The sequence below is a fragment of the Micropterus dolomieu genome, linkage group LG01, assembly GCF_021292245.1.
Source record: "Micropterus dolomieu isolate WLL.071019.BEF.003 ecotype Adirondacks linkage group LG01, ASM2129224v1, whole genome shotgun sequence".
NCBI classification, from domain to species: Eukaryota; Metazoa; Chordata; class Actinopteri; order Centrarchiformes; family Centrarchidae; genus Micropterus; species Micropterus dolomieu.
This window is the reverse complement of record NC_060150.1, coordinates 11,458,152-11,596,556: the sequence shown is the minus strand read 5'-3', so window position 1 is coordinate 11,596,556 and position 138,405 is coordinate 11,458,152. Positions and strand designations below refer to the sequence as shown.

The 138,405-nt window shown below is 39.7% G+C and overlaps 1 protein-coding gene and 1 long non-coding RNA gene across 2 annotated transcripts; both read right to left on the bottom strand.

Moving 5' to 3' along the window:
* Positions 1–41,941: 41,941 nt before the first annotated feature.
* Positions 41,942–43,697, bottom strand: sox1b (SRY-box transcription factor 1b). The gene has a single exon (XM_046057343.1). The coding sequence runs from the start codon at positions 43,458–43,460 to the stop codon at positions 42,396–42,398; it is 1,065 nt and encodes a 354-aa protein (XP_045913299.1). The 5' UTR covers positions 43,461–43,697; the 3' UTR covers positions 41,942–42,395.
* A 5,962-nt stretch (positions 43,698–49,659) lies between these two features.
* LOC123975685 lies at positions 49,660–119,877 on the bottom strand. Its single transcript, XR_006826142.1, has 4 exons — positions 119,800–119,877; positions 119,622–119,680; positions 76,631–76,735; positions 49,660–49,925 (listed from the first exon to the last, which is right to left on the bottom strand). It is a non-coding gene; the product is annotated as an uncharacterized LOC123975685 (long non-coding RNA).
* Between the last annotated feature and the right edge of the window lie 18,528 nt (positions 119,878–138,405).

Sequence of the window (138,405 nt, the reverse complement as noted above, 5' to 3'; positions counted from 1 at the left end):
TACTGTCAAAAGTACTTGATAAGGTAGTGAAGCAAGGCGTCTTTCTTGGAGTTTTTGCTAGTGACCAGCTTCCTAAAACAGTTATTAAAAAGAGACCCACCATGTTGGTGGTAAACACAGACCCCTTCTACCTGGGAGGACAACACTGGGTCACTATCTATATTGACAAGCACGGTGTGGGATCATTCTTTGACAGTTTTGGGAACTCTCCGATATACTCACATTTCCTGAATCCTTTTCTGTCTTTCTGTCCACGCAACATTCTGTTAGACAAGTGTAAGATGTGGATTCTGTAGTGTGCGGTCAGCATTGTGTTTTTTCTTTACAATATGGATAGAGGATTATCTTATGACAATGTAATGACTAAATATAGTAAAACGGTCATGCAATGATTTTATAGTGTGCAAATTTGTGAAAAAAATACGACCCTCGGTTGTATGTGATCAAAATAATTATGCAGAATGTAACCAGTGTGTCCAAGTATCAGATTCTTTTAAATGTGTATAATAATATTAGAAGTTGTGTGCCATTCATTATCAAAATGATTTATAGATTGAAACGTGTACGACAATGAAATAAAATAAAAACACTTTGAAATGATAAAGTTATGTCTCTATGTATTTATTTAAAAGTAATAACAATATACAATTAAAAAGTTATCCAATCACTCAATTGCACTTTAGGAGATACAAATGGACTTGTTTCATTGTTTGCTAATCGATGCCCTCTGGTAACAAGAGGTGTAGATGGCGGTCCAGTAATAAGAGGAGAAGATTCTCCAGAAGTCTTTCTCTTAATCTCGTCAATTTTTCTTTTGACCTGTTGATCTGGTACAACTGATAAAGGTGTGTTCAATATAGCCAACGATTGCAGATATTCATCCCAACCTGTAGGTCTCTGGCTGTCAGCCAGTTACTCCTTATCAAATCATACACATGAGACCCTTTAATAACATTACCGTTAAACACAAACTCCCCACGTTCAGTCCATGCAGATATGTTTTTTGAGGAGGACATTTTATCCAAAATATGCTGAGCTTTATTCCTGCTGTTTTTTGGCATGTTTTTTAAAACTTCTTCAAAAACAAAGTCTCTTACTTCTTGATTCTTCTGCTCTGAAGAGTGAAAATCCTCAGCGACCGGCATTGACAAAGTTACTTTTTCTCCTTGTTTTACCATGGTGAGAAATCTCTGCAATGCGATGGAATATTTTTTTTGCTTTTTCATGAAGATCTTCAGTCTTTTTATCCAGAATGTCTTTTATAGTACGATCCAGGTAATTTTCAACAGTTTCTCGAATAGACTCGTGTGCCGGAGGTCTTCTTAAAAGATCAAGCTGGTGTTTAGGTACCAGAAACATTTTTTGTGCATACTCCATAGTCATCTAAGTTTGTCTTGAACCAATAAGACTCGTTATAAAAGGCACAGTGATACTCAGGAGGGGGAGAAGAAAACCACCAGACTGTCTTTTTCTTTGAAGCGCACACCTTTTTATTGGCGAGCAGTCTAATCCCCGCCTTCTTCTTTTTTAATTTTTGATACTGTGTCTTATTTAAAGTAATTTTACCTTTTAAAATATTGTAAGCTATTTCGTATAAGGCTACCAAAAGGTCTGGTGATGCAGATTTAATAATATTAACTCTCTGAGATGGAGATGCTCTGTGCAGTAAAGTACTTTGCAGTAAAGACAGGTTTCTTTTAATGCGATCAGACATGTTTATTTACTTTCTCTTAGAACTGACTTGCTTTCAGACCTGCCTGTTGTGTATGTGCCTGAGTCTGAATTCATCAGGTGTCTTAGCTTTAAAATCAATAATCAAGTAACCGTAAGGAACATTCGTGGCGTCGTCGAAACAATCCATAAAAAAATGACTCTTCCCAGGAAACATTTGTCTAGCCATTAGCATGACTTGGTATTTATCTCAGGGATTTTTAAACAAAACAAGATAATTGGTATTCAAATTAATAGTACGGCTAACTTTGCCTTGAAAAAACAAATTCTGAACTAGATATAAACAACTTAAATTTATATGATGCACATATTTTGTAAACACATTTTGGACCTCAATGTTATTGCTAGCATCACTCATTAAATCATCAATAATCAACAATGTATCATCACACAAAGAAGATGGCAAGCCTTCAACGAAATTCACATTTCTAATTTTCAATAACTGGTCATACAATGGTTGCCAACACGAAAAAATATATACAATACTATATTTAATATATTATATATTTAATATACTTTCTAAATAATCAGACACTTGTTTGATTGATTCTCCCTGAAGTTCGCTATAAAAATTAAAACAAACAAGTGAGTAGATTGTCTATGTAACCTGAATACATGTTTAAACACAGATATAATGCATTTGGTTTACACTCTTTTCAAACGGGGGAATCCATATTAGTACCGGGATCATCCCTTCTTTGTGTGTGTGTGTGTGTGTGTGGGTGTCCCACCTTCGGTCAGTGACGTCACTACTCAGGTGGAATGCCCCCTTCCTGCAGATTGGTTATAAAGGGAGAGGAGCCACGGAGCCTCTTTTCCTATGGTGCGGAGAGTTTTAAAACAAGAACAATAAATAAACACTCACGCACGCATTTGTAAACATCATGTGAGAGACATCTGTTTTGTGTTCTCACGCATAAATCCATGCATTTCACTAACTACGGTAGTTTGCTCCTCTTAACATTTAGTTCCTGATAACAACACCGCATCACATAGACTAATGTAGGCTACCCTATATTATGGTCTATGCAGAGTTAGACAGCGGTGAATAATACAGCCGCCTTCGCGCGTTCATGTCAAACCGGCACCTGTGTGGCTATTGACAGGCTCTCAATATCAACACCCCTATCAAAGATAAAAAACGGATTTACCCCGTGTCTGATCTTACCTTGATCAGACGGATGTTAGGTTTTCTACAATCAAGATTCGCTCTTTCAGCGCAAGCCGACAGGCGCCAGCTTTTAACAGGTTGATGGGCGCATTACACTCTCTCTCTCCATGAGAAACTTCGCACAAATGATACACAACACATTAACGATGGATTGCTAGAAAACTTGTCTATATGATGTGGGGGACGTATCCTATTCTTGCACCCATCAAAGCTATAAAGGGGATCAACTGAACGCGCAAAGCTGGCCTTTATTTATTACTGACGTCTATCAGGCCTCAATGTTACATCCATACGTGTGTAGTAATAATACCGTACTAGGTCTGCCGGCTGAGACTTTATAGCTGCGCTGTTATGTTTTTCAGAGCACACAAACACTGTAAACACACACCTGTCACCTGCCCAGCATGTTGCTATTACCCAGAAACACAGCTTCTACACCTTATCTTTAGAGTTTATACACACAGCCCTCAGCGGGGTTACTAGCTGCACTTAAAACCTGCATGTACCGACAGTAACATAACTCATGCATGTCAGCAACAGTTAGCCTAATATAGCTAACTTGGTAATGTTATCATATCTTAGCGGCTGTACTGTCCGCTGCTTTCTCGTCAGATGGATAGCATTCCTTTCACTGTTGACTTTGTGTGTGAGGCCACATGGACAGAAATGCTGTACACTTTTAGTTATGGTATTATAAATGATAGTCCTCTCTCCAGCCCTGCTCACTTCCTCTACTTGCTTTCATGGCAGTGTGCTGGCAGTCAGAGCTCCCCCTGCAGTCCATAAAGTGCCTCTGCGCCTTAGCCATTCCAAACCCTCCCAGCAGCCTTTGGGCCACGCCTCCTCATTTGCATACACGACTCAATCCCCAATCCCCAAATCCCCAATCCCCAAATCCCCAATCCCCAAATCCCCAATCCTAAATCCCCAAATCCCCAATCCTAAACGACTAAATGCCCTATCCTAAATACCAAAAGCCCAATCCTAAATACCAAATTCATTTTCGACTTCGACTCCCTCCATAGAAAAACCAGTTAAGGACATTTTTTGCTTTTTTGCTTAAGTGTTAAATTAGTTCAGATGTTTTACCATTTGAAAATGTGCCAGAATATTTCTCCTGCCAGTGTATATTTCTCAAATTTACACAACAGAAAAAAAACATTGAGTTTTTATGGATTGCTGTACTGGTGGCAGCTTTTCAAAAGGTAAAACATCATTTTCAAACATTTGCCAAAGAGTAGCACGCTGAGAGTAACTCACCAAGCTGCAGAAAATAAAGAGCACGCTTGTTTGTGGTCTTACTTCCTAAAGTGCTGTTTGTCTGTGCCAGGAGGTTGGGCTATACTTGTTAAACATAATTTCCCTGGGAACAAGTTGTCAGGGATCACAACCATAACTCTTTACCACAAACTTATTTGCTCACACAGGTACCGTGAAACATACCATAGATAAATGGAACAAGACACTAGAGCGAGATGCAAGATCCATGAGACACACAGTGCTTCTATCCACGAGCCCCCTGCCAGTCTCTTGACGTCTCACTCAGTGTGTGTTTAAGTCTAGCTGCTATCGATCTCATATAATTGCTCTGACCTGCCTCGCTGTTCAAAGGGCTGAGCTGTCAGAGGGACTGCTGATGGATGTGTGTGTTCTGTAGTAAAATAAAATGCTGTACTTCAGCTACGATGCCAAGTGGAAGATAACAAGATGTATTGTGTTTTTGATGGTTATTTTATTTTTATATATTAAATTGGGTTAGAGGAATTGGGGTGTCCATAATCAATTTCGATTCTAAATCGAATATCTATTGAAGTTCCAGTTTGATTAAAAACATGAGTAAACATCTAAAGTCATTAGAGACTGCAAAGCCCATTTTAGTTGACAAAATTAAAATATTTAACACAAAATGTAGGTCTCGTTATGGCTTTCTGGTTAAATTATAAAGGTTTATTCAGGAAGTGGTACAACAGTAAAAAGATTGATGTGGTCATTGAAATCGAAAGGGTTCATCCTCTTGGCAAAACGTGTTCTTGGTGATCTGCTTGTATGAGATTTATTGTTTAATGTTGACATTTTGGCATAAAGGTGGCACTACAGGAAAGGTCAGGGGTTAGTAAATTGATATGACTCAAACACTGGTGACCATAAATATTCACAGAACTGATCTAGGGATGCGTATTATTATTCTTTTTCATTACTAAATAAGTGCTTATGAAAAATACTTAAACAAATAATACATTCAGTGAAGGATTAGAATTGAATATTTTATTAATAACTGTTTCTAGAGCAGCAATTTCCCCACTGTGGGACAAATAAAGGTTTTCTTATCTTAAAGCTGCTATATCAACTCACTGGAAATATCTCAAATGTCAAAAAATAAATCATATTCCTGAAATCAAAATACTGAGTGACGTTTAGAAAGAATCAGTATCAGTCCTTCCTCTTGTCCTCCTCCTCTTCTCTATCTGATGCTGGTAGAGAGGAGCAGCTGGTTTGTCTCAGCCAGCAGCTGAGTTTAAAAGGAGAATCCTCAGTACAATTCTACAGGGAAAGCCTGTAATGCAAAAGATTATATGCACATATCCCGCCCCTCTCTCTAGAAAGACAATTGTGTGGTTTGACTGACATAATGGTCTACTACTCATTAGGGGTGTGGAAAATAATTGATTCTTAGATCATAAGCATCGTGATATGGACTTGGACGATTCTGAATTAATTCACAAATGTCAATCGATTATCTAAATGTTTATTGATTACGTAATGTTGACAGAACAAAAAAGGCGAAACTCGCTTTTTTGCAGCACCGACTGTCAGTGGTGTGCACATAACAGAGATGTTTTCTCCCTGTTTGGCAAGGAACGAATGACTGTCTCCTAAAATTTCCCACAATCATTAAAATCAAAGTGCAACTAACGGTAATGATTTTTACTAATGCTTAGCTAGCGTCCTCTCCTCATTCTTCAAAGGAAATCTGATGGTGAAAAGCAAGCGGAGCAGAGGAAAAGATGAGCAATAAGTTTCAGTCTGGCAGAAAATGTACAGTGTAGGTTACAGTATGTCCGTTAAATAAAGTCTGTCTGTCGTTTCCAACTACTAGAAAAGTGAAGGCGGTTAGTGCTAGCTAACATCTCCTCTTCAGACTGCGATCTGGAAGCTGAGCAGGAGGTTTCTTGGCTGCTAGTTCAAGTTTGTTTGTTGTCATTCATCCACATATCGAGTACAAAAATAAACAAAATGCCATTTCTCAAGGCCCATGTTGCTCAATACAAGATTACAACAATCAACTTATAAAACAAGACACAAACATGTAACAACACTACGATCTACAGTCCCCTCCAAAAGTATTGGAACGGTAAGGCAAATTGCTTTTGGTTTTGTTGTTCACTGAAGACATTTTGGGTTACTTTTGCTCACCTAAGAATGCTGTGGTCTAATACAAACGGTGATATGTCCTAAGTTGTTTAACACATCTAGATGTGAATACCAGGAAATGACAGCTGAAATTCTGAACTCTTGTCTCGTACTCATCTTTTGATCTTAAACCCAAATGTCTTCAGTGAACAACAAAAACAAAGGAATTTGCCTTACCGTTCCAATACTTTTGGAGGGGACTGTATTTAGGCAGCGTGAACAAGGTGTGGCTGGAGCATTGTCAAGTGCGTACTTCAACCCGTATCTGAATCTATAATAATAACAACAATATCAGAAATGAAAAGGCAGCAACAGAGGTCAGTGATCATGCTGTAAGAATGTAATAATGCTATGTAACATTAGTTACATTTTATAGGAAGTAACATTAAATAGCCAAAGGTCATTATTACCTGCTGGTTGGATCAGTACAAATACACACATTGAGAAAAATACATCTTTATCCTATTCATTTTACAATTGTATCATAGCCCTCATAATAAGGTGCCTAGAAATTCCCACCCCCAGAGGTGTATCGTGATATTGAATCGTTGACAGGAAAATCCTAATCGAATCATGAGACCTGTGAAGATGCACACCTTTACATACATAGCAGCACTGGATGAGAGACAGAGCAGATTTAAATATACCTCTCGCAAAAGTTTTATTGCATGTACTTACAGTGACAAGCGTCACTGTCATTAACTCAAGTAATCTGAGTTATCTTCACTTCACCTGGTTCACTTCAATGTCTGCACTGCGGCCTCTCTGTTCTGCTGGCTGCTCTGTGTATGTGTGTGTTAACAGGACTCCCTTGTAAAAGAGACTGTCTCAATGGGACTTTCCTATTAAAACAAAGTTTATCCCCAATACAGAGGGCTGGAGAGAGACAAAATTAAAATACACCAAAACGTTACAAAAGGACAGATAAAAGAACTGTTACGTCGGAACTTAGCGCCCAGGCCACGCTTCCTTACCCATCCCTACTCTTACAAGAATTTGTCCAAAGCTATATCGTGCTCAGGACCAAAGTTTTTAACGGACAGCCCCACTGTTTAAAAAAACAAACATTCAATCCATTCATGTTGAAAAATACATTCATCAAAGCAGCCGACATTTTAAGCGTCCATGTCCAACATATTTCACTATGTTGTGACACTGGTTTCAAGGTATCTGCCCATTTATCTGGCCGTTCCCCATTTACCGACGTCAATTGTCAACAATTATGGCATATAAAAGGAGTTATACACACATGAACTTTTTTATTTGTTTTTTTTTGTGGACAAACTATCTTTTCTGTTCTATGATATTCTGTTCTCATGGCCAGGTTGTTTCCACGCTGTGAATACGAGGCGGGATCGATGTCTAATTAGTGGGTGAAATTCATTCTTCTTTCAGCAGGAGGCTTTTTGGTCTTCTGTGGGAATGGGGAGGCCCAGTTAATTTTTGTGTGTGTGTCCGGGAGACAGAGGGAGATCCCCTTTCCCCCCAGGGTTATATCATTACATGGATAATTAGGCCAGGTCAACCAGAGAAAGAAGAAAGCAAGAAGCCAATTGAAATGAATTCAGGAGGACCTCTGTCTGAATCATACTGGTTTTGAAAAATGTGTATTAGACACACATACACAAACACACAAACATGCAGAATAAGTGAAAGAGATGAATCTCTTTCTGTTTTGTCCAATGTCACTCTTTGGGTTTGTAAGTCTGAATGAAGAGGTGCCCAAAAGCATAAAGAACAGGTCTTCTCCATTTATTGTGGAGACTTTGGATATATAAACAAAATAAAATTACAGTATTAAGCTCATTAAATATAACTTGCCACAAAAAAAGTGTTGTTATGTATTGTTGTGGGTAAGATTTGGACCTTGAGTCTGTAATAAAGTTTTTGATTGTTTGTTGGAGCAAATACTGAACACCAACCACAAAAAGTTATAAAAATGTACTGTACAATATGTCATTAAATTATCATCTAAAAGGCATTACAGGTCCTGACTGCTCTCCAGACTTTTAAATAGTTATCTGTCAATTGCTGCATGGTGAAAACTACAAGATGAAAGTTGAGCTCACTTGATGGTGATCTCAGTTCACTGATCTTCAGCATTCAGGACACTATTTAGTGATTGGTAATTTCCTCTAAAGACCATGATTCTTGGCCACATTTGGAAGAGCTTGAGAATGAGTCTGTTTTAGTGTTTGGTGTTAACATGTAGACTTGAAATGGGACATGTCTACCAACTTTAGTCATAAGTTCAGTTTTATAAGAGCTTCCAGTTTTTTAGATACTGAAATCGTGTCTTTATGTTTTTTAGTGTGACTGCTGTTATTTGGATACAGCTTCCTGTTCGTAAAGCCACTGCCACTAAAGTTCACAAAATAGCACCAGAATCTCAGACCAAAACAAACAAGTGTTATGGCCCACCAGACTCTATTGAGGAAAAACAGTAATCACAAAACAGACTTCATTCAAACTGGAAAAATTCAAACCTTTAATTTACCGCGTTGGCTGATTGCTAACAGTTTCACATGAGGGATTCACATGCACTCTCACACACAGCCGGACTGGCTGCCAAAACAAAGAACAGATGACAACATACAAACTTGGAGTATCACGACATTCTCTGCTCAGGACGCCATTACTCCACCATATCTGTATAGCAAATAGTTTTTTGCTGCAATATTTTATGTTCAGAATCTCATACAGAACCTTTTATAGAGCCATAAAACGGTCAAGTCAAGGGTAAAAAGTTTCTAGATTGATTTAGACCACAAAATAACCTAATTGATCGATTGATTTTATCAATTCCTTTTATAAAGGGCTTCCAAAGAACAGGATCTGTCAATACCAGTGGAATTTCTTGACTTCTTTATACACAATAACCCAAGACAGAGAAATTAAAAATAATACTGTTTTAGAGTTGGAGAAGATGGTAAAGAGCAAGGGCGCACAACCAGAAAATAGATCTTGATATAATTTTTTGTCTTTGTCTTTTCCGTCTGTCTGGCTACCTTAGGTAATATTTCACTGTTGCAGTAGCTAACCTTGTACGTAATCAATTCATTTGGACTGAGGATTCATATTTCTCATCACCCTTCCATTTAAATGGGTTCACTTGAAGACAAAGGCCTCACTGACTGAATTCAAACTCCTACACTCTCTCACGTACAACTAAACTCTGTCCACACACTCACTGTCTAACATGTTTACCTCTCAACAGTCTTCAGTCACTGCTGAATTGATCCGATCTGAGCAGCCTTGGAAAACTGTATTCACTTTTGTTAGCATTTTCTTTCGTCCTCATCTCTGTTTTTCTCCACTCTCCGTCTCTCCAGCTTTGTTAGCCCTTGGATGCTTCTGAGAGCTGCTATTCTCAAGGTGGAGCTGTTGACAATAGGGCATGTCTGGGAAGCTGCGGTACTTGGCGAACTAACTAACCTTCGGGAAGTTTTCAAGGATTGTGGAAGATGGGCTGATACTTGGAGCCAATTGGTGTCATTCACATCTTTATTACAAAGCGTTTTCCCTGACCACAGCAGTAAAGTTTACTGTTACCATGTTAGCATGTAATGTAAGGTTAAACTGACACTATAAAGGTCTGGGTAGTAATTGCCTTAAATTTGTCAATAAGTTCCTTAGATGTGTTACTTGTATTAACATAATACGGCAACAAGAATCTGTTACTGTGTACAGTGCAAAATAATAATTTAGCGTAGAGCTCCTCATTAAACCTTTTTCGGGGCATCAATTAGCTCAACACTTGAGTGCGCGCCCCATCTACAAAGGCTGAGTCCTCGCCGCAGGCTCGAGTTCAACCTGTGGCCCTTTTGCTGCATGACGTCCCCTCTCTCTCTTAGGGCTGCGGCTAACGATGATTTTAGTATTCGAAGCTTCTATAGATAATTTCAACGATTCATCGATGCGTCGTTTAAGAAGTACTTTTGCTTGGCGGTGATAGATATTTATTAGTCCTTTTGGAAATTCAGTGTGTTATACAGCAAACAGCAGACCAACAACCAGACAGCTGCTTTACAAACACAAACATCACCCGTGTGCTATACAAGTTATACTACAGGCTCGTGCAGACTACACGACTTTCAGCATCGGCCGATGGCCGTGCAGTTCACACAACTTGCCGTAATATAACGGCAGTCTTGAAGTCGTCGTGGCGTTCACACTACTTGACTGACCGGTGACAGGGGGTCACACACACTACAGGAGCTGACAACAACTGTGGCACCCGACGCTGGTTTCCAAACCACTTTTATCAAGAAAACACACATGGAATGTGAAACGGGAAATGAGCGATCCTGCACACGAAACAGCTGTTGTTTGTTATTATAAAGATGGCAATTATAAAGAAAGAATATGGGTGAAAGGATGGATTAATACACGCAGGTAGCAGGGATTGTGTGAGCTACAGAGAGAGCTGGAGGGGAGTTAAAAGATGCAGCTCCCCGACACCCAGTTAACTCATGACTGTGAGGTTACAACTCACGGCCCAAAAAGGAGAACAACACACACACGTGTACATTTTCAGCTGAGGACTGCGGCTTACTTTGGCTAGCCTTCAACTCAACAATCATGATTTCAGTTAAATGCTAAAGTTGCTGTTACTGTTACCTTGTCTGTGGTCCACTGGCAGAACACCGGCTGCTTTCTGATAAGGTGCCGTCGTGCTGTTGCCGAGGCGACAAAAGTTTCGTTTTACGGTGGACGGACGGTAACATTACAGAGTTGTTGTTTTCTTTATCTTGAAATAATCCCATACTTTGGAAACTTTCTTTTTTGTCCCTCGCTGTTTTCTCTCTCTTCCTTCCTTGCAAACAGCTCCATCATAATCATGTCGTGTTCACAGCATAAACGCGATGTGCGACAGTAATAAATGTCCCTGCAAAACACTGTGCTGTATAGTTACATGGATTAAACGAAGCATCGATGCAAAGAATTTGTGTCGAAGCATTTTATAAATCGATTTTAATCAATGAATCGTTTCACCCAGACTCTCTCTCGCCACATTTCCTGTCTCTCATCTGCCTTATCACAAATAAAGGCACCATAAATATATATTTAAAAAAACATCTTCCATGCTGCCAAAGTTTTTCCTTTCTTAAAGCAGAGCCAACAGCAACTTTGTTTCTTTTTAGTCATCTGTGTTGCTGTGCTGTTAACTCTGTTAACTTTATATTAGTTGTCAGACATGTCAGATTTATTGTGTACATAGTTGATTGCGGACAGTGCAAACAGAATAGTAACTTTCTCCTCCCTCTACTCTTAGACAGACGGGGTCATTTATTTTTTCATTCCACTACTCATGTGCAAAGACAACTAAATGCCCAAAGCAGAAAACAAAACTCATCTCCCTCCACCTCTGCTCCCTCCTGCTGTCCCAGCAGTCATCTGATAGGAGTTGAAAGTTCCCTCTTTCATTCGGCATTCGGTCAGGTTCTCTGTTAATGGCGCGCGTCAGGTTCTGATTGATAGTCTGTATTATGGGGACAATAAAGGTGAATAATTACAGTGTTAAACTCAGGACATTAATACGGCCCCACGCCCTACACACATGCACATTGTAAAATGAGGTTAAGAGCCATACTTGGACCTTTCTTCGGTTGACATTATCTTGTTTTTGGCATCATTCCAGTGATGACAATGATCCAAGCCTCCATTGAATTTGTTGTATTAAAATGCAATGGAAATGTTAAAGTTTTAGATAAGACACTATATTAATCCAAACACATCTTTAGATTTCCTTTTTTTTTTTTTTTCAGTTGAATTTGGTCATATCTCTCTGTGGCTTTTCACATGACACTGTTGTCATGTGTCCCTCTGCTTTGCTGTGTGTGTGTGTGTGGGTTTGTCTTTTTTTTTTCTTTCAAAAATCATAATCCTATACCCTCCTTTGCAACATGTAACACAGGATGTTTGTTTTCATAGGTCATTTTAACAATTCAATAGAAGCAATTTCACAGTAAACACCTATTGAAAAGTGTGTCCTCCTTTCAGACTTTCAGATAGAGGGGAGTCATTTAATGCATAAAAGAAAAGACAGTTATAGTGAAAAACCTGTAAGTATGGTATGGGGGAGTATGGGTGACTACATTTTTGTTTTCAGTACAGGGATGCATCGTCTGTCCTGACTAAAGTCTCTGTCATGTACATGTCTATGTGTAAAACACCACTAAGAAACATGAATACATGTACACGTGGTCAAGAAATCATCTTTCTTCAGCAGAAATCTAGCTGGAAACATTGGATGTAATCCAATACTAGTGGTGTGACTGCACCGAGTAACCCCACATTCTGTAATAACTGTGAAATACTATAATTTTTACACTGCAGTTGTTTCCTCTGTAAACAAAAAACACACTTTACATTTTGTAGCTGAGGATTTTTCCAATAAGTCCTCATAGAATAATTTATGTCAGTACAGTACCATCCACAAAATGTCTCATCTGACTATTTGAAAAGCAACTCATATGAGCTTTTACTAAAGTAGCACCCCATGATAACATTTATGCAACTTAAATGACTTTGCTTAGGGAAAGATCAGTTACAAGACACATTTTACTGTTGGTAAGAGACGGGATGCGAATTATAGTTTGACATAGAAGTCACACATTTACTATATCAAACCATCCGCCCCAAACATAGGATTTTTATGGCTTAAAACCTGCACATTACTTAAACTGCAGTAAAATTTAACATTAACAGGAAATTTCTCCTGAGTGTTCAGCCAATGTAATAGCTTTTATTGAGTCATATGACTGATTAAAAAACAAAAAGAAAAAATGTAAGCAAAGTCAGATGCTGGTCAAATGTAGGCTAACATACTTCTTGTGTGTTGTGTGTATTATGTGGTGGGTTTTTTTCGATGGTAGAGGATTAGCGGTGTCAATGTGTTCCCATGGTCTCTGTCTTTAGACAACAAGGCCTATACCACACACACACACTTGGCGTTTTTATCAGCCCATCGACTTCTAGTCAACCTGAGCTGCTTGAAGTCAGAGCTTAGCAGTGTTGCTGGTTGATTCCACACAAGTACACGCCTTGACTCGCACGCACACACGCACGCACATACATCCCCAAGAGACTGAACTCGATCCTTTGCTCTACTGGCTTGTCAATCGCCTGTGGGATTGTATTACGGATAATTGACAGTTGTTGGAGTCGGTCCCAGTGGCAGGTAAAGAACGCTGGAATGGCCCGACAGGTGAGAGCTTGAGTGTGTGTGTTTGTGTGGATGGGCGAGGTCTGGGTACAGTGCAGGGCCGAGTTATCTGATAACAATCAGTCTTAGAGGTTAAGAGTGTTTTAGTAGGAAGAGCCCTTTAATCTATAGTATGGTGATTTAGTTTTAAGAGCATCTGAAGTGTTTACTCAAAGCACCTGTTCCAAGAGAAGCTTTTCAGAAATAACCCGCAAGGTTAAAGGAATAGTTTGGCTAAATATGAAGTTAGAGCCCAGAGACCGTTGGCTTGGCTTAGTTTAGCGTAACTAGACGCGGGAGGACACATGCTAGCCTGGCTCTTTTCAAAAGTTAAAAAAATCTGCCCAAAAATGTGGAAGACTAAAGAACTTTTTCAGGAAATATGCCTGATGAGCTGCTTTTTTGAGGATGAATGGGACACCAGGACGGTATCCACATCTCTTGATGGATTCATGGGTCTGTGCAGCAACCCTTTACCTCCATACATACAAGCCTGTAGTACAATGATGCCAAAATGTCTTAATAATCTGAGAGATAATAATTTGCTGCTTTTCTCCATTGTAGATTGAATTTATTTAGGTTTTGGTGTTGGTCGGACAAAAAGAAGTAGTTTGAAGCTGTCAGCCTGTCACCTAGGTTCTCAGAAATTGTGATGATACATCTAGAAAAGAATCGGCACATTAATCGATGATGAAAATGATTGTTAGTAGCTGGAACAGTAGGTAAAGTATTTATATCTACTGTGTCAGCCTTAATAAACCTACAGTGGAGTCTTCCCTTGCTTTTAGATTACACTTGTCATGCCAGCTTTCACTGGCAGTACAGAGGTCCGCAGATGTGACAGATAAATAGCTGTGCAGAAAACAATTAATACAACATTTTGACACTGACAGGAACTGGAAATGGGTACAGTTTATAATTTTCTGATTTCTGTACTTGAAATTACATATGTACTACATCAGGAGTTCAAATCAGGGCTGAGTAGTAAATAAATACTGTGTACCTGCACTGTCAAAACACTGTAAATAAGAAAGTAAATCGAAGTCCTGAAAATCACGTGAGAGAAATATATATCATCTATATTTGGCAAATACATTCTCCTGGCATTTCAAAATTAAAGGCTCCACTCATAGTTGCCATATTGGCAGATAAGTAAAGTCATTCAAAACACAACATACATAAAGATCTTTTCAATTATTATAATAATAATAATAATCTTTATTTGTAGAGCACTTTTCAAAAACAAGTTACAAAGTGCTTTAACAAGTGTAAAGACAATAATACCCAAGAGACAATAATACAAAAACAATACAAGATAAAAGCATGAAAACATTGAAAAGACTAAAATACACGTTTAAGATAAATATAAAATTAGTAAAATACAATAAAATAAAAGCGATAAATTACTGTGTGCCGAACTTGACAGTGCCGAAGTACACGGTCTCTTAAATAAGTTGTATGCTGTAGGTTTTGAAAAAAAACAAGCACTTTTAAGGCCATCTATTCCTTTTCAAAAATGTTTTTATTCTTCTCAAATCTACAAGCCTTGGATGATTTTTTATTTATTTATTTTTTTTAACCCAGTGAGAATAATGCTAACCATTGTAAGTTGTAATGTGTGGTTAATCCTTATTGACCTGGACTTTTTATATAAATGTTATATAGGGTATTAATGCTTAGGTTTGGAGGTCAGAGTAAAATTTACAGATTTTAACTTTACCTCTTTAAAGAGCAACTTTTTTTTTCTTGTATTTTCTTTATTTTTCTTTGTTTGCACTGATCAACCCGCTTGCCTTCAGTCTTGCTCATCTTTGAGTTATAGTTGTAGACCAGTACGGGCCTCGAGTCATTCAAATAGGAGTTTTGCAGACAAGAAATTCAGCAATAAAAACATAACCCCTGACCGGCTTCCTGCCCACAAACACTGCCAGACAAGTTGGATCGAGGACAATATGGGACTGAACCATGATGTTCGAGTAGTGTGTTTTTTTTTTTTTGTGGCTTATTGAAGGTTTAAGTTATTCTTTGCAAGTTTTTGGGGGCAGCACATCTTTAAAGAGAAATTTGTGTTGGCAGGATATTTTTCATTCTTCTTGTAACTAGTAGAAGCTAGTTAAGATAGTTATTTAGATTTTGTGTGATTTGTGTTTGTGTGTGATTTTTAAATTTTTTTTTATCCTTTAACATGTCAAAAGATCAACACATTTTACAGAGCAAACAAAGAATTTTAGATGTCTTCAGCATTGACTGTACACTGTTGAAATTGTTTTTACTGAGAAGCTACAGCTGAACATGTCAGTAACAACGTATTCTAGGAAGAGTTTTTGTTATTGATTGCTAGAAAGCACAGCAAGACCCTCACAAATTCCCTTTCTTGTTCTGTCTCCCCTTCCTCCCTCTCACTCTGTTGCTTAGCTATCTTCAAAGCAGCAGCATACATTAGTGTCAGTGTGTGCATGTTCCCAACAGCGTCTGGAAGAAACACTCAAGGTGTGTGTGTGTGTGTGAGAGAGAGAGATTCTGTATAGACATTTTCTTAAGAGAGTCAGTACACAAATGATCTCATTCAAGATACAGAACTAGAAATGTGTGCATAAACAAATCAGTATGTAAGTGTTTGTTTTTGTTTCTCTCTATGGAGTCTTGAATCCAAATCTGAAGGAGCTTTATTGCCGAGTAGTGTTTAACACATGAGGAATTTGTTTTGGTGCTAAGGTGCTACACGTAGACAAACAGTTGACATAAATAAATGTAGAAATATTAGGGATGAATCGATATGAAAATTTCATATCACGATTATAGTGACCAAAATGATCCTGGTTATTAGTATTATCACGGTACTGTAAAAATGTGCCAAAAAATATTAAAATGTACTGACACACACACTGGAACCATTTCAACAAGTTTTATATTGAAAAACACAAATACAATTGCCATTTTGTTTGCATAAAAAATAAAATAACAGCATATGAAAATCATCTAAGTGTGCATTATCAAGATTTTATATTATATAAGTAATACAATGACCCCATGGAGTGGGTCTTTGATTTTATTTTTACGGTGGGACAAAACAAGGCGTTCAAAGGACTTCATTAGGCTGGCACATGGTATGTCTCCAGTGAGGTGTTAAAAATGTCTGTGAACACCTGAGACAGCTGATCAGCACAGTGCTTCAGGGTGTATGGGGAGACAGAGTCTGGCCCAGCTGCTTTGCTGGGTTTCTGCTTCCTGAACAGTCTGACTTCCACCCTCTGAGATGGACAGAGGAGGGAAGGGGTGGAGCTGGCTAACTGGGTGGGGGGATGAGATGGTGGACTGGGGTTGAAGCTGAGCGGAGGAGTCACGGGGGATGGTGTCCGATTGACTCTCAAAGCGGCAGTAGAACTGGTTCAGCTCATTTGCCAGGCAAGAGTCGTTGATGGGGCTTTGGGTTTGTAGTTCGTGATCTGTCTGAACCCCCTCCAGACAGAAATGGTGTTGTTTGCAGAGAACTGGTTCTTTAGCCTCTCTGCGTACAGTCGTTTAGCTTCTCGCACCTCCTTGCTAAACCTGTACTTTAACGTCCTGCACCCGGCTCGGTCCCCACTCCTAAATGCCTTCTCCTTTTCCAACCTCAGCTGTCTGAGTTTAGCTGTAAACCAGGGTTTGTCATTGTTATAACTCATCCTGGTGCGTGTTGGTATACAGGTGTCCTCACAGAAGCTGATGTAGGACGTCACAGCCTCTGTAAACCCGTCCAGATTGTTGGTAGCAGTCCTGAAAACATCCCAGTCAGTGCAGTCCAAACACGCCTGAAGATCCTCTACAGCTTCACTGGTTCACTTCTTTGATGTCCTCACTACAGTTTTACAAAGCTTTAATTTTTGCCTGTAAGCAGGAATCAGGTAGATCATGACGTGATCAGAGTGTCCCAGTGGAGTGCGTGTGACGGCTGCTAACTGTGGTGTAGCAGTGATCTAAAGGGTTCCCCTCTCTGGTTGGGCACTTTATAAAATGTCTGTATTTGGCGAGTTCTTGGCTGAGGTTTCCTTTGTTAAAGTCACCGAGAACAATAACAAGGGAGTCCGGGTTTGTCTGCTCCACACACAGTATCTGGTCGGCCAGCATGCGCTGTGCGTCCTGAACGTTGGCCTGGGGCAGAATGTAAACACCGACCAGAGTGAATGAAGCAAACTCACAGAGGGAGTAAAACGGTTTACAGTTGATGATAAAATATTCCAGATTAGGAGAACAGTGTTGCTGAATCACTGTCACGTCAGTACACCAGCCATTGTTAATATAAAAACTGACACCTCCACCTTTTGTTTTGCCGGAGAGCTCTGTGTCGCGGTCCGCTCTGTAGAGTTGGAAGCTGGAAGCCAGCCAGCAAGTTGGAGAGAAATATTGCTGGTAGCGGTGTGCGGAGACCCTTACGGCGAAGACACACAAGCGACCCGGCTCTTTTTCCTCTCCTGCGGCGCAAGAGAGCCCTTCGCCAAATGTCCAATAATTACACTGATGCGAGAAAAGTCGGAACTAAATCCGCTGGAGTTGTTCCCCTGATGTTCATGAACTCTTCTCTGGTGAAAGAGCACTGGGAATCACAGCCGAAAACTGAATTAACACACAAAAACAAAACAAAGAGCACCTAACAACGAAGCCGCTATGCTCAGCACCATCTTGGTTGACATCAGAAAGCAGAAGTAGTAAACAATTATCAACATATTAAAGCCAACAGTGGAGGAAACACTGGGAAGGTCATTGCTTCCACCTTGTCCATTACTTTCTTATATTGGAACACCTTGTTGTGCATTATTTCTTACTTAAAAGTTCAGTGTGTAATATTTGAGGATTCATTCAGTGGTGTGTAAAGACCTTGCATAATGAACCATTATGTTTTTATTACCATAGAATGAGCCATTTTTATCTACATAACCGCGCGCACTCCCTCCTATGGACAATGCAGTATTTTGTCATTGTGCAACGGACAAACAATGCCACAGAGCGTGTTTCGTCATCACGGCTGGCCATAATCACAGAGAGCCCTGGTGTGTTTCCCCTGTCAGTGTCTTATCTTGTTGGATTAATTTCATGAAGCCATGTTGTTCTCCAGTGCTGTGGTTTGGCTTTTCGGTTAAGTTAGCGAGAGAATCAGCTGATCAGTAATTGGCAATAAAACGTTAGCTTAGAGCATGGAAGCATCAGCCAGCTAAACTTTTACTGCCCTGGTAGAAAAAAATATGTTGTTGGATTGTAATTTAATGTAGTTATTCTCCAGCGCTCTGTTATGGCTTTGCTACGTGGACAGAAATGTGCCCTTACCTTCCCGAGACAAACTGATGAATATTATTGGCAATAAAATGGTAACAGCAGGGAAGCTCAGATTAGCAGCTAAACTTCTATTGAATATTGGTGAAAAACATGTATTTATTTTACTGCTAATAATGAAACATGATCGTGTGCCTGTCAAGTGATCAATAATAAATACTTTCCGATATTTGCATTAAAAAAAAAAAGGTTTTTTTTTTATAGTGCTTTCACCACTGTGCACACAATTGTGTAATTTGTACTTTCACATGCTAAATGCCCATTAAAACCGTTGCACCGTTTTACCACAAGCTGAAATTATGGCTGTCAGTACTACATTGTGTTTCTGTTGTATTTTAATAAATAAACATTTTGGTAAAATTTACAGATTGCTTATCTAATAAATTAAACAAAGCGAGAGGAGCCTTGATCCTCACCTGACAATGCCTTTGTAAACTTCATGTAATATGTGGTTTATAATAGACTGTGGTGCAGAAACAGTGAGGTTTACATTTTCCTGTTATCTCTCAGTGACTTGATGCACTAGATGTGACACTGTTTCTGAGATGTGAGAGTCATTTTCTTTGGTATGTTAGTCCAGATGAGCCAACCCTCCCAAGTTGTACTGTTACAGGAGTATGAGACATCATGTAGCACTTAATTTCTTGATGTGGCTGTTATTTATTAATGAACAAATAACAATAATATTCATAAAAAAAACATACTTTCAAAAAACATAATTTCTTAATATATCTGTAACCTAATTTTTTGAGTGGCAACTCTCTGCTATCTCACAGAGGACATCTTTTGTCCTGTCTCAGGAACCGTAGCTATACAACTCGGTTGGATAGGGGAGGGGAGGTGCAATTTGCAACTCTCACCACTAGATGCCACTAAAACTTACACACTGAACCTTTAACTGAAAATTAAGTGCTTGTACTACCTCTAATTTTAGTAAATGCAGCCCGCTGGTTACGGGAAAAAAAGGTGCAGATGACAGGTATTTATTGCTGTTTGGGAAAACCTGAAAACCCAAAATGTGATTACAGTAAGCAATGCCTTGTTCCATTTCTATCATGCCTAACACAATGGCGCCATGCCCACATCATGGCTTCTGGCAATGTCTGCTCACAATGTGGAATACATATCTCAGCGAAATGGACATTTGACAGTAAATGTCACAGCAGTGGTTCTTAAAGTGAGGCTTGGGTATTGAATAGTCCGGGTAAATGGTTTTGATTTTGGTTAGTCATGGGGCTTCACAGAACCTTCAAAGAATCCTCTGATATTCCTTATTTAATAAGCCAGGTGCCAGTTCATGTATCAAATCATGAACAGTTTAGAGCAAAGGACTGCTTCTTGGCAGGCAGTTGTTAATTTGCTGGTCTCAGCTGAGGAACCAGTGATGGAAAAGGTAGCTTCCTAGAGTCAGAGAGAGTCAAAGGTGTTTCTAAAATTAAAAACAATAGGTAGCAGCACTTAATGTAGACCTGGAAGATGAAAGAAACACCTGTGAATTCTGATTTAACCATTTACAGAACACCAAGGTCTGTCATGTTCACCTTTTGTAGATTTAATATGTTAACATTTATGAAGGTATCTATACTGTTGCTAATATAATGTGAACTACCAAAGCCCTCAGGCACAGTGACGATTTGGTTTAATAGCTACAGTCAGAATTGCAGGTCAAGTGACACACTCCACACTATCGTTATACTGTATAACTCATTTCAGCCGCTTGTATCTGGGATCTCATTCTTTGGTCCCTACCAAAAGCAAAAAGTGTGGACTGGAACATAGGGAGACCTGTTAAATTTTAACTCCCTCTTCACCAAGACAGTCCAACTCTCAACACTGCAATGCTCTGCCTGTTTATCTCATTTTCGATCCTGTTATCATAATTTTTTAAATTTGCAAACAAGACTCTGAGATTTTTGGACTCCTTCACTTCAGGTGGTGATCATGTAGTGACCGAAATAATGAAAATGCAGATACAAATGACCAAAATGAGTTTCCTTGGCAGGGTGGCTGGGCTCACTCTTTAAGATGGGGTATGGAGCTCAGACATCCAAAGATATGGGCGATATGGCGAAAAAGTCATAACCCGGTACTGTTAGGCAGAATTCCGGTATAAAATATATTGCGGCCAAAAAAAGGCGAGTAGAGTCGAGGTGAGTCAAGATGGTACCGTGCAGTGGAAAGGGGGCTCTACCGTCTCTCTCTCCCTGTATGTCCGCTTCGGTGACTTTCTCCATCAGTAGTAGGCTAGGCTGTATAAAGTCACTGAAAAAAAACTTTTCCTCCCGTGATTACATTCACAGCAGCAGCTAAGCTGCATGTTGAGGAGGCGAGTTGACGACGTAGCCTATCAAAACAAAACCATCGTGGTAGCAAATGAATAACATCTGACTGGTGTGTTCACTGTCGCTTTACCTGGTCCGCTCTTGTAAAATATCCAGTGCTGCGACTTGTAACATAGTCACCATGTTTCTCTGATAAATGCTACAATGTGTCGCCTAACCTGGGCGGAGTGCCGAAGTAAAGTGTATGTGTGGGAAACACTGACTGAACAGTGTTTTTCTTTCTTTAATAGTGTTGACCAGCACTGTCTCCCTCCATGACTGAGACTTTGTGAGTAGACGGCTGCGTACAGACGCAGAGGGAGGGGCAACGCGGTGAGGGAGAGAGAGGAGCAAACGCTGGCAGAGCTTTACGGAAACATTAATTAACTCAACATAAAACTATATCATTATAAACGGTATTGTCTAATTTTACATAATACATTTTACATAAAAATATATAAAAATATATAATTGAAATTATATCGGTATACCTCATATACCGATATACCGCCCAGTCCTAGTAGAACCTCTGTTCCTTTGCTCTGTAGCCAGTAGTGGTAGTAGTGGTAGGTCATCTGACTGGGGGCCTCACTGTGGAGGTGCATCTTACTGGGAGGAGACCCCAGGGCAGACCCAGAACATGCTGGAGGGATCACATATCCCAACTGGCCTTCCGCAGCTTGGGATTCCGCAGGAAAAGACGGCGGACGTGGCTGAGAAGAAGTTGTCATGGCTACCTTGTTTATCCTGCTCCCACATGGACCAGGACAAGCAGTGGAAAATGGATGGATTGATGAAATTTATTACAAAAAGAAAACAACTGTAAAACAATGAATTACGGGTTGAAGATAGTCTATTTTCATTGTCAATATACAGAGAAATGAAATTGTGAAAGTGCTCTGATGCACACAACAAGAACAGAGACAAGTACAAAGACAGGGTGGTGATGGGGCAATGGATAAGACACATGCGTTTGGTGTGAGAGACCCGGGTTCACTGTGACACATCCATCAATGTGTCCCTAGTTGCTCCAGAGGTGTGCGACCTCTGATATACAAAATTTAGTAAATGCTGCATTATCACAGTTGGGTTCAACAGAAATTAAAATCTCACAAAGATCTGATACTACTTTTGCGCCACTGATGTGTGGAGGGAGTCAGCCAGTTTAGCCTTAAAAGAAGTATGTGCTGGTAGCCCTTACATGTGAACCTTTACTGAAATGAATGAAATCCATTAGCATTGAGACTTCTTAATCCCTCCGTGGTATAACCAATCCTCTGATGTCTGCAAGCCTTAGCTAACATTATCTAAACTTTGTGTAATAACGTTACACTGTAGAAACCTAACGTACAGTACATAACATGGTAATGGTTTTTTTGTAATTTTTTTTAACGATATAATTGTTACTTGATACTGTATTAGGTAGCTCAAACATTCCTGGTGATTTACCAGCTCTCCTGCCCAGCACTTGAACCATTGCAGGTGCCAGCTCAAAGCTTTGCTTAAGAACTCCTAATATTTGTGAGAATGCAGAACTGGGATATAGTTCCAGTTTAGAGAAGTTAGATAAAGATTCATTGTTACTGTACAGCAGACGTTAAGAATATAGAAGGACGCTGTCAGGGAAAGACACACATTTTCTGTCACTGTATAGAACCCTAATCTTCCCTCTTTCCCTCTCGTTCTCAGTCTCACTCCCCATCTCTCCTCTCCTCCTTCAGTGACAGTAAACAGCCCCCCTGCTGTGTGTCTCCTATTACAGCCTCCTTCCTGATTCCCCTCTTTCTTCTGTCCTTTTTTTTATTATCCCCTTTTCTCTCTAACCATCAGTCGCTCAGCCTAAAAGCTAAAGGCCCTCTCCAGACACTGGCTAAAAAGATACAAGAGGTCCAGAACAATCAAAGGCCCTCAAGAGGAAAGTGACGACGAGGTCAGGATGATGAAGGGGACGACAACAGCAGTGGTGATGAGGATGGCAAAGGTGCTGGTGATCATGACAATGGCAGAGGTGATAATGGCAGAAAGAAACCTCTGATGTTTAACACGGCAAATACAGAAATAATATAAAGATTAGTGACGATGACAATGATTTAGTTTCCAATTGGTTATGTTGATAATACATAAAGTGCTTTCTGCATCTTCCTCATGAAAAAAATACTGAAAATATGAGCTGGAGTTGATATGTTTTCCAAATGTTAAATCTGCTGTATCAGTAACTGATTCTGTCCTAATAAAAAAATACATAAAATACATGGAACTTGACTCTTCCTTCATGTAATTTGTGGAGAAAGTGTAAAACTGTAAAACTTGGCATGTGGGTATGTCTGGCAAACATTAAACAGATAGCTTGCTGGTCCATGCAGCTTGGCGCGGTATATGCCAACCTCACCTGGCTGTAACATTTAGATTAGGTGGCTGTAATTCGTACTACCTTGAAATTTATTACAGCAAAGCCAGTCCTTTTACAGAGTCCGTACATCATTCTTCATGACATCTGGATCAGTCTTCTGTACAACTGCTCACCTTGGATTATGGCACCATTATTTCCACATCAAATTCTGTGTATTAGGAAATGATTGATAGCTAACGCTCTCCGTTAATTTGCACTGACTGGGTTTATATTGGCATTGAAACTGGAATTTTGGCAAAGGGAAGAAATGCTTTCCAAAGAGCTGCAGTCTGCACGAACCAATACAAAGATAACCTGACCTGGATGAGCCTTGCATGCTTTTCCACTGCAGCAATGTGCTGGACTAAACTGTCATTGTTTTATTTATTTATTAGAGCTCTCTAAGGCAGCCTCCTTTTCTGTCTTCTAAAATTTTTGTCGTGACTGTCATCATCACAAAAATTGCAAATATGAAAGGCTCAGGATCAAGTCGTCTTTAAGGATGACAGCTTAGATTCACAGGAGTTGGATTTAAACAGTCAGAGCAATAAGAAAGCAACCAATCCTAACAAACATTAATAGAAACTTGGTCCATGACCTTTACCACACCAATAAATCCCTAATTCTGCTACTTAAAGCTTCAGAGCTATTAGGAGCTCATAGCGGGACATGGAACAAAGCTGGTGTGGAAGATGGTACAAGTGGGTGACAAATGGATGGAAGACGTTAAAGGGTAGTTTTAGTATTTTTAAACCTGGGCTCTATTTTCACATATTTTTGGGTTTGTTGTGTACATAGAGAAACTCAAATTTCCACCGGTGTCTTACTGCAACAACTCCACTCTCACGAGATTTCACAGTGAGAATCGTCCTTGAGCGAGACTTCTATTTCTGGTTAAAAACAAAGGGTGTCACTGGAAATCACTCATAGGGATCCTTTCCATGATGTTGTCAGACACCTGGTTCAACAGTCTGAGTCTATTGGTGGGGAAAAAGAAGCATAGGCGTAGCTGAAGCCATCTACTGCACGGATTCCAAAACATTTTGTGCCTACAAGCCATTTTGACACTAGAATAAATTAAATTAGGGTCCAGGTTTAAATAAAAAGAAAAAACCCTTTAAATGACTACAAGTTTAAGGATCTCTACTTTGGTTTCTCCACTCATTTATTCAGGTTTTTCCTTTTTTCATTTGTCTGTACAGTGCGGAGAGACTTGGTTTGGAATGTAATGATCAAGAGGGCAGAAGTGCATCATGCTGCAGGATTGGTTTAAGAAGTCTCTGAGAACATTGTAATACATTTTCACACTTTTTTTTACCATGATTTTGGGTCTGCATTGGAAGCCATTGTAACTGCAGTAAATTCAAGCTGCGGTCTTCCTCGAGGGAGCAAGCTAGGAACTTTTCTAGGTCTGTAGGACAGGGCCATTTGATGCTGAAGAGTGATTCATACTGCAGTATTTTTTATGTCAACTACTTTTTGAAGGCAAGCTGAAAACACTGAACAAGTAGGAAACAGTAACGAACATCATTACATCAGCGGTGTGGAGTAATGAAAAGTCTTCTCTCAGCTTCTGTTTCCTCTTCTAGGTTTTCTATTTCTAATGACCGACCAGCAGGATGTTGATTATCTATTGATCCTAATTTCAAAATAAGACATGAAAAATTCTCTGTGGGAAGTAACATTTGATTTTCCTGGTAACACTTGTTGCTGTTTTTTGTTCCAAAGCATGGTTTTACACAGTGCAGATCTGGTTTTCTTTTTGAAATGTGTTAGTTATTCGATTTCACCCACTTTGGCAAATTTACTTCATACCGTGTGTGTGTGTGTGTGTGTGTGTGTGTGTGTGTGTGTGTGTGTGTGTGTGTGTGTTTTGCAGTATAAGGTATATCCAGTAGAAATATAAAATGTGTGACATTGCTCCTCAGTGGGGAAAAAAGTCATGACTCTGTGAGGCAAAATTACTCTTAATTCTCCTCATCTCACACTCTGTGCGGCTGGAAGACATCCTGCAGGGCATATGTACACGTATGCTTACACTTACACACACACGGCCAGGTCAAAGCCCCGAAGCTTCTGTGGCCAGAATAATGACTTTCATAATGTCTCCCTACAGCAGGGAGAGAGAGAGAGAGAGAGAGAGAGAGTGAGAGAGAGAGTGAGAGTGTGAGAGTTAGAGTTAGTGAGGAAAAAAGTGAGAGAGAGAGAGCACTTTTCCTTTCCTTGGCTGTAGGAGTCCTATTGTCGCTCGCCCTGCGGGAGCTTTTAGTCCTCGCCTCCAACTTATCGGCTGTCCATCCATGTGGGGTGGGTGGCTGAGAGGGCGGGGGGGATTGATACTGTAAAATGCCCAGGCCGTGGAGGGCTAAGGGGGGGGGGCTTTGTCTGCGCCGAGAGGTCAAAGCTACAGTCGATCGGCCTCCCTCCCTCTTGCTCCCTTTCTTTTCATCGTTTTTTTCCTCTCGCTCCCATCGACGCGATTGATCTATTTTTCAGTCCTCTTGCTGTCGCGTGTTTACCGCGGTTCAATATGTGACTTTTAATATCATAGGCACCTGCCAATTGAGCATTAGGACGAGTTGGAGAGACACAAACATGCACCTCTTTTAGTCGCTGAAATTAAATTATGTGAATCCTTTGCTGTTTTTTTGCCTTGAACATAATGAAGAGGGAGAGTGAAGGGGGTTTTAAGTATGAGGTTTTTAGGGCAAGGCCAACAGACAGCGCAAATACATCTTCATTTGTGAGTGTATTAATCACGTTGTGGGGTTTTAAATCATATTATGATGGGGAAAAAGCTGGTTCCCACAAGGTAAACCAGGTCAAATTTAGGGTTAGTTAGGTATTTAGCAGTAAGGTGTATGTGAGATTGACTTGTGCTGGCATAAAATGAATGAACAATCTTTTCTAATAAGATCTTTTGGGGTTTAGTGTAGCCCCAGCCTCACACTGAGTCTGACATGTACAAAAGCTCTTTTCTTGCTTACTTGACTTTTGTATGTTACCAAACTAATGGAAGCAGGACAACCTTAAGAAGCAAAGCAGTGACTGATGGACTGATGTCCTCCTCGACACTTGAGGGCTTAGTGACTCGCCAGGATATTCATGTAGAATGAGACTGTATACTCGGTGTACATTACCCTGTGGATATTCTTCCTGGCAGCCTGCAGAGTTTGGCAAGACACACTGGTGCAGTTTGGTTGGTTGATGTACTATGTTTTAATAATGTGTGTGTGTGTGTTTGCATCCTGTCTGAATGCCTATTTGTACTCTGCATGCACTGTATACAGAGAAGCTGTACTTACATCCATGTAATGTATATTTGTGTGTGTGTGTGTACATGCCTGATTAGATGATTATTTCTAGATGAGATAAGTGGGTGAAATAGATACTCTGTTGACTGTTGTTCAGGTAATCAGCATACACACACACACACGCACACGCACACACACACACACACACACACACACACACACACACACACACACACACACACACCCACCAAGTCAAGTCATGCCACGCCATGCCAGATTGCATTACCTGTCCCTTTTCATAGACACATAATGAGATCATGGAAACTCTAAACGGATGGATGGAGGGGGAATAATGATAGTCACATAGTGAGAGAGGAGAAATGACAGAACAATTATAAAAAAGTTTTAGAAACGTTTATATTTTCATTCAAAAAGGGAGAAAAAATAAAAAAATATTCCTATTTCTATCAAACCCTTGAGCCAAACAAAGTTATATATTGATTATATTCCTAATTTCTACATAAGAATATTTCTGTTTCTATTCTACTTGGCTTTATGTGTATAAGCATCATAATAAAAGAGAGAAAGTGAATGATAGGTAAACAGAAAAGGAGAGAGATGGAGATAAACAGAGAGGGAAATCTGGCTGCCGGTCAGCTCGGTTCACTGTGTCAATTTGTCCAAACAGAGGAGACTCAGGTTGCAGTGGAGGGCCAGGTAACAGGAGATCTAACAGACCACACCAATGCAGCAGGTATTGGCCTCATCGGTGGTGGTTGAGAGTAGTCCGCCCTCTCCCCCTTCACTCTGAAGTGCTCAGAGTTTCTGAGATGAAGAGCTATATAGGATAAATGTAATCCATCATTATTCTCATTATCCCCACTGCTTCACATGTACACACAGATGTACAAAATGTACAGAACACCAGCCGAGAGAACAATTAAAATAACCAGCCATAGTAGGATCTGGATCAACTGTGTATGCTGACGCCTCTGAATAGGACTTGTCTTTAGTGATTCAACAGTTTCAAGAGTTATAATGAATTTAAAGGTTCAACACATCCAGGAGCTACTTTTGCCTGAAAATGATAGAAATAGTAAGTAGATGTAACTCAAAGATGTGTTTCCCTACAGTGGTGCTAGTGGTCCTAGCTTTTAACAAAAGATCAATAAAAAGTGAGTTTTATCTGCGTTAACCTCATCTGTCTGTATAAGTCAGAAAAATAAAAGAAGTAAATTCCAAACAGTGCAAGAAGCATCCAACTTTCTCTCCAAGTGCATTAATGCAACTCTTGATGACACTTGAAACTTCCATCAGGTTTATCTTTAGGTAGAAAAAGTGAAAAAGGTGTTTTAAATAGAGCTGGAAACACATTTGCCTGGTAAATAATGGCCTCAGCTTGATTCAGTCTCATTGGACAGCAGGTGACAAGTGGCTTTGGCCTTTCACAGATGTTGCCTGTGGGGTATCTATCTCTGTCATATAGATTGTTTTTTTTACTGCTTTTCACATATTTCTCAGGGACTCATTATAGTTGTACAGTTAATGCGTGTCACAGGGATGCCAAGTGCCTATTAGCTGAAACTAGAGAATATGTTTAACAGGGCTGAACTATTCTTGAAAGATTTTTTAATTATGAATGACTTTTGGCTTCATACAGTCAAGCCAAACCAATCACTGAAGTGATAACACAATTATTAATCAACCTTCATATTGTCATATTTCACAGGTCTATTAAAGTTCACTTGTCCATTGGATGCATGTAGCCAACGGTTAAATAATTTTGCTTTGTGTCCAGCAACGCTGTGGCTCTTGATTTTAGATTTCACATTCTACAGAAATTTGACATTTCAATGTTGTGAATGTACACTAGCTATAAATAGACTGTAGCTTTTATTCAAACCTCATGTTGTCAGTTGAGTCATCAGACAGGCTGCAACTCTGAACTGCAAACCCAACTGCTATGGAAATAGGGAGAAGAGTGAAGTAAAAAGTACACATGGTTGTGGTTAGGGAAGCTTCTATAGATGCTGTTCAGAATAGGTTATTTGTATTTATTTTACTTAGTCACGAAAGAAGATTGGAGACCTTCCCAAGAAAACAACAGCATTGGGTAACTTCAGAAAATGTAGAGTAACTGCATATGTTTATGATCAAAGCCTTCGTGCAGCTTTAAATATTGTTATAGATGTTATAGAAAATGTTATAGAATCACCGAGGTCAGTGCAGTTGTTTGCTTTCCCTTCCTCAATCAACGTTTGTTTCTTTTAACCAAGACCACGATTGTTCCTGACCTTAACCAAGTAGTTATTATTTCAGCCATGATTATGATGGTCCCTTAACGTTAACAAAGTAGTTATATTAACCCAAAGCATCATCAGCAAGTCATTTTTCTGCTTAAACCAAACCTTAAAGGAGAACTCAGCACTTTTATAAATCCATTTGTTTACAGGTCTTGGGGAGTAACACTGCATGTGACAAAAAGTAGCATGAAGCCTTTTGTTGTTCCAGATGGAGCTGTGTGAGGTCTGATAAATTGTCCCTTAAGTGATGCCACTTAAGTCAAAATGAAACCAATCTGGGGGTGTGGAGTTCCAGCTTATCAGCTGCTACTAGCATAACAACTCAATTGCTGTTGGTAATCAAATTGCATTGTGGGTAATGTAGGTACTGGGTTTTGACAAGTAAGATGAATGTGTGGAATAACGTCCTTCTTTCTTTTTTTTTTACATTACATTTAGCTGACGCTTTTATCCAAAGCGACTTACAATTGCTGTATATGTCAGAGGTCGCACGCCTCTGGAGCAACTAGGGGTTAAGTGTCTTGCTCAGGGACACATTGGTAGATGTGTCACAGTGGGAAGTTGAACCGGGTCTCTCACACCTAAGGCATTTGTTTTATCCTCTGCCCCATCGCCACCCCAACTGTCCAAATGCAACGCTAAATCGGTGGAGTTTTATTGATGAGGGCACTGACAAGTGATGTTGTCCAGCTGACCAGGGCGTTGTTCTGGGGGATGATCAAAACGGCCTTTTTTGTCATTTCATTTTGAGGGCTTGATGGAAGATGCCACCCTCAACCCCTTGATTGACAAGTGATCTCTAGAAAGTGCAGTGCACGGACACCACACCAAAAATAAACCAGGATCTTGAAGATTAGCAGTTTCATCTGCCTTGCATGTCTCTAATCTTCAGTGTCGTGTTGAACCAGCATGCCAAACCAGCCAGACTGCTGCTCTGCAGCAGAGGAGACAAGGTGGCTTCCTGGACACATTTCTACAGCTGTCTCCATGCTTCATTATGCAGCTTATTCTCATCATATTGCCCTCGGTTAACAGGCTGATGCAACAGTCAGCAAGCTCACTCCTTTACTCCCCTCCTCTTCCTACTCTTTCCTCTCTTCCTCCTCCACCCCCCCTCTCTTTCCTCTCCTCTTTTTCTCCCTTTTCCTCACCCCCTCCTCCTCCTCCTCTTTACCACACTGTTAATTATTTCTCTTTACTTATTTCATTTTTACCCTTTATCCCTTTTTTTATTCTCTCTATCATTCCTGATCACTCTCTTTGTCTCTAAAAATCATTTGCTCTCTCTTTTGCTATTAAGTCCTTTCTTTTTTACTTTTTCAGTCTTTTCTTTGATTCCTGTTATCTTCTTTCCATCCTACTCTTCCTACTCTAATCTTTCTTTTTCTCTTCTTTCTGTCATTTATTTCTCTTTTTCCAGACTTTTCCCCTTTCTTTTTCACCACTCTTTCCCTCCTCCTTTCCTCTTTCTTGCTTCCTTCCTGTAAGTCTCTCTATCGCTGTCTTTCTCTCTGTACTTTTATTTTTCTGTTAGGGAATGTGTGATGAGCCTCCAGCTAATCCCATCCCTAAAGCACCTTAGCAACGCTCGCTAAGGGAATTTGGAGGGAGCTACCAAAAAAAAAAAATCATACACACACATATATAGACAGAGACATGCACAAAGCCCAGCGAACAGCCCCCTATTGGCAGCAAGTGGATTCAGGGATGCACTAATACATCTTCAAATGTGCTTTTTAAAGCATTTGGAAAGCCTCTGTCGTCGGGCGATAACTCCCCACCGGTTAAAGGATGGATGCTCCCGTTGTGTTTCAACACCGCTCTACCCTCCCTCTGTCTTTTCTCATCCGTCCACATTCTTCACCATCGCACCCTCCTTCCCTTTCTCCTCCTCTCTGCCGACTAAGTTGTCTACTTAAAAAAAACAAGAAAAAGTTTGTGCCTAAACATCGACTGCATTGTGTGAAGTTTCCTGCTGAGGATGTTTGACACGAGTGTAGAGCCTGCAAACTGGGTTTCACCCGCTACTTCTGTTCTGTGGCTCAGGGGACGTCTTCCTTATTAAATTCACACTGGCACTTAAATTGCTGTTATGAGTCAAAGGACCACAATCAATCCTCAGAGGGTTCCATTAATACTGCCTTTAGAAAACTGAGAATTGTGAATATTTTATACTCCTATTTAGTATGTTTCAGTTTAAACATTTCCATTAAAAAAAGTGTCTGTGTCTGCTGGGTGTAAATCATGTTTGCCTATATCAACTTTAAAGGTCAGTCGGTGTTGTACATCATTGTTCAATGCTAAAAGTCCGACTAATGAGGTGGATGGGTGGGCGCCATTTTACATCAAGACAACAGGACAACAACACTTGTCAGTGCCCGTTTTATTTTTCAAGTCTAACCGAACGTTGCATATGTATTATTGCTAACTTGACCGCAGAGCCCTTCACGTGCAAAAACAACGCCAAAGGGGTACCCAGGGCTTTAGAAAATGTGACAAGTTGGGAACACGTTCATTATTTCCTTCTTACTGTTATTTCTGAGATTGAGAGGGGTTGCATTGTTTAATTGCATAGTTTTGGCTCAGAGGGATTTCTTTTACTTTGACCTAACTATTTGAAGCTTTGGCCAACATGACAATCTGACATTGTAACATTATAGATATAATGTTGATAATGATATAAATATGGAAAAGCATAATAGGTCCTCTTTAAAAGAAGTCAGATGGGGCAAGAAACATGATGATATCTGTTCCATGTACTCATTTAGTTAAGGAGGCTGTGGTAATTCAGACATCTGCATACTCAAAGTGCGTAACATAAGTATAAATAAATATGGTGACACTGCTGCAGGGAAATGTTGAGGCTAAAAGAGATGCTTGATTAGATTCTCCTTAAAACTTCTGCGGCTGACCTTAGACCTATACTATAAAGGCCTTGAGATACTCCAAAGGGATGCGGATAGTAAACATACATGCAGTTCTGTTTAGAGTACATTTGGTGTTTGCTTAGGTGGATGTGCTCACACATGCATTTGGCTCACACGTACCTCAAGGCCATGTGCAGATGATGGAATGTACATCACTCAGACCCTCGCAGCTATTTGGAGACAAAATCTATAATTTCAATTTAAGACTGAGGTGAAAGAAGAAGAAAATGTACTCTTGAAAGAAATTATGAATTTATGCAAGGAAGTAATTCAGCTTTTCCAGTTGAATTTCTTATTGAAATAATTGAGAAAAATGAAGGTGGACACGTTAAGATAAAGTTCCTCAGTATGTGTGTGTGGGTTGAGGTCAGATGAGGTTTACACATTACACAGGGATGACACGTAGAGTAGAAACATAGGAACGTACGTGTTTTGCTAATATGTCTTTGATTCACCGGGTCATTTATTCATTGTCTTTTCCCGCTTTTCTTGCCCAGCGCCATGGGGCACAGGAGCATATCCCAGCATGCATTGTACAAAACCCAGCTATCACCTCTGTGACTTATGTTTTTACCTTCTGAATGTACTTTCATGTACATTCAACTTCCAGCAAAGAAACCGGGTTAAGAAAGTAAAAATCTGTTAAATTTAAATTTGGTCTAATCACAGTAAACAGATTAAGCTATATAGGTGATAAGATTAGTGTGTGTGTGTGTGTGTGTGTGTGTGTGTGCGTGCGTGCGTGCGTGCGTGCGTGCTCATATTCTGAGGCTATAATGAGGATCTGTAAATACCCTCTGACTGAATCCCTCTCCATGGTTAATCTGAGTCCACAACTACTGGCTGCCAACACAGATCATCCTCCTGTGTGCACACACACACACACCCACACGCACACACCAAACACATGGATATCAATATTCAATATGCAACATCCACAAATGACACAGAAACATGAAAAACATGTATAGATGAAACTATATATTTCAGCACACACACACACACACACACACACACACACACACACACACGCACAAGAAGGCCTATGGACGTGGATCAGGGAGGTGGGTGTGTGTAGGAATCTTCAGCCAGGCTATCGCTAACAAGCATGCTCCTCTCTTTCTCCTTTATACAGCAAATCCCTCTACTCCACGCTGGAGATTAGCATATTGTTTTACCCAAACGCACACACAAGCACACACACACACGCTCTACTATGCAAATACTTAAAGCTGCATGCCCCAATTGAAAAGCTGGAGTCAGTATGGTCAATGCTGGGAAATATTTACTCAGAAAAAGGTTAAATTAAAAATGAATAACACTTTTAACTGCAGCAAGTGAGCAGTCAGTCCAGGAAAAAGTTCAAGTCACATGCTTTCGATCTTCTCTAGTGTCTTTTGGGGTAAACCGCATTACACACGCTGCAGAGTGAACAAACAAGAGCTTACTGAATTTCTATGCTTTTTATTGTTTAAAAAAAAAAGTTATCTGTTGTGCTTGAATGCACCACAAATTCATCTACTGTCCATACAGCCAACGGGAAGGCGTGACATTGAAGGGTCCCTGGAACTAGTCCCCAAAGTAGCGTTTCTGTGTCAGCATTGTCATCACTACTGGCTACAGCTGTGCTGGTAGCTGCAGTGATGTTGATGAGGTATGTGTCCTGCGTCTCTGACACATTAAAATCCAAAACGCTGAGTAAACTCATTATTACTACAGAGAGCAGAGCAAAGATGCAATGCTGGAGAAGTAAACCAAGTGGTTAGGGTGGCAAGATAACTCGATTAGTCGAGTTCACGCCAACTACGCTCATTACTATAAGTAAGTGCAATAAAACTTTTGCAAATAAAAAGCCAATATTTTATCAATACACCTGTTTAACAAGCATAAACATATAAACCTGTACAAAGCATATATAGCCTAGTGTTGTGACTTTGCTGCTGTAACCATTACTGTAGCATATCAAACCCACTTTGTGATGCTAACGCTAGACATTTATTTATTTATTTATTTATTATAGACCGATTATACAGTACGCTATTTCCGAGCAGGTGCATGCAGATATTACAGGTAGTATATAAAGTTAGTCATATATACTATACATAATCTGACACAGCTGGCGAGGAGCATCTTATTTTTAAGATCAGCTTAGCATTACCTCCAGTAACCACAGGTGTCGTCAAATCAACCACCACTGAAATCTTAAGGATTATGAACTTAAGATTAAGAACCAAAACAAAAAAAACAACGGACATTTTAAGAATCAGATATCTGTCCGCAACTGATGTGATGGAGGTTCTTCCACAACCATAGCTGCAGAGACAAATTTGATTCTCTTGATTGTTCAAAGGAGGGTTCATTTAAATGTTTAGATGTCAGAGAAACACTCAGCTCAATACTATTTTCAGTCTTTAAATTGAAAACATAATTCAAATGCCCTGAATCGTGGCTGTTTGGAATTTGTGCTCAGAATATGGCTGAATTTGCTGTTAAAAATCCAGATCTGTAAAATATAAACACACACACATACACACACACACACAGGTCTCCCCATGTCAAACATCACTAAATAATTATGGCGCCATTGCTGATGATTGGCACTAATTGACCAGTGTTTTTGGCAGCCAGACCGGTGGGAGGTTGGAGAGATGTGAACCAGATCTCACCTGCAATTTGCAAATGACAGAGTTCCCCTCCGCAGAGGTGAAAGGGAGAGAGCGGTTCATTGGCCTCTGGGCTGGCAGGAGACCTTTTAACTCCAGTGATTACCTGAGCCCGAGCTACAGTTGTAATCATGTTAGTGTTTCCTGTTCTCTTCCATTTCTTCCTCTTCCCTCTCCCCCTCTTTCTTTCTTTCTTCTCCAAAGTGCCTTAACCCTCCAGGAAAAGTACCGTAGTGTTTGAGGTAATTGGTTTGAGGAGACCTCACTTTTGCTCCTGCATTTATAATTGGTTTAAAGGTAGGAACACTGGAGCTTTTCTCCATTGTCCAATCTTAGGTTTTCTTGCTGGTAGAACACTTGCTGCTACATTTATGATTAGAAACAGCTTGTCCGCACTTTGTGTCGGCATTCAGTATCTCTAAATGTTGACATTTTCATTGGAAGAAGACATTAATTTGTTTAAAATTATGTATTTGTAAATATTCAGCATTTTCACCATATTATTCTACCTGTCTGGGCCCTCTGAAACAGAATTTAGACCACTGCGGGATATTAAAACTCACTTTTGTGCTGGGTTTTGTTATATTGGACCAGTGTCTTTTTGTATTCCTTGAAAATCCTGAACATTTAAAAAAAAATGAGGGCTAATGTGAATGAAAATTGTCATTCTTGAAGCATGATTTAACATGGCTAGAATTAATTTCTCCAGGCATACTGCAACCTCCTCATTTCAGCACCTGGACAGCTCCAGTGAAGTACATCTCTACTGTATGTTCACCAATATCAATTTTAAAGATATATAATTTGAAAGACAAGAATAATTTCCTATTTTATCAATGAGGTCTTAATTGTTGAACTAAATCCTCTGGCTGAGCAGTGTGAAGACAACTTAGTCTTCGTAGGCTCAACCTCATTTCATTTGAAATGCTAAAAGATCTCAACTGTCAGCTCTGATGCATCGGCTATAGTAAGTATTTACATATTAAAAAATAAACTCTGTTTATAACAACTTTGATCTTTCAATGTTTTCGTAGTTTTGGAAGGTGGTAATGGTTTGGAAACACTGATTCATATTTAGTTAAGTTCAATTGTACAAAAATCATGACAGAAGCCAACACTTTAGTAAAAAAACAAAATAAACCCAAAATTCATTAAAGTACTCAAGATTACACTCTGTGGAAGTCACATGCATCTGAGCAAACAGAGAAAAAAATATATAATCAGTAATGCTCTATCATAAGCTTGTGCTTGTTTATACAGGGCAGGCACAACACACTGACTAAACTGCACATTGAAGAGGGGCTCAAGCACTTTGAACATATGCCTTTACATTGTCTACGACGTTCAGTTTATGAGTGTGTGACTGCATGTACTCGACAACAAACACTTTATTATTACTTTGGCACGTTCCAAATCTGCAATTTTAGATCCTTGACCTTTCTGCATTTAGACATAATCTTTGAAGAGAAAATCATGATGCAGCTAAGAATCTTCTTTTTTTCTCCACCCCTATTGTATTTTGAGTTTGAGTTTTGGGGGTCTTTTTTTGGTGGGGAGGCAGAGGGGTCAGCATAGGGCTGAGCGATATGTCCAAAAATATTATCGCAATAAAGCAGAGTTAATGTTATACAGCAGTCCTCGACTGCTGTCACTGCAATAGATAATAAAATCCCATTTAAAATTAGTTTTCATCTGTACTTTAGTTGCTCCTTAAGAGGCTCGATCATACTGTTTCTCTTTCTGTGTAAGCTTTAGAGTTATTAAAGTATGGATGTACTAATACCCTCAAACTAAAAATACTTCATTACAAGTAAAAGTCCTGCATTTATAATTTTACTTAAGTACAGAAGGATTATCTGCCAAAGAAAAGTACTCATTCTCCCAAATGGCTCCTTACTGAGTGTATTATATTATTATTACTAATGCATTTATGTGTGAACATCATTTTGAACAGGTACTCGAGATTTAGTGTTGCACTTCCCTTGCATGCGACAGATTAGAAAAAGAATGGTGACAATGAAAGCAGCAGAGGGGCGAGATGTTCTGAACTTTAGCCCCTAGTATGGACTGATCTGGACCCTGCATTTCCCATAATGCAACCAGCATCTTTTCAATATAAATGTCTGGTCTGGAAGCCCAACATCATCAGGGTTATGTTGTCAGACTTGACATGCTCTCTCAGCGTTATTTAACTGTCTTGCAGGCTGAGTAGTACTCTATCACTAATGAACCGTCAAATCAGTGGAGGTCCCTTTACTTGTAATGTTGTATCTAGTGGAGATGGGGCTACTTTATATACTGTCGAATAGTTTCAATCCATCACATTTTTGAAGCTGATCATCGGTTTTGTCTGTGAAATCGTTATCCACAAAGTAACTACAGATGTCAAATAAATGTAGTGGAGTAAAAAGTACATGTGAATTGCACTTATTTAAGTAGGCCTACTGTACTTAACTAAATTATAGTTACTAGAGTTACTAGTTAATAGTTACTTTCCCACAATACTTTATGAATGTTGTTCTGGATGTAACCTACCGATCAATGTGGTTTAATCAGCAGTGCTTCAGAAAACAACGCTTTAACCTCTGGATGTGATTCCCAGCTGAAAGAATTAAAAACTAAAAGCAGTAAATGGTGTAGACGAGTAAAACCTAAAAGGGGAAAATCTACATTTTACACAAAGCCAGTAAGGGAAAAAAAACATAATCTGAAGTAAAATGCCTTGAAATGAACCACAAACTGTCTTTTCATGGTTCCCAGTGGCCCTGTTACATTGCACTGAAGCGTCCTTGCTACTGGTGGGCGGGGCTCCCCAGTGGCCATCTGAGCAGACGGTGTGTGATGATTATAGGCCCCTGGAGAGATCCAGGGGGTACTCCCTAATTGATTGTCATGAAAGGCCCTAATTGAATTGAGCAGCATGGTGGAACAACACACCATGCAGTCCGTTTGATGCCTGGTGACTCAGTTTAAGTTTTTACCTCAGTTGCAACTAAAGAAGAACTAAGACATCTCTGACTTGTATTGGCTGCTAATAGAGATGAAAGAGTTATACAGAGATGTAGTGAGAAGCCACAGCATAATTATGACAAACACTGCACTGTGTGTCATTTGGTTTATCTTTGGTTTGTTCATAAACAGAAGAACTGTCTTACTAGCAAGCAGCAAAAATGATTATAGTAGTACAAAGTGTAAATGTTTCTGTGCAAATAATGTGTTGTCAAGAAGGGAGCATAGATACCAGGGCAAACTGAGGTCCTCTGTATGCCTGGGACAAAAGGCAGTTGAATGGTGTCAATACATATTTCATGTTTGCCATCTTAGTTTCCCAGCCCACCTATATACAATCTAAATTACAAGTCTGCACACAGTAAGTGTAATGTAAAATGGTCTTATGCACTAAGATAATGTTTTAAAGTAGATTTCCAGTATATTCTCAATATTCACTTTCTACATTGTGAAAAAACAACCAGATCAAATTTGGACTGCATTATCTTAGGGCCCCGTGAAAACTGCAGTATCAGCTGATGCCAGTAAAATACACCCGACCCAAAGGCAAGAATCAGCGGTCATGTAGTTACAGGATGCTTGTAGGTGTTTATAAACTATGTTGTATATTACTTCTTCTTTCTTCCATTTCCATATCTCTGTGATTTTCTTGAAGACTCTGTGTCTCAAATCCTTCTCCTTCCTCCTTCTAATATTTTTCTCTAATTTAGCTTTTAAAGATTGTGAAGCTGAGACAAACTCTGACCAACTCTTTGGTATTTTTTGAATATTTGAAATATTAACAGCAGTTGATGAAGAGAAAGAGAAAATGAGGCAGACTTTTCAGACTGCAGCAGGGTGATGGAGAGAGTCTCCCTCAGCACCAATAGGTCTGCTTTTGGAGAGAAAAGGGGGAGGGAAGGGGATGAGGGGCGGCTCGGATTAAGAGGCTGAAAAATGGTTAAAACGTGTCAACGTGTAATTGCACGATAAGGCCCTCTCGCGAGGAATCCGTTGGCCCCGTTGCTGTTTTCTATGGCATCCCGGCTAATCTCCTCGTGCCACATTCAGTCTTGTGCAATCGGTCCCCCGTAATCTCCCATGACAGAACCGGGTCCAACGTCGGAGGTGAGGGTTTTTATAGGAGGAGAGGGAGGGAAATATGCGGAGGCGTGATAAACTGATGCCGATTTGCCACTTTGAGGACACCGGGAGCATGCGGGATGGGGGTGCATGGGGTTATAGAGTGGGAAGTGCCAGAGCAGCAGTGTCCAAGCATGTGCCAAGCAGAACATGAGGAGAGAAAGAAAACCTGCAGACACATGGCTGTGGATGGGTCCAGCCTCAGTGATGGGCCAACGGGAGCATCCTAGGCCACTGGGTGTAAGTCTGCATGGACCAGACTGGGGTCTATTGATTTATTATGTATCCTATTACAAACACGGATACTTGCCTTGAGGAAGATGTTTGTCATTTCTTCTTAACTGATCTGGTTATCACACTTTTCAGATTATAATCTCTTATTATTCTTCCGAGAGATTTCCTGGATTTGGATATTTGGTGAATTTGGAGGAAAATCTGCCGTTGTACCTTGAGGTTTAGTTGGTTGATGCTCCTCGAGGTGGGTTTACAGAATAAGTTTGGTTTTTTTTTCGTATCATCATACCGAAGACATTGATCAAAAAGTCCAACTAGAGCAGTATTAATAATCCGAGCGTTATCCCACTGAACAAAAACACACTGCACAGTTTGTCAACTTGTGAAGAGTTGGACTTAACGGTCGAACACTTCCATTTAGATTAATTTTTAGTCTAAAATGTCGTCACCCTTTTAAATTGCCTTAGATTCCTCAATGAACTCAAGTTTCTAAATACTCCAGAAAGATGATCTGCTAACATCTTTGCCTCCTTAACTTTGGCTAACTTTAACTTTTGGGTTACACTTGAAATAAAATAAATAAATGACAACTACAATACTAAAATTAAAAATAGTGCCAGTTTATCTTTTATGAAGTCTGAAAACAAATGTTTTTTACAACCTTTCAATTTTCCTTCACTTCAATTTATCAATTACTGATTGTTGTAAATGTGGAATTTGTTTAGGGATCAATAAACAGCCACGAATACTGACAGCCACTAAAGTTGCTCTTTAAATTTTCCCAGGCAAGTTGGCTTTGGAGATATATTAACATGATGGAAAATCATCTAAAACAATGAGAAAACAAGAATCCACATTTATTAAGAGTCATGCAGTGGCAAAGTGGTTAAAATATGTATTTTCTTAACAACCACCACAAATAAAAAAAGCACATTAGGGAACATTACTCAGCATAGGCATCTAATAAATACCTTCAGTTTGAACTCCTGACGTCCATGGAAACAGCTTTATTTTATGTGATTTGCATCCACGTTGCCCTCTTGTTTTTAAGTCCAGACCCGAGTGGGAATTAGTCTGATAAAACCTGGGGTGTTGTTTGCTGGGCTTTTTGTTGGGGTGACCCCCGGGCTGTTCCAGCTTACACCAGGACTAATCCCCATTCTCCTCCGACACAAAAAACCCTCCTCTCCTCGCCTTCTCCCTCCTCCTCCTCCTCTCAGCTCATTCATTGCTCCCTCCCTACCCCGGGGCCTCCAGTGATTCAGCCATCAAATTTAAAGAAGGAAATAATTTAACAACCAGAAGAGCTGCGCATACACAGGTGCAGTCGCTTGATGCTGGGGGTGAGACAGGGTAAGATTTGAGGACCTGTGAGGGACCCAGAAGGAGGCGGGGTTGAAGTGGGCCCAAGTGAGGCCAGCTGAAGAATTAGTTGTTCATTGACCAGCGGATACTCTTTTTGTCAGATTCACTTTTGCTTGAGATTTACTTTACTGAGGCCATGACCCTGAGGCAGATAAAAAAAACAAAAACATTTACTTTAGAGCAATATTATACCAACAACTAGAACCACTATTTCAGCATATGAAAGTTGGTCTGACTGACCTGGGGGGGATTAATTCGGATAAGAAGACAAAAAGGCCTTCTCATCCTGAAGGGTCTCATTTAGATGCAGGTGATTCCATAATGCAGTAAAGCTCACTCATGTGAAAAGGTTTAGCCAAAAAATATCCAACATGTAAGAAAATAAGAAATCAATATTTAGCACAAGATAATTCATGACAATCGAATATTATTATCAGTTTTGTTTCTGTATATGTTCGGACATTAATAATTAATTAAAAACATGAAAATGTGCTTTAGTTTTAAATGGTGACACTAAAGCCTGAGAGTCACTGAGAATTTGGCCACATTTTAAATGAAACACAAATATAAAATCAGGACATTATGAGACTAATATTTTGTACATTACCGTCCCTGGAGAGAAAATCCTCCACCAACAAGTGTTTAATGCAACCTACAAAATGTGTGATCCTATATATTATCAGCTCTTGGAGATTTATACTGTGGGCATATACGGCTATATTAAACATAATTTTGCAGTTACAAATATCATTAAATCCTGAGGCAGGAAACTCAAATGTAAACAAAAAAAAAAAAGAAGTAATTTCAGTAAATCATTTAGGCCTATTTATATTCTATTTTCATTAAATAACCATATTCTCACATAACTCCCATCACCTTAATATGACTCATTACCCTTTATGATGTCCAACATGAATTTATATTGATGAAATGGGTTATTTTAAGATTTATGCCAGCTTAAAGAATTAGAAGATTGAACAGATTTTTCTGCTATCTGGAAGAAAAAAGCTAAATATAATTGTTTCCATTATTTTGAATTCTCAAAGACAATCAATTAAGAGCCCAACTGATAAAAAAATTATCTTTTCAAGGGAGAAAACATGTCTGCCTCAAATGTCTAATTATTCTTTTTTTAGTTGTCATTTGCATTTTGACCTTTTTTCTTTTTTCTTTTTTTTTTTTTTACTGTTTGGTGCAACTTCATTAAACCCGTATTCACTGCAGCATGCAATAAGATAGTCAGCATTTTAAAATATATTTCAGAGATCAAATAATTGCAAATAAACATCGAATATTGCAGGTACAGTTTACATGCGCCTGTGTAAGTCTCCTACAAAAAAATAAATATAACACATCTAACACTTTAGGGAAATGGTTTTGTCTTGAACCTGAAAATGGGGCTTGGTATTTTGTAAATTATATACAATTGCATAAAAGCGTTTTCAGTAGGCCTATTTATTCACAATTTACAAGATTTTACAACAACAAAAACAAATTCAAATTACACCGACTGACTCACATGTTTACAAGCATTAAAACTGGAAATCAATTTAAATTGCAGCCTAGAAACTTTTTTAAACACATCTTCCACACCGCCCTCCATTTATTATACGGTTCCCTCTTTAAACAGATTTTCAGGGTCCCTCAAACACACAGCTGGTGCCTTTTTAATTCCACAGAAAAAGTCGGAAAAAATAACCTTCAAAATGCACCAGCCTTCACGGATTATAATTTAAATCGTGTCAAAACTTGGCATGCTCTGTACCAGAGAGCAAAAGTAAATCGGATGCGCTTTCCTTTAGCTCGGACAGACAGAAATCCATCACTGAAAGAAAATAACAATAAAAAAAGTTTGTTCAAAGTGATTGCATTTTTATGGCTATAACCGCCTATAATTTACAATTCACCAGCAGCCTGCGCCCACATCTAGGTTTTTAAATATTTGGTTGTGGTTTGTAGTGCTTATAGTACATTTAGAGATTTAAATATGAGTCAGAGGAACCGTCCCGTTTACCGGAGTGGAGCCGCTGCTTTGGTAGTGCTGCGGGTGGAGCACGTGCAGTCTGCTGTGAACGGAGGAGTCCCCCGCCACCTCGCCGGTCGGCAGATACATGCTGATCATGTCCCGCAGGTCCCCCGTAGGGCACGGCTGCGGTGCGCGCCCGGTGGAAACCGGGGGGCTCACGCTAGGCTCAGATTTCACAAGGGACCCCAAAGTCCCTCCGATCGTTCCGGACACCGGGGAGACACCGGAGCTTTGGTGCTGGTGAGTGTAGCCGGTGATCCCGCCGTAGCCCGGTGGAGAGGCGCTCATGTAGCTCTGAGAGTTTGAGATGGGGCTGTAAGATAAGGCGCTCATGTCGTACCTGTGCACTGGCTGCGGGTTGTGCGGGTGGTGATGCGGGTGATGGTGCGGATGCGGGTGGTGCGGGTGAGCTCCGGTGCCCGGGTGTTGCGTGTATGCCAGCTGAGCCTCCTGCATCATGGCGTGTGCCGCAGCCGCTGCAGCCGCCACCTGGCCCGAGTATGTGCCGTTTGCCCAGCCGTTCACGTGCGTGGCGTAGCCCGCGTTTGCTCCTGCGTGGCACCCTCCGGGGCTCTCCAGCCGCTGCCCGCCGCCCATCCCTACACCCGCAGAGGAGCCGAGGAGCCCGCCGGCCAGCGAGTACTTGTCCTTCTTCAGAAGCGTCTTGGTCTTCCTCCGCGGCCGGTACTTGTAGTCCGGGTGCTCCTTCATGTGCATGGCCCGGAGCCGCTTCGCCTCATCGATGAATGGTCTCTTCTCCGCCTCGGTCATCACCTTCCACTCTGCGCCCAGCCGCTTGCTGATCTCCGAGTTATGCATCTTGGGGTTCTCCTGTGCCATTTTCCTCCGCTGGCCCCGGGACCAGACCATGAAGGCGTTCATGGGTCTCTTAATTCTGTCCTGGGGGACTTTGCCACCGGCTCCCCCGCCTCCTCCTCCCGCGTGTCCCCCCGGGTTGGATGGGTTGGTCTGGGGCACCACGGGGGAATGTAAGTCCGTTTCCATCATGATGCTGTACATTCACCTCGTCTTGGTAGGACAACACTTCTCAGTCAAACACACGGAAACATTCAGACTGGCCCGCGCGCAGCTAAACCTCCGAGGAAGAGCGAGATAAGGAGTGAAAGAAACAGAGAGGGATGAAAAGCAGCTGTATAGTTTCAGGATGAAATCCACTTAGAGGTAAACTTGCTCCGCACTTCCCCCTTTTTGCCTTTTCCTGTCATTCGCGAGCGCCGGGAAGAATAGAAACCGGTTGTTTGAGCTTACTTTGGTTGAAGCTGTAGGCTACTGGGAAAAGTTACCGGAGCGTGCCCGGGCCGCGCGCTTTGACAGCAGCTAAATGAGCGAGAGACGGCCAATGGAGAGGCTCGAGCGGAGACGTGATTTGCATGCAGGGGCTCGAGGTTCTGGTGACGTCGGAGCGCCAGTCCTAAAAATTACTCCCTCTGTCATCTGTTTTGTGCGTGTGTAGCTGCAAAACACACGACATGTAAACAGTTTAATTCCCCTAAATGTGCGCATGTCCTCTGCTTCAGAAGGAAAACAGTAGAGTCTGTGCGCTCTGATATTTTCATACAGAGCGCAACTTATTATAATAGCCTAGGCTATAATATTTAAGAATATAACAAATCAGTGTTCCAGCAAATACAACTTTAATGACAACGAAAATTTCTCATTGCAGCAACAGAAAACAGGCAGCCTTACTTACAACAAGGAACATTTCTGATGAAAATCAAGTCAATATGGCGGCCATTTAAAATAACCGAATGATTCATAGTCTTAATAAGCCTATCATCGTCACCATCACATCAACAGCACAAGTACCGAACTAGGTAAACAAAAGTCTATTTGAATTTTAAAACAGGCTGTTATTCACAATGAGTAATCTACTTTTCGACCTTATTTAGAAGCTTTATCTTAGTCTATTAAGCTTATTAGTAGGCCTATTATCAAATTAGTCGAGACAGAACATTTGATATTTTGAGATTTAATTACTTGGGGCATATGTCTTTTTATACATAATGGCCTATACTAGCATATAGCCTACTAATAAAAAATGCCTCCGTCTCTTTTTTGTCAAACTGAGGGCACAGCCTCTTATTCAGAGCCACAGGTGCTTTTCTGTTGTGCCTGTTGCTAGGAAACAGGTGACTGACGCCTGGAGCACGTGGCATTCAAAGCGGCTCTTTTGTTTGTTTCACCAAAGCCTGGTGAGCACGAGAGAAAGAGGGAGAGATTTAGCCCACCATACTAATAAAACCCTACTGTAATAATCCTATAATAACTGTTAGAAATATCATAGGCTTTTATTGACCACATTTTAATAAACTTAACATGAACCAGTTGCAGGCCCACTGCAAGAGGCCCAGGACTGCTTACAGGCTCTGGTTCTTATTAAAAGGACTTTTCCTGATATTATTTTAATGAGTGAAAGGATCTGGAGAGACTGCTGGTTTTAAACAATAATAATGTTGAATTTAATGCGTTTATTAAAATGTAGCAAATATTAATATTACTACTGTTTCTACTACTGCTAATAATATTTTTTTGTCAGTAAAGTGTGATAGAATAAAAAATTGCCCTGAAAAAGATCTAAATTATAATTTCCCAGAGCTGAAGGTGATATATTTAAATTACTTTTTTTTGGTCCACCTAACAGTGAACAAGGTGAAGATATTCAGTTTGAAGAAACATTTCCGCAAATTTTTGGCAAATGTTTGGCATTTTTGCTAAAGTAATTTTTCAGTTCAGTTATTCGATCATGATGATCATAGTTGCTGATTATTCCTCAGATTATATATTTTACATTCTGAATTAATAGATGCCTTGTAGAAATGTGATGAGTTTCTTCTACTTGGCTCTATTTTGGTGCTGACGTTTCTAAGCACAGTGAAAAAGGAAGAAATAGAAACATAGATATTTCATTTAACATTGCAATTTGTCATTTGGTATTCCAGTCTCCTCCTGCTTCACTGACTTCCCGTCATGTGGAGGTTCTTTTCAGCCCACTGGGATTTATGCTCCCAAGTGGCATCTGTCAGGTGCTGCCCGCCTCTCAGCGAGCTGGTAAACTATATTGGCACGCTGGCATGGCTGGATTTTCCTCTCGCTCCCTTGTACCAGTTGGCTATAGTGCTGCTAAGTGGCTTGTATGATCTGTTTTGCTCACACTGTGACAACCACCTCTCTTTTGGCCTTTGTTTTTTTACATCCAACACAGACACACATAGAGAGAGACAAGCACATTTTATGTTTGAAACACAGAATTTAAAGCATCAAGGAAATCCAGCAGAGTCAGTCTTGAGGTATTTCATAGGAGACTCAAATGACAGCTAAGGAGAATCAGGTTTTTAGGGACATTTGGATGGTTTCATTTACAATAGTGTCTAGAACATGTTGACCTTTGAGAGTCGCTGCCTGTGTGGTGGCTTTGTTTGATAAGTGAACAAATAGAGAGACATCACTCCCGTCCTGCCTGCTACACCCTCATCAGCTCTGTCAGATCATAGCTCTTTGTGTTTCTTGCTTTGTGTGAGATGCTTTTTTATCACGCTGACTTACACCAGGTGAATTACACTCTTGAGGTAATGAGGCCCCTTCAAATGGCTCCAAATAAGATGAATGTGGTTGTACCTATTTCTGAATTTTGACTACCAGGCGCTTTACTAGAAACATAGTCGTACAAATCATTATATTTGCGGTCTTGTTTGGACAGACTTGACCCAACCACGCAGAGCTTCAGGATGAGAATGGCATAATTAAAGCTTGTTTACATGCATATCGATTACAAAATGATTAGCCTAAGGCAATAACACAGACAAATAATATCATAACAAGGGCTCAGATTTTAATATAAAGCATCAAGTTCATCATGTAAACCCTTCATGTGCTCAGCTTTTTATATGTTGTGGAGAGAGACCAATGTAGCCTGTACTGGGTTAAATTAAAGTCCAACTGAAATCTTATTTAATAATCCCTTTGTGCAGTCAAAAATATATATATTGTTTATTATTAAAAGGAAGAAATATAAGTCTTTAAAATTCAGAAATGCCCTTTTTCCTCTCAGTCAACTGAAGGGGAGTGTCTGTGTTTGATTGACAGCAGCTGGCAGGCTGAGCTCTGGCAAGGCAAGAGAAGGAAAAGTAAACAAACATGGGCAGACAGCCCTGTGTTATTAGCAGTGATATTTAAAAGTTAGGACCATACCAGCATCTAAATGGACCAAAGGTATGTTTAAAGCTAATTAGCTTTCTAGAATGTTTGTTTGGTTGCTCATTCAAGAAGCTAAGGTACAGAACAAGATGTGTGTTAATGTTAGTAAGTTTGATAAGACGGAGACTTTAGCAGGAAAGCTAATGTGGGCTGGATGTTAGTGACTGTCTGCCTATGATCAAACTGTGTCGTTGCTTAAACCAAATGTGGTTTAAAAGGAAGCGATTTGATTGGTTGTCAAACGACCTTAACCCCACTTGGACCGTATTTCGGAGAAAATGTGTACAGCAGTCAAAGGCGAGAGACAAGTTATTTTTGTACTCTGTTAGAATTGTGCCCTGCAACAAAAAACAGTTACAGTTTGTCATTAAACAGTAAAGTAACATTTATTTTGTTTGAAAACCGTTCAATGAACTACATCTCTCATCTCGCACAATATACATTACCAACATGTAATAGAGGGGGGTGATGGTGTAGTGGATAAGGGATCAATTCCCCACCGTGTGTCCCTGAGCGAGACACTTAACCCTGCTCCAGAGGCGTGCAACCTCTGACATAAATAGCAATTGTAAGTTGCTTTGGATAAAAGCATCAGCTAAATAAATAAATGTAAATGCGGTAATGCTTTTTATCACATCATCTACACATGGAATTTCTTTGGCATTAGCTTCAGTATCGTTAACTTCAGTAATGTTGGCCTCAGTGAGAGAACTTTTAGGTTTGTTGTCTTTCTAATTGAGTATTTTAATAATCTTTCACTTAAACAGTTTTATGACAAATAGAGGTGCCTCGATCAGCATTTTATGGGCCGAACACTGATTGCTGTAAGCAGTATCTGCCGATACAGATCACTGGGTCTATTTGAAGCCTTTTATTTACGATGTAGCATTATATAGTGTACTGGATATTTATTTAATTAGTACTAAAACAATGTATGAAGTATTAAAATTAACAGATGATAAAGTATCATGAAATGACAACAGTTTATTTTATGGCCAGGAAACATTGGCAACAAATTCCACTCCCTCTGTCTTAGACACCTTTGCCTGGTTACTGTGAACATCTTATAGCTTAACAAACATAGCTTTCCTGTGGAATAAAGTACAAAAACGGCTGTAGCCAAACTATTTAGGAGGTAAAGGAGCAAAGGCATCATGAGTTGATGATAAACTCTGAAGTAGCCGCTTTTTGTTCTGGAAAGCTCAGGCAGGTTGTGTGGGCTTTAGGGGGGAGAGAGAGGAGTAGAAAGAGGGAGAGTAGGCTACAGAGAGGAGTCTTAACTGTCATCAATGACATTTGAAAATTAGGGACATTTAAATAATAAAAGTACAATGTTAATTCCATATTATACTGTTAGTATATCGTTAATATCATTATAATTTCATATGGTTTACAGGCTATAGGCCTTATATCATTTCAATGGATTGTTTTTATTCATTTAATCCTTGTGCAAGAAGCACAGTGTACATCTTTTTACATAGGCCTACTGCCAACGGTATTACCAGAGGAGAGAGTAGCAAACACAGGTTTAGTTAGTTAGTAAAAGATATGGGAAATTTTATAGGGAAACATTTAAAGGGGAGGATACCGGGTGAGAACAGAAAAATACAGGAGAATCCCGGGGAAAACGGGAGGGTTGACATGAGGAGGAGAGAGGGGAGTGGGGTTAGGCTACATCCACACTACTACGGTTTTTAAAACAGTTTCATAACAAATACGATCTTCTCCGTCCACAGCAGCGTTTTAGCTGCGTATCAGAGTTGATCTCTGTCCATATTAAAACGACTGAAACACACATCTAATGGCCATGTGCATGCAGGTGTAAACATGAAGCAGATGGTCTAACGGTACTCCGCAGTTGCAGAACATTTGGCGAAAGAAGAAAGTAATACAGATGAAGAACCACACACCAGGTATTTTTTTAAATTGACCGACAACGAAGTGGAACTGCTACTTAACACGGGAGTACAAAGAGACGGTGGCGGCTGGGACTGGGTGGCTGGTGACTGGGAGTCGTTGCAAAGTAAATACAGCGACATGCACAGTAGGCTAACTGTTAAGTGTTATTTACACAGTACATATATTTTAATAAAAATACCGAAACTAAAACTCTGTCAGTTGCATCATGTTTTGCTTTGTATGACTTATAAGACTGAAACAGAAAGTCAGTGTCTGTGTCATCATTTTATAATGTCCTCCGTTTTTGCCCACTGGGTTTTCTGCGTTTTCAAACAAACATCTTCTGGTTCGCCGTTTTAATCTGGGAGGCGGAAACGTAGCAAAAGGTCTCCATTTTATAACGAAAATGGAGCGAGAGAGGCAGTCAGCTGATTGAGTGCATGGCGCCTCTCTTTGCATCAGGAAACTCACACTGAAGGATCAGTCTCTCTCTGCCTGATGCGCTGAGTGTGTAGACTATTAAACTCCAGCTGCGGGCGGCGTGTGTGTGTGGGATGAGCACGACCGTGACAGTTTCACATGATCGCTGCTCAACTCTCATTGTAAATGATTAACTGGGTGCGTCAATCGCTTCCTGTCTGAACGGACGTTGGTGCTAGCTGGCTTTGAAAACTGCTCAGACCGCATAGTGAAACCATTTTAGCTGCCGTTGAAAATTTGCCTGGCAAGTATTGGATCATCTGATCGGCTTTTCTTATCGGCCTTTTTAGCGACCACCGATCAAACTAGTTAAAGCCATTATCAGCCGATTACGATCGACCGGAGCACCCTTAACGACAAACTGCAACTTCCGTGACTTACAAAACTTAAATTGACAAACTGTGTATGTGTAATTCTGGGCTAAATTCAAATGGGATAAAATAATTAGTTGCCTAATTAATTAGAAAGATGGTCCTATAGTGGTCCACCGGAAGTAGAGGGACTTAGACTATATTTAATTTCAGTTGGACAATAAGGCAGTATTTATAAATACTCCATGAATGTATGAAGGCACTTCCTTGAAGCTTACAGAATTACACAGTCACCCGACAACAGCAGGAAAGAAAGTAGGTTTGTTCAGGATTGTACATTTCCTAAAAGCTGCAGTTAGTTATGAATCCAGTGTGGCAACTTCAACACCACTTTTCAGCAGTAGGTAGTTGGTTTCTGAGTTCGTCCACTCAGTATGTGTCTTCATCAGATGCAGCTCCACGTGAGGCTCTGTCTTCACTTTAAACTAATGAAAGTCTGCAGGACAGATGCTGTGGAACTGGGGGTGATATCTCCTTTCCGTAAAGAAGCGTGTCAAGCAGAGATTTCCATCTTCAGCCGCTGTAACAAACAATATTATTGATAAAGCACACTGAAAAATTTGATATCATAAAATCCATTGATACAATTTATGAGACCATCCTTCCCTCCTTTCCGTTTTTAAATAGCCAAAGAAATGCACTTTGCATACAGGATACTTATTAACTCTTCTGGCCTCTTTAAAATAAGTCAAATACTGAATATTATTTAAAATAAGTCAAATACTGAATATTACAACACTTTGTTTGTGTGGCAGCATTTTGAGTACCTGATGGAAAATTTCTTAAGTCTTAAAATGTTGTCTTGTCTCGTTCCCGTGAACCCAATATTGTGTATTGTCTCGTCTCATCAAATTATCTTCAAAACTCACTTTAACATCTTCAAACCCCTAAACTTTCCTCTATACTAGAAACAAGTGAAATACTGCATTCTTTCGACTCCACTGTAACAGACTGGAGATTGGATTAGAATTGCATACCCCAAATACTAAAATAACATGACATCTACTTATAAGTCCAGTTAAACCCATGTTTTGGACATATTCACCAGACAGCAGTGTTGAGCAAGCATTCCATAACTGGAAATACCCAGTGAGTACTGTAACAGGCATTGTGTGGGACAGGACGGCCAGGGGACCAACGGGACTGTACTGGAAACACTGCCTGCACTTCTGCTGGTCTGGGTTAGTTTGGTCTGGTTAGTTATTTGGCTTTTCCTGCTTATAACAGACACAAAGCAGAATAATGTGATCTTGTCTACTCGTTGCTTGAGCTACAGTGAACTTGTTGATATAAAGTTAGTTATGACATGCAGATGTGTTAATGGACCGTTGTATGAGGCTGAAGACACTATTTTTTAATTTATTTGCGTAAAACCAAGATGGAAAGGGAAGGTTTGAAGATCATAAAATGAGAAGAAAAGAATTGTGGACAGACGCTCTCCACACCAGAACTAAACAGATCATGTTGATTATCATAACATTTAATTATGCATAAAATATTACCACTTTCTGTTTCTTAACACACACTCCTGGACAGAGCAGAGGATCAAAGAGTGTTTGGAGATGAAACACAGCAGTAGGGAAGTCCTTCACCTCTTCACCCAGCTATTAGGCTTGAAATCTCTAAGCCAAATAGCCACAAACACACACACAGGCCTAATAGAATCAAAGGCATTTCTCCTGTGCAGCAGCCGACCCAGTGGGTTTGTTTAAGGCTGTCTGTCACAGCAAGCTGTCAGCTCTACTGGAGCTCAGCCGTACTGACAGAGCAAGGAGTACACTAACACACACACACACACACAGTACATATGTCTGTCATGTTTAATGCTCAGAAAAACATACGATAGCAGTGCTAACATAGCTGATGATGAGAATATTGATAATAATTATTCATACCGTAAAGTAAAACTGTTCAGCATAAATTGTAATGTTACAGCAGCTTAACACACCACTATTCCAGCTGTATTAGTTGTGATGACTTAATTTAAAATGAGCTCAGTAATCTCTTGGGAAATCATTGTATTTTCTGAAAGCCCCATTTTTCTCTCCGTTTATGAATGAGTGGAATATGTTTGACAAATATCATCTTAGTGCTTTGTCTATTGCTGTATAATATGATGCTTTCAGTACCCACTCAAGGTATTTCTGCTTTTTTCTACTGTGGAAAAAAAACTGTTGAATGCTTGACATTAATGTAAAGTGTCGATGCGTTATTGGTGAAACGTCAGATTAAGCTGCTAGGGGACCCTGGGGCAGAAATAAGTTACGGGCCCCCGATTAATTCCACCATATCTCCCACTCTGTGCGCAGTGTGGTCAGTGTGTGTGTTAGTCATTTGTAGAAGTCTAACTAAAATTGGGTTCTCCTATATTTTGTGGAAAGAAATTCAGTAGTAGTGCCGTATGACATATTCATGAAATACTTCACCTTCATCCTACAAAGCTACATCCAAAATGCACCCCACACAATTTAATGACCATTACTGACCTTGTTGCTCATACCAAAAGTTCACACCCTCTTGGTAACTCCACCATATAAGCTAAATATACACTTAAATAATAAAACTACATTTTAACATAGTGACCTTTAACTGGATGGATCCTCAAGATTCGGTAATACTGCCAGAGTTGGCTCTTATCATTTCAGTTTTTAATGTTACATTATTATTATTTTTCAGAGTAACACTCAATAAATATTAAAGGTCAGTTTACCTCACAACCAAGATCTGAAATCAGCTCATGCAGGTCAATTGTCTCCTGGTGCCTTCGAAATACCTGGTTGTTAGTGATTGTAAAGGGGTCATGTACTACGATAAAGCAAAACGCAATACATGAAATTTGCGTTACTTTTACGCGTTATATATTAGCCTAGCTATTACAATAAATAAAAGGAACGCTCTCTCGCTCTCTTTTCTCTCTCATAGGCACCCATACACGCGTTACATAGCCCCCATCCAATTCTGCCTTACTCATGTCATTGGCAGAACTTCCTGGGCATTTATCCTCCTTCTGCTGTTCTGTTCTGTTTATGAAATACGTAGCTGTAGCTCGTGAATTGACAGCATGCTTATCAACAGACCTTTAAACAATCGGCATAACAGGACCACTGAGAGCCCCCCCCCCCCCCCCCCCCCCCCCCCCCCCCCCCCCCCCATCATTATTCGCTGTTAATTACTATCGAAGCTTTGAAGCTCAAAAAAAATGACATTCAGGCCAGCCCTAAAAACTACATTTTAACACAGTGACCCTTAACTAGATGGAGCCTAATGATTTGGTAATACTGCCGGATTTGGGTCTTATTTGATTTTACAATGTGTGTCATTTTTCAGATTAACACTCAATAAATATTTAAAATCAGTTGTCACTTTATCCTTATAACCAGCGTCTGAAATGAGCTCCCGCCACATGTAGGTAAATTTAAAATACCTGGTTGTTAGTGATGTGATGTAATGTTAATAAATCGAACATTAAAAGACAATGTTTTAAGATGAAATGATGTTCAAGTTATATAAATGTTATTCCTTCATAGAGCACACAGATTTCAGAATTGGTACACCAAAAACAATACCTGTGAAAAAGTTCATTTCAGATTCTGCTCGCAACCCTGAAACATATGAGGGACGGATGCCTAAGCATTATTAGTTTCCAGCGCATCGCAGATCCCAAACTTGGTTCTGGTGTTTCAATTTTGGAAAGAGTCGACCTACTAAATGCCTACTGATACTTTCTGAGCTTTGAAATTGGCTGTGAAATCCTAAATTAAGTGTAATTTAACAATGATTACTGTGAGCCAACGGGGGCACTCTGACTTCCCTTTGCTCCACCAGCATTTGTAGGCATCATCAATCTGTAACTTCAAGGTATTGAAAGTCACTTTCTTTAATAACTTCCATGAACAAATTAACCAGTTTCAGCCATCTACACTCAGACTAACATCATCTTTCTTCCATCCATTTTCCCCCATTTTCAAGTGTCACAGTAAAGTGGCCTGGTGTACCGAACACCGTTAAGCATTTGCACTCATCATTTAATTATCGCACCTCGTCCTTTGATTGATGCCTAATGAATGCTCAGGGCCTCGGTTTACACGACGATCACTAACAGAGCCTTGCTAATGGGTTTTGCCTGTCTGCCAGAAAGCCCAGGCTTCAGGGAGAGAAGTCTGCGTTTACACTGGCGCTTCAAGACCATTATTCTATCATTTCTTATACAGATATTGCATACTAACAGCATCCCAAAAATACATATTCTGAGCTGTTCTTTTCTTCTATGGACAGCACTTACATGTGTTACATGTGGGGGGAAAAAAAAGGTTCATAATGTAAACGAGGTCATTTTCAACAGCATCTCTTCTCCAAGTACTTTCACAATTAGCAGCCACATCACTCATTGCTAATAGGCCCTGGCAGTAATGGTGTGAAACTATTGGGAGACAGACAGGCTTCATGAAGCAGAGTGCTGCATATCACACTTCATTCATTTTCCCTATGCTTATTTCTCTACGGGGTCACAGGGGAGGGGAGGGGAGCGTTCTTTAAGGAAAAACTTTCCAGTCTGTATATTTACTGGGAATTTAGAGTCTGGTTAGTATAATTGTTGGAAGCCCAAATGGACATGCAAACTTAAAAAAACAGAGTAATCCTATGTGTTCCAAAGCTAATAGTAGTTTGCTTCAACATAATTGTGCACTGTGGAGATGTTTGGCTGTTGGGTTAAATATTGCTTTACACACAGTTCTTCATTAAAGTCACAGTTTTGTGAGACATGTTCTTAAAGGTGCGCTGTGGAGTTGACCTCATGTCCTGCATTGTTTACATCCCTGTTTGCTAGCTTGCAGTTGCCGTCTTCGTTGATATATGGCTATGCCAACTGTCAGTGGCCCGTGAATTAGGGAGAAACAGGAATGTGTAACACTTTGCCCACGTGCTCAAGGAAGGTTTTTTACATTTTGTTCAATTTTTAAATTGCATAAATTAAATAGTCAAAATGTGCTTTTTACTTCGTGTTTCCCACAGGATTTGCAGAGACTATGGAGGGTGGGTCCAAGGCCTGCAAATTAGATGTGTCCATTTACTTTTAATCAGCTCGCACTAGTTTGTTTCAGTGGATTTACCATAAAGGCTTGAATACATCCAAATTTAGGTGCGGAACTTAGCTTAATTGCCTTCTCAGAAACGAGTGACAGAAACACTCAAAGCAGGTCAGACCGTTGGTTGCCTTTTCTAAGAAGTCAGCCACAGATGGAGTGAATGTGCTAGGAGACAATTCAGTAGAACAGTGTCTGCAAACAGCGATTTTTGCGTCTTTCTTGGACACTTGTGTCAGACACTAGTGGTTTTTTTGTTTTTTTTTTGTTTGTTTTTTTACTATATTCGGCCGAATCATTTCCTTGGCCGAAGATTCAGTGCATCCCTACTATTAATCGCATTTCCTAGCCCTAATCATATTTTAACTACGACAAACACTAGGAAAAACAAAAAGTCTTTATATGTTAATGTAACAGTGAAGATCAACATCTGCTGTGACCAGCAGAGCATTTCACATCAAACCTTTTGTTTTTCATCATTCCTCCATCTGCCTCAGGCAGGTCAAGCAGGTGATGCTGGAGCTACATTTTATTTGGCTCCCCCCCCAATACACACACATTTAATTTAATTAGAGCATGTGCAGCCTTCCTCTCTGCCAGCATTGTCAAGGCGCTTGGGAGCAGCCAACACTATCACTGATTGCTTCTAGATAGGAAGACATATGATTATACCATGTGTTTGAGTTTGCCTGTGTGTGTGTGTGTGTGTGTGTGTGTGAGAAGTGGGAAGAAATCTGATTTGTGGTTTTGTCGGTGGTGAGAGCAGAGGTAAGCTGAAGGGTTGAAAACGATGAGGAGATGATTGAATATAAGCATACAAGAGGAGAGGAAATATGGAAGGGAGGAGTGAGATGATATATCAATTTGTTGATAGATATAGTCAAGTTTTAAAATATGACTTCAACATATTGGGGAATTGGCTTTTTTTCCCCTAAGAGTGAGATGAGAAGATATTGTTATATCAATCTTGTTGATCAACCATGTTTGTTCCTTAAGTATGGAGCTGCAGTCTGAATGTCATTAGCCTAGCTTAGCAAAAAGACTGGCCGCAGAAGGAAACAGCTAGCCTGGTTCCGTCCAAATGTAAGAAATATGCCTGTCCTCACCTCTAAAGGTGTTTTCACACTGAATTAAAGTACAAGTGGACACAGACATGCGAAAACATCCCAAGGCTTTATGACAAAGGGAGAAGGATCCCATATAAATGACTTGGGTTTTAGAGGGAATTTCCTGCTAAAGCTATTTCCGTAAAATATGCTCAGCGCAACTGTTTTTTTCCTCATCTGTACAATCGCATTGTGGGATTGTTAACAGGAAGTAGTGTAGGTAATTATGGGAGAGATTTTGGACCTAGGGTCTTTCTGAAACCAGACCCAAATCGAGCTCCCTAACCTGCGTAGGGTATGAGCGGCCAACTTTCGGTCAAACTACCCTCTCCCTAACGTAAAAAGGATCTGATGTTCACTCACTGCTATCACACCATTATCAAACAAACAAACAAACAAACAAACAACAGTTGTATTAAGATTCAGGAATTGATATTGAGGAACAGCGTGTGTTTTGCATTAACAAAACTGAAACTATTTGTCATTTATTTTATGATCATATGTAGTGTTGTAGTCAAGACTGCCCAAACCAAGACAGAGAGAGAGAGAGATGAGGTGCTGAGCGAATATACTATTCTTAAATAGTAAAAAAAATAAATAAATCAATATGTGGCCGGGCACGTCACCCTGGCAACGCATCCGATGAAAGCGTCTATATGTTGAACCTCTTTTTCTTATACGGAAATTATTACATTCACAAATCTAAAAAGAAACCACAAATACATAATTTCTAGAAATCAAATATTATATTGAAGCATTATATAGTCTAAAGAATAGTAAAGCAATTAAACAGGTAAAATGTGTAAAGATTTTAATATTTTCCTTTAATGCCTATGTTGCTTGTTACATGAAACCTCTGTTTCTAGTTGTGTCATCTTCTATTATTGTCGTTTTATGTTATTTTGTTTTGACTGAAATTTTTCACAGGCCTATAGGATGAATAAGATAAGATTTAATAAAAAAACAGTTTGTATTGTAAACTGTATTGTGTATCACATGTGTGAGAGTTCAGAGATACTGTAGTTTTTGTGAACTGTTTCCCCCATCAGAAACTAATAAATGCCTTAGGACAGACCTTTTTAAAAACTATTTGGTGTAGTCAGAAGTTGTGTTAAAAAGCAATATTAGGCTATTTTGGCTCAAATGTTGAGTGTCTATGGGATCAAATAATATAATCATGATCCCATAGACATCCAGGAATTGAGCGAAACTTACCAAGTAAACTAAAGATGTGGTTGGGGGGGGCGCCGTTACCCAAGCTTTGTCTGAGGGGAGACCCGCAATCTCAGACTTTGAAAACCAAAGCATTGTTTTTATTAAACAAAATAACCTTTAGGCTGTGTTGTTAATAGAGCCCAACCAATATGGGTTTTTGGGGGCCGATGCCGATATTAAAGTTGCTCTGTATGTGAGCTATAATACCCTTTCCTAAATGGATTATGTTAATAAAATAGATTACAGTCAACAACTTAACATGTAAACAGTTGCACATCAATAAATATTTGCTGCAGGAAGGTGGCTCGCAGATATATTTAGAATATGTCAGAAACTCTAGTTTAACGGCTCATTAATGTTAGCGCTCCTTCACTGATAAACACGGCACTAGCTTTGTAACTAATTTTGCAACAGGCAACGTTAGCTGCTGTACGTGATCTAAATATGCTCTAGCATATTTAGAAGTGACGAACTAGGGACAAACGGACCTGCGTGTTTCTACACGCTGCAGTAGACTCCGGTCAGCTGATTGTTTTCTTTTGTGGTTCACCTGGTGCAGCAGTGTTGATAACAGAAGCTGCAGAGCTCCCTTTGGTGGGCAAACTATGCAACACTCAAGACATGAGTGAGTGAGCTTTATCAATAATCATATCTGTTGTTATAAACGCTGATGCCGATTAAATGCAATTACCTCATATTGGCCGATAATATTCGTCGTGCTCCAGTTGTTAACCTGTTTATGGTGATATAGAAATGTAGTTTTGGAATTTAAAAATCCTACATGTTTATGGGCGTAATGACACAGAACTCACATTTAAAAGAAAGGGTCCTCCACCGTGCAGCAAAAGGTGTCACACACCTTCAACAAGCCAGCATCGGTCCTCACTCGGCATTGGAGGGCTTTAAAACCCACTACCACTCCAGCCTCATTGGTTTTGGATAGCACTCAATGTGGGGGACCCTCAGCGAGAACGCGGCAACGAAGTGGAAGTAGGTAGGGGGAGAGAGTTGCAAGTACTTTCAGAAAGGCCCCAGTGTCTCGTATCGGACAACATACGCTGTAGCTGGAGATGTTGCACAAAAATAGTTACACATCACAAAAATTTCCCTAAAACTGAAAATCTTACGTTCAGGTATGGATTAAAAAAATGGTATACATCATGTAAATTAGTTGATGATAGCCCTGTCTTTTTTAAAAGCTGGACATCCAGTACAAACAAGCCCTCGCCAAACAAGTTCACACAATGCTGATTAAGCCTATCATCATCATCATCATCATCATCATCAGGTACACCCCTCTCACGAACAATTGGTTTGTCAGAGCTGGGGTGGGGAGCATCTACATGGCTCTGGAGCAACTATGGCAACAGAGTAGGCTACAGCAGGTAGGAGTATGGAAAAGTATATGGCGGAAAAACCTAACAAGTATTCAAGAAAAATTTCTGATGCTTCAAATAAAAAAAATAAAAAAACTACATTCAGAGGAAGGACTACACTTAAAAAAAGTGATGGATGGCGAGGACAAACACAGATAACCAGTGGTGTAGTTTTTCCCTGTTGGACCGTGCTGAGAGAAGAGAAGGGAATGAGGGCAGATGATGGGACAGGTTAGTAGTTGTAAAATATTTGGAGTAGGTTATGTGGCTATTACGTTTACTCTACCTAAATACTGGATGTAACTATTTCTTAACAGAAGCCTTGGATGAGCTCACCTGTAGACATACGATATGAGCACACGTCGACAGTATCTGTAATTACACTCACTGCACGAAGGGCAGACACAAGTTCTGCACTACAGATTCAAGCTAGACTTTTTAAGTCTTTATGCTAAGCTATCCATGCCCCGACTCTACCACCAAACTTAGAATACCAAATATACCAATATCAAATATGCATATTTGCCTTAAAGAAATTGATAGCGGCCTCCATTGATAATTATCAGTGATGGAAAGGAAAGATGGAGAGAGTAGAACCAGAGGAGGAAAAGAAGGCGGAGGATCCCTAATCTGTCATTATTAGTTTGATTTTCAAATAGACTGGGGTAAACATGAAAGCTTTGATTCTCTGTGTAATAAGATTAGTGTTATTAAAAGGAGAAGGGCATCTAGAGTGGGAGGGGAAGGAAGGACAGAGGTAAGTATGGTTAGAAGGAAGGAAGAAGTGACCTTTGCAGAATGAGGTAAGGAGAGAAGGAGGAACCCTGCTGAGGAGTAGTGAAAAGAAAAAAGAGAGGGAGGTGAGACAAAGGATGGAGGGAGAGGGAGGCTGGGATGGAGTGACCCCGGCGAAAACAGATTAGTCGACCATGAAGAGGATTACCAGCAATGATAGTCCCTCTGAGGGAGCAGAGCCAGTCCCAGCCAATGCAAACACACACTGAACACATCAAAGTGATCAGTATCAGTCCAACCTGTCTGGCTAATGCAAACACACACACACAACAGTCAGAATACATGTACTCCAGCACAGGATGTATTCAAAGTACATGCTGGTATTTGCATTTTTACTTCACCACATGAATTTAACAGCTTCAAAACACCAAGCCGTTACAAGTTTGTGTACAAAGCTCAGCCATGTAATGATTCAATTTGCCATCAAAGTGCTGGGAAGAACTCAAAAAGTGAAGGTTATGAACAGACTCAGATGCAAGTGAATGAATGACTAAGATCCTTAATTCACCTCCAGCAGGTGAAGTCTGACTAACAACAAGCCAAAAATACAAATCCATAGAAAACAAGCAACAATGTAAAGCCTGAGTCACACTCACAGGAGGTGTAGGATGTTCAACCAAAGAAACTAACACTAACTTTCTTTGGTCACTTTAAATGGGACTGAAATCATTTGAAATAACAAACATTGATATGATAATGAATGATGAAGGAAATCACCTTGTGAAGAGTTTAACACCGAACTTAAAAAAACTTTTCTGCAATGTCAAACACGTGGCAGTTCCACATATCAAAAATTTGATCCACCTGCCAAAACATGCTAGTTTCACATCATATTCAAATGACTAGTAAGGTCCATTCAGCACTTTTCCTACAAAAACAATTGGATTAAAAAAAACAATTAACAACTGGAATAAACTGAAAACAGGAAAACATCCTGTCATCATAACATATTTTTACTTTTAAAATTATTTCATAATTATTTTAGTAATGTTAGCCAGGCTGGGAGCATGGACATCTTCTGTTACTCAAACACACACAGGCCTACAATTCTGCAGGACAGCAAGAAAACAGCTGACTGTCAACTAGAGAGGTTCAACATGCTGGTCTGACACCTCTGTGTGTGTCTAATCCCACTCCACCCCCACCACCATCCTGGCTGATTTTTAACTGACACATCTGAAAATGTTTCTGTAGGGTAGAAAGTTCTGTGAGCTGAAAACGTGAAAACACAGACAGAAATCATAAAGGCAACAAAGGTTTTCTGACTTTCTAACTCTTAACTAGTTTTGTGTGTGTGTGTTATTTGTTGGGGATTTACTTACTCCTGAGGTTTTTACATTTTAAAGGGAGAGGTTCACAATTTCTCAGGTCTGCCTTAAAAATAACAGTCAGGCTCCCGTAGGAACATTGTTTTCGTGCTGTGCTGTAGTGGACGGAGAGCAACACAAAAATGGATATGCTGTACTAAAAAGTAACTTTGGAAGACTTGATTTGTCTGATGGAGACTGCTGAAGATTAATTTAAGTATGATTAAGAAACCACTAATTGGTGATTAATAAGTAAGTAAATGAGTAATTTTGTCTCCCATCACTTACATGTAGTGCTTTAAGTTAAGTTCTCCCCGTTCACATGTTGGTGTGTCAATTTTGTGGGTTGTTTTCATTCATTAAATCCTTGTGCAAGAAAAATGCTCTACATTGTGCTTAGTCTCTAATTTGTTTAATGCTATGTTCTAACTTGTCAATAATCATAACCATTTATGCATAACAAGCTTGCTGTAGCACATCACCCTTTTTTATGTCCCAGCCTATCCAGGCTGTCATTGGTCGATTCCTGAAAAGCGACAATGACGAGCAGATTTATGAAAAACTGAACATACGAAAGGCACCCGAACTTCTCCCTACTATGTCTCCGCCAGCAGAGATTAGCAGGCAGGCAAGAACAAGAACAGGTGAGTGGCACATACTGTCCCCTGGGTAATGCAGTTTATTTGGGGCCATGTGAACCTGAGGGGACAGGAAAGAGTACCAGCCCCAAGAAAAAGTCATGGTATGCCAAAGAGTAAAATGTAGATATGCCAGTACTGCATACTGGTGAGTACTGGCCCACTTCATCAGTGCTTACATTGGGATCACGTTAGGAAAGGGTTTATTTAGTGTTACAGCAAGCAAAAACCGCTTTAGTCTTCAGATGGTAATCCGACTGTTGCTTTAAGACTGACTTGAAAAATTGTGAACCTGTCCTGTAAGTGTCATTAAAGGAACATTGTGTTTTTGGAGTTGTGGCTGTCATTACAATTGTTTATACAGCAGCATTTTTCTCACATCGTCATTGCAGGTACACGGGGATACAACACTACTGACCTGACCATTTCTGTTACAAGTGTTTGGCATACAGGTGAAACTTTAAGAAGCCCTGAAATTAAAAAGACCTTCACAATTATACCATTTATAGTTCTGCTGGGACTCCGAATAAGATAGTTTATACATTTACAAAACAGGGGACAGGGGATTTTTGTTGCTGCCTATCACCACGTAAACTTGACACACACATGTTTACAGCATTTATGTAATTTTTCCAATGTGTAGATACCAGCTGAAAGTAGAAACTGTTGATGCTAATAAGAGGTGTAGCCTAATTACTTTTACACCTTATTCTTCAAAATATTGATATAATATTTATCTCCTGAAAGTGACACCATTAGCTACTCTGTCCCACAGTCCACTGCTGTGTACAGGAGTGATGTGTCTAGTCACTCACAAATGATCGTGCAGGGAGAAACTTAACTAGAAAGTAACCTGAAGTTTGATTTTAGCCATTATGGAATTAACATTAATATATAATCTACCGCGGAGTGGTTTATTCTTTCAAATAACAAGAGTGAGGGTCAGGGACAGCTAAATATGACAAGCCTCGTACCTGAATAATATATTTGCTCATTAAAAAGGTGTTTCGAGATAGAAACTGCCTCTTAGCCTAACAAATCTGGGTGTTTTGTGCCAAAACTAGTATAACAGGAAGCTAACCCCATGTTGTAAGCATTTATAAGCACACATGTACAAAGAGAAAAAAAAAACAGACTGCAGACATAATCACAGTTTAGGCACCAAAATGCAGTAGTGGAAGTATTCAGATCAGTTACTTAAGTAAAAGTAGCAGTACTAATACGTGAAAATATCCCGTATTATGAGCAAAATGTACACTACTTAGTAAAAGTACTTATTATGCAGCAAGATGGCAGATGTTGTTTTAGTTCAGAGGTCACTAATAGGCGGACCTATAGCCGATTTATTATTGATACTTAGTACCTCGTGATGGAGCGTTTCTATTTTAACCCGCGTAGCTTTTCTAGCATTTACTGTACTGGTTTAGAGGACCAGGAAACTCACAGACCAATCGCATGTGCTCCAATCGTCTCATGTGACGCTGCTCAGCCAATCAAATCTGTGCATTCCAATGCTTGCGAGTCGAGTCTGCCAGATTCACCAGAGACATTTTGGAAACACATGAATTGAGGAGACGAAAGGGAAAAGAGATTTCACATGGCTTTTAATCAAGAATGTACAGATTCTTACATGTACATTCCTCCCACGGGCAGTTCAACACCAGAATATCGCATAGATCTCCAATCCTAGCTGGCAGGACAAACTAGAGCTCACGTTTCTCACTGAACAAGATAAAGTAGGGAGGGAATGAAAGAGAAGAGGAGGCATTACAGCTGTTCATTTATTATGATGTGTTGAGTGTTTATTATAAAATTGTTTAAGACTACACTTCATCACTTCAAGCTACACTTTTTATTAAATTTTTTCCAAAAATTAGGCACTTTATTTAAATTTACTTAAATTTAGAATTTATTATTAGAGTAGTTATTATTTATTATCCCTCCAGTTTGATGTGAAAACTGACCGTTGTTGACTAAAAACATATGTTGATAAAACTATACGTTATAGTACTGAATGATAACGCAAGTTAGTCGTTTTGATGTTCCGGACCTTTGCTTCAGCAAATTTTCTCTAACTGGACCTCTTTGAATTCTAATTGAATACCCCTGTTCTTGTTTCTACTTTATTCTGTTTTTACTGGTAGCATTACACAATTAATTCAATTTTAATCACCATTTCGACTTTTACTTCCAACGACCATAAACAAGTTAAGAGATAAACTCATTATTGTGATGCATGCTGTTTCGCAATGACACTTGTTTTGTCTTGTTTTGTGTTATAAATCCCACCTCACCCTTTCCTTGACAGCTCAACCTCCCACCTCTCCCTAAAAGCCCAAACTCAGTCGCAGCCAGGCTGTTGCATGTTTTTTTTGTCTTTTTTTTTTTCTTCTTCTTTTGTCAATCGAATGTATTAATAATTTTGTGAGAAAATCTGCTGACAGACATCTATTAAACCAAGATGAAAGCTACCACAGGTTGGACATTAGACAACGATAAAGACAATCTGTTCCAAAGCAACACTTCTTCTCTCAGTCATTTTGACGAGAGAAAGGAAACCTAACAGCTCAGGAATTGCGCAATACCAAGATGGCGGCCCGGGCGACAATTTCACACACAGAAAACAGTTGTTTTTGGACTGAAAACAGCAAAAACTGAAAAAGCAAGTCAGTGGTTGTAACTGTAAATGTATATTGGTGCGTTGGTTGTTATTTTTATCTGGCTAATAATTGAGTTTTGTGATTTGAGTGATATGAGAGCTGATCAGATGCTTAGTGTTTGATGTGTGTGTGGATAAAAATGGCTGGTTTGACATTCTGGCTGAGCCTCCTAGCTTCACGGAGGTGTGTGACATGAAATACAAGGATCAGACATGGATTTCTCTTTTTCATTTTGCACGAAAATGAAAATCAGGCTGTTGCATGTTTACTTCAGCTCGAGCCAAGATGACAGCGGTTATAACTGCTACAACATCCCATAATATTCGATTACTGTTTCTTATTCCATGGGCTATTTGAGATAATGCATAATCATTTTTAAAAATGATTATGCATCTCAAATTGAACCTCTCCCTTTTAAAAGTTCAATAAATACTTGCCGATTTAAAATGCAGTAAAAACTAGTAGTAGAAGTATAAAGCAGCCTAAAATGCTACTAAAGTAGCCTACTGTATTTCAGTAAATGTACTTCACACACTTCCACCACTGTCAAAATGACTCACAGACTTGTGGAGTATTTTGTGGACCTAATGAAACCCTGCCCTCCTTTTCCTATGTAGATCGTGTCCATCAGTGACAACAGATCGCTCAATTCTGAATTCAACATCGCAAAATGCAGAAAAGGTCAAATGTCAAGCATTGCACACACACATCAATATCCAAATAAAATGATAAAAGACACTAAACCTTTCCTTCTTGCTGACATTTCTCTCCATCCCGCTGAGGGAAAGTTTTGATATCAGGACCCCCCTCAGAGGAGGATGGGGGTCCTCTCTCACCCCCTCTCCACTCATCCTAAATGAGGGCTTTTTCCTTGTTTTCCTCTGCTGTTGGTGGGGGGTGTCGGGCTCTGGGAAGAATGAGGGCTTCCTGGGGAGGGGCCTTTAAGTGCAGGGCTAAGGAGTCCCCCCCACCCCCCCTCACAATTCTCTATGTCTCTCTCTCATCCTAAATGGGGTCAAGCTTTCAGCCAGGACTTGCTGCTTTCAAAGACCCCAAAGAGCAGCTCTCCTCCACCTGCCCTTTCCTCCCCTTCCTCCACAACCTTTTCTTCCCCTTTCCGTTCCTTTCCATCCCTGTCCCTCACTTCACCTTCCTCTTCTTCCTGCCACTTACCCCTTTCTTCCTCTTTCTTGCTCACATCTGCCTACCTTAGTGTATCCATATGTCTGTTCATTAATCTACAATGCTTTACATAGCATAATTAATATTGTGTAAGACAGAACAGTGATTTTATGATCTACAGATGAAAAAGATATCTAGGTAAAAATGCTGAATTTGGTGAACATTTTTAGACATCTAGGTTACATATAACTGTAACAGACTACATAGATATAACTCCTGCTAGGCTGCTACATGTTGAATTCTAGTATAAATTGCAGTTGAAACAACAGTTATGTTACTTGGATGTCTAAACTTTTTTTTCAAATGAGTTTTGCCTCTTGGGGCTTTAAAGACAACTAATTGAACTGCTCATGGACATACCAGTGACGAGGAGTCACAAGTAGGCATGGCTTGGCTGGGTCAGATAGTAGAAGAGGTTGGGAAACTGCAAATCAACAAACCATTGCTTGCTAGATATGTTTAATTTAAAATTTCTCATCAGGGTCAAAACGCTTCTGACTCAACATTTAGATCACCATGGGATATTTAAAATCACCACTGAAGCCAGAAAGACACCAATTGTGATATCAAAACTAATCATGTGTATCCATTCAGGTTGAGAGCTTCCTAAAGGCAACATGTAATCAGAGTCACACAAGGTCACGCAAACAACCTGACCGGGGCTTTTCTATATCCGGCAGCAGCTAATAGATTAAAAAAAAAACAAAACAAAAAAAAACACACAGTCAAACAGCAGGACTCTTGGAAATATTTCTTTAGCTGCAGATTCAACTTGTACAGTAGCTCTGTGTAGGGCCATGTTGTAGAAGTGGATGTAATTATGTTATTATTTCTCCACGGATATTCAAACGACATAGCCTGTTATTAGTTTCTGTGCACATGTAGTGGAAGTCATACCTTTGCATCATGGTCCTACGATAACTCAGCAACTTTTTCTAAAGCAGCAGGGGTAATTCTGAGTGGGTTTAAATCTTTCAGCTTCAGGTTAAACATACAGGCTGATTTCTTGCAATTCTCACATGAAGACCTAAAGAATCAGCAACACTGAGTATAAATGCAGCTAATCAACAGCCAATGAACCTCAACCACCTGTCTAGCACACACCTTCATGCCTCAAACGGCCCTCCCTCTTTTATCAGTAGTAACATACCTTACTTCCTTTTACCAGTCATCCATTTATCCGTGGCAGTAGAAAGGCAAGTTGAGGACCTTTTTCTCCATATATCTGTCAATCCAACCAGGGAGAGGCATCATTTCTACACTCTGTTTCTTCTTGTTGGAGCATTGTAGGAGAAAGGATGAATAGGAGTCATGGGGGGGAAATAAATAGATGGCAGGTGTACAATCTCCAAGTGATGTTCCCCTCACTCTCCATAAGTTCTTATTGTTTCCAGATGCATAAATTTCCCACTATTTTTCCATCCAAATGCTCACCATCTCTGCCCAGCAGTGACACAAAGGGTCCCATCACATCTGTAGTGAAATCCCTGCAGAACTCCTTGTGTCCATCAACAGCAGAACATCAAGCCCTACATGATGACTTACTGCAATAAGAGATGCTGAACACTGTCCCTACCCTTAGCATCCATTTGTTTTTCCCTCCACCAGGGCCTGTCTTCATCCCTTCCTGCCTTCCTCAAGCCTCATTTGGCTTTCCCTTGCATCCACTCCACGGCGTTCCTCTCATCCCTGACTCTTTCCAACACCACCGCCGACGGCCAGTGTGGCTCTCCACTCCCTTCCGACCCATACTGGGTTTTATTTAATTTGTCCGTATAATAGACGTGAATGAACCCCAGGGTTTATGGCTACACAGAAAGCGACAGAGGAGGGAGGGGCAGGCCGCTCAGCAATGTGTGTCAAAAGAGAAACAATAAGTGCCATTATTTTTGATTGGCTTCCCCTTTTTAAAAATTACTTCCAAAGTGTGATGTCCTATTGTGGGAGCAGAATAATGCTGAACAATGCAGCAGGGGGCAGGGGGGTAGTCTTATATATCCAGGCTAATATTCAAGGGGGCTTTGGCCAATGCTGGCCGGCCTGCACTGGATAACCCTGCAGCGCAGCAACTGGGCCCTGAGTTAGGCTCATAATGGGAGGTATTGGGAGGCCTTTAGTTCCCATTGTGGTGGCTGTGTCAACAAAGAGGCCGCTGGGAGTTGCCTGGCATGTGGAATGGAGAAAAGGCCCTTTATCCCTTTCTTTTTAGAGAGAGAAACTAAAAGGGGGGAGAGGGGGGGCGGCACAGGCGCATTATCATTGCAGCTCGATGCATCACATCACTCACCCATGTCCCTGTTAGAGTTTTTGTCTAATGAGAAGAACGTTTACCAAAAGTAGATCATTGGTTTCAGTGCTACATGACAACGTTAGCATGCCCTGTATATGATGACTGATAATACAGATTGTTTATTCTTCTGTCTGTACCCAAATGGATTACACTGTATGTATTACCCATGGTGCATTCTTGACTTTCAATGCAAATTTTAAAGGAGAATTCCAGTTTATTACAACAGTGGTCTTATTTTTGGCCGTTATTTCTATGTAATGATAAAACTGTACTCACAGCTAAAATTAACTCACAGTTAATTGCTAAGACTTGAAAGCTGAGTCACTAAAAAGATCTAAATGGGGCAAGAAACACAAGCGGTCATACAGATAGACAGGTTGTAAATGGCCTGGGCAATATGGACCAAAAATCATATCCTGATATTTTTAGGCTGAATTCTGATATATATAATAATAATAATAATATATGAGATGTATATTCTACAAAGTTGGCGAAATGTTCAGTTGTACGTTGAAGCCAGATCTGACATGTAGGATCATACATCTGATCTTTTAAATCCAAAATAGAGATTCTGTTGAATTTCTCCATCAGTAGGAGTAGGATACGTTATATAAAGTTGCAGAAAATACACAGAGCTCGTCTTCTGGATTTCTCCACCAGCGATTCCATTCACAGCAGCAGGTGTACTGCATGTGGAGGAAGCTTGTTAATTGTGTAGCCTATCCGAACGAAACCAACATGTTAGCTACCGATTGACATCTGCACTGGTGTGTTCACTGTTTCTTTACTTGTAAAATATCCTCCGTGACTTGTAAAAGATAACAACTCTGCGTTTCTCTGCAAAATGTTGCCAAATATACCTGGGAGGCCTGCCCAAGTGAAGTCTGACTGAACTGTTGATTTTCTTTTTACAAACCAGGTCTTTAGCAGTGTGTCTCCCTCCATGTTGTTATGGAAAAATTAATTATTTAACATAAAACTATATCGGTCTAATTTTATATATTTTTTGGAAATTATAGTGCCCAGTGGTGTGGTTGAGCTAGTGTGAGAGAGCTAGTAGGTGAATGTGAGCGAAGCAGAGGAGAAGATAGGCAGTAAGTTGTCTTGCAGTAAATGTACAGTGTAGATTTCGGTGTGTCCGTTAATAAATCCTCAAAAACAAAAAGTGAAGGTTGGTAGCGTTAGTGAACATCTTCCCCTTGCTTCCAACTACTGTCTGGAAGCAGTAAAGCCTACCAGTACGTTTCAGATGAGTCTGAAAACTGATTGTTAGGAAAAGAAAGGTCGGTGGTGATGGAATCTAGTCACCTTTTATTGCTAATGAGGAGAAGTTTCTTCAAAAGCTGTAAATTAGAGGCAAACATCCTATCTTTATTGATTCTGATGTCATATTAACAGGGTTTTCCCTGCCATTATAAGGCTTTGGTGGTGAGGTCCAAAACCACCTGGGTTCTGTGCCATGAATTTAAAATCATTGTGGAGAGAATCAAAACTAACTAAATGACTTTCCCCAGATCTTTTGGTTATAGTTGGTCCTTCTGCGGACATCTTTAGCAATTTCTGTCTTACGTTTTTTTGGATGTTCTTTATTATTTGCTATAGCTTTTCCAACTTTTTGAACATAGATATTGTAATAATAATAATAGTCCAAATTTATGTTAAATTGTATATTTCTTTATTGGAAAAGATCAAATGTCCTTTAACTGCATGTTGTGAAGATGTGTTGCTTTTGTTTTTCATGTTATTTTACTATTTGATTTATTTAGTGATTAATAGGGTAGCGTATTAAAGAAAGCCAGTTCAACTGTTGTTGAAAAACAGACACTGTGGTCACCATTACAGCATAATACTTGGATATATGGTAGAATATAATATAGTCTGTAATAAACCAGTCATTGAAATATCTGTTGCAAAACTCACTTTCTGATAAACTGTGTAACAAACATTCATTACCTCTTTAATAACTGACTAACTGACTTTTATAACAACACACCTAAAATTGGCAGATTCTATTAGGGGAAGGGGATGAATCAATAAAAGGTCTTCAAAATTTTATTAGTCCATGTCTAATTAGTTTAACTGACATCTGTTGCTATAATAAAGAACAGTGTGTATACAAGCTCAACTGTCCCGTAAACTCAAACCTCTCCCTCCCGTACATGTTTTAGAGCAACATAAACACCAAACACGTTTATATGAGCAGTGGTTAGTTTGTCAATATCGCTGTCGGCCCATTCATTCATCCAACTCCACCTGGGAGGGAGACGGACACATGTGTTTACACTAGATCCTATTCACCTAGGCACACACACCGCTATTATACTTGTCTCCTGACTGCGAAGAGGCAACCTTGAGAAAGCAGGCCAAGCTGAACAAATAGTGCCATCCAAACATACTCGCGTACACATGTATGTAAATACACACACGCAGAAGACCAGCACCTAAACAAACAGGCCCAGCGATGGAAGCAGCACACGCCAAGCAGCTCTCATTACCAGCCAGCACAATAAGCTCAAGTCCACACACACACACAGAGACAGAAGAGCTACACAGTCAATATTCAGCGAGAGTTTCATTCCACAATAAAATGGACAAGCCAGCGAGCTATTCAGCACGCAAACTCAGCATGTACTCAATATAACGTCATGTTTTTTTTGGTTCCCAAGAGAGTTAAAATTCATATCTGGCTCACTGAAGATAGAAATGTACAAACTGTAACCACAGAGAGTGGAGAGCGGTGAATGATAAAATGGGAGGCTGGTGGACAGCTCTGGATGCCCGTTTGTTTACTACAACCAGAACAGCATCAGCAGTTTCCTATTGTTGGGCTGACAGATAAAGCGAGAGAGAGAGAGAGAGAGAGAGAGAGAGAGAGAGAGAGAGAGAGAGAGAGAGCGCAACTGGTCAGCATAGAAGGCAACAGAAAGAAGGAAAAGCCTGGCAGTGTAACTCCATATGTCAGGAAAACCCCCAAACTACATATATCTCCATTTATATGGCGTTTTATATCTAAGAAGTGTATTTTCTTTGCACATTTTATTGCAGAATTTGTATAGCTGTGCTGGTCTTCCAGAAAATCAGCTGTCAATAGGGTTAAAAATGACAGCAACAAGTTAAGGTCATATAAAACTAATTTGCAATAGCAGAGTTTTATATATTTAATGTAATCTGGATTGTGTTTTGTGGTTATATTAAGACAACTCAAAGTACCTGGTTGAGGGTTAAGTTAAGATAAGTCTTGGTTAAATAATTTGTCAACACTTAACGAAAATTATAGTCTGTAGCCAGCAGTAGTATGGATTTAATGCAGTTTGCAAAAGTTTGAAAACAGCAGGATGTTCGGTCTAGCAAAATAAATGAACAAAAGTCTGCTGTCTCACCTTCTATAATATTTCTATTTTTATATTATAAGGTTGCTGGGTTAATTCAGTTTGTGTTGGTTGTTAAACATTTGACTGCACAACAGATAGATATGACATATGGAAAGAGACTCATCACTCAGTAATTATTTATGTTTATAGTGGGCTGCAACTAACGATTATTTGTCATTTTGTCCATACAGAAAATCAGAAAATGGTGAAAAAATGTTGATGCCCAAGGTGACGTCCTCAGATGTCTTGTTTTGTCCATAACCTAATGATATGTAGTTTACGTTCATAGAGGACAAAAGAAGACAGAAAATGTTTACATTTATGAAGCTGAAATCAGAGAATTTGGATATTTTTCCTTAAAAAAAAAAAAAAAAGAACTAAAAGAGATTAATCGATGATCAAAATAATTGCCAATGAAGTTAATTGTTAACAACCAATTGATTAATCAACTAACCATTGCAGCTCTAGTTAATAGCAGCCTTAAGTAGCTAAATACTATCAGTCATATATTTATATTGATTATATTGTTCTTCTGTTTTTTGTTGTTGCCATTTTTAATTCACATTTAAGAAACATACATGTATTATTACTTATTTATTTTTTAAGTCTATTCTTTCACTTATTTTGCACACAGTCATACGTAATTTTTTTTCTATATTCATATATTTCTACTTTAAATGCTTTGTTTGCCTACATTCCCTCTCTGCTACAATTTTCTCACAGTGATCATTAAAGGGCCATATTATCTTGTGTACACACTTCACATGTATGCACATGTACGTGCACACTCCCAGCTAATGACAAGCCCTCCAGCTGACCCTCATCAGAGCGACAAAGAGGCAGATAGCAGCAGCAGGACAATAAGACAGAGAGGTTGCTTAGGGTGACGGGATAAAAGCAGTGACATGACAGCGATGGCGGGATCAAGAGCATGACAGGAGGACAACGGCAAGAGTAAGGTGGTGGTGGGGAGGGGCAGTTGACGGCACTAAACTCATTTTGGCTAGTAGGGCCCTATGAAATCTGATTTTTCTGGATTCTGTGTTTTATGATTTAAGCACATTTTATCACCAGAGTTTGTAATCATGTGGTAGATGAATAAAATAATAAAATTCAATAATTAATAACTCAAAAATTATCAATTTTACTGAATTTGATGTATTATGTAATTAAAGGTATGTGCAATTATATATGGGGATTATTCACAATAAATGTAGTACAACCAATGTTGCAATCATAGACTGTAAGTAAAATAAGTAGACAATAGCCACTGTGAGTTTGGCATTTTGGCTGTCACCATTTTTGAGACCGGACGAGAGGGTGGAGCTTGCTAGCTTGGTTAGCAAGGGGCATCTGTAATTCAGGTTAACTTTGATATTAATTGGGATGTTAATTTTGGCTAGAAAACAGGCTTAAAACAAAATGTACTTTCCAAAAAAAAGTAACAGACTACTTAAAGTGCCTTTTTAGTATGTTTTTTAAATGGTGAACAAGATTTTTAGGCGACCAAAATCTTAACTTTCATGAACTGAAAACACACAGCTGTTAGACGAAAACATAGACAGCACCCAAAAACAAGTTCACGGCTCATGTAATGCAACGTTGTTAAATAAGCTTTTTCAAATGTACACAGTGCAGTGGATACAATTTGCCTCTATCCTAATTGACAGGTTGTCATGCTAGCAACTTGTCAATCACAAGATAGCCAGCCCTACAGCATAAACTGCTTTATCATCTATTTTCCTCTAAATTGCACCATAATTTACTAAATGAACATCATGTTGTATTGAAGAAGACTTGAAACTAGCGATCAAGATCATAAACTCATTGGAAAAGTGTTTACTAAGGTAATAAATAAAGAGAGAAGTAGGGTCATTTTACCATTATTTTTAATGGAGCCGGACTTCTTTTTGCAACCAGAGGAGTTGCCCCCTGCTGGCTTTTACAAAGAATGCAGGTTTAAGGCACTTCTGAATTGGCTTCACTTTACAGACCTGGAGGTTGCCGTTTGGTTGCAATACATGTACTGTGAATGGCTCCCATATTAAATAGGTTTTTGCTTGACTACTGACAATATTTTCTGTAAGTTCTTCTGCAGGACAGCCTCGATATGCTGCTCAAACTTTCACTACTTTCACATGGGCAATGCAGCTCCTTGTTTATAAAGTTTGACCTGATGTAGCTTTTTAATTTCACAGAGTATATGACTCTGCCCATAGAGCCACGAAGCTCGCGTATTACATCTGCCGATGTGGTTGCACTTTTGACAGTTTGTTGAAGTGATGAGCCCCGCCCTCTATAAACACAGAAGAGGACAGAAGCAGCGTGCCCGTAATTGACAGTGCTGTGAGAAAAATGCTTATAATGCTAGGGAAAACCCCAATTTCTTTAAATTGCATCCACATTTGTTCATCGCAGAATCACAGGGCCCTAGGCTTGACGCTATCCAGGTTGAAAGTAGATAGCTAAAGAGACAGACATTTTGTTCAATTCTTCTTCAATTGAACAAAGATAAAACTGAAGTTATTGTTTTTGGAGCCAGGGAGGAACAATTGAAAGTCAGCGATCGACTTCAATCTGTAATGTTAAGAACCACAAATCAAGCCAGAAATCTTGGTGTAGTCATGGACTCAGACCTGAATTTGAGGAGCCACATTAAGATAATTAAGTCAGCCTACTATCACCTGAAGAATATATCACGGATTAAAGTACTTATGTCTCAGCAAGACCTGGAAAAACTTATCCATGCATTTATCTTCAGTCGACTCGACTACTGTAACAGTGTCCTTACAGGGCTCCCTAAGAAATTCATCAGACAGCTGCAGCTGATTCAGAACGCTGCTGCTCGAGTCCTCACTAAGACGAAAAAGGTGGATCACATCACTCCAGTTCTGAGGTCTTTACATTGGCTTCCTGTATGTCAAAGAATTGATTTCAAAATCCTGCTGTTAGTTTATAAAGCACTAAATGGTTTAGGGCCAAAATACATTTCTGATCTTCTGCTTCGTTACGAACAATCCGGACCTCTCAGGTCGCTTTCTGTCCCAAGACTCAAAACTAAACAAGGAGAAGCAGCGTTCAGTTATTATGCTCCGTATATCTGGAACCAACTCCCAGATAACTGCAGGTCTGCTGAAACTGTCAGTTCTTTTAAATTAAGACTGAAGACTTTTCATTTTACCATTGCTTTTATTTAAATATTAAAAGTTTTCTTTTTACCTCTGCCTTAAACTAGTACATTGATAACTTACACTGCACTGTAACATTTACTGTATTGTTTGTCTTTGTTTTTAGCTTTTTACCATTGCTTTTAATTAAATATTTACACGGTGAGAAATGAGTAGGTAATTGAGTGAAAAGATAATGAGAGTGAGACTGAACAGAGTGAAGGAAGTGGTCTTAAATCTCGCGCCTGAGTGATTTGCAGGAACCTCTGTCCACCTGTAAACGCGCAGGTGGGTCCAGAGTATAACTGGATCAAAGAGGCCTGCGGACAGACATGTCCTGGTTTCTCTGTAGTGTCCGAGGGTTTTTGGAGTTTCAGTGGACCCAAAGATTGCTATGGACCCAAGTACAGACTAGCTAGACAGAGCAGATTACGTGTACTTCTGTTTATTCTCTTTTCAAAATAATTGTAACTCAATTATTTGCTCAACCCCTCAGCCTGTTTTTATTTTCCATTTAACTCTTTTTTAACCCTGACTGTACACTGCACTGTAACTTTTATTATTTTTTCAATTTCCCTATGTTGCTTTTAAACTTTTTTATATTTCCCTGTTGCTTTTATGTTTTGTGTAAAGCACTTTGAATTACCTTGTTGTTGAAATGTGCTATACAAATAAACTTGCCTTGGAAACGAAAGGTACTGCCTAAAAAATTTGACACGGCAACTCCCAAGTTTTAAAATTGGAATGATAAACTCTTAAAATGTCACTTTGCTTGAGTGCAGGTATTTGGCCATAAAGCTAAGTATTCATTCATTTCAGTTCATCATGATTGGTACATGGACATCTGTACCAGTAGTTGAGATATTTCAGAAGCTGGAACTGAAATATTTGGCATTTCTTCTAGAAAAGAAATTGCTGAAATTATTATCAAAATAGTTGCTAGTAAAGTTGTGTTAAGAAATAAAAACAAAAATCATTTAGATGTCCCTGGAGCCTCCCTGAGTTTTTTCCTTTAAGCATGTTTGTGAGATCTTAATCTGACATGATGTGATTTTTCAGCTTCTTGCCATGGCACATCTTTTATACATCATCTATCCCCCTTCTCCAGGTGTATGTCAGGTAGGTATTTGGGTTGACTGGGTGTTTGCAGGGTGAAGACTGCAGAGCATCACTGCTCAGTCAGTCGAACTGGACAGATGATCAGGATAACGGTGAGAAACGGCCGTGTCCATCATCCTGTCTTTCTTCAGCGTGAAGAACATACATTATCATCTCATCATTGTGCTGTCAGCAGTCTATTCCTTCTGTGCCACACACACATCGTTCTATGTAGTAGCACATACTGTCACTCCGCACTGATAAGATGTCCATTATGCTTCTTTCAGCCCGACAGACAACATAAAATCACACATTCTCACACACTCCTAGCACTGCTTTAGTACTCCTGTTCTGGCAGACTTGACTGTTGATTTCTAAAATGGACCATAGAGCCACCAAATGGAAAAGTTATATTCACATGTTATTTGATGGTCCTTGCTCGCTAACTGCTTGTTTTATGTAAAGTTACTGTTATATTTGCTGGTTCTGAATTCTCAAATGTAAGGATTTGATGTTTTTGGATGTCATATTTGATAGTAAATGAAATATATTTAGGTTTTTCACCATTTTATCACTCCAAACTATGAATCGATTGAGAAAATAATCACTAGATTATATGATAATGAAAATTATTGTCACTTTTAGCCCTCGTTATCTTCTATTTCAAATCATAAAATAAACATGACATGTTTTAAGTATATCATGTTAAGGGAGCTTTAGACTAATTAGTAAGTGGCTGCATTTTTTATATATAAACACACACACCACAGCAAGATAACTGCACTGTTCAACCTGCAACAGCCAAACATTTGAGTGTAGGCTCATTATATGATAGATTTTAACTGTATAATAGTTAAATGAGTGGGAGTATAAACATTTTTATGGGGTATGGTATTATACTATACTTTTCTAATTGCCAAGAAATCCCATAAAAATACTTTCATTTAAAAAGTCATTTCTTAAAACCAGCTGGACACTGTAGTTGTTAGCAAAAGTCACTCAAACAGGAGTAAATGGTGCATTTGCTGAGACTATTTTCAGCTGCTCCAGAGAGTAATTAATTATAATTATTATGCTTGTTTATTTTTAAGGACAATGTATGTGGTACGCATAGTGAACGTAAGTGACATAATGAATAAGTAGGACCAAGTCATTGTTTGGTTTGGTGTTTTGATTGATTTCTTGACAGTAAGAAAAAGTGCATGGGTTAAACGCACTTACATAGAAGTCATATTAATCACAAAACATGCAGAAATGTCAGCCTTATTAGAAGTCTACTACTACTACGTGGATTATACACCACACCCTTATACAAAGAGTTATTAACCGCCGATTTAAAGCGTAGATGAAGGTATTGACACTTCACCTCATCCATACTGCGTGCACACATTCAGCTGCAGGGTCTGATTGAAAACTTTTCTTCACTGAGGGGAGAAAAATACACCTATTGTGGCAGAGCGTAGGTCCAGAGAGCCACAAACAATAACTCTGACCTTGGTATTAAACAATATAGATTTCCTTCTAGAATCTGTAGCTCAAGTGTTTATCTCATTGAAAGCTCCTTAGACACACACACTCACTCACACTGAGTGTCAGCCTTGGAAAGCTTGAAAGAGATGGAAAAAAAAAATGTTGGTAGAGGGAAGAACCAGGCAACGACTGACCACAGACATTTATAACGGCTTTTATATTCATTAGTTTAGTTATGTCTTTATATTTGACCATTTTAATGGAGGAATTATGACAGGTAGCAGTGATTAAGAGCAACCTTCACGGTTGGTTTTAAGTTCTCATAAATAAACTGTAAGCTGTTAAGTTACATACTAACTGCAGCAACGAACAATACTGATTAAAACAAGTCGAATTACTGGTCTTTTGTCTCCGCCTCATATAAGTCTGCACCTTGACCAGACAAACTCTTTTATGCATTTCTTACCTTTGATGGAAGGATGATGAGTGTCAGGCACAGGTCTTGTGCTTTCCAGAGGTATTGTGCATCTCTGTTGTCAACAGCAGTGTAAGGAGCCATCTGATGTTTGTCCTGGAAAGCAGACAAATAGAAGAAAAACGACGGTTACTCACTGAGTGATCTCTACAGGTTCAGTGTAACGGCAAAGCAATTTTGTGGAGCACCTGAACTTTTAGGGCTCCAGTACAGCTTCTTAGCGGCCAAGAGAAGAAAGAGGAAAAGGATGGATGGAAAGACGACAAATCAGGGACAGCAACAAATGTAATCCTTGTCAGACAATAAAAAAACAGATCAAATTATCAGAGTTGTGGTCTGATTTTCACCTGCTGTCATCTCTCAGCCTCAAACTGAGGAAGAATTATTTTCCTTAGTCAGCCTCTGTTAAATCTAAGAATTATAAAAATAAAATTCATTAAAAAAAAAAACGATTTTTGATTCTGTTCCTTTTCATTTCAACTTCTACTTATACTAATTTACTTAATCATTCTGAGGAAATGAAAATGTTACATACATTTCAAATGCAGCATTACACTCATGTATACTGGTTAGTGACTTCCAATAAGCAACGAACATTATTATTATTATGTATTCAACCTAGTGCAGCAGATACAGGGATTAATCTCTTACTGCAGGTAAACAACATCACTGCCTGATTTTCAGTGTTAGCAACAGGAGGATGGCATCATCAAATGGTTGTATCCTTATAAGACCAATTTATTCCAGGTGTTTATTCATGTTAGACAACACCAAGGTGAATTACATTTACTGTAGGTCTTGGTGGCCTTTATTTAGACTTTGCCTTGACCTTGTCTTGACTACAGCACATGTTCTGGTCCTGAACTCTGACCTAGTCTTGGTCTCTTTGTTCTCATGACAGTAGTCTCAGACAGCTATAGTCCAGACTCCTGACCTCTCCTTTTCTGTCTTCAGGACACGTCAAGACCGCTCATCTCAAAGACAAACAGAGTGTAGAGCTCGCACATCCCAAAACATTTTACAGGTGCTGAATCATTAAACAAGCTGAAGGCAAAATTTAGACAAAAGATCCAAACTGTGCTGATAGCTCCCATAAAAGTTAACAAAGCTAACAGAGATCTTTGCCTGACAATGATCAAAATAAACCCTGATGAGGAGCTCAGTTTTGCCACAAATGCTTACCTTTCACAAAACATCTATGCCTCATCCATGCAGATTATTGTCTAAAAGTCCACCGCACCTTGTTATGCCACTGGAGGTTTATGTTCTTTAATCCAGGGAAGTTTCCCTGACAGTACTATTCTTCTGGGTCACCCCTGTCACCTCACACCAGAGATGGGGACTCGAGCGCGACTTAAGTCGCACACACAGTGACTTCAGACTCGACTTGAGACTCGTCCTCAAAAGACTTCAGACTCGACTCGGACTCGAGAACAATTTGTATTTTTTAGGAAACGTCTGATGAGCTTGCCGTTATTCCCTCCCTCCGTTACCTATAAACTGCCTACGTAACATCTGCTGCGAGCAGCCGCACTGCATTGCACATTACATGGTTGTGCTCTGTAAGTTAAAAACAGGTTACAGCTTTATTGTTGACCATGTAACTTTACAGTTTTATTTAGTTAACTTTACACTGGGTTTGAAACTCAACAGGGTTTGCTGACTTAAAGTAGCTTATCAGCTGTCATTAATTGTAGACGCATTGTACATTAGTCTACATGGTTGTGCTCTTTAAGTTAAAAACAGACAGATCTATTGTTGATTATGCAACGTCACAGTTTTATTGAGTTACAGTATTTAATAAGCTGTCATCAATTGCATTGCACATTACACGGTTGTGCTCTGTAAATGAAAAGCATGTTAACAGTATTCCTTATAGCTATGAAGTTTTATTAGCAACCTGGACTGAACGCAGCAGGTGATACAACATTCATAATAACCACGAGAGACTTGAGACTTGACTTGGACTCTAGCTCAAAGACTTGTGAGCATCTCTGTCTCACACACAGTTACACAGACTAGAAACTACCCAGTACAACCACAGTCTGATCAGCTAGGGTTACCTGGCTCAAGGGCACCTCAGTGTTGGTCACAGGCTAGCGTCTAACCACTGCCTAAACAGGGCAACATACTTTTCTGATTGGTCCGGGAACTTGCTTTGAACTGAGCCTTGTTTGCCACATTGGATCTTAAAGTCAAAGTGGTAAACAAACAGAAAACCTGCAAAACTGTTGTATATCCATTACAACTTAGTCCTCAGACTGGGTTGTTTGCCAGTAAGAAACTTGATCAATCATATTTCTGTTAGGTGAAAGACTTGAACAGACTTCTTCTCCTCTGTCTGTGCGACCTTGGTTAGATGCAGATGTACATGATGGGAACCAGACACACGATGCCTCTCTCTGCCTCACTTGGCTTTCTTTCTCTCATGTGGGCGCCCTCTCCTCTCATACCTCTAATTTGCACTACCTCTCTTTTCTACTACCAATACGCACTCACAAAGGCTTCATTCACAACCTCCCTATCTGCCCCCCCCCCCCCCGTCACTACCTCCATCCTCTTGTCTCACCCAAGGTCTCTGGGAATAATAACAAATAGCAGATTAGCATTCGTCCTCCTCGTGATATGGTGCAACTCAGAACAGACAGGCTGCTGCAAGGCCACTTGCTTAGACCTCACAGAGTTAATTAAGATGAACCAATTATTACTGTGGAACTCTCACACACAAACACCAACGCAAACATTAAATAGCATTCAACATGCACACACTTCGTCTTCTTAGGGTCAACTGATGATCGCTAAAATGTGTTATATGATGAGTTACATCAAAAGTATAATAATGAGCTAAGTTCATGTGTTCCCCAATGTGGTAAAATACATCTTCCATGTGTACCATTCAAAAACAGCTTTAGGAATAGGTAATGTAGTGGTGCCAAAGTGGTGCCTGGAAACAAATCATTTATCTATATAAAGACAGTCACATCACCATATTACATTAGGTAGATCAGTTCATGAGTCATAAGCAACCATCATATCTCCCAATCAGAAGTAAATATTAATACCAAAGTAGCACAAGAGTTTTTACCGCCAGACTACATGCACACGTCCAGTACAGATGACTCCCCACAGCTGTCACGACTGGTCTATGAAGCTTCAACCGTTTTATTAAAACCTCATCCAGGACAGTGAGTGTTATACTTGTTGACTCACTTTGTCCTGGTTTGAAACTTATTGTGCCTTTTAACATGATATCTCCAGAGCCAATTATGTTAAACAGTTGGTGTGGGTTGCTTTGTACCACTTTACGAAACCAAAAAGGTTCAATATAATAATGGACAGAGGTTTAGCTCACAGCTAAAGGTCACTGCTTTGACACAATGTCCAATCCTCTATTTATTTCCTCTGAAAAAGGACCTGAGGAGGATCCTGGTTGGATTCAAAGGCTTGATGTCTCCTGTTTGAACAGTGAGCAGTTCATTACTTGACCTACTTTGGTGGCTTTACCAAGGCACCTGTCCGCCAAGCTCTCCACTGTTGGTACTAGAGGAAAGGTCAGGGGCGAACAGAAGAAACATTACAAGTCATCCTCTGCAGACGAAGATCAGCCACAGTAGATTTCATGGAACACCTATAGATATATTTGACATTAGTGCCGTGAGAAAGGTCAGGGTCACAAATATCAAATTTTACTGCAAACTCACCAGCATCTGTCAGGATATCCTACTCCTGGGAAGTGTTTAAATGACAGATGAACAATTCTGACCGGATGATAATATTAATCTTTCACATGATAATATGTATCACATAATAAGAACTGATCAATACCACGTTGGCTATCTCCAGGAGGCACTAACAATAACTGATCCTACCGAGACGTTTTAATCAGGTTCAACACAAGTGAATGTAAAAGTTTGGCAATTTATTATAACTACAATTATAACTGTGATCAACCTCTCGTCTCAGTGAAACGTTTCAGTTCTCTGTGACGGCATGTGCATTATTTCAGAAGCACCTTGACGGGAATAAACGGAGGCTTTTAAAATTTGATTTATCATTGAACACCTCCCACAGCTTGTTTGACCTCCAGCCTCTTCCTCTCTGCTCTCTCCATCATCCCTTTTTATATCTCACAGATCCTTTCACTTATTAAAGAGAAAAGTAAATCAATAGGATGCCTGTCTGACAACCCGTGTGTGTGTGTGCGAACTGAGCAACAGAAAGAACTGATGGTAGTAGTGAAAGTCAGTCTCTCTCTCTCTCTCACTCATATATACACTCATGAAATCTCAGAGTGCTGTGTGGGAGCGACCAGAGGCCAAAAGAACGTGATGGTTATCAGTCGCTGTAGGAAATTAAAGGGATGGTCCAGCGCTAATATGCAGATATGCAGATTGGTGATAGAGGCCTCTCTCGCTGTCTGTCAAACATGTGCGCCCCCCCCGACATACACACACATCTAGAGGTAGGTACAGCATGTGGCTGTAGTGTGTGTATCAGTGTGTAACAGCGAGGGGATGAGCAGGTTGATTAATCTGTGACATGAATACCAAATCAGGCTAAAAAGTGTGTGAATGCAGACAGCAATGATTGAGGCTCTGATGATGATTGTACGTGAGTGTGTGTACGTGTGTGTGTGTAGTACAAACATCACTTCTTCAGCAGTTGATCAGATCAGGTTTCAGACTGAATAAATTTTCTACTGCACAAAAGGAATTTATCAGACAAACATGAGAGCCCTTCTGAACATTTTCCCATCCCAAGAGATTAATGGGGAAAGCATTTTCGAGTTTCGTTACTCATGGTATAACAGTGTCATGCTACTCCACTAATACTACTAGTAGCACTGCTAATGATACTAATAACCCAAGAATGCTGGTGCCCAGACTGTACTGTAGTATGGTTCATCAGTTGACTAATCCTTAAAGCAAGACTGTAACTCTTGCTGAACCACAGTAGCCAGAAGTTATAATCACAAGATAATGGTAAAGGCTAAAATGTAGTGTACCAGTAGCGCAAGCAGAGAAGACTCATAAAGTCATGTTAGTTATTCAGTAAAATCTATTTTAAGTTCGCTGACCTGATCATGGGTGTGTTTTTATTGCTTGTTTTTTTTTTTTTTACTGTGTTTTAAAAGTTGTCTTCCGTTAAAGTCCTGGTTGATTTGGAGACACCTGTGGTTACTTGTTGTAACAGCAAGTGTGTTTTAATAAAAATGACAGGCTTACAGGACATTAGAGGCAGAAGATCACTTGTACCGTAGCACTAGACATGCTCTTCTGTGTTTGATGACATCTACCTCTACAGAGCTTGAATGCAGACACACTCTCTTAGTGAGCCAAATTAATTTTAGGTAGAGGCAATACCAGATACCATGGACCACAATTTCTGTATTTTTCAAAATAACCTATAGTAGGTGGAAGGAGATTTAGAGAACAGGCCAGGTTTAACAGGGTGAGAAATGATCTCATCTCTCATACCATTAAACTGTTAAATGCTCATAATGAGTCAGCTGATGATGACACATAACCATCTCGAGTTTTTACAGTATGCTCTCACTTTATTTTGGGTTTTTTGTGAGCTTATTTGAACTTTTTCATATTTTTCACTTGACTGAGAGGTCCTTTGGGGGCAATACATTCGAAGTTGTTAAGCGGACTCCACCAGTAGCTTTTACGACTAATAATTAATACTTACAGAAGGATTATAACTTTATGGTGTAACAGATTCCCTTTACAGTATTTGTTATTAAGCTTTGACACTTTCAATCTAGATTGAGACTGCATTTCAAAGGAAATGGGGAGGAACAAGTCTTTAGTAAGAGATAAATCATTAGAGCTACAGACTGATTCCAAACTAATAAACTCACCGTAACACTGATCCTGAGTGTTCCTTGATGTGTTTTTTAGATCTTTTCCCCAGATCTTTACTGCCGTTTTGTGTGTATGTAGCCCAACACAAACACAAAATGCCATGTGCTCCATCGTGTGCACCACTTCTCCTGGCTAAGCCTCATATTACACATACTCTGAGCAGCAGCAACAACAGCACACACATACACACACACACACATCCAGAGCACAAGTGCTGACAAAAAGAAAGAATCTGAGCTGTGAGGTCTGATGAATTGTTGGCACAGAAAATTAATCATTGCTAAATATTTTAGTGGCACACAGCCACCAACAGAAAACGACAAACTGCAAACTTAGTCCCGCACACACATAATGTTAGACTGAATCTTTTTATACACCTCACCACAGAAAAATGTTGCATACTGGCAATACGTTTTAAATATTTTATTGGCTGCTTAGAGGGAAAGACATGTTGATGTTTCAGTGATTTAAATTCAGTCGCTCCTAACCCAGGGTTCAGGACCCCCCCAAAGGACTGTGAGACAATAAGACAGTAAAACTAAATTCTGCTGCAAAAAATTCTGTTTATTTAGACTTTTCTTGTGAAATACTGTTTACTTTCACCTCGAGTAGAAAAGGTTAAGGATAACATTCTTTTAATTAATCAGATAACCTCTAACCTTTTAGTGACATTTGTCCCTTCTGGGTATCCATAGCTCTTAACAACTTCTGATGGAATCTCTACATTCATGCTGTTGCTGTATTCAAATGATTTTTGAAAAGTAGGTGGTTCAAGACCTCTACTGACCATAGAGAACATAAAAAATGACAAGTAATAGGCAAACGGTACCTAACAAAGCCATTTCAAATGTCAAATATAAAGGAAACACATTCACACCTGCACAAAAAGAAAATGAAACCCCTACTTGATACAGTTTTTCTTGACCATGGGAGTCTCCATAGGTTTCTTTAAAACAACTCCGAAAGCTGAAAGCGTAAAGGGGACGTGAGCGGCACATTTAGACAGAGCGAGACAAAGAGAGTGAGCGAACACGAGTGAAAATGATTCAGAGGAGCGGCGATAAGGAGAGTTGAAAAGAAAGCGAGTCCGGGCCACGATGTTGTTATTACAGATTGATATACTCTTCAAGTCCCTTTTATTCAAACAGCTCACCTCTCAAAATCAGATGCTCAGAGCTCTTTTGATGACTACTTTGAGCTCAATGCGTGTTATTACAGGTATTACATGAAATTGCCCATGTTAGGTGAAAGGGATTATGGTGCTTTTGGGTCAATACTTCCTCTGAGCTGTTTGGCTGCTGGAGCTGAGGAGCGATTAGGCCTTTGTCTGTCAATCCGACTTCATAGAAGCGGTTATCACACAAGCAGATACACATAACCACCACCTACCGTCACACACCCTTGTGCAGAAACCGCAGTGATCATGGCCGTAGGTATATTGGGCCCATTCAGTATGCTGAGAGGTGTCAGATCTACACACACGATGTGACAGGTGAACGATGGGAATTTAGTGCCGAGCTGAAATGATGACTGGAAAGGGCAAGATGTCAAAAAGACTGCATAGGTATTAATCAGTTCACTGGTTTATACACAGTAGGTTCTGTTTGTTCCAACCTCTATAATTGGACTTTTCTGAAAAAGTGAAAGTAGCATTATGCATTTACGAGGCCCTTATATTTGTATATGCCTTATAAATTATTTTACTGCACAAAATGTCAGTGCAAAAGGAAATACAGGAAGAAGGAGCGCATGGGATGTTGACTAGTGAATTCATACCCAGGTTGTATTAATGCATTTGTGTACGCTTAATTAATGTAAACAGCTCAGAGAGCACATACCACATGCTGCTGAATGGAGTTTTTGCAGCCAATTAATTGAATGTGCAAGCTGCTCTTTCTTCTTCTTCTTAGCATTTCCGTCTTTATACAAGATCGTTAGGAGATATTGGTTACAGCACTTAAGGCCCTGCACTCCTCAGAGGTGATATATGCTTTTAACCATCCATTCATCCATTTCCTCATTAATTTTGAGATGTTGGTCTTCTCAAAAGCGATCTTGTTCTTTTACAATAATTATATGGAGAGTTTCAGTGTTGCATTTTCTAGCTGACATTTTTATGTCTCTGTGTTGAATTGGCTGTAAAATTCCCTCTATTGTCAGGGCGTTTAATCTCAAAAGGCCCCAGCATATTACAGAATTTGCCTGTGATACTTTTTCTTGTCTTCACATTTATTTGCTATACATTACAAAATGACTAACCTTGGATCTGTTAAATAACCTTACAGGGGTACGCCAGCAATTATGTTTCAGTTGGAGAGACATTAATAGAGGCACAGATACAGTATATTGCATTTTAGTGCATTTAAATGTGTTTATTAAAACACTGGATCCTTTTGTTACAGCCTTTCTGCCAGGTAAACTTCATGTCTTTCCAATATTTTCTCAGATTAGACAAAGCTCCTCCGGGAGATATTATACAACTTCTTTCACAGGCTGAGTAGTTCACTACATGATTGGTAAACTGGTCTCGATGTGTAACATTGGTGGAGTGTTCCTTCACTAAATAAACCAATCATGACTTTAACCTGAAGCACTGGCTTTTTATTGATTGGATTGGGTTTAATATACTAATTAAAATGTACATGTGCTGCTTGATTGCCATTAGTACCTGCAGCAGTTAGTAACAGAACCTTTCTATTAACTCTTAGGCCTATTATCTGTTTGCAGGGACACACCAGCATGCTGCGGACCTGTGTGCACCCGCAGGATGCTCTGATGATAAGTAAAGTGGAAGACCAGTGGGAGAATCCCTTGAACATCACTTCTGTCCTCTCCCGGAACCTTTTATCATTTATTTCTAATCTACATCTGTTAGTGTCATTACAGAGTTATTGCACCATTGTTAAAATCAAATTGAATGCTTTTTAAGACCTCAACAAATATAATTTAAAGACACAAAAAGTGTTCTTGTAATGAACGAGGCAATGCTATAATTGCCAACACTTTGCATATTACTAATAAGGGAACATAGAGACTGTTTACATACAGCATGCATACAACAACTACATGGGGAGAAATGCGTGCCGGTACACAGTGTTGTTCATAAACGTACTCAACCAGCGGCGATCATTGTACATGCTCGTGTTTTTTGTAGAGCCCGACCGAAATGGGATTTTTAAGTCCGATACCGATTTCGACATTTGAGATTTTTAAAATCCAATAGCCGATATATTGGCCGATATTGTTTTTTTCCCCTTGTTTTGAGAAACGCATGACATAAACAAAGATTATTCCTAAAATGTTGTTATGTTGAGACAATACCAAGCTGTAAAATGAAGACACAAAAGGCAAACATGAACAGTCGTATCTATAATGATTCTGGGGTCATATTAAAGAAGAAGAAGAAGATTAGTGTATTAATAAATATTATAATATTAAATAGAAAGTATAATGTTAGTATAATAATATCTTTACATGTTACACTTTATTTGGATAATCTGCCTACAGATAGTTTATTAGTTAAGATTCAGCTGTTTCACAAATAAAACCTTTCTCTGATATTAGCCTATACCACTGTGGTTAAGGTTTGATTTGTGCTAATGTTTTTAAATTTATTATAATTTCACATAATAGTACAGGCTACTATAGCTTACCATTACTAGCCTATAATACTAGCCTATAATATAAATTCCAGTTGGACAAAACAGCAGTTTCATTTTTGTGGGTTGTTTTCAGTCATTAAATTATTGTGCAAGAAAAATGCTCTACATGGTCTCTGATTTGTTTATGCAAATTACTAACTTAAAGTAATAAAAACTGTGCATACAGAACAACGAGTTCAACATTTCTAAAGTTTGCTGTAGTGCCTCAACCTTTTTTTTTAATGTCCCGCCTACCCCTGTCTTGGTCGGTTCACAAAAAGTGACTATGACGAGCAACTAATGCACACGGCTGCATGAAAGGCTCCCGATCTCATGCAGAGATTAGTAGGCAGGAGAAAACGGGTACTGGTGAGTGTCACATAGTGCCCAGAAAACCTGATCTGGAGAGGGCACACCAAAGACTAAAATGTAAAAGTGACAGTACCGGTGAATACCGGCACACTTCAAGCACAAACAGCTTTTGTATTGTGAGAAACAGAAAGTCATTAGCGAGAGCTTAGTAGTGGAGCGTTCAGGCGCAGTTAAACCAACGCAGCAGCTGGTTTATTAATCCAGCGCCAGCTGCATGCGTAAAATACAGTGGCTGTGGATGAGAGGAGGGTGACTGCTGGAAGTCAAGATGTTGTATTTAAGTTTATGTTGTGCTTGCTCAACAGTTGTTTGATAAATGGCTAATTTAATATTTTTTCAATTCTGATCATTTTGGCGCTGATGATTATCCTTTGGCGCTAAAAATTTCTCTATGCAGGAAAAACCCTGAGAGCATCATAACCAACCAAATTACTTTAAGAATGCTGCACTGTAATCCGTATTATATATTTTGTATTATATTTTATTAGCTATATGTGGTATTGTAGTAGTTTCAGCAGTATTTTATTAGTATAGTAGTACATTTCTTATTATTTTTTATTTATTTATAATTTGAAAGTTTCTTTTTTAAACTAATTTGGATGTTTACAAAAGTTCAAAATAAACCAGCAGCAATTTAATGTTTGCATTTTTTCCCCTTACTTTTCCGAAAATTTACTGATAAGGGTTGTGTTTATTATTATTTAAGTCATGTAACTGATGTGAAAAATTAACAACTCACCGTGAACAGTGAGTGTGAACACTACAAGGAGTTAGGGAGCTCCTTACCGTAGCTCCGGCCGAGCCGCTCTGAGGTCCGGTAGACTGCGGTCAGCTGATGTTTTGTTCTGTGGTGCTGCAGTGTTGTTAACAGAGGAGCTGCAGCGCGCAGTCTAGTGGGCAAGTCTGCAACACTCATGACCTGAGGGAAGCATCCAACTCTCTGTTTCTCATTTTTAATAGTCACATCAGCTGTTATAAACGCCGATGCAGATATATCTGTAAGTAGCTTATATCGGCCGATAATATCTGCAAAACGGTAGATCGGTCGGGCTCTAGTATTTGGTGAACTGATAGTGTCCATTTGTGAACGTGAACCCTTGCACTGTTGTGTTAAACTCAATATAAACTACTAAAATAACAGAAAGGAGTTCACATTATGAAGAAAGGTAGCAAGAAATCTGAGCTGAGCTCTTACATAAACGCACCGCTGAAGAGAGAGGTAAACATGCATTATCCATGGAGGAAAACAAATTACGGTGAAAAGAGACACTTTAGAAATCTATTATAATCTGTAGTTATAGATAATTTTTTAATCCATTAAACTTGCATCTTCCCATCTTGCAACCACTACTGCCAACGATGAAATATGACAGCAGCAAGACGTCAACTACTGCAGCTAACGTAACATAAAACTTATATATTAATGGCGGGGCCTCGAATAGTCAAATAGTACGTTAAAATAAATACATGCTAATTAGACATTTTGCGTGACAATTTCCACACCAGCCTTAAACGCACCATTGCCAGTTTAACTACACTAACCTACAGCAAATTTAGAGTGAATTTAAGTCAATTTATGACCTTTATTTCCCTGATTTTAAGACATTTTAAGGAGCCGTGGGAAGGCTTGCTTATATTTATTTTGTGATTCTTATGTGTGCTGTAACACTGCACTTTCCTTTTGGAATAAATAAGTGCTCATATCTATCTATTGAAAGTAATTGTTAATTAAATGTATCACAGAGATAATATAGAGGCTATCAGCTTTATCTCATTTGCTCACAATAATCTTTCACTAAAGGTATCAGGATTAATGTGATAATGACGTATTGCTGATTTACAAATACATATTTCAATAGCTTTTTAGTTTTCCTTTTGGATTGATTCTACTAATGTACTTTTTGCGAGTCCCTCTTGTATTAATCCAGCACGAGCTGGAGGAGAGTGATGTTATTAGGAGGCCTAGTCAGGCTCACAGTAGGGGCTGAGCTGACTGGATATGGTGATTTCCACTTTACTTTTGTGTGGGTTAATGAAAAAAAAAAACCCTGAAAAACCCTGAGCCTAATGGGATTTGGTGATAAGAAATTACCAGCGCCGGGTCCGTCTCTTTTGTCTCTAGCTGGGAGTTCAATGGCTGAGCCAATCAGAGAGCTCAGGGCCTCGGTTACCGTAGAGACGAGCGAACACAGGCCACGGCGTCGCCATGGTAAACAGGGGCGCTGTTTGTCAAAGTTCTTTTGACACAGACACACACACACACCACACACAAACACCACACACACACAGTACTGCACATAAACACACACACACACACACACACAGTACTGCACATGCACAAGTGCAGCCTGTGTCCTTTTCCTTAGAAAACAATTGCAATTCAAACTGAATAGTTTCATTCAGAGACTAATGCGAGTAGATAACGAGGAAAAAACTGTAGGCCGTGACAGGAGGGAATTCCCCACAACGCTCCAGGGCGACAGAGATGGAAATGATACACTGTGCAGAGTGTATAAACTTCATCGTTCATTAGTACAAATCAAGAGATGAGCGTGCACCAAGCTCAGTTCATTTTTGCATATTTTTTCACATGTGAAACATATGTAAAACACGCTTTATCACATTTGGGTGTTATATTAGCATTTTTAGTAAATGGAAGTGACAAAACAGTTAATCAGCATTTCAATCAAAGCACACCTGTAACTCAGTATACAGGTATTTATGTAGCATTTATATTTTACACTGTTCCTGAAAAATAATCCCTGTGCTCCAAACCTCCAGTCCTACAGAAGATTTCATCGCTGTAAGAGATTAGGCTCTGATTTCTGTTGTGGTTGCTGCCTGTTTTTCTTTTTAACTCGGAGGCCACAGAGCTGAGCTGAATAACACAATGACAACAATACGAGAGAGCATTCCAGGAGCAAATGAGCGAGTGAGCAAAGAGATAGGAAGAGAGAGAGAGAGAGAGAGAGAGAGAGAGAGTGAGAGAGAGAAAATGCTTCTTGACTTGCTTGCTCCTGCAGTGCGTTAGCTCCATGGCGGAGTGGAAAACAAGGAAATTACAGAGCACTGCTACAAAGACAGTGGCCTTGTCATCTCAACCTGCCAGTAAGGATTTCCTAAATTACCAGTAGTGCACAGGGGGGACTGCCCTAAAGCTTATCTGGCACTCCAGCAAAGAGACAGAGATGGTGCTCTCTCCTTGAAGGTTAGACCGCAACATGACAATTGGACATCTGGAGCATTGCACTACAGTTTTGCGATACTGTATCACTGTCCATCTTACAGAGCAAGACTGCAACCAAACATACAACAACCTTTCATGCATTTTAAACACCTATAATGAGAATTTCAATTATTGTATTCAAGTATTGCATTTAAAAAAAAATAAAAAATAAAAAACATATTTCAAGTATTTTGTTTACTTGCACTTGCTCTATGACCGTTTTTATATGTATCCCACAACAACATAATACACAAAGTGGACACAGGCACAGATTTTAAAAGATTATGCCTAAAAGTGTCAATTCAAAATGAAACCAGCCCAACAGGTTTTTACTTTCATCAAAACGCCACCAGTTTTAATGAGAATTGTACTCGTTTGACTCTGTGTTTTTAGATTTGTGTTGCCTTTTTTTTTTATCTCAACATTTTATTACTTTATTTATTCTGTGAAATTAATAATTAAAGCTGATGTATTTAGTTTTTAATCTTTATTTTACCCAGACCAAACTGGTAGAAGTTGAATCTGCAGTAAGTGTTCTCAATGCAGCTGTTGGCAAATTAAAATATCAGAAGATAAAATGACTCAATCAAGATAAGAGCCAAACAACTTGATGGAGGTGTCCCTATATGTTATTATAGCTACATTTGAGCGTGATCCTTGTTCCTCCTTTCTTAATGTAAAATTCATGATGAGCAGTCAGATATTTTTATGTATGTCCCTTTTTCCTTCTGCCACGCTGTCCTGCGCTGTGTTGTGTGGTGCTATACTGACCCTCTCTGGGGGTCACATGGTAGGAAATAAAATAAAAGATGTGGATGAGATCAGAAAGGTTTCTAGCATACTCCAAGAAACACTATTTTGGGAGGTTTTAGCATGAAAACTGGCAAAGTGACAGATACTTACTTAGCTATAAAAAGTGATATTGACTTCGGTCATATGAGCTCTGAGAACAGGGATGACCCACAGCAAAGGAAAAACTAAATAATGGATCATGCTCAACTTTTTCAATCACAAAATGAGTGTCTACCATATTAGTGAATAATGACTCTAATTTCCTGTGTCATTATGCTATGGCCTGCTGCAACAGCAAACAACGGAGGACAGTGAAATGGACAAAAGCTTGAATTTATATCACTGAACAATAACTAGCTATTAAAAACTGAACATTGTTACTGCTGCAGCATCACAGAGTGAACACTGGTAATTTCTCATTGTAGGAAAAATGACGAGACATGAATGGGCCTTGTAAATGTAATAATCACACACACACACACACACACACACACACACACACACACACACCCCTACAGTAATGACATTTAAATGGCTCATTTGAAGATAAAAGGCCTGCTGACATCAAATGGATCCTTGTTATCATAATAGCAAACAACTAACAAGAAATGAAGCGGCATAAAAAGACATGCCGCATATTAGTCTCCACGAACACAATAACTAAGCAAACAAATATTGTTAACAAACAGCGATCTAAACTGTCTTTTCACATGAACACATTATGCGAGTGTTTGCCAATTTACGCTTCACCAATAGCTGAAGGAAATTAGCGTGCATTACAACCAGCTCTGCAGAGATTTTCAATTAATTTCCTTAAACAAGCGTAACAAAACACGGTCTTGGTATTATGCAGGCTGAATTTTTGTCAGCAAACAAAATCCAGATTTGAAAAGGAGATTTATGGAGCTTCATATTTTGTTTAGAGAGTGATTCAAATTAACCCAAACATCATGAATGGCACTTTTCAGCTGTGTGATTAATACTTATGAGGCCTTTCATTCACATTCTTTTTTTACCCAACACTTTTCATCCATGGATCCTTAAGTTTAGGGGGGGGGGGGGGGTTGACAATATGGAGGAAGACGACATTAAATCACACGTAGCTACAAAAATGTCAAGGATGATACACAATAAAATAAAAATAGTAAAAACATAATAATAAAAAACTGCACACCAATGAAACCTAGGATTATACTTTCTCCCATTTGGTAATTTTGTGGTTACTTTTTATTTTACATCTACAAAAGGTAATTTATTAAAATTATAGGCACCACAGAACTTAAAGGAACAAATATCCATGTTGATATAACATAAAGCTCAACCTGGCCAAACTAGCTCTAGTCTGGTGGGCACAAGGCTGTAGCTGAGATACTCAGGGCTGTTATAAATCAAAAGGTAGCCACCACAGCTATTGGAAATGCCAACATTTGTTCTTGGGACAACACAACCCTGACTGACTTTGGCTTTTGTTACAGATTTATTTCCTGCTGCTTTCTGACCAACTACCCCACCCCCAACTTTGCACTTGTGTTCACGAGAGTTAGAGCTAATGTAATGTAATCGCTTGCCTCTCAACCAATGACAGCTAGTATATATAGATGATGAATGGATGGTAATATACCACTCTACACTGACTGTTTTCATTTATATGTATTCATTCATTTCTCTCGAAGTGTGGCAAGATATGCACATAAGGAGCCAAAAATAAGCAGAGGTAACACTACTGTACACCTGCCCAATACAAAAACAAGAACATCAACTTAACCTTCAGCGAGTTCGAGTTGCTCTGCAACAAACATTATTATATTTTAAACTCTAAATAGACCAAAGCATATTTTCTAAAAGAATTGATTTCTCATGTTTAAACCACTATAGATACACCAGCTGTAAAGGACTTGCTGATCGAGAAGGCATTATTTAGATAAATCTACCACATAATTCGAACTCTAAAATGTTAAGTTAATTTTTGTGACAACAGCAATTCGAAACACACAAATGAACACTTTTACGTTTGGCTTTCCTCTCCCATCTCCACTGGTTGAAGCAGAACATATGCTGTTAACTTTTAACTTGTTTACTCCAAGTTCACACAGGTCAGCTCCCAAATCATCCTCGATAAAATGCCCCCGGACAATTTAGAGTGGTCTTGGTTAAACGCTGCCTCTAAACTGGGACAGTGCTTGGGCAGCCATTACGTTTCTCAAGTCCACGAGAACACAGACCCGAGGATAGGATGACAAAGAGGAAACTTGTAATTTTGTATCTTGTAATTTGGCACATAAATATTTCATTCATCAGGACCTAATACACTGCCCTACATTAGATTTTGTTGACATCAAAAGTCTCCTCACACACACAACAGAAACTTTTCCTTTTCCTTTCATCTTCCTCATCAATCTCGCCATCCTCCCTTTTTTTTAACCCATGATCATCTCCTTCTCGTCTTCCACCTCCTTTTTTCCTCTCCTTCCTTCTTCCTCCGTCTCCTCCCCTCTCGGAGGGTCTAGCTGTAATAGGCAAGTCATTTCCCCCTATTACAAGACAGCGCATTAGTCTCTGCCTGCACTATTTACACAAGTTAGCAGTCCAACCAAGCCATTTACAGAGGATCATTATAGCATGTGGTGTCCCAATACGCTTGGGAATCCTGAGATGAAATGACTTGAATGCATTATCCTGCGCGCGTGTGTGTGTGTGTGTGTGTGTGTGTGTGTGTGTGTGTGTGTGTGTGTGTGTGTGTGAGTGAGAGAGATCAAGGCAAAATCTCACAATAGATCCTTTTAAAAGCCCAGCTCAGGATATATGATACTATTAAGATTTTTTTGAGTACCAATTACACCACCACTACCTTAAGTGGCATTCCAGCCATTCAATTTTGATACATTATGAAGATGGCTTCATATATTATACCGGGATCTTCTTTAAGATGTTCGGCAGCTGACGGCGAGACCTCAAAGTGCTGCAGGCAATTTGACAAAATTATCAATCCTTCTGCATTTGGCTGCTGCCCCTTTTTCCGGGAGTGATACCGTCTTAAATGAGTGCATTCCTCTTTCCACCTGACACAATCTTAACACCATTTACAGGTAACAATGTAATATCCAGGTATCTAATATCATATGGGATGACATCTGCCTAACTTGGTGTCCCGAGGATGTTAAGTATAGTGGTCTGGTATATAGCGAGCCTAAGCTGTCAGCATATGTGACACAGCGTATGCTTCGACCTCCAAAGGAAAAGAAAGCATCTTTAACAGAAGACAAATCTGTCAAATTAGAGTAACATTGTTCACACATCATGCAGCCTTTTCAAGACAACCAGGCAAACCAACACTCACTCTGCGGCTTGCCGTCACCTGTCAGTCACTGTCACTTCAGCCGTGATGTTAAAAACGCATAATGGTTTTCAATACAGGAAGGGAAAAATCTACTTCCAGCTGAATAGTTGCTCAACCCAGCTTTCTTTTGTCATCTGACAGAAATCCTGACTTTTGTAAGCACTGTAGGACAAGAAAACTGTGAGTTGTTCCATTTACTAGCCTTTTCCAGAGCTGGAAAAAGCTAGTGAGTGGACCTAAACTGCCATTTCCATGGTCAAGAATGAACTTTCATGCTCAGCTTCCTTTTTTATTTTTACCATCTGGCTTCTATTTCAGTAGTTTTTATTGTTTGTATCTTGTGGCAGCATTGTGTGACTGTCTGGACAACTCTGTTTCCTACAAATCCAGGTGCCATTGTAACGGTCCCCTGAGGTTGTACTGCACGGTCCTGACTTGAACTGGCGACATCGGGTACGGCAGGCGGACACGCTGACAAGGAGGTTAATTCCCATTGGCAATAGAGTCGATCGCCAGTGCATCTCTTCAGGTGTCGGGGAGTGAGATTTACTCACTTCACAGCCTCGCTGGCTTCTGTTACACAACCCCCCCAAACCTCATTACTATCAGGGTCACGGCACCAATGTAACCAGCTCTGAGTTGTACTGCACGGTCCTGACTCAAACCAGCGCCCTGGGGTAGAGGAGGTGGACACACTGACGAGGAGGCCCATTGGCACTAGCATCGATCGCCAGTGCATCTCTTGAGGTGTCGGGAAGTGAAGTTTACTCACTGCACAGTCACATTTTTAATTAAACAACGCAAATATGTTGACTATGAATACAATTTTTTAGGACATAGGGTTGGTCTGGACAGGTGGAAAAATAGTGCTTGCTACCAGGCTGAGTAAAGCTAAAAATGGACTTTCAATGGTTTTTCTTTTTGCGAGTGACACACTGCCCGAGAAGACAACTTAAGGGGTAAAGAAAGTTCAGTTATCATAAGCATTTCTAAAAGAAAGTCAGTTGTTTGCAGGTATTCAGATTGGAAATGCCACTACTTTTAAAAAAAAAGGGTCTGCGTTGGTGTTGGAGGGTCGCTTCAAATAGATCACGAAAAGAGATACAGGAAGGTTTTACATGAAATATCCATGAGGTGGACAACTAGTGGGTTCTTTCTAAAACTATGAGACAGGATTTTAAAGCTCTGGCCATAAAAATCTTTTCCCTATGTATCGACAATCACCAGATGAAACGTAGAATTACCCCAATCATATTACAAAGTCATCTGCCAGGAATGTGCATTAACAGCAGTTCTTAATTGGTGGTGACTGTTTTGACCATTTTTATAAAAAGTTAGTTGAGATAAATTCTCACAAACTTTGCAGGTCTTTTTATGCCAGAAAGGGATAAGTGTTCGTAAGACAAATCTTCTACGCCATCTTGTTATACTGTATATAGGCTCTGTGATTGTGTGTGTGCGCAGTAGTATAGTGTGCATGCAGGTGTCTGGTTCTCTAAGAAGACAGCTCTGATGGTAAATGTCCTGTAATATTGACTTCTCTGGGGGTTCCCTGTCTTAAGAGGGGTGGGATCGACCCAACACACACACACGCTGTCTCACACACTGAATAGTCTCCCATGGCAGTATCAGTAAGACTTTGTCAGGCCAAACAAAAGGCCTTATCTTCCTTTCCCCTTTCAGTGTGGGTGATTGGCCAGGAAAATGAGGAGAAAAGGCCATGTCCTCATCTGAGCCACCACAAATGTCAGCCACCTTCCTATCTCCATTTAGCCAGTGTGTGTGTGTGCATGATGGGAGATCTACAACATTTATCTGTCTGACAAGATTGCAGAGGCCAGGGGAAATCTTTCTGTCACTGTGGCAGAGTCATGAAATACGGGGACCTACGCACACATACATACATACATATATACATACATACATACATGAATAAATGGACGCACTCTATGCAGCTGCAAGTGCAAGGTCTGGGTTGTAGCTGAAACGTGTCAAGTTGGAATTATTTTAAAAGTTGTTTAATAACCTACAGGTTTTCTTCCGTGCGTCTTCATGACTACACATGAAAGCCTAGTTTCCCAAGAAATGTACATATTAGTAGCCTTGATGCAGGACTGTCATGCTGCATCATGGTCCTGAGTCTCTAGTGCTCCAAGTCTGGTGTTTTGTCATTTAATGTCCTCAGTGTTAGAGAGAGAAATGTTAAAAATACAGACAACTTACCAGAAAGTAAAACGTCTCAGCAACAAGGTTTCACATCGATGTGTGGTGTATGTAGAGTAACAAAAACATGAGTATGGGTGAAAATCCATTATACTGAATAGAGGCCAAATTGAAAATGACACACAATTTGTTCCCTGCTTCAGTCCTGCCAGTCTCAACAAGAGAAAAAACGGCTTATTTTCCTGAATAGATCTCAAATCGCTCGGAATTTTTTGGGCATGAACAGAAAAGGCTAATACATATTCTGTTTGTTTGGTGAAAATAACTACACACATTGATTTAACTCACATGTTAAAGCTGTTTTTACTAACTTTTACTTATTAAAAACACCTTTTGCTTTTAAACTGAATGTCTATAAATCATATTCCTTTATTCAGCATCAAAATCAAATAAAGTCACTGTCAATGAAATCTTCATCACCAAGTAACCCCAGAGCTCAGGGCAAATAAGAAGTTTGAAGTTCCTAAATGCAGATGGGTTCGTCACCAGTGGTTTCTGGAATAAGAATGTGAACGGTCTGGTGGCTTAAATACCATTTACCATGCTAACTAACAGCCCACTGGCCACAATCCAGTTATTTTAAAATCTTAAATTTAGAATCCACATGCTTCACTGAATTAAAATATCCATCAGAACTTTCTTTTCTTTCCCTTATTTGGTTGAACTGCAAATCTCATTCCTGTCCGCTGTCCATCATGTGACCTCTCATCCACCGTTGCTCTCTCTTCATGATCTTTCCATCACTAATTGAAGGATCATTTTAGCCACAGGATATGGCTGAAGACACTAATCAAGACCTCGTTAAGGGTTGTTAAGGGACAATTGCCCATAATTCCTCTAATCCACTGGATATTTAATTAATTAACCAGCAATTAGAGACCAACAACTATACAGCTGGCATGTTCAAACCAGACATCCAATTTTAGATTGGCTCTGCTGTGCCATTAAGTTGTATTTGAAGTAATTTTCAATTATGAAACTGTCTGAGTGACAAATCCTGCTGTGTCTAAGGCCAGTAGGACACTATTTTAAGTGCTGTGGCTTGATCAGCAGAATCACTTTGCAACCTTAAAGCACCTTGGGGGTTGTGCACCGCATGCCCACTGTGATCAAAGTTGAGAAATATTCAAACTTTAGCCCTGTTCACTGGCAACTTAGCACGTCCTGTCAGAAAGTGCTGACCAGGGAACTTAAGAGAAAATGTGTGATGTAATATTAGTCCAATTTTTTTTAAAAAATGAATGTGTTTCTTAGCATGAATTTAATTGTTCTTGTCCCTTTTCATGGTAGTGGTTAAAAACATCTAGCACCATTATCAGGTCAAAATTTGAATTTGTCCGATATTTCAGTTTATGATTAAATACCTGCAAAACTAATGACATTCCCATCAGCCTCAGCCTTAGTGCTCATTAGCAAATGTTAGCATGCCAACATGTTAAATCTCCTAAATTATGCAGTCTGGAACAATATCACTAAGTATGATCTCAGTGTAAAAAACATAACTGAATAAACACCTCTATGACATTCAAAGGGGCAATATGTAAGTTTTTCAATGAAATTAATCAAATTTTCATTGTCTTATTGTCAATGGGCTCAAAACTCAACTAGAAATGAAGCACACGCCTGTTTTCTCCGTTGCTTGCGTCAGCCACTATTCTGCTTTTAATGTGAGGTCTCCGGGTCGGATTCAGCCCTGTACGCGCTCCCGAGCCTCTCTGTACTCCAGCAACAACACGGCAGCTAACGACATGCGGTCAACTAACACCATGAAACAACCGGCTCACAGGAAAACACAGGCTCCACATAAGGATACAAAACAACAATAAATGGTTTATGTGCTGAAGCCCATCAGACCAAACAGGTTCAGATGATGTCAAGTAAGAACAAAGTGATCATTAGTAAAGCTGGAGAAACACAGAGAAAGTCACGTTAGCTCGCCGGCTAACGCCGAGCAGTTGCTAATGTTATCCGGTGCAAAGTTGTATCGCTTTGACATTACTTCATCAACTAACGCCACCCATGTTACTATCCTGTGCACCACTGTTGATTTAGCCTGCAAGAAGGGATGTAACGGTAAAAAGCAAATGTGGAGCGATTTGTTTACTAACGTTAGCCTACAGTGATGCAGCCAGCTAACGCTACAGTAGCTCGGACCTGCCACTGTTTGCTTCATAATGTTCAGTTTAGGTTTATTGTGGTTTTACCAATACTCAGGTACACAGCTTCTCCACCTCTCAGTTGCTGCAACTAACGTGACCCACATAATATACAATCTAGAGGAAGAGCCACTAACACTACAGTAAGTTTACTTACTGCGGTCTTATTATTAAAAAGTGCGACACAAGTTCACTAACTGTTTCGTTATCATCCAGTACATGTAGCTGTGCTGATGTAAAGATGAAAGATTCACAGATAGTAAAGACAGTTACTGAAAGCAGCAGGCGAGTTAACGATGAAGCACGTCGGCTAAGTGCAGTAAATGTAACGTTATCATGTAACGAGCATGAATTAGTTGCAGTGGGAATTTACCCGAGTTTCCAGCTCTGTCTGTTCTCACTGTCTGTCTATAGCAGCTGTCACTCTGCCTTTTTTCGGGAGGATTGTGCCGATATGCGTCTCGCTGCACTGAATGAAAGGTATGGAGCCAGTTCTGAACTGCCTCTGACACAGGAACGTTGAAGTAACAGAGCCTGAACATGTCTGGAGAAAAGCCACAGCCTGCATGCTGGTGTTCCTGCGTTTATGGTGGTATTTCTGTATGAAAGTGGTTGTGTTTCCGATCACGCTCGGTCATGAGTTCAAGCGAGCACGCGTACGAGCACACACCTGGTTGCAATCATAGAACCGCACCGCTAGTGGCCGCTGGAAACTCCATAATGCCTCTTTAAAAAACAGATTATAAGCATCATAAAAGTAGTAATGGCTGTATTGAATTACATTACACTGTATCTAATTATAAATTCTGTTTCAAGCTAATACCAGCTGAAATTTAGCATAATTTGTGAAATCTGACCAACATGTAGCAATAGACAAAGTAGCGTTGATAGAACTGATTTTCTAATAATCAAGGAATCAATCAAAATAAATCATATTCATGACAACATTTGGGCTTTAATGACAGGACAAATCAATAACTTATAAAACTATGTGGCACTAATGAAATATGAGAAGAGTGACACCTTGGCTGTATTTTTAATATGTAGCCTGGCTGAGAACCAAAAGGGACCAGTACACCTGGGTCGCCGACTCAAAGGACGAGCAATAAACAATGACTACATGACAGCGGGGGGGGGGTCATTTGAGTGTATTACTAATGTGTCTCTGCAGCAGGTGGGAAATCTATTACTGCTGTTTTCTAGACACCTCTCAGCACAAACAATTAGAAGCAGATGTGAGAAGAAAAAACAAAGTAAGGGGAAGACGGGGAAGGATAAAGAGAGGCTACAGAAACAATTAGTCTTGTTAGGAGTAAGTTCAGCTCTCTCTCTCTCACACACACACACACATATACACACACACACACTCCACCTTGTCGTTCCCATGCAGAGAGGGCCACCCGCAGACCACACGCCATCACAAAAGAGCAAAGAGGGGCGGCGGTTTATCTCCTCTCTTTCTCTCTGTGCCACTCTCCCTCTACCTCTCTCGTACACTTGCTCTCTCTTGCTCTGTCTGCTTCTGGAAAGTATGGGCTTCATCAGCCCCCCTATAGAGATCATTCATCCACACGGTAACACACACACACACACACACACACACACGCACACACACTCTAACAGTGGGCTTTTTTTTGAAACGCTAATTAGTGCTCAGACCGCCTGGCCAATTATTACCAGCGGTGCTCTAATTAGGACTTATTTAAAGTGCTCGTCAATTAGTCTTTAACATCATTGTCTGCCAGAGGGAACTGGACTGGTTAACACTTCCTGAACCAGAGGCGGAGAGGTTCAGACGCATCAACAGCTCCTTTAAAAGAAATATGTGTGAAGCAGACATGCTGTAAATTCTCCCCATATGTTTTAGTATATATTAGAGGGGCAATTTAACAAAAGAATCTCTCCTCAAGCTCTGTTTATTAGCTGCTGTGAACTTTGGCCTCAGACTTTTCCTTCATAGTTCAGCAGTCTCACCTCTGAGTCTAAATAAATCTAAATGCTCCGGAGCCAGGGATTGAACCACCGACCTTCCAATTAACAGGCAAACCGCTCTTCCTCCTGAGCCACAGCTGCCTCAGTAGCTTTAGATCATATCACATGATCTAGAACTGACGGGCGTCTAAAGGGTGCTGGATGAGCTTTGTCAAGTCAGCATTAATTTCAGGTTTGGGTTGGGACCTATAATAGGGACTAAATCTGCGTTCACATTATGGGATGGAAGGTAACCATTGTTATTTCCATCTGCCTCATGCAAGTCTCCCTAAGGCTGTTCCTCCCTATTTTCTAAACGAGCAGCACAAAGCCAGATTTAAAGAAATGTGAGACAAAAAGTTCTGTTTGAATTAAGTGGGAAATAACTCAGAGGCTGACAAGTGGTCACTTAATGATTCTTTCACTACCATAACGTGTCATTACTGATGTGTCTGCTGTTTGTCTAGCAATATACAGTGTGTCTTATTTCTCTGTGCCTTTTGTGTGTGACACATTCCCTGAGGGGCTTCTAAGGAATCCTTCACTGACACGTGTTTGATTTCCAGCTGTCTCAGAGATTAATACTATATAATACTACTAACCGTAATAATTTACGGTTTAATAAACTGTATTAACGCTCTCCTATATTGTCATCTTCTAAATAACAAATTCATATCACCACCACTAGTGGTGGTTAGTCTTTAGTAGTCTAGTCTTTGCTTGTTTGTTGAGGAAACCATCAAATAGTTTAAACTTGAAGGAAGTAAATGCATTATTGACAGCTGGGAGGAGTCTTTGAATTGGGAAGAATCAGGACTAGGTGGAGAGATTATATCTCCACACTGGCCTGGGAAGGCCTTGGGATCCCCCAGTCAGAGCGGGTTAATGTGGTTCAGGAAAGGCAGATTTGGGGTCCTTTGCTGGAGCTGCTTTCCTAGTTGTGATTCTCAAAATAAGTATTATTTACAAGGAACAAGTATTCTTTTATCAAGAAAGACTGAGAAATGTAAACCAGTGTTCCAATACATACTGTTTTTCATTAAATGGGGTATTTATTTATTACTTATTTAAAGTTTAAACTATAACAACATACAGATAGGAGACAAATAAAACCAACTGGAAAAAACAATTATTTAACCAGGTATTATCTTACAGTACTTCTTTAGGCACTATAATATATATATATATACACACACATATATACATACACACACACACACACACACACACACACACACACACACACACACACATTTATCATTTGTACTTATAATTGAATGTATTTTTCTTGCAGTGATGTGATGTAGGGCACTGTCAGGGACAACGGTTGAAAATTAGCTATTTAACTCACTTACATTTACCTGGTAAGTAAATAATTAAATAAAAAGGTAATCTCATCGAGATCAATATTTGTCTTGCAAGAGAGACCTTAGTAGAGCAGATAGAAAAACAAACATCCAAAACAACTGGGTTGAGTTCTGGTGACTGTAAAGGCTGTGGCATTTAATTCACATCATTTTCATGCTCAAACCAATCAGTGAGCTTTGACGCATGGAGGCATCTGCATTTAATGTGTTTTTCCATACCTTCATTCAGGTTTTTCAATCATTTGTCCCCCGTATTTTTAATTCCACCAAGCAGAGTCTAATATCCACTCAGGCCTATAGGGACACAGGCAATATAGCATCACGTTTGCCTACAATGCCAGTTAAAGCAACATTGTGTATTAATGTAATTATGTGGTAATTTTATTTTAAAATAACTTCAAAAAAATCTTTTTACACTGATTTGTAAAAGGGTATATGTCTTTGTCATTAATTCAGTTCAATTCAAATGAGCTTTATTGGCAAGAATGTGTAACAACAATATTGCCAAAGCATCATACATTAGTCATTAGACCACTCCTGGTTCGCTGCTACTGCGCTGACATTTATCGTGACACAACTCTACAGCAAGCAAGCTATAGGAAGAAGCAAAAAGAATATAATCTGGGAGCCTCCGGTCAATGACTTTAAGATTATGTCTGTAAACCTCTTACATTAAAGGATCATTTGGGCTGATAATGTGTTCCTACCGGCTTCAGATCTAGCACAGCTCCGCCATTGCTGGGAGGGATTAATCAGACCCAAAATCTACCTAATCTCTCATCCTTTAGTGTGCAGCCAGCATGAGGAGAAAGTAACTTGCCCACTTGTCTACGATGGAGACTGCTGTTGTTTAACCGATGCCGCAGATGAGACTGGTTCAAAAATTACACCAAAAACAAGGCTACTGTTGCTGTAATCCATGACATGTGAGGTCGTAGGAAGTGCACCAGATAGTTGTAAACTCCCTTCCCTCCTCCCTCCCTCCACAGAGCAGTAATCTGTCTGTCAGTGTGTTGCCAGAGGCTCCCTGTGGGCGGCTGTCTGTTTGAGGCTGTTTTAATTAATTTCCAATCAGAGCAAAGTAAATTCATTAAGGACTCACAGCTCTGTTTGAACACACACACACATATTTCACAAGCATGTACTGGTTGCAGCGGTGAGCATTTCCATGGACCTATGAATGCGATATGCAATAATAATACTGTGTCATTGTTTATATGTATTCAGTGGCATGGCTGCACACTGTAAATAAAATAAAGACTGTGATTGTGTTTAACGGAAGAAGAAGGAAGAAAAACAAATCCCCTTATTTAGAAAAGCACACCATAAAAATGTAACACCAATGGCTCTCTTAACTTTAAATAGAATACAAAAAGGAATAGCAAAGAGGGGAAGCAGGGGATCAGATGGAGTGGAGGAATATTAGTGAGAGAAAAGTGTTTTTGTTAGCGCCATACATATCAGGTTTGCCTCCAAATTTATTATATATATATATATATATGCAGCCTACTGCATAGACCGGGACCCAAAATGGGTTGCAGGCCCATTTTTATTGGGTTGCCAAAAACAATTTTACAATATGTAAATGTGTGAATGAATGTTATTTTTTGCTACTCGTCCATTCAGCTCAGATGCCGTGTGAGTTTTTCTCTCTATATTCTTCCCAACTTGATCTTCTGTCCACATTTATACAGAATTTTTATGCCTGTAGTCAATCCCATGTTGTCTAAACTAAAGTACAAAGACCAGTTTATTAATGTTGGCTTCACCAAAGCAGAATGGAGTGGAGATGCTTTAATGTGGGGAAGTGCTCAGTAAGGTATCTCCAAATGAAAAATTCATTGTATCTGTGTAAGTCCAACTTTTTTTGTCTTTGCAAAGAAGAATCAATATAGCACAACATACTTGTGTGAATCAGGGTTTTCAACTCTATCATACCTGAAAAACTGGTTCAAAATCTGGTTGAAATCTTCAATGAGCCACATACTTCTCTTTAAATTCAGGTCATGTCAAACGACATGTTGGTGTTGATGGGAGAGGATACGAAAGTGAGAGTAGAGAAAGGGGTGAGACAGGAGAATAGGCCATTGTTGTTTTTGTTTACTTTATACATGGTTTGTTTTGCCCTTAATCTGTAGTTTGTAAATGTAGATGTGTTTTTGTAAATTTGGGTCCCAGGGAGACACCAGATTTCTCTTTTGGGTCTTGAGCTGAAAAAGTCTGGGAACCAGTGGCATAGATGTATAATTTTTTTTATAGTCTGGTTGAAATTAGAGATGCACTGATTGCAACTTTCCTGGCCAGTTTCCACTTTTTTAGTCAGGTCAAACTCTTATGATGTTATGTATTTGTTCTTATTGAATGTCAGCATTTGAGTGCCTTTACTGCTACAGTATAAGATGAATGGCCAGTGAGCCACTGTTGAATGGTTTTGTTTTCCCTGCTTTGCCAAAAACGTACTAAACTGTGAATTTTGTGTACTGTTAAACACCTGGTATAAAAAGGGGTTGCCCTAGTGGCTGAGGGGTTTAAGGAGCTGACCATTAACCCTTACCTTGTTGTAAATAATAAGATTTATTCAAGGGGTAGTTTTGGTGTGATGACAGTGTTAGACAAAAGGTCAGGGGGTGACTCAGATTATTAGAAGTAATCCTTTGAAGACCATGATGATCTGCAACAAATGTCCATTAAGTCATCATGGTTAAATTCTGTTCTGTCAGTGCCTTCCAGCACTATTTATAAAAGCATTTTCCTATCTGCCACCTCTGTGTTAAGGTTTGGTTTAGTTTAGGCAGCTTTATGGTTAGGGAAAGTTTGTGGCGGTTTGCACGATACCAACACCATGTTTAACTGTCTTTGCTCCTGAGAGAGGAAACGTCTTAAGTAGAGTTGCAAGATTAATCGAATAAACAATGAGTTATCAACTATTAAAATATTACGATATATACCTTTTTGATAATGGATTAGTCAACTTGAGTCATTTTTTAAGAAAAAATAGCTAAATCCAGCTTCTTAAGTTTCTTTTCGATGACATTGGGCTTCCTCAACAAGGCCCAGTCCCACTGTCAGTGACTCTCATGCCCCCCTTCCCAAACTCACACACACTCATACACTCTCCTGACCCCACACTTTACAACAACGCTCAACTGTGCTTTATGCTCATGTTGCCAACTTTTGCACATACTTGTCAGCATTGTATTATAGTATTATTTTATATTTTTTGTATACTTGTACATTTTTTTTATCTCCTTACTTTTTATATATTTATATTACCATTTATGTTATGTGTACTGTAAGCACCAATTCAACTCTATGATGGTAAAGTGAATATCTTTGGGTCGTGGACAAAATAAGACATTTCGAGGACGTATATAATCGACAGATTAATCAACAATGGAAATAATTGTTAATTTGCTACCTTAGTCTTAAGTGTGTAAACAACCAACCAAATGCAGTCACTTTCTGATGAAGACAGTCACTAAAATCGGTAAGAACCACACTTATCCATCTTAAAAATTCTGGAAATCTGTGCAGTATCTCTAGAGATATCGTAACTGTTGGACAGACCAACCAAGAGACGTACTCTGGCAGAAAAACAAGCCCTAAATATCAGATGATGATGAGATGCTTTGGTCCAAAAATTGGTTTCACCCTTCAAAACTTCAAATGCTTGAACTGAAATTTTAACATGTCATGGGAATCATTGTGCAAACCTGAATGGTGGATGCAGAGTGTGGGTGGGAGGAGGCTGAGGAGGGAGGCTGGTTTTGGTTTAAAAGGAGGATTTATCAGGTCTAATCTCTCAGCAAACCAAGCAGATCAATTTACTCTTCACACACGGTATGTATATTTAGCTCAGTGACTCTCTCTCTTTAGCCTTGTCCCTGTCGTTAAAAGTGACAGAGGGGGAGAGCGTAAAACAATGTCGTCAAGCGAAAGAGAAGAAGAAAGAGAAAGGCAGGGAGTCAAAGAACTAGAATTATTGAGGAAGCGAGCCTGGAAGAGAGAGAGAAGAGGAGGAGGAGAGTCTTCTTAGAAGGCTAAAAGGATTAGTCCTCTCATCTCTCCTGGATCACAATGTTTCCTGGGCTATGTTTGATCAGCGATTGTGTGTGTGTGTATGTGTGTGTGTGTGTGTGTGTGTGTGTGTGTGTGTGTGTGTGAGAGAGAGAGAGAGAGATGTTTGCTCTGATATTGACGCTGCCTCATCCTGATCCTATTACATGGCAATAAACATCAGCTACCAACATGGGGATTACTGAGTGAGTGAGTGTGTGTGGAGATGTGTGCAACACTCATGGTTTTTGGCTGGACCTTTTATGCTCCTTACAGAACCGTAACTCCCTCTGTCGCTCACACATACACATATATAAACATCCGTTTGTTTGTATTACTATCCATATGAGAACTGAAGAAGCGTGATATACTGTACCAAAAAATGAAATTCTAAAAAACTTAAACAGAAAATCCAATCATGAGTGAGATTTTCTTTATATATAGATATCAGCTGACAACCTGGGCTTACATATGGGCTGGTACCAATATTGTTTTCAATTGCCATTTTATATTTATAATAAATCTTTATATTTGACTTTTCATGCTGAGGAAAAGATTCCTGTTAATAACATATCATGTCAATAACATTTTTCTTTTAGCCTTCCTTCCTCACTACGTCACCTTTTTATAACCACTGAAAACTAAACTTTTTAAAAGCAGATTCATTTAAAATCGGTGGCTCTGTATCACGGCGAGGACAGGGAACGGTAACCTCTTCCAACTTGATGAAATTCGACTACCATTACACACTACACATTTTCTAAAAATTGACTTTACTAATTATTTGTCATGTTTTCCTAAATGCATTTGACTGCAGAACTCTCTTTAGCCCACACTTTGAACACTATAACACTTTTCAGATAAACTTCATTTTAAGAGATACTGTTACAGACAGAATAATGTTTTTGTTGTGATCAATAACTCAGGTTGGGACATAAGAAACACAGTGGTATATATTTAACAACTTTATGTCGTTATTGTTTTTATTTAAAATGTTTGACATGGTCCTTCTAAATGTGAAACTGCAAACATGTTATGTCCTTTATCTTGATTAAAATTGTATTTATAGAACATATGGCCTAACAATCAATGTGCATTTAGATTTTTTTTCCCATGTAGACTGGCCTTAAATGTAGATTATCCTTAAATTCCTGTCTCAAATCATATTGTGTGATTTAAAGTTAAATATAACCTAATTTATTCTAAAAGACAAGTTCAGCCAATCACTTCCTATCTCACACACAGTGATTTACAGTTACATATAATTTATTATAAAAGACGAGATCAGCCAATCACTTCCCGTCTCACACAGTGTTAGACAGACAGCTTTCATTTGAGCTTGTTTAGCTTGTAACAATTCGCTGTCAGCCAAGCTAGCATGCTGTGCTTGTGTAAAACCAAAACATAGATGAGATGAGAGTGGTATTTTACTTGCCCCTGTTAATCAGGCGATCCTTATTGTTGAGCCCTGATAGTGCGGTCATGGTCGCCATCTTGGCTAATTCTGTATGTGTGTGGTTTTTTTTTTATTAGGGTAAGGGAAAAAACTACTAAAAACTTATATTTGTAAAGAAATTCGGCATGTTTGCCTGCCATCTTGTCAATCTTTCATGAGCTACTGCAGGCACGCAGATTTATGGGTAATAGGCAGCATCGAGTCAGCATCGATGTTACCTTCAAAACTGACGAATACGGGGGAAGTTTGAAGGCATCTTAGCGGACAGGAAAAGATCTATCCTTTTCGAAAAGCACTTGATGCCTCGCGGTCCTATTTGGGTAAGGTTAGGAGAAGGTTGTAGTCATGGTAAAGAGAAACCATTGATCTAAAGCGTCTAACTACTTCTGCTCCTGACTGAGAACATTACTCACACAATCATAACAGTTATAAATAAAACTTAATTATTTTAACAAACGACTGTTGCTGCTGTTTTCCCAGTGAGGACAGCCTACCATTGCAACCATAAAGAGTGATCAGGGAAAAAGCTCTCTAAAGTGGATAAAATTGAAAATGAAGATTGGCCACTGCAGTGTGGATGGGAACAATGAGCTCTTTCAACATGATGACATTTGATTGTCATGTAATACCGGATATCTCATTGTCTACTGATCAATTTTTGAGAATCTTGACTTTCTGTTGCACTCTGTTGTTCACAAAATCCAAACAAAAGCACAAAAGCCACTTGGCGGAAGTGACATGAAGCCATCGGCTCCAGCTGAATGTCGCTTTTTTTTTTTTTTACCAAAATCTGTTATTTGTCATGCTGGAGACTCCTCTGAAACAACATTCAGACCATACGACTCTGCACTGAAAGCCAGGATAATGAACAATTATCACTCCTACCGCAACTGGAATGAAGTCTTTCCACACATATCTAATTTTAGGACAAAAAAATTATAATAGACAAGACTGAATGCACGAGATCGTATTTCTTTTTAAAAGGCCAATATTGGCTCCATTATATTTTTAAAGCGCTTGGTATAATGATTTTCTACCTTCATCAAAAGAGAACTGGGTCCTTAAACCAATCTGTCCATCGTCACGCTCACTCCTATCCCACCTTCCCTCACTCCTTCCTTCCCTTCTTTCTTTCTCTCCTTTTTTCTATTCCTTCACACCATCCCTCCCTTCCACCCCTCTCTCTCCCTGTCCACCCCCCATCCCTCCTATTGCCTTTCTTTCTTACAGAAAATCTAAAAGGCTGACATGCAAATGGGGCTTATTAAATCCTATTAGGCCGTCTGTCACAAGCCAGCAGAGAGGGGGAGAGTGAAAAGGGGGGAGGGAGGTGGAGAGCGGGAGCGAGAGCCATTATGATTTGAGGGAGAAACAGTGAGATGAACTGAGAATAAGCAGGTTGAAGGAAATAAAGCGGAGAAAGAGATGTTGTTTTTTTACTACCAGCTCATGTACATCTACTGTATATGTAAATATAAAGAGTGTATACAATATGGTTTAACTGACTCGCCACAGGAAATCATGAAAGATCCTTTTATAGGATAATTGTGAAGCCAAATATAGTTTACTCTGTCCTCCAGTCTGTTCTTTCCCTAAATACACCTATCTTCACACCAAGTGTACAAAAACCAGATTTTTGAGATAGAGTTGATGGAGGTGGCTTTGATAGTCCAATTTCTAATAAATAATTTTTTTAAGAACCTGAGGTAAAAGCATCTATCCAGTTTAGTTTGAATATGTCTGAGTTCACGTTCACAAAGCTCTCAGTGAAATGAAGGAGAGCAGGTACTGTGTGTCTTTGTGTCTGTATCACTGACATTTCTGATTTTGAAAGAAAGAATTCAAGCCTCTCAACTCAGGTGTTACATTAAAGTGGTTCTCATACAGGAAGTGCTAATTGGATTTGACAGTAATGAAACATAAAAGCAGGTGCTCCTGATACACAGAAAGGCACAGGTGGAAGGCCGGCGTGAGGTCAATATGCATTGGTCTGTTTTTAAATCATGTCAGAATAATAAAGGCTTTTTAACTTTTTATAACAAAGCAGTGTGCCTTGAATGTTTGAATTAAACTAATCTGAATTCAGACCTGATTTCTTTTTTAGTTTAGAGAAGTTTGGAGTATGATTTGTTATGCTTTTATATTTATTTATTATTATTATTATTATTATTATCTATCAGAATCTTCCTCTTTGTCAGTGTTTTGGTTCATTTGGTAAAAGAGAAATAAAATGCTGTTAATGTTAATGTTCTTGCTCAGGTAGGTCTAGAGGTCAGGTGGTTTTCCATTCATTTTATACAATATAAAAACATATTCTTGAGACGTGCTTGAGTTACCCATAGGGCTGCAACTTTTTCTTTAAAATTCAAACTTTTGTTAGGACCTGAGTGAAAAATGTAATGACCTGTTCAAATTCATAGTTATTATAAGATCAACAGACTTTTTGAAGTAGTTTGCATTGTGGTGCGGCAGAAGGCGCTCCTGAAATTCACTACCAGGTTTACCTAGTGCACGTCCTATTTACCTTACAGCAAACTAAGCAGGTAAATAAAAAGTTGAAAGCTGATCGTATAATCGTGACACCAAAGCATCTGAGACGCAGACTCATCTGCTGTGAGACTCGACTTACCCTGAGATTTTTAATAGTTGTTGATGATATTTCATACTGGATCAAAATGCAAATAGACGTGAATTCTCAGACAACTGAGAATTAATTTTTACCAAAGTGTGCAAATCAACATTAGAAAAGGTGTTTCTATGAGTATGGCTGATGGAAAAGAAACTATATACTTCACTGAAACAGTAAGTAGCTAAAACCACTTTATTACTCCAACATCAGACAGAGGAGACAGATTCTGATTTCGTAATAGTGTGCTGTAGATTATTTAGATAACAAGTCTTTATTAATACACCCCTATTTGAGACATCAGAAAGGTAGAAGGAACTATTTAACTATTTAAATTAAATTAGCCTTAATTAGATACATTTTCAGGTAATTATCATGTGAGTGGACCGGTGACAGGTTAATGATGGAGGATACTGAAGTTACAGTAAAATTAGCAACTTATGAAAGTGTAATTTATACGAATGCTTGGTCTACTTTTCACAAACATTAAATCAAACAATATTAAACGCTTTCTCTTTGCTCTCAATCATGGCTCTTATTGTCTTTTCTTGGCCCCTTTGATGCAGGTGGGCCAAAGTCGTGAACGTGAGCTAAACACTTCATGTAATCTGAATTTGCTCTGGGCAACATATTACAGGTTATTACTCCTCTCCTCCTTGTTTTCCCTCTCATCCCTCACTTCTCTTCCTTTCTGCTGCTCCTTCTCTTTGATTTTCTTTTTCAATGATGAGACAGAGAGGAAGAAGGCTGCCTTTCTCCTGCCTGTCAATTATCCCCCTGTCCGTCTCTCCGTCCGGCTTAATTGGCGTTTGGGAGACGCGATCGTCATCCCAGCGGGCTCAGCCAGAACAATGGTGGCCCATATAGCTGACCGGCCCTCGGCTCAGCCCAAATTGAATTGGAAATCTTCCATCTTCTCTTTAGCATAACAAAAGGGATGCAGGGTTTTTAGACAAAGGGCCTGTTTTAATGGAGAAAATCAATCTCTGGGAGGAAGCGGCAGCATTGTCTCCCATCAGCTGTACAGGTGTGTCTCGCGCACAGCGGCCTTAATCAGAGGTGGCAGGGGAGAGATCTGGAAGCTACATCTCTGTCACTGTGAGGAAGACTGGCAGTCAAGGAGAGGAAGAAGACCTTGTGTCTTTGTATATCCTATGGTTCTGGCGTGGACACTGCAAATGTTACAGGTTTACTTGCCCTGTGGACTGAACATCAGTACACAGTAAGAACTCTTCTTGGTGGTGTCAGGAAGACCAGCAGCTTCCTGATGTGTTTAAGAATTGCTGTAAATGATGACAATGCAGGTGGTGACCAACATTATAACACCTAGGCTAGCAGCCCCCTGCAGTAGAGACCTTCCAGTCCTGGACACACTTGATCAGCAGCAGAGGTAATACAAATCCTAGTTTAGAAGAAACAACAGGTTATGTTTGAATTCTTTACACTTATTTCAGGCTAAGATTTGAGAATCGCAACTGGCAGTGAAAGACTTGACTTGGACTTCTCTTAGAATATTTGAGACTTCACTTGGAATTGCCCAAAAGATGTGAATTGATGCAAAGTACTTCGCTCAAGACTTGCAAGGAAACACTTGAGACTTGACCTGGACTTGTCCTATAAGACTTGTGACATGACATGACATGACATTAAAGACTTGAGAATTGAGAGTGGCCCTGAAAGACTAGAGACTTGACTTGGACTTGTCTTAGAATACTTGAGACTTGACTTGGACTTGCCCAAAAGATCTGACTGATGTGCCCAAAGGACTTTACTCAAGACTTGCAAGGAAAAACTTGAGACTTGAGAGATTAGAGACTTGGTTTGGACTTTCCACCAAATATCCATGACTTTACAAAGAACTGATGGACTTGAGACTAGAGGAGACTTGCACTGACAGACTTGTGACTTGACTTGAAGGGCATGAGGCTTGACTTTGAACTTGCCCCTTAAAAATAAGTAGTAAAAACAATCACCACAGACATACCTGTGACAGAAAAATACAAAAATACTACTTTCCAAAAGTCACCAATTTCAAATTCTACTCTTTCGAGCTTTACTGCTCCTTTATCAGAGTACGATGGCGGAAAAAACCTTGCTCACTCTATGATACGCTGTTACACTGCAATGTTCAAAGGCGAAGAGTCTATTGAAAAGAGGGATATAAAAATCCTCAGAGCTCAGCTTCTTCCCCGCTATTCTCTTGAAGGAGCCAAAAAACAAACCTGACGCCAAGAGAGTAGATTTGGAGAGACATGGATTTGGTGGCTGAGATTGTTGTCTAACTACAATGTTGAGAAGGTATAAGTGAACACAGTGGATCGCCTAGAGGAGAGAGGATACTGTGGATTACCTTGGCAGAGAGCTTACTGTCCTCTCTGTTCTGTCTTTCACATGTTCACACACACACAGCATTAGCCTTGAGATGAGAAATCAGTCAGATAGTTTTTCAAAAATTTAAAGAGGTGGTATTTTGCTCATTTTCAGGTTCAAAATTTTAATTAGGGGTTGTACCAGAACAGGTTTACATAGTTAAATTTTCAAAAAACACCATATTTTTCCTCATACTGCACATTGCTGCAGCTCCTCTTTTCACCCTGTGTGTTGTACGCTCCGCTCTTGAGCTACAAAGTGATGCATCTTACTTGTACAAAATCTTTGTTGGGAGTTGCACATGCGCAGTTCCCAGGTAAGGACTACAAGCCAATCAGAAGCAGAGAAGGGAAGGTCATAAGAAACAAGGTAGTGTGATCCAAATCAAAGACTGCGACTCACACACTCACAAGTCTACAACCACGCAACATCATTGTTCCACATCTTACAGAGTCGGAGTTGCATCGTCTTTTAGGACTAAACGTTAAACAGTTGCCAGTGTTCTAACGATCTATGCTGCCTTGCCGAAAAATGCTACCATAGCGCAAATCGATAGACTGGACTCTACTCTGCCCTGCTCCGTTTTCCATTGCAGGTAGTACCCAGAGACGTACGTAGCTGGTCGTCATAGCGACGCCACACACAACTGCCGCGACGTAATATTCAATGCGACACACACAGCAGCGATCTACACAGCTTTCTCTTTTTTAAGTTAACACGTTTCAACATTACTCAGAATGTAAAGACAGATAAGCTGTATGAAAACCTTCCAGCTGTGTTTTACTCTGCTGTTGTTGCTGCAGCGGTCTGTGTGATGGCGGGAGCAGAGGGCTCTGTGAGCGGGCGGCTGGCCGGCCTCACATGCTCCTCCCGCGGGTTGGCACAGGCTTCCCCCGCAGCCACTTGCGGAGCTCCTCAACTCCGAAAATATTCAAGCATTTTTGTTCCGCCATCACTTCTCCTAAAACTGTCAATATTCAAAATCTACACAGCTGATTTCTCACCTCAAAACTTCTCACAAGTGGATTTAGTGATGAAATTACATACGAAAACTGTAAAACTTTCTGTTGCTGGCCTCTGGTGCACGCAATGATGATGCAGTGAATAGTAAATATTCTCTCTGACCAATCAGCAGGCTGTCATGTTTTCACCGTTACATTTTAGTATCCCTCAGCTCGCTTGGAACCTCGATGGAGGTGAGCTGATACGAAAAAAAGTACAGGTACAACATTTCTACAATGGAAAACCAAACAAAGGCAAGTCGAGCCAAAGAGCCTAGCTTGGTTTGAGGGCATGCCTGACCCCCGCTAGCGGCTTGGCAAGCTTTATGACACGTTTTCATTGTGACGTCACAAGTACAGGATGTGAAGGGCTGGACTACAAACAAGCTGTTTTCAAACGGTTCAGAGCAGAGCTTTCTGTGGGAGATGGGAACTCCCTTTGGCCTGGACTTTGGGCTTTTTCCCTTTGCAAACCTGTTACATGCACAAAAAAGAGAGAGATAACTCAATAAAGGAGAGGGGAAAAGCCAAACAGCATAATACCACCTCTTTAAAACATCCTGACCAAACAAAAAGTAATAAATAAAGCACACGTTAAAATTTTCACATTTGAGATAATGAAACCAGAGAAGGTTTGGCCTTCAAATCGTTCAGCTTCAACAATTCACCAATCAGCTAAGCAAGTGGTCGCAATTTAATATCGCTATGACAATATCCAACATTCGATTTCCCCCTCAAAAGTAAAAAAAAAAACAACAACTTCTCCCACAAGTTACAGAGAGGTCAATCAAGGTTACATTTCACGTCATGGTGGCTCACCAGCAACAGCTACACAAAAGGTGGAAAGGTACAAAACTTCCCAATCTGTTTCTCATTAAAAGTCATTGAACAGCAGCAGATCTTCTGATGGGAGGGGCGGGGCTGCGCGGTGAGGGAGAGAGAGGAGCAAACGCTGGCAGGACTTTGCAGAAACATTAATTAACTCAATATCAAACTATATCGGTATAAACGGTATTGTCTAATTTCATATCTCTTTTGAAATTATATCGGTATACCTCATATACCAATATACCGCTAAGCCCTAGTTCCACATTCAAACTCATGCACAACACTGATGTATTATTTTATTCATTTTAGAAATGTATTACACATCTAAAATGACAAAAACTTCCACTGCCAGTTTAAAAGTCCAGTTTTGCTTCACCGAACTGAGGTCCATGTGAAAATAAGGTGTTTTTTTTGCATTAACTTGGACAATGGCGTCATACCTTTTGCATTTAAGTGTGATGGGTGTACCCTTGAATGATTGCATTGTCCAAACATTAATTTTTGAATGAAGCCATAATCTGCCACAGCTAACTGACATCTTTCTCTCTCTGTATGTCTGTTTCCTGTTTTCCGTCAGTGTCTCTCAGCCTCAGTCTGTTGGTGCTGTTAAGGAGTAGTCTTTCAGGTCTGGGTGTTTTGATAAGGTGAGTGTTTATGTTTATCTGCGAGCTCCCAGCTCTGCGCATTACCATGAGAATGGTTTAAGCCCTCTGCTAATCCTCTGTGTCTCTGTTGTAATAAATGTCTTCATTCACACACTCCGCAGCAGAGAGTAGACGGGAATACACGGTAACGGCAAACGTATCGCCTTCCCAAGGATGATGCAGTCAAACATGTCACCTTGTACTGACCCGAAATTGTAGCATCAACACCTTCTCTACAAAATACCTTTTTTTGTGTGACATCTGATGACAAGGGATGTCATGGTTCAAAACTACTAATTGCTGTTTTATTTGTTAAGTTGATACAGTCTGCTGTTTTTAATACGGCAACAAAAATATTATAACCAATGTGTATTAAGTATGGTGAAAGAAGCAGGCTTCTTCTTTTTCTAATATGATGTGAACGTGTCAAAAAGTATTTACTAACCGTTTACTGACATCTTTTTGAAGATGTGGACAGTAACTATTGCAAAATATGCAGCTGTGAACAAAGCCTGGAAGCAAAAAGAATCTGATCAGATTCTTCATTTTAGCATATTGAGCAGAGATGCAGCATTAATCACAAATGGTTAATGGTGTTTAGTATGAATACAATCAATCTGGATATAAAGGATCTTTGCACAGGTCTCCTGTGGATGTGAAAGTCCTATACCTTGCACCAAGCACCGTGGATATAATTTTAATAGATTAAGAGATAGGCACTTAAACACTGTAGATACAACAAATAAGTAGAGTACAGTATGCCGCTCATTTCATTTAACATGATCCAACATACTGTTTCTAAAAAGGGCAATCAGTGTGTGTGGGGGTGCATTTTAGAGGAGGATTTATTTCAAATCTCTTTAAAGCCTGAATGTTGTATAATCTCAAAAGAATTGAAATAAAATGAAGGTTTGATGTAGAGTGTTCCTCTGACAGTCACAAATCTACCAAGCACCAAGTAAGCAGCAAATGGGAAATCATGATTATATGCTGTACAAAATGTTAGGTGTCTTGAACCTTTGAAACCCCTGGAAAAAACTCAAATAAACTGGTGTTTTTAAGTTTAAACATTTCCACAGATTATAATACAGTATTTTATAAACAAATATTACATGTTTGTGTTATGTCAGTCATAAAAGGTTATAGGAGAGTTACTACATGTATTTTGATTAAATGTCACAGATGTAACATGTATTTATTCATTGGGTTCAAATAAGGTGTTTAAGGATCAGTAGTGCAACAAACACTGATTCTCCGCTTAGTTAGTTTATCAATGAGCCATTCTCACTCTGTCTCCCAGTCTCCCCCACCCCTGTCTCCTTTGGGACTCACCCCTGTCACCCAGAGCTTCCCCCACACAAAGCAGTCTATTAAAAAGCCTTTAGCTAAGCCATTCACTCCGAGTCAGCTCTCACAGAGATGAGGAATGGGTTTCGGGTAAAGGTTGGAGTGTGTGTGTGTGGGTTTGTTGATGTTTAACATGTAAGGTCTGGGCCTTTGGGCCCTCTGGAACATCATACCCAAGGATTTTAGTGTAGCAAAATGTCCTATAATCATACTACGTACTAGCAATGCCAATCCTACACACTATATTCACTTTATACCTTATTCTTCCGATTGTAATTCATGTCTGACATAACACTGCTCATATGTAACAGAAAGGAAAAAAAGAAAACGAAAAAGTTGTCACTGTACCGCCCACACTGTTTAACAGACAAGAGATAGAGGGGCCGTTCAGAAGCACAGTGATGAGCTCATAGCACCCCAGATAGAGACTAAATAGGAAAACAGAGGATCTAAAGGATTTCCACTTTCAGCTCAGTGATAAAAAGTGTTTGTACATCGCTGTGCAGTCAGCAAACACACACGACTGCTCTGTCCATCATGTGTATGTGTCTTTAAACAGCTGCCAGGATCCCTGGCTAGTCACCCACTTACAGAGTGAAAACGATCACTTAAATTTCTACCTGCTGTGGTGGATTCACCATACAGTCTGAATACAAAGCACTGTCAGTATTTATACATACTTAAATCTCTATTAAAGAAATTTCAGAACAACATGGAGGTATTATTGTTAAAGTTGATTGACCATCTAATTACAGTAAGGGTTATTATACAAATGCTATTAGAATATCTTCTAATATAATGACATTTTATAGCACATCATGCTCCCTGATTTTAGTGACCTCATGACCTTAACAGGACAAATAAATTTTATCCTCCACTTTTTACTACATTGCTACTGGCAAAATGCAGATGTTGTTTCTGTCCAATTGTGCTACTTTTCATTTGACTGGGCCAATAAAAATGTTTTTAAGTGGCTTGTGCTTAATGATGAAAAGTTATTCAGTTACATTTTAATGCATTAGCCTCTCCTCCAACTTCAATAAAAATGACTAAATTGCTAGCACTGTGTCCAGTCTGGAGGAGGAATACGTGTCAACTGTTGTTTAGATGAAGCCATTTTTGCACATCTGTGTGTGTTATTCAAACACAATATCATCATAGCACACTTCAGACTATAAACTCTCAAACAAGCTATTATTTCACATGTTGGCTGGATAATATCAAAGTTGAAAAAAGACAACTTATTAAACATTTTAAAATAACTATTGCTGATAGCTTAGTAATAGTACGTAAGCTAATCTAAGTAATAGATTAGAATAAATATATCAAAGCAAGTCAATTATTTTTAACATAAACTTTCACAACAACCTCTCACTCTAGCAAACTCAATCTGAGACTCTGTATCTCTGAAGGCGAAGTTCATGTAAGTCTCAGAGCATTTCTGTCGAGGCCAGAGCCAAGGAGCGAGGCAGATGTGGCGCAGGACAGAGCAACAGAACAGAAGATGTCTGAAACCCACAGTTAGCCTTTGCACTTTCCCGTTTGAAGAAGATGAAGGGAACTGTTGGGAGGAAGGTAAGATGGCAAACCTCTTCAACACCTTTGATGCTCAAATGGCAGCACGAGATCAGAGACAGGGCAGATGGGGAAAGGGAATGCAGGGAAGAGCAACAACATATTGCGGACAGAAAGGAAACAAAAGTATGGGAGTAAGTGTTCCAGCAGGAGAAAGACAGAGATGGAGATCCATGTGCAGCAATAACGCCTGTGTCAAAGATATCTCTCCCTTCCTGTATTAAGAGCACTGCTAGTGGGGTGTGTGAAAGCAGTGCATTTAGTCTGGTGCTGTACTATACGCTCACACAAAAACACGAAAGCTACATGAGAGCAAGGATCTCCATGCTCGTGTTACCACAATAAGTAGATTATCTAGCCAACATGCATCTTTCTGTCCAGCAGCCAAATGGAAAATTACACCCTGGCATTGGATCTATGCTGCACACAAACACACACACTTGTTTGTGTCGTTATTGCTATGACAACCCTCAGTGACTAAATGCATCCCATAATCCCTTACTCAGTAACATAAGCGATCATAACCCCAACACATACCGCGCGTTCGGACTGAACAGTCCTGCTTTAAAAGGGGCTGGCTTGGTGGGGACATGTTGCTTCAGGTTTGAAGGCTTATCAGCTGTCAAAACTCGGCACAGTGGTTTATAACACTTTGAGGAAGTTGGAAAGTTTACCCAGCCAGGCTCTTTTTTTGCTGGACATCCTTATGTTGTTGTTTATTTCCACGGCAATAATTTTAATAGGCGTAGAAGTAGTATCAAGGATCAAGGATATCTTTATAGTCCCAATTTGTTGTACAGCCAGCAAGGTTTTAAACACTAGGGTTTAAAAGGCAATGGTTAAAAAATAACCAACAATATTGATAGAAAAATATGCATATGACCTAAGTTTAACTTTGCACTAAACTGCATTTCTTAGAAGTGATATCTCTGTGCACGAGTGCAATTTAATTGTGTCTGCCTTCTATCTAAGAAAATAGTAACTAAGGCAAGAAAAGAAGACCACCACAAGACCAGTAGCTGAGGACTTAACAGAATACACACACACAACCCTACATTCAACTTATCTGCCTAGAGACAGAGAGACAGATTGGTTGAACTTGCACTGAAGGTATAAAGGTCAGGCTCACACATAGTGAGTTGTTCTTCTTTGCTTGATGCTCGATTAACCCAAATGTATTTGTAATAAACTGAGGCTTCTGACTAGAATCGTCTCCGACTACTTGATGAAGCAAAATTTATCTAACAAATATAAACAAAATAGAATCACAATGAATTATTTAAAAAAAGGCCAATGGCAGCAGGGACAAATTAAATTTTAAATCTATTTGTCCTGCACGATGGCGTCCTGTATCTACGGCCCGAAAGGACAGAAGTAGTATTTGACATCAGTTATTTATTATAACTTGCATGGTTTCTAAACTGGTAATTTGTTGTGTGTTTCTTAACCCTACCTGATATAATAAACTAATGGATAAAAGGATAAGAATGAAATTATTGTATTTTTGCCTTATTGTCAACAAAATTCATAAAATTCCAAAATGATGCAGTAGTCTGTCTCCCAGTACTTACTTTCTAACATATCTCTGGCCTTTTGTCCTAAGCCCAAGTCTGAAAAGGTGTTGGGCCGACAGACGATGCCATTGTCCATCGGCGATGGCTGACAGACATCACGACGTTGAGCTGGCATTGTGATTGTAAAACCCCCGCCCAAGCAGGAAAAAATTGTTCACATTATACCACCCTGTGAAAGCAGGTTTTAATGACTTATTATTGTTTTTAAGTATGCTTTGCACAATCTGCCTCGGAATTCTCTTCTCCCCACACTCTGACACACTCACACTCACCTCAGGTAAACACTCCGGCTTCCCCCGCCTCTCTCTGTCCCCCCCCCACTCCATTTTCTCCATCAGCAGTCGCCTAAAATACTGAGAACTAGTCTTTTTTCCGTATATTTCCACCCGCGATCCGTTATGACGGCAGCAGATCGCACGTCGGCTTAATAATGACGCTGCCTATCAAACAAATGAAACCAACATCTGCACTCTGTGTGTTCACTGCTGCTTCACCTGGTCCGTGCCTAAAACATCCACCGCGTATATTTTACACATTCCCCCCCACGCACCTGCGCACCCGATGATCGTCCATCCTGATGTTTCATTGTAGACATTGTCCGACCCTAGTCTGAATTAAATAAAAATACAATATTTATTTAAAAGAAAACATTTAAAAGTTTAATTTGCCGGGAGTAAAGTATATATTCACAATATACAACATAATACAGCATAAACATATACACTTACACAGTTTAGCAAACACACTTGTGGTTTCCAGTGGGATGAGAGATGGATGGGCAAATATTGAGCTGTGACAGAGTAAACAATGCCCTGGTAACCAGATGGCTGGACTGACACACACACGTCCAATCAAATCTCAATAGCTGATGGCTCAACAGAAACATATTATAGTGAAAGATAGAATGAGGGGCTTGTTTTAAAGCTGAGATATTCTCAACCCATTTATCATCGTCTCGTTCCAGATCTGAACAATGTTCTCTACCTCCACCCATTTAACACTTTCTTCTTCCTTCCCTACATTTCTTTATCTCCTTCTCTTTCTGTTTCATCTGTCCTTTCCTGGCAGCTACTGAGCAGACACAGACAGACATATCTTGAGATGAAATAGACATTTGTATAAGGCTTTTTGAGAATAACTATATGTAAAGATTTTTTAAAGAATAAACTTTAAATAATGAACCTGCATTTTAGGCTTAAAAATATTGACTAACCAGGTGTTATTACTATAACAAAAAGTTACATTTGATGCTCTGACATGCCATTGCAGCTAGCACGTTCAGACAAAATGAAGGGAAGTAAAAAGGAGGTAAAAAAAGAAAGGAAGTAATAAGGAAGTAAAGATTAGTCGCCGGGGGCTGAAGCATATCCCAGCATTTTCATGGCGAGGTGGGTCTCATCCTGGAGAAGTCCCCAGAGTATGTGGGCATTCAGACCAAAAGCAGCACCATGTTAAAAGAATTTTAAGAGGCTTTGTTAGTGGGGGTCAAGAAAAAAAAATCCAGGAAGTCCAGTTTGCAGCAGTGCTGGATGTTGGGTTTGATGTTGGGAATGATTATCATCGCAATATCATTTTCCAAATTTTTATAATTGATAATTATTTTGAATGTTCTACCTCAGATTTGTAAAGTGAGCCACTGTTTGGCCAAGTGTTTGTTCTGACCGTAAAGAAAAGTTTAAAACCACAGTTAACCATCTGGTTTCACTCAGGAGCAAAAATCAGCCTTTAAACTTGAATGAAATAATGATTTGACATTTACCGTGATAATTACCAATATCAAATGATATGAAATGTATTTATCATGATAACATTTTTGGCGATATCACCCAGCCCTAGCTGGATGACAATTCATTGTGTTGCATTAAATGTTGAGACAGGATCAACCTTTTTGCCAGAGCCCTCTGTGCCACCACCCATGCTGTAAAAACGCCGCTGTCTCACTGAAATCCACAAAGCGGCCGCTATTTAATCACACAGTGATGTTGTCGGCCTGAACAAGGCCTAACTTATACTGACAGGCAAACATTCACACACCTGAGGACAATTTTTAGTATCCAACTAACCTCTCTTTGGACTATTGGCAGGAAAACCACACAAAACAAACTCCTGAAATCTAAACAGACAGACAGATGTTAAAAAACTTCCCATGGAAAGATTCTAGCCGACCAGGAGATTTAAACCCAGGGGCTGTGGCTGGGCTATCCAACATGGTGCTCTGACAAACTATAAACAGCTGTAGATCCATGAGGACACGTCTCAATGCAAGACACACATTAATTGGGGAGATGGCGACTCATAAACAAATATGATGTGAAATACGATATGCAAACATACTGTAGCTGTGTAGTGTGCTGATGATGAGAGGGCCACTGTTCCAGAACTGTGGACAGCTCCCTCACTGCTGATGGTCTCGGCTTCAGCACCATGGTCAGCGGCACTTGTGCCTGCTCTTTTGCAGGCAGACGATATTTTCTGCCAATATTTAAGGAGCCAACACAAAAGATGCACTGGTACAAGTATTGTGGCTTTTGAAACTGTGACAGGTAGATGAATTTGGCAGAGAAGACCCAGACTTACTTTTCTTTGTGTGATCATGACCCGTGCAGTACATATAGTCCTTACTATATTTGTAATCAGGGGTGGAAATTAAACCCCACCCCCAGGGAGAGAACGGTACTCCGAGCACAACTTGACGGCTACCGACTCCAATCCCCTAACTCCCACCCTGAAATTAACTCCAACTTGAAATTAACATAAACAACAATCAATGAAGGCCCTTAATCCGTGTGTTACATGATATTCAATCCCTGGGTACAGCGGGGACCAACAAAAAACAACGGTGATCCGCTGTTCGCTACTGTCAAAAAGATATTATATGGCGATGGCCACAATGTGGCGGGTAGCCTTCCAATATTTAGCCGCCAAACGGAAAATCTACCCGCATTTGGCGCTTGGCAGGTGTTAATTTCCAGCCCTGTTTGTAATTTAAAGTAAACCCTCTGGTGCCAACCTTAATACCAACGTTTAGGTATTTTTGTGTGATAAATGCGAGATTTATTCTACTTGGTGCACTTTTTTCAGCTTTCTTGCACAGATGTGTGACAAATGAAAAAAAACAATGTTTCTTAGAAAGGTGTTAAGCCACCACGTACCTCCAGAAAGGCTTCAATGCTCCTTAGTAGAGTATAGTATATCCAAATCTGCAATTGTCAAACATCTAAATAATTATTAAACCATTCAGGAATTTCAACAGAAACCCTGTCTGTCAAGTTATTTCTATTCAAAGTGAGACTAATTATCATAAAACACATTTGGGCTTGCGTGTGAAGAACCAAAGCCAACTATCAAATTACTCAGGTTATAGGCTTCCCCTAAAAAAAAACGTGTGGTACTGATCAATCCAATTAAAATACATATGTTAATCAGTTAAACCATATCATATCCAACACCTCAGAGGTAGATTAAACTACCTGAACCAGACCTGATTTTTAATCAAAGGCTAATATCGGCCACTTAACTGTTCCAACAGTACTGTTTCAGGAAGTAGGTTTCAAAAACAATGGCTTTTAGTACCAACGCACATAATAGACTTTATCAAAGAAGTGGACGTAGCCACCGTGACGTCACCCATTGGTTTGTGGACTACTGTTGTAAAGCCTCGAGTTTGGCAGTTTGGCCGCCATGTTGATTTTTTGCATCCAGGCATAGGACATGACCATATTTGGACCAGACAGCGGTGCTAGCTAGCTTGGTTAGCTAGCTGCAGCATGTGTGATTCACATTAACTGTGATTTTAAGCAGGATGCAAATTTTGGCTAGCTAAATCAGGCTTGAAACAAAACGTGGCTCAGTGGATACCAGGTACTCTAGCCTGATTGACAGGTTGCCATGGTAGCGACTTGTCAATCACAAGGTAGCCCTGCCCTAAAGTATACGCTGCTTTAACGTCTATTTTCCTCTAAATGGGACCATGATTTACTAAATGAACATCATGCTGTACTGAAGAACACTTGAAAATTATGATTATGAAACTCACTAGGAAACTGTTTAATGAGGGAGTATATCAGATGAGAAGTACGCTCATTTTACCATTATTTCTTATGAAACCGGACTTCTTTTTGCAACCAGAGGAGTCGCCCCCTGCTGAGCATTACAGAGAATGCAAGTTTAAAGCACTTCCGCATTGGTATTTTGGAGGTTGACGCTTTGTACACGAGCTTGAAATCCTGAAAGGCCTTGCCAGACGCAAATAGACAGATACACACAAACAACAGCAACACACACACACACACACACACCTGTCAGCTGTTAAGCATGCTGAGCATCTGTCTTCCATGGGGCAGAGCTCCAGCCCCATCTCAGCTGTATACAGAGCAGGCTAATAGGCCGATGATTACAGAGCACATAACCCTCCTCTGCTCTCTTTCTATCAGTCTCACACCCTTTACCTCCCCTCTTGGCAATTTCTGTTCACATCTTCATTAAAGGAATCATCGGATGTGGGATTATTGTACTCATAGTTTCAACTGCAGCTACAGATGACGAAAGTCCTCAGTGCTGTGTCCTTTTACTATGAATGTCATCCACATTTCCTTTTATCCTAGGGGTACTTTGGTCTACTCAGAGATTCAAGCTGTCAAAATTCTCTTCTTGTTCAGAGAGGGTTTAACTAATTAGGAGTCATCTTAAAAGAAATAATTAAGACATTTTTGCTTTCTTGCAGAAGGTTAGGTGAGATGAAGATGTCTGTACAGTAAATATGGGACTGGAGGCTGTAGTTTGTTAGCTTAGCTTAGTGACTGAAAAGAGGGGGAAACAGCTAGTTTGGCTTCGTCCAAAGGTAACAAAATCTGCCTACCAGCACCTCTACAGCTCGATTATTAACACACTTATATTTTTTGCTTAATCCATACAAAAACAAACTATAAAAACAACAATTTTTGGTCTTACAGTCAGACTGATTTCTGTGTGGAGGTTTTGATTAAGGTTTTCATCTAACATTGTTAACATTTGTTTTGAGGGTGTATGTGTGCCATGTTATGTACATCCTTGTAACTATGTGACCCAAGGACTTTGTCATGGTTAACCCTAGCAGGGGCCCAAACATAAACAAATCTCTAGACCTATAAAAACCGCCACATTGTGTTAATGTTATATTAGACATGGGTGGTTTCTATCTTCTCATTTTCAATAATATATTAAATAATTTGTTAAATCTTTATAGATCAGTTAAAAGCCACAACAATTTAGGTTAAGCATCAGTAAAGGATGTATTTTACATTAATAAACTAATTAGTAACAACTTGTAAACTCTTTATAAAGGGGGTCCTCCTTAATTTTTTATCCTCACAGAACACAACTGTAAAACTAAACTCCAACACTACCACTCATTAATATACACTGAGGTTAAAGACATCACTTTAAATTGACACACAGTGATCAACTCTTAAATAAATACATCATCAAAAAAGTGCAGCATTTAAGCAGCACCTCTTTGACTGGCAGATATTTGATTTGTAGTTAAATGTCAGCTCTGACACTAACTTCAGTCACCTCTGGGTCACTGTGTAGTGAAGTGTGCCCTGCCACTAAACACAGAACGCCTGTGTGTGTGTCTCTCTCTTGCTCTCTCCACACCCTGCAGTTTAGTTCTTTTTTTAACTGAGCTGATGGTTTTTACAGCTACTCTTTAATCTTCATGCTGATTTTGGATTAGCCCTCGTCCATTTTGTTTTGTGCCGACGTGTATTCACCTAGTGTGGTTTGTTTGTCAAAATAATTTGTTTTTCAGTCTGTTGTCATGAGTCATCTATGCAGGGATTTGGTCCATTGAGATGAAATGTATTTAGCTGCAGGTCAAAACATTTTGGCAGAACCATCACTAAGAAGGTCAGACCTTTTAAAATATTTACATAACATTAGGTCAGAGGCAAAATTGAGTAATTACAGAAGCAAATAAGATGACTGACAGTACAGAATAGATTGAACTCTCCACCCAATATTGAAACACTTGATGTTGTTTATATTTAGACAGTAATGGTGTAACGGAACTTGTGATGCAACAGCAAAGCCTTTAGCTTTATTAAGGTATCAGAATTAGATAAAAATAAAAATCATAATCACATCAAATATAATGTATCATTTAAATAATTTATGAAGCATTTAAACATGGTACGAGACACAACAAAGAGAAAGCATACATAATAAAGAGTTTCTGAACTGTAACTAATAACAACTTGTTAACTTTATCAATAGTTATATAATTTACTAATGATTCATGGATCAGTATTAAGCCGTTAATGAGAACAACATAGGGGCTGCCATGTGGCTGGAGCCTAGAAAATTAATTTTGTCTTTTAATCCATTAATTAATTAGCTTATTAACATTGAGACCTTTACAGTTAATGACTTATTAACTTTGAACAAAGCAAAGACCACCCTGCTGAGGGACGATGTAAATGGATGGCGGTCTCTCAATACAATTTAATGTTTATCAAATGAACACATTACCCAGTTATGACATGATATAAACATTAATAAAGTATTTATTAACTTTAACTGAAGTGTTAGTTACTACTCACTTTATAAAGCAGTTGGAGACATTCCTGACCACAATGTGGAAAATTATCTTCAGTCTATTACAACGTAGTACTCAATTATGACATTTATAAACATTAATAGATTAGTAATATATTAATTAACTGTTTCTAAAGCATTACTTACAACTTTAGCCCCTGAAGAAGTACTTCAGTTATTCCACAGTGTGGAAAATTGACTTTGGCTTATCATAAAGTGGTACCCAATTGTAAACATTAATTTCAATTATTTTGGGGGGCAATTTTTGTCTTTAATGTGGAAAGGACAGACAAGAAATGTTGGTGAGAGAGAGGGGAAGAAATGCAGCAAATGAACCGCAGGTCGGCTTTGAACCGGGGCCCCTACATAAGGACTCGTAGCCTTTCTATATGGTGCGCATGCTCTAGGTGAGCTAAACAACCCTCCCAGGAATTATTAATTAACTGTAAATAAAGCGTCAGTCAGTCAGTAAAAACTGACTTTACCTACTAACACCACGGTACACATTGTATAAACATGAATAAATAATTTATTTAATGTTAATGAAACATTGGTTCCTAGTCAAATATAGTTATTTAGTTAGTTGGTTTATGTACACAATGTGGAAAAGCGACTTTTGACTTGACATTTATGATACGTATAAGACACATTAATTTAACATTTGCACATCTTAAAATTTGTTGAAAGCTCACATATTGTATCTGATTCTTATGAGAACTTGCAAAACCTGCATGTCCGTGCAGCTCAGCTACAGTTTACTGGTTCATGGCAACCATATCAAGCTTTATGTGTTACCAATATGAAATAAAGCAAGCGGTGGTTAACTAAATACAAACACTACTTAGTCAAAGCAGATCCTTTGATGCCAACGTATTTATCACACACACTTGCATATGCACGTGCACACTTACAATTACCATATGCTGTTGTGGCGTCTTTGTATTTGAGGCCTAACCTGTATAATAGGTGTCACATTAGCAAGACAACAAATCAAACTGTCCTTCATTTCCCAGGCCTCTCCTCTGCTCCACAGCTGTAGGCCTCTCTTTGTTGTCAGGGGAGTTTCTAATTAATATGATAAATAAGATGGCGGGTTCGACTCCCTGATGCTTTTTAATTGGAGGAAGCCTTGAATGGCATACGGGCAGAGGCAGAGATTAGCGGGTTATTTGTTTTGTATGAGGAGGAGAGAGAGAGAGATTTTTTATCCTTGCAGTGATTTCCTGTCTCATTGTGATACTCAATGCACACACACACACACACACACACACACACAGCAGGATTTGAGCGACAGCTGACAGTCTCAGTCAGGTTTCATGAGCCGCCATGTCTGCGCTTCCTGACACTCAAAACCACATTCACGTACTTCCGCTACCCCATTGGCTTCAGTAACACACCCACCATTTACTCAAACCCTACAGTTTTAGACCATCTGCAAGAGCACTGATGGCACAAAATGTGTATATTTACAAGAGTATCTTATAAAGTACTTAAAGTAAAGCACATTTTGTCCAGTGTTTTAGAAGCAGAGAAAATCATTTGAACCAAAAATGTCAGTAGATTTGTATGTTTGCAACTTTACTTCTGTCTTTTGCCATGTTTTGCAGCACTCGATGTAGTGCATGATCAGTGTGTGTCTGTGTGTGTGTTTGTGTAACCTTCACGGTATACTATGCACCACCTACGGAACGCAACAAAAAAATTGGTCGAATATCTGACAGCTTTGCCTCAAGCGTCTACGTTTCACCAGCCCACTTCTCTTCAACACACACACACACACACACACACACACACATAAATATCCTGACTCACACACTACTCTGATCTCCTCATCCTCAGCTAATCCTGCTCCATCTAAATCAGAGCAAACAGCCTGCAGGGGACAAACCACCGTTGTTTTGCGCCCATCTAATCCTTCTCTCCATCATTCTCAGCTCCTTCTTATGTCTGACAAGGCTCCTCAACATCAGCGGAGATCAACAAAACCGCAACTGTGTGCAAGTGTGTGTTTGTGGAGAGAGAGTGAATGGTGAAACAACCACAGCAATCCAAAGGGGATTTAACTCCAGTTCCAGGCCTATTTTAGTGTCGCGTGTCAAGACTCAACAACTAAGAAAATCCTGTCTGGCTGGACAGTCAAAACCTCTCTGTCTCTTTCTGAGAAATTAGAGCATGGATCTCCAGAATAAATCGCTCTTCCTGGCACCGCTGAGGGTTTCAGAAAAGGAGAAAGCAGGAGAAGAGAAAAGACAAAGAATGGAGAGGAGCGGGAAGGACTAGATAAGAGATGGAGAGATTAGTGGATGAGAGTGGAGATGTAAGTTAGGATGTTAGGAGAGGAGAGGAGGAGAGGGGCAAAGTAAAAAGAACAGTGGAGAGCAAATTAGGAAAAGGAGGGATGAGAGATTATTGGGATGATGGAACAGCTGTAAGAGAGGAGGAGTAGAAATAAAGCAGAGGAGTAACAGAAAAAAGAAAACAAGTGAGAGGCAATATAAAGAAGGGAGTAGGAGGAGAGCAAAGTGAAAGAGAAACTGAAACAGAAGGGTGAGAGAAGCTAACCAATCCTTTAATTGCACAACTTTCTTTAAAGTGATTCTTGAACTTTGCTACCCGGTACATCTCCAAGTCCCCAAAGATAAACTAATTCTCCTATCGTTGTCACTATTTTATTATTTAAAAAGTTTAACTGGAATTGTCCCTTCATTGTCCTTCAAGTGAGCCAGATGCAGTTTTGCCTGACCTATTGGAAATTAATTAGAGAAACGCACCTGTGATTTGGAGTAATGTACAACATTTTGGACCAAAAATAAACCCCCAGCCATCTAATACTTCACCAAAACAAGTGAGTCACCGCTGCAATGGAGAGAAGAGTGGCATCAGCTGAGCCACAGATGCTGCAGAGTCTCCTCGGCTTGACAGAAAGCATAGTGACTCTAACCAGTATGTGTTACCTCTAAGAACAATGCTAGAGAGGAATAAAAAAAAGCAACCGTAAGGGTTGGACCAGACTCAAGAGGACGAGCAACTACAGTAAAACAGAAAAACACAGCTGTAAATTTTGAAAAGGTAAGAGTAGCAGGTAACAAGTAGGTGGGTAAAGGTAAGTTCAAGTTAGAATGTAGATTTCTCCACAGATCAAATTAGAAAACAACAACCGAACAAAACAAGCACATAAAACAATAAAGACCCAAATGCTTTAAGTTTTTTACAGTCACAGTTTTCGCTCCAACTCACATGTGCTGTGTGTGCAAAACTGTGTGTGTGTACAGTTCAGACCTACCACACTTGACGTAATGGTGGCATCCGTGAGTGTTTGTTAGTTCACAGCATCCCTACTGCAGACAGGCTTTGTCTGTCACGGGCTGGGCACTGGAAAAAGTTCCCTCTATAGCCTCTGAAATCTAATCTGATGGCTCTGAGATCTCCTCTAAAGTCTCGGACCACCTCAAAAGGACTCCAACTCAAAAAACCTTTGAATAAGGTCAAAATAAAATTACCCTTATACTAATTCTATGAGCATTAGGCTACTGGTCATAGCATGAAGCCTAGGAAATGAACTCTCCATTTCATAAACTTCTGTTGTACTACAAAGGCAGGAAAAATTTATATCAGTTAAGGTGCATAATAATAAAGATTGCACAGAAATGTAAACCTAAATTTAGTCTCTGGTGCACAATTCTTGAATTGTTACTTTCGGTTACAGTTAAAGTACATACTGAAAAACACATAAAAACATTATGTAAACTGGGGCTGAACGATTTTGGAAAATAATCTAATTGCAATTTTCTTTACCAATATTGCAATTGCGATTGAATATGCGATTAATTTTTAAGCTCTGTACCTTCTGTATTATTCAAAACGGACAAGCAGTAAATCAGTGTATAGACAGATTAAACAAACACTGTTCTTTCTTGTGGGTCAGGCCTGTGTTATGATGAAATTAAGTGATGCATGAATTATTATTATGAGCAATGGTGGAGAAGAAGTAGCTTAGTGATTCTCTGACAACTCCTCCTCCCCCGCAGCCTCGCAGACTGGGTCTCTTTCAGACTTGTGAATTTGGTTTTAAATGCCATTACATAGATATTTCCTGAGCCGACTGGTAGCTGTTTGTGTGATGCAGGTGCCGATCGCCACAATACACTTACCTTTCTAAACATGTCTTACTGTTGTGCATTTTTCCTGTCCATCAAAGCAGCGGATGGTCCGACGATTTCACTCACCACCACCACCAAGTTACCCGGGGGTGGCGGGTGATACTTTCATTCCCTGTGTGACACTAAAGTTTCTGTAGTGTCAGCTGAAAGCCATTGTACAACAACAAGTCAAGGTACAGCGTAGCGTGCGAAGTTGATGCTTCATCAGCAGACTGGTTTACTGTTGGGTGAGAGTGTAATCGTAGCCTTTGCGATTACAAAAGTTTGTTTTATCAAATTGCGATAATATTGCAAATGCAATTAATCATTCAGCCCTAATCTAAACCACTGATGCAACTTTAAAATGCCCTTGCAACACCAGTGCAAACAGTGGAATTACTAACCTACATCTTCCCTGTAGCTAAGCTGCAGCAATTAACACTAACAGTGCAAACAGTGAACCAAACATAGTAAAGAACAGTCTCATAAACCAGCAACATGGCAGGACGTTTCTGCTAAGGTGACAGTAAGCTTTCCAAGCTCATCAACAAAACATTTCTATACAAGTGTAGGCTAATATTTGCATAAATGTATCCATGTCAGATGGAACTGTAATCTATTTTATCTTGGTTATTAATAAAGAGATGCATTTATTATTTATTTATTGCTGATTTAACTGCACATGCGCTGTACTCTCCATCAAGATCCACACTGCATTTCTCTATGCAAGGCTTGAACAGAGACCTCCAGCTGCCTCCGGGGGACGACCTTGAGAATAGCAGGGCTTTCTTTGATACTGCAGAAATCTGGTTTTGGTATACAAAAGCGAGGAAAGGAGAGGAGGAACAAACAAGAAACAACAGCAGATAATGACATTATTGGAGATGTAAGACTTGAGGTGATTGGAAGAGAAGAGGCAAGGCAAGTAGAGGAATGAGGGGGAAAGGAGGGAGACAGTAAAGAAAAGAAGAGACGAAAAGAGATTATTGGAGGGAGAAATCAAAAGAGGAGGTGACAGCAGAGAATAGGCTAGGTAAGGAAAGGAAATAAAAAGAGGAGATGAGAAGAAAGGAGGCAAAAAAAGAGCAGGGGAAACAAGAAAGGAAGAGAGAAATAGTAAATGGTCTGTATTTGTATAAAGCCTTTGTAGTATTTGCGACCACTCATGTCGCTTTACACAACGTCACATTCACCCATTCATTCACATTTACACAGAAATTTGGGGTTCAGAGTGTTGCCCAAGGACACTTCAACATGCAGACTGGGGAAGCCCTGGGGTGTTCACAGTCTGCAGTGGTCTGTACCTATCAAAAGCGGGCCAAGGAAGGAAAAGCGGGGAACCAGTGACAGGGTTGTTGGCGGCCAAGGCTCATTGATGCACATGGGGAGCGAAGGCTGGCCTTTGTGGTCCAATCCAACAGACGATCTACTCAGTGTTTCCCACACACTGATTTATTTGTGGTGGCCCGCCACATTATCAACGCTGACCGCCACATATTGATTTTATTTATTTTTTTACTATTTAAAACAGGTAAAATTGAATTTGAGTACAGAGCTGCGCGCAGCGTATATATTCTCTCAGCACCTCTTGCACGGTCTAGCTCTCTCTCTCTCTCTCACTCGCGCAAACACATTGACAACGCAGTGTGTGAATTGATTGCTTACAATCATGAACACCGCTCCACAAATCTGTCCAACACAACGCTGTAAAATGTCAGAGACCCTGCTTCAAAAAAGTTATTAGCAAGTAGCCTAGCTAATAAGGAGAGCTATGGTAACGTTAGAAAAGTGAAAGTCAACATCAACTGCCCCCCTACGCCACAGTTACGCTGTCATTCTGTGGGAAACACTGCTACTGAAGGTGAAATTTCTGAAAAAGTTTATACGGTTGTGATAAAAAAGGTGTCCGAACACACAGTGCATTGCATTTTGTTGTGTGTGGGTGCCCATGCTGACCCCCGTCCACTGCCAAAAGTACCTACAATGGGCACATGAGTAGGGCTGAACGATTTTGGAAAATAATCCAAAAAAATTTTTTACCAATAATGCGATTGCGATTTAATATGCGATTAATTTTTTAGCTCTTTATCTTCTGTATTATTCAAAATGGACAAGCAGAAAATCAATATATACTATGACCAACACAATATTAGATAGATAAAAGATATATCAAATTATAATAATATGAGAAAGATAATTTGAGTCAAGTCATGGCATTAAATAATATAATACAATATCATCAGGTCTGCCTACCAACAGACCAGAAGAAAAACTAACTCACCACAGTGTGTTATACAGTAAGAGCTCAATACAAAACCCACAGACCTTATCTCAGTACAACTTCTCCTAGTCCATCTTTCTGTATCCCAGTAAGCAAACAAAAAATACTCTTTGAGGTTCAAATCAAAAGTTGGCCAACAAAAATAAAACCAAGTGTCGCCTCTTGTGTTTAATAGACTAGCTTAGTAATTCTCCGCCAACACCGGAGTCCCCCTCCTCCCCTGCGATGCTGGTAAGCAGCGCACCGACTGTAACCGTGTAGTAACTCTGGGCGAGACTGGGCCTCTTTCGGACATATGAGTTTGGTTTAATACGCCGTTTCACAGATATTTCCTGAGCTGACTGGTGGCTGTGTGTGTGACGCAGGCGCCCGATTGCCACAATACGCTTACCTTACTACACATGTCTTTCTGTTGTGCATTTTTCCTGTCCGTCAAAGCCGCAGATGGCCCGACGATTTCACCCAAGTTACCCGCGGGTGGCGGCTGCTACTTTCATTCCCCGTGTGACACTAAAGTTTATGTAGTGTCAGCTTCTGTCAAGCTTAAGGCCATTCTACAACAAGAAGGCAAGGTACAGCGTAACGTACAGACGAAGCATCAACTTCGTCTGCAGACTGCTTTCCGCTTGGGTGTCATGTGACCTGAGTGTAATCACCGCCGTTGCAATTAGAAAATCTAGTTTTATTACATCGCGATAATATCACAAACGCAATTAATCGTTCAGCCCTACACAGGAGCATCAAAACTGGACCACGGAGCAATGGAAGAAAGGGGGCCAGGTCTGATGGATGAAGTTTTCTTTTACATCACATGGATGGCTGGGTGCATAGCTCACCTGGGGAACACATGGCACCAGGATGCACCATGGGAAGATGCCAAACCGGTGGAGGCAGTGTGATGCTTTGGTCAAAGTGCTGCTTGGAAACCTTGGGTACTGCCATTCATATGGATGTTACTTTGACATGTACCACCTAAGCATTGTTGCAGACCATGTACACCCTTTCATGGAAACGGTATTCCCCGATGGCCTCTTTCAGCAGGATAATGCACCAACAAAAAGCAAAAATGGTTTAGGAATGGTTTGAGGAACACAACAAGTGCAAGGTGTTTACTTGTCCTTCAAATTCCCCAGATCTCAATCCAGTTGAGCATCTGTGGGATGTGCTGGACAAAGAAGTCCGATCCACGGAGGCCCCACCTCGCAACTTATCTGCTGCTAAAGTCAGAGGTCTAGTGGAGTCCAGGTCTCGACGGGTCAGGGCTGTTTTCGTGGCAAAAGAGGGTCCTACACAATATTAGGCAGGTGGTCTAAATGTTATGGCTGATCGGTGTAAAGAGGAGATGACCAGAGATGAGAAGAGCAGATATATAAAGAACAGGAGACAAGGAAAGAAGTGGGGATGAGAGCAGAGGAGATGAGACATAAAGAGGAGGAATAGGAAGAGGAGAAGAGATATAAAGAAAAGAGGAGAGAAAATATGGGAAGAGGGTAGGTAAAAAGAGGATAGGAGGAGAAACGAGGAGAGGAAAAAAGACAAACACACACACACACACACACACACACACACACACTCAGTTGCCACTTTGCTACAGCAGCATTTAAAGCTGTAATGACAGGCCAGAGAGTGATAAGAGACTCTGAGTGGAGAGGCCACTATAGCTGCTCTCCTCTCCCTGCTAACAACTGTAATTATCCAAACTCCACACTCACTACTATTGATCTCTCCCTATCCCCCTCCCCCCCTCCACCCCCGGCCTGAGTGTGTGCGTGTCTGTGTCTCTCTTCCTCGCTCTCTCTGACGGGGTGGCATCAGAGTGCGTCCCTCTCAGCGCAAGAGTTGTTCACACCTGCTGCCGGTAGATGTGGAGAGCAGAGACAAGGACTTGGATAAATACGTGACAGCCGCAAAACACAAATATTGGTGCAGCTCCGATGTTTCCCTCACGGTGTGTGTTAAGCATGAGGAGTGTGTGTGTGTATGCGCTCTCATGTCTCTCACACCTGGTTTGGAGAACGTGGCGACAGCTTAGCAACAACAGTGTCGTCACATGCAGCGTTATGTGTTTTAATGTGTGTGTGTTCTTTTCTATCAAACGTCCTAACAAAGGTAGAAAGATCAAAGATTATTTAAACCAAAGCGGCTGGCTCTAGCTTCTTATTTAGCTAGTGTTGAAGGTTAAAATAGCATTTTAGTTTTAGAAACGTTCTTGTGAGGGTTAAAATAATAATCTTCAGTTCTTTCTATGATGCTATTTTGTGATTTGCAGCCTTACAATATAGTGTAGGACTGGATTACACTAATACACATTACACTATGTGGATTACTCCAATTTTAATCTCATTTACAACCATAGAAGCCACAGAAATAAAGCTTTGTCTTTGGGGTTGTATAATACACAAGAGGAAACATCTTGTTCAGAGTAATGCCTTCCTCTGATATCCATCTATAATGGTATGTGAACATAGCTCTGTCCTGATTAAAAAAGTCCTCTGCAACATCGGGAAACTTGACAATATACATTTATCTGTAATAATCAGAAGAGGAAGGAGATAGTCTAAGGAGTGATCAGCACCATGGCTTAATGAGACTGTTCTCCCAAGAAAAACAAAACCATCAGTCTTTTCAGAAAATGCCCGAAAACGACATAAACTTTATGGACTAAAGGACCAGGACACCCCTGTCCCAACACTTTTGTCAGAGGCTGTTTTTTCATGGTGTGGTCTATCTTAAGGGAAATCTTACTTCTACAACATACAATTTTTCAGTTCTTCTAACAGTTTGTGTTTGGACTTTTCCTCTTTCAATATGACAACGACAGCGCAATAAAGAAATAAAATCAAATTCTCTTCTGGATGAAAGGGCAAAAAAAATAAAAAATCACACAGACTAACTCCAAAACCTTCCTAGAAGAGTGGACGCTGTTATAGCTGCAAGGGGGGACCAACTCCATATTAATACCTATGGATTTGGAATTGGATGTCATAAAAGTAATGTGTAGGTGTCCCAGTACTTTTGTCCATATAGTGTATGTTTATGTTAAAGTGATGAAGCCCTCTATCAGCATTAGGAATTATGTCCATCGTGAGCAAAAGAGGACATCTTCTTTGAGACAATAAAAACTGCTCTTCAATTCCCATTTCCTTACAAAAGTCAATGGTTTCCCTAACTAAGTAGGTATTATTTTAATAATGACAGTGACCTTTCCCAAACCTTAACAAAGCAGCAATTTGAATCCAAACCACAATGTTTTTCTGACCATGAGCAAGTTGTTTTTGTTCCAAAACCCAACCAAACCGTAACCATAGTGCTGTCAGATCAGAAAAAGGTTTCTTTTTGTACCAGTGATTTGTGACGGTTTTGGGAGGCGCTGTCAAGTGATGTCCTGCTGACAGGGGAATCAGATCAGAAAACACTTTGTCATTCTGAAGGGAAAATTACAAACGATGTGGTTTGCCGTTTAATCGACCACCAGCTGAAACTCAAACTGCAGCAAAAAATAATCCAAGCAAATACAAACCGATGAACGACAAAGCTACAGTGCTTATAAAACAAAGGATAAAATGAAAAACTTTCCTATGAGAGGAGCTTGTAATGCAGCCTTAAGATTAAGCATAAACTGCATTAACTGCATATACTGGCTTGTACCTTAACCTGTACTAAAACTGAGCAGTGTGTTGAATGTGTTGTTCACTAACTTTAATCAAACAGGGATTGTCCGACAAGAACAGAGCAGAAACTAAATCCTCACACACACAGTAGATACATTTCTTTCAGTAGTTCATAGCTGATGAGTTGATGTTCAAAATGACATTGCCCTCTTAAGGTAAAGACACCTTATTTATCAGCTTTTACAGGACAAAAACAGCCTTCTTCTTCACTTGACCACCACACAATCTTTGTTTGTTTGAGGGGGCTTTCGAAGGGTTTCATGACTCCAAACCTTTCAGCCAATGAAACCATAAAACACGTGCACATTTCACCCAACAAGGTCAATAACCTCATGCAGTTCTAAGAAGAGCATGACATTAAATGTGTCCTTCCAGCTAACAGAGATAAGAGGTTTCAGACGCCCCAGTTTCTGATGGTATTCAACTGTGTGGCTTAGTCAGGCTTAAGCTCCAAAATCATTGAAATCAGAAGATAACATAACACCTCCCTGACAGTGACCAAAGATAAAGACTGCTATTTTTATTAGCACTTAAGAAGACATAAAGGGAAATTAAACAGAGGAGTTTTTGTCAAACCACTAACGAATATAATAGATTCACAGATTTGTCAAGTGGTTGACCACCTTCTGAGCTTTTATTTGAAAAAGGCTCTTTCAAATTTAATGAAACATTTATTTTACCTTTTGATTTTCTTCTTCTTAGCACACTGAAAACACGTTTTATATTACTAATTAAAGTTTACATATGGAAACGTACGTTGCTACTTGACCACAAAAAAGAAGGTAAAAACAACACAGCTTTAATGTTAGTTTTTAATGAGGCGCTCTAACAACACTAATAAGTCATTATTAGCGGAGATAAAGGTGTATAAAATGTATTACCTACTTTGACAAAGACCTGAAGAAGAAAAATAACAGAGTGAAATTGAAAATGTCAGGGCTTTAAGTGTTGAAACTAATCAGACGGGCTGTCATTATAAAGGCAAGGTTAATAGCTGCTGACAGAATCACCATCAGCAGACACCAAGATAAGAAAAGCTCTTTTTATTAGCACTGCTGGGTCAGATACACGCTAATACACACATATACATATGGTTGTGTATCTGAGCACATAAATAATCCACACACTCAGAGGATCAATGTGGGAGAGCCAGTTGTTATGCATCTCCCTGTTGCGTCCGTATGAGGACCATCAGATAGCACCATTCAGCAGGGGGAAGGATTTACAAGTTGCGCTGTGGCCCCGACACCCACACAAAACCCCTCTTTTGTTCCCCCATCACCTGTTCCAGATTTATGACGTCCAATTACAAACGCGGATGCTAACAGTATTCCCCATTAGCCTATCAAATGCTTTAGTGGTTGTTCCCTCAAAAGGGTTATCTGGCCTTTCAGCAGGGGCGTAACCAATTTATGGCCCCCCCAAGAAGATCTGAACAAAGACCTCCCTGGCTCTGCTTTTTGTTTTCCTGCACCGCTCCCCAAGACAGGTAATTAACAGGGAAGGAGTTTGTGGTTAATTTGCGAGATAATTATCTAAATTAAACTGCCTTTCGTCACACGGGGGGCTCTATCTCTCTCTCTCTTACCCGCCTGCATGCATATAATCTCTATCATTTGATGAGGGTGCTCTGGGTATTGTGCCGCTGTAGAAACAAAACCAGTAATGACATGTTCTTCTTTCTTTGCTTTTGTTTTCTTCTGCTTTGTTTTGCCTTTTCTTTGTTTTTTAGTCAGGGAAGAAGTAAATGAAGAGGCTAAAGGAGCAAGGAGAGAGAGAGATATGGAGCAACACGGAAAAGGGAGGGAGATAACGGAGAGAATCAGTTTACTTATAGACTTTACCAGATGACAAAAGAGAACAGTGCCATTAACACACACTATAATCTGATCTGCAGCGGCTGTTATTTATCAGGTAGCTCTGAATGGTGGCGCTGATCTGCGCGCCACTGTTTGCCTCTCAGAAAGAGCTGGCTCAGGAGATCAGATTACTGAGCCAGCATCTGGAGTGGAAATCCCAATTTAGTCTGCAGGAGTAACATCCAACTGTGATTCAAGTCGATGTCTTCAAGAGTCCCACAGATTTGTAGTAACTGATTATAGTCTTGTTAAAAAGCCTAAAGACCATCATGTGCACAAACATGATGAACTCTGCAGCAAATATATATATTTAAGGAGTTTGTTCGTCTCAAAAATTATATCCTGTATCCTCCATTGTTTTAATCCATACATCCATTTAAACTACAGTATCCTTATAAATACTGAACAACACTTGTTTTTTCCCCCATTCATCATAAGCTGAACTCAGAGATCTAAGACTTTCTCTATGTACATAAAAGGCATATTTCTCTCAAATATTGTTCACAAATCTGTCAAAATCTGTGTTAGTGAGCACTTCTCCTTTGCCAAGATAATCCATACCCCTCACAGGTGTGGCATATCAAGATGCTGATCAGGCAGCATACAGTATTTCCACGCCGTTACTGAAATTTCCCACATATTCTGGCAGTAAATGTGCAGTGTCAGTTACAGTGTGTCATCTTCTCAAGACCAAGAAAAGTCTGTCTGTTGTTTAACCAATTGCTGGAAAAGCGAAGCCGGTTTGCGCTAGCTAACATTTCTCCTCCCCTTCAGTCTGCATAGCTGATCAGGAAAGCTAGTAGGCTAT

Bases quoted from the DNA above. Each gene is read 5' to 3' on its own strand.
- sox1b (XM_046057343.1), bottom strand. From the start codon at position 43,460: ATGTACAGCATCATGATGGAAACGGACTTACATTCCCCCGTGGTGCCC.